Here is a 144,179-nt window from a genome sequence, read left to right as displayed (position 1 = left end):
CAAACCATCCCAAGTGGCGACTCTAAACGAAAAATGAATAAATAATCCCATTTCGAATAATGTCACTTAAAGTGAAAAAACTCCCTTATACTACCTTCGGGTGTGTAAAAAGGAGGTGTGACAGCTCTGGCGACTCTGCTGGGGATCGAACCCAGAATCTCTGGTTCAGGGTTCAAGAATTCGAGCTTAGAATAGCTGTTATGAGGCTTTATCTGTTATCGAATTTTTCCTACATGTTTGAGCCTAATGTCCTAAATGCTTTATCGCTTTGATATTTTGTGAACTGTATATAAACTGCTACGAAACCCTTCCTCTCTCTAAGTCTTCTAAATCATGGAGAAGGGTGCACTACGTGTGACTTCTCTTCTGTATAGAGTCTTATCCTATTTTAGAATGAAGCTCGGACAAGTTGCTAAGCTGGTGAAGCTTCTGTATTCCTGGTACGCTGCCCCCCCCCCCCCCGGCTCGAGTTGTCCGCTCGGGTAAGCCAGGTCTAGAACAATAAACCCAGGTTTTAAACCTAGTATAACAAAGTCTCATGCCGCATCTCTAGTAGGAACGTTTGTTTGCATCACGTGCATTTGACTTAGGATACTCAACACAGGGGTTGGGTCTGTCTAGGACAGGTGTACCCGAAATGAAAAGACAATCCTGATGCATCCTACTTGCTACTTGTGCATTTATTTGCTTCGGATTTGCATGTTGACTGGCTTATGAATAATAGGAGAAAAGCTGGGGAAAAAAATCAATGTGAGGGCTCGGAGAGATAATTACTTGTTTTGAAAAATCAGTGTCCAAAAATATGCTGAAACTCTGCCAAAATTTTGACAAAATTTTTTTTTTGTTTAAAAAATAGTTGGTTTATTTTCGTCCAATCTGCCCGAACTATGCCAGTTTGATTCTCACCGGGTGTGGGATACGTAGGCAACCCCCATCGGGTCCAACTTCCCTTTTAGCAAAAATAGCCCAAAAACAACAAAATTTTATTTTTGTCACAAATAATCAAGGTGATTCCATTCTTGTTTAAAATAAGCCGAATGTCCCTCAAAGGGTGTCGGAAGGCTGTTTTTGCAAGAATAGCTCCCTTTGGTCATTTTTGTGCGGTTAGCAGGCACAGCCTTAAAATCTTCTTCCCCGAAGTGCTGAAAGGCCGTATCTGCAAAACTAGGGGAAAATGGTATCACTTTTGGGTCAAAATGAGTTATTAAATCACCTTAATAAATGTGCAGGATGAGCACAAGCGAAATTGAACCCTTCACAGTCCTTAAAGAGATCCCCTTACAGCTCAACATGTGGTGGAATGATCTAGGAAAAGGCAGTAGAGAAATAGTGGTAAAAGTTCTGGGAGGCCTCGTCGGACTATTGAACATCAAGCCAAGATTGGACATAATTGAAGCATTAATACCTTTTTGGGACTCAACTCGCAATGTGTTCCGTTTCTCTGACTTTGAGCTCACACCCACACTGGAGGAAGTTGTAGGTTATGCAGGCCTTAATGGGAACGTTAGAAGTAGATATCCATTGTCACCAAGACCAATATCTCCCCACAGATTTCTGGATTTACTGAGTATTAGTCGGGATATTCAGGATGGAAATTTATCGGAAGGGTATTGCACCCTCCAATTCTTGTATCAACGCTACGGTAACCCTCGAGGTTTCTAAGAGCCGAACACTGGTCTGACCCATGCTGGAAATAAAGACAAATGGGAAGCAAGGTAGGGTTTACCTTTTATTGTAGTATTCTTAGGTGTTGTAGTCTGTCCGCGAAAAGATGGTAATATAGAGGTGGGTCTCGTAGGAATGGTTGATGTTGCGATCAAGAAAGCCAACAGCACCGTGGTTCCCTTGATCTTATCCGAGATATACCGAGCCTTGACTATCTGTCGGGAAGGGGAAAAGTTCTTCCAAGGCTGCAATTTGTTACTACAATTATGGATATAGGAACATCTCTGTCACCGGGTTGGATATATGAATTATGGTATGACCGGTTTGAGTTGCATTGAAGAATTTGAGAGCCGAGTAGTGGGTATTGAATTCCCCGAAGGTACTGAAGTTTGGCTTACCAATTTAATCTCCTTGACTGACGATAAAATTGAGTGGGCATTCGGATGGCTTCCTATCACCGAAGCAGTGTACATGTCAGCTGAAGTGTGTTATCTCCTCCTGATGGGCATCCGGAGCATCTAGTCGTATGCTCCCCAAGGGTTTTGCGCCAATTAGGGAGATTCCAAACTATCTGTCATGACGAAAATTTGAGCAAACATGTCATTGAATTGGGCCCAAAAGCCGCATTTCCAGAAGGGAGAATTCGTCAGGTATGGAATGAATGTAGGTTTCTTGAACCTAAGACCATGGTACGAGATCTAGCTAGAGGTGAACTGGACCCTAAGTACATTGTTTGGTTCGGTAAAAGATTTCAGATTCCTGAAAGACCTGCTAAGAGAGCCCATGTTCAACAATTTACTAGTGACTCGCAAGAGCAGTGGGGCTGGTTGGCAAAAGAAGAAAGTTACTGTGAGCACGTAATTTTTGCCTTACGAAAAACTACTCCAAAATAAATCAAAAAATAAAATAAATTTCTTTTACTGTGTAATTTTTGAATTTGGCGTGGTGTTAAATGTTTGTGTTATGTCCGTAAATGTTTATTTTTGTCAAAATAAATCAAAAAATAAAGTAAAATACATATTGCATGCATATAGGATTTAATTATGCATTTAAGAGATAATTTAAATAAAATCGCAAAAAAATACGCATTGGTTCTATTTTAAATGTTTCACTGTGTGATTGATGTTTTTGTCTATGTGTTAAATAATGGTTATAGAGTAATTAATATATTTTTGTGAAGTTAAAATGGTTTTATAATTTTTTTTTTTTTAAATTAGAAAATGAATTAATTGAAAAATAAAATAAAATAAAAAAAACATACTAGTAAAAGATTGGACCTGGATTAAAATCCAGGCCCAAATCAATTAATTCCCTTCACAAGCCCAATCCCAACAGCCCCATGTCCGGTCCAATTCAAGCAGAATCAAACGACGTCGTTTGGTCACCCTTATCAAGGGCCGTTGGATTAAATCCAACCAACGGCCAAGATCTCATCACCCGAACCCAAGACCCTTACCCGATCCATTGACCCGGTTCAACCCGTCCCCCAACTTAAACCAAACGACATCGTTTGGTTAAGTGAATAGATCCTAGCCCTCCATTCTAATTGATCCAACGGACGATACTAATCCACCCTACCCCTATATAAATCCCAAACCTTACCCAGCCCCTAACTGAACACCCCCCTCTCCGCTCCTGTTCATCATCGTTCCAAACAGACCCCTAACCCTAGCCGCCCCTATTCCCCTTCGCCTGAAACCCGGCGGCATCAACGCCGCCGGTCACCAACTTAACACCCTAGGACCTCCTGAACCTCCCCTACACGAATCCAACCTTAGTTTCCTTCGAATCAGGCCACAACTCTTCGAATCTTAAATCGAAGGTTGGCCTGAAAACTTGATCTAAACCAATCAGCCCCAAATTAACACCATGGCTTCCCCTAGTCATCCTAAGTATGGATCTGTTGGTTGTTAGGTTCGAATCCGTTCGGAACTTCTCGAATCTTCTTTTGAAGATTCGGACCAAACAAAAATTTACCCAGATCTGTTTCAAACTCACACCAGTTACCCTCCTGGCCTCCCTCGTGCCTAGAATATCTTTGGTTCTTCTCGAATCTGACCAAAAATGGTTAAATCCCAAATCGAGTTTTTAAGAACCCTAAAAAATACCAAACTTCCGGATTCTGTGCCTATTAAATGAAGATTGAGGTTTAATCGACCTTAGTCGAAGTATTTTCAGTAGAAAATACTTCGACTAAGGTCAGTTTGATTTCAAACAAAAAGGTCCAAATCCAAGTTGAGTTCGAGTGAAGATTCAGAGGTATTTTTCTATTTATTTTTGTGTATTCTACGTGTATTGTTGTCCGTATTAATAGCTTGTTAATTTTTCATATTTTGTTTTGATCAATTCTGTCATTTCTGTCTATTTAATCCGAATGTGAATTGTTTCTGTTGGTTGTGGTTATTTACAATGTGTGTAATCGACTCGATTAAGTTCGTCGATTAGTTATATTACGAATTTTCATTTCTGGAAATGTTAACTAAAACAGTCTGCTTCTATTGTTTTAGACTAATTATTGACAAATGTTGTAAATAGTCAATTGATTAATGCTCGTCAATTAAATCATGATTGTCTGTGAATCAGTGAATTCAAATGTATGTTGTATATGTTATTGCCTGAACATTAAAAGTTTCAGGGCATTGTCAGTATTGACAATGATCCTGTGTGTGTTTGATTTTGGTTTAATGTTAAGTCCAGTCTGAATGATTTTGATAATTTCAGAAATATGCTGTTATGATGTTAGTTCTGAATTCAGTGTTGTAATGTCCAGTTTGAATTCCAGTTTACAAAAGTTGGTCAAATACAATTGTGTTTAGGAGGTTAATAGGATTGATTTAGCTGTAAATCAGAAAGATGTAAATCAGAAAGATAACTGAGTCTGTACAGATTTTAGAATATGTTTTGTTGAAGGTTCTGAATTTTCAGTAATAACATTAAGATTTCAGGGGCACTTATGGGAATGAAACAGTAAAAACAGGGTGTTAGTACTAGTATATTATAATGTAATGTTAGTTGCTATTAGTTAATAATACTAATGGGGAACAAGGGATAATGGGCTGCTGAAAATCAGGGAAAAGGTGTTACATAATGGGATTTTCTGTTTTTAAAAAAGAAGAAGGGGGTCCAAGAAGCACTTAAATTTCCTAGGACCAGCCCTGTATAAATACAGGAGCTGGACAGACAGTTAAGGACAGAATTTTTGAGTGAGAAAGAGAGAATTTTAAGAGAAAAAAAAAACAGAATTCTGAAGAAAAACATAATTTTCAGAAGAGAATTTCTAGGGGCAGAAATTTTCAGAGGGAAGATTTTAATAAAGAAAAAGAAAGGCAGAGAGAATTTTTAAGAGAGAATTTTTAAGAGATTTTGAGGGCTGAGATTTTAAAGAAAGAAAACAGAAAATAGCACACTCACATATACACTCACACACAGATATAGCAGCAGAAACAGAAAATCAGAAACAAACTGAATTTGTAACTGAAGAAAGGCTGAAATCTGAAATATTGTTCTTGTGTTGAATATGTTCAATTTTGTGTGATTCCACTGTTCAGTTAAAATCTGAAGTCTTTCAAAGTATCTTACTGTGCATATGGGCTCTTCGAATCCTATTCTTGATAAGATTTACTGTGTTATCAGTATATTCTACTGAATTTGTTACTGCTGTAACTGCTGAAACTTACTTCTTCTACCTCCATTTTCAGGTATATGTCTTTTAAATTTTAAGTTGAAAAGAGATTCAACATGACTTGTCGATAAAGCTTGAACTGAAAGTCTATTTTTATTTGTCCAAGTTCATCAATTTAAATTTCATTTTTTGTTTCATGTTAGTTAATTAGTAGTACATTCAATTTGATAGCTATGGGCTATTTGTCTTATTTTAAAAGTTTGTATAAAGGTTTGTAATAATATTAGTTCATTATCTCATTAGTTTAATAAATTGTCAAGACAGGGAATAAGGCATAAAAATGGACCATTGATTGCATCCCTTAATACTATTAGCTAAATGCAAAGATAAAGAAGTTACATTAGTAGAATATTTTGTAATGAGTATGATTTTGTTTAGATTGGTATAAGTTATTATATGGTATGATGACAGGTATAATCATATGAGTAAAGTAAGTTGGTATAGCTCGTCATGATGACAGAACGTTATGAATGCTTAAGCCAAATAGTTGGGTTGCATGTAATGTAACTTTGTTAAATTAACTTGCATAATAATTCCCTTTCTACAAATTCGATGCTTATCTACTTTCATAAAACAAAGTGAACAAGTAATTAGGCCTATTAGATTAAAAGTGAGTGTATGAGAATGAAAAGAGATGTACAAGCATAGATTGCCACATTTTACATCTTTGATAATTAGAAATAGAATTTGTATTAAGTAAACAATGAAAATTCTCGAAAATATTTCCTTCCCTTTATGAATTATTTATTTTTAGTTCCATATGCCATTTATTCTTCGGTATGTATATATATATATATATACGTCATATTTTTTTAAAAAAAGATAGTATTAATCATATTTTTATTATGTCCTTTAAATTTGAACAGTTGGAATAAATTATTTATATTCGTAAAATATAATCAACGGTCAACATTTAATATTGTAAGTTCTTTGAAACCTTAAATGGGAATTTGTCATGAGCTTCATATAAAAATGTATGAATAAATTGTGGAAAAATCCTTAATATCATTGCAAATATTTTTGCGCAATTAGGGATACGTTCGCGTACCTTGATTATATTTTAGAAGCAAAAAATTCGGATTATGCGTACGCGCAATTTCGAACAAATATTTAGTAAAAGGATTTACCCAAAGACGTTAAATCAATTTCATAAAAACCCGAGATGTACGGTTCACTATTCAATAAAAATAAATATTCTTGATTCAACACAATCTCGGAAAAATGATTGCTTAAAATATTATCAAAAAATTATTGTGTACACGTACGCGTGACACAATTCCGCATTTTTAAATTTGTAACACGAATATACGTACGCGTAATTCGATTCGAAGAAGGGTCCTTAATCACGATAAGTATAAGCGGTAGTAAAATCAGATAACATCAATATATTTAATAAAATCAAGATGATTAAGCCAATAATAAAAACAGTTAAGCGACCGTGCTAGAACCACGGAATTCGGAAATGCCTAACACCTTCTTCCGGATTAACAGAATTCCTTACTCAGGATTTTTGGTTCGCAGAAAAATAAACAGAGTCATATTCTCCTCGATTCAGGGATTATAATTGGTGACTTGGGACGCCTCAAAATTCCCAGGTGGCGACTCTGAAACAAATAAACAAATCCCGTTTCGACTGTCCTTTAATTGGAGAAAACTCCCCACGCACCCCGCGGGCGCGGGAAAAAGGAGGTGCGATAGTTACAGGGCCAAAATAAGCAAGTTAGAGAGGCAAGTCATGGACCTTCAGTTTGAAATGGCTTGCAAGCCGCCGCAGACGAGGGAGAAAAGAAAAAACTAATTCAAGAGAATGAAGCCCTCAAAGCTCAAATCCGGAAGATAAAAATAGCTGCTAGAAACCCGGAGAGAAGCCGAGCGGACGAAAGGCTTATAAGCAGTCTGAAAAAGAAAGCCCTTGAGTGCCAAGATGACCTAGAAAAGGCTGAGGCCAGTCTAGCAAATGCCCGGGCTCAATTAGCGGAGAATGCAAAAGGTCGGACACAGTTTGTGTAAAAAATGAAGAGAAAGTATGAAGGGACAATCACCAGCCTGAGAAGAAAGGTGACTACTCTTGAGAATGAGGCAACCAAGCAGGCTAAAGATTTCAAATTTGATGGGGAACACTGCTATGATTTGATGGCTCAGATGAAGGAAGGAATACAACAGTTGCAAGATCAACACCTTCACGACTCTCAAGTGTTAGAAGCCCGGAATCAGCAGATAGGGCGATTGCTCCAGGAAAAAAGGCAGAATTCGAGAGAAGATTAGAGCCATTACTAACTATATTATCGTGAAATGCCAAGTGTGCGAGGACATGACTCGTACCACTTTCTTTGCGGCAGTGATGACTTTCGTCCGCCAGATAATGAGTGATTTGGAGCGACTGCAAGGGGATCTCGCATATAGGCCCGCGACGAGACCGAATGATGTCCCACGGGCCCCAGGAGTTGAAGCCTTAATGTATTTCTGATTTTTCATTTATCGAGTCTGTATTTTGGTTCATTTTGAGTCTGTTCATAGTTTTTCCAAGAAAATGAGTAGTTCGAAGTGTTTTGTAATAGAAAATTTAGGAGTTTTTATTAATGAAAATGGAAGATTCCCAAAAAATTTGTTTCTTTAATTTTTGCATTTATTTTCTTGAACTACTTAATGATTTGATTTACGCGGCGGCATGATACATAGGCAATCCTCATCGGATCCGGTCATGATTTCGTTAATAACTCCAATAAGAGAGAGTTGCGAAAAGAAAGTCCTGAAAGAAAAACCCAAAAAAAGAAAGAAAAAAGAGCCGAAGAAAAATCAAAGGAAAAAGAGAAAGCAGAGCGAGGAAGGAAATAAAAGTGGAAGGGAGTGGAAATAGAAAGAAGAAAAATGGAAAGAATAAGTAAAGCCGGGATGAAGCATGCAATCATTGCAAAACATGTAGAAACACTTTAACTGTATAGGCGAATCACACCCCCAATGTGCGATTACTTATCTATTATTTGTTTCAAACTAACCATTGACGTTGTTCTCCCCAATCCAAGTTTTTATAGAATGGTAGTTGGTTTTTGTGGTAATCTGGATTCACACCCATACTTTACGAGATCAAAAGGGAGCGTTGAAATGTCTTCAGAAATGACTCTGCCAACAATTCCCGTCATGGTTGATAGTCCAATCTTAGGTATCCCGACCTCAGAATCGGCAACTGCCGAAGAAAACAGAATCCTGCGTCTTCGGGTTATGGAAATGTGGGACGCTTGGGAAAATGGAAGAGAGCCACCAAGCGCCATCCCAAGATTCCCCGAACTTTTTCCTAGAGCAAGTGGTGCCTTCACTGTTCCGATCAGTCACCCAAACACACCATTAGGACACTCAACTATCTCAGCTCATTTTGTGGGAACACCTTTTGAGGTTTGCCCCCAGGTGTTAATGTCCGGTGCAGCTTCAAATATCTTCACCGCTCCCCCATGCTCGGCCACGGTACAGCCTACACTGCCTAGGCCCAGTTTTGCCCCTCAGCTTTCACCTTCCAAACACCCACCTTCCAAATGGAACCTCCTCAGTTTCCTACTTATATTTACCCTCAACCACCCCAATTTGAGTTCACTGCGGGGAAAGAAAAGACCACCAAAACTCCTGAGCAAGAAGATATTGTGAGGAAGATGAGGAGTATGGAACAGAGTCTCAAAAGCATAAAAGGATTGAGTGGATAGAAAAGTGTATCCTTTGCCGACTTATGTATGTTCCCTCATGTGTATCTACCATTGGGATTCAAAACCCCAAAATTTGAGAAGTATGATGGACACAGTGATCCTATTGCTCATCTCAAGAGATATTGCAACCAGCTGCGAGGAGCCGGTGGGAAAGGAAGAACTCTTCATGGCCTATTTCGGAGAAAGTCTGGTGGGCATCGCATCTGAGTGGTACATGGACCAAGATATATCCCGCTGGCACATCTGGGATGATCTTGCTAGAGATTTTGTTAGGCAGTTCCAGTACAACATCAATATTGCTCCAAATAGGAACTCATTGACAAACCTGAAGAAAAACTCCTCGGAAAGCTTCCGAGAGTACGCAATTAAGTGGTGTGAGCAGGCCTCCAAGGTAAATCCTCCAATGGATGAGGTTCAAATGGTCACAGTTTTCCTCCAAGCTCAGGAAGCTGACTACTTCCAAAATATGATGTTCGCATTGGGCAAACCGTTCGCTGAAGCCATCAAGATTGGCGAAATGGTTGAAAACAAATTGAAAACGGGTCGAATTCTAAGCCAATCTGCTATCAGAGGCACCTCCCAAGCCATTCAGGGTGGGTCTGGAGGAGTAGCGAAGGGCAAGAAAAGGAAGAGATATCCATGGTAGTCAGGTGCAAGAAAACACTGTACTCTCAGATCCCTTTTCTCAGAAAGAACCCCATAGCTCTATTACCCCACCAAGACGTGGCCTATGCTCCTCAGCCATACCCGGTCATGAATGCTCAACCTTATATCCGGCCACAACAACAAGTCAATCGGAACCAAGCTCCATTTCCCAGAAGCCAGCCTCCTTACTAGGCCCACTACAATCCCCGACCTCCACAAAACAACTTCCGTGCCCGATAGCCGCCAAGTAAATCAAACTTCACTCCAATTGACGAGTCTTATTCTAGCCTATTCCCAAAATTGGTCCAAATGGGTTTGTTGCAGCTCGTACCCCCAAATAGGCAAAAACCAGAATCACCCTCTTCCCAATGTGGCACCCGATGCACTTATCACTCAAGGCTGAGGGGCATGATACAGAAAATTGTTGGACTTTGAAAAGAGCTGTGGAAGATTTGATAGAACATAGAAAGATAGTGCTAAGGGATGAAGATATTCCCAATGTGACTAACAACCCACTGCCGTCCCACAACAACGGGCCAGTAATCGGAATGATTTGTGAGGATAAGGAATTTGACCCAGCATTGAAGGCCATAATTGCCATCACTAATGTAGAAAAGAAACCAAGATCTGCCCCGAAGCAAGACCAAGGGGAGAAAAAGAACAAAACCACCCCTCCAAAGTTAGAGAAGAAAGTTGAAGTCAAAACTGGGGCAACGCCTCCCAAAGATGATGCTCATTATGTCCCGCGAGGCCGCAAAGAAAAGCAGATGACTTTGAGTCCCCCCAGGAGATTCGAGCTGAACAAGACAACCCAGATGTATGTGGCCATGGGGGCTTATGTGATGCGGGGGCCAATTAATCCACCAAGGCTGAATGAGCCCGTGGTTATTGGACGCGCGCCACAAAAGCCCATGACAGATCCTACCGTTGTGCCATGGAACTACAACAAAATGGTGGTGACCTATAAGGGAAAAGAAATCTCAGGAGAAGTTCAAGAAAATAACCCCGTTGAAAAGTATTCTAATTTGGAAGAGGTGAACAATACCACTAGAAAGTGCTTCCCATCCAAGAAACCCGTGAGTGCCGAAAAAGCGGAGACCTTCTTTCAAAATATGAAAATAGCGGATTATGAGGTGATCGACCAGCTTCAAAAATTTCCCAAACAAGTCCCCTTGTTGGCTTTGTTGATGAACTCCGCCGAACACCAGAAGGTACTGATTAAGACCCTTAACGAAGCATATGTGCATGTTGAGACTTCAATAGAGCAGTTGGAGAGGATGGCAAAAAGGTTTTTCGCAATTAACCAGATCTCGTTCAGCAAAAATGACTTGCCCCCCGAAGGGGCCGCACATAACAAAGCCTTGCACCTGACAGTCAAATGCGAAGGGTACTACATAAAAAGAGTTATGTTGGATGGAGGCTCTGGGGTAGACATCTGCCCACTCTCAACTCTACAGCTCATGGAAATCGGGACCAAAGAATTCGACCCAACAATGTTTATGTATGGGCCTTCGATGGTATAAAAAGGGACACAATTGGAGGGATCGATCTGATTCTGACCATCGGCCCAGTAGACTTTGAAGTAACCTTCCAGGTTCTGGACATGGACACATTCTACAACTTTGTTTTGGGGAGGCCATGGATTCATGCAGCGGGGGCTGTACCCTCTACCCTTCATCAGATGGTAAAATTTGAGCATGAAGATGAAGAGATTGTGGTCCACGGGGAAGACGAGCAATCAATTTATCAGGACCCATCAGTCCCATGTCTTGAAGCAAGAGAGGGGAGTGAGAACATAGTTTATCAGGCCTTTGAAATTGTGGTCGTAGACCAGCACGAAGAGGGAAATCCTTGCCCCCAACCCTTCCGTTCTAATGCATCAATCATGGTAGCTAAAGAAATGATCAAGCATGGCTTCAAACCGGGGAAGGGGCTCGGGAAATCATTGCAAGGAATAGTTGAACCTGTCACCCTGCCTACCAGTGAAAAGTTATTCGGGGTGGGTTTCCGACCCACCCCAGCTGATATAAGATGGGCAAATGATAGAAAGAATGATGGTTGGGTCTTGCCTCAGCCAGTGCTGCGTCTGTACAAAATATTTGTCAAGCTGAAATACCATGAGGAAGAAAATGATGAGGCCTTCACGGCCGAAGATATTGAAGAGATCTGTGGGACAATGAGGAAAATACTATATGAAACCCACATGGTCCAGCCTGGCGAGGGCTCGAGCACCGCTGAGGTGCTGTATATGGGACCTAACTCCAAGTTGCAGAATTGGAAGGCTACGCCATTCCCAAACAGGCGAGAGTCCCGGTAGATCTGTCCTGCCACCTTTTCTGCATCATGAGTTATTTTCGGGGTGTAACTTGGATGTTTACTTTAACTTCTTGTCTTCTAATTTTTCAATGTAAACCCTATTATCTTCAAATTCCAAGAAATGAAATCAATATTTCATCGTTCATCTTTCCTTATTCTTTCTGATTTTGTTATTTTTCTCTTTTATTTCTTTTTTCAGTTCTAATAATGCGGCTCTAAATAATATGACATGCTTGAGGACTTCACGCCCAGATCCAAACATGTTGTCTAACTGTGAGATAATGAACCAAGAACCGGAGTACGATAAAGAGGAGACTTTTAGGGAAATAAATCAAGAATTGGAACAATTTGAGAATAAACCTAAGCCAAACATAAATGATACCGAGCCGGTTAATTTGGGTAGTTCTAAAAAAGTCAGGGAAACCAAGATAAGCATCCACGCAGATGAGAAAATCCGGAACGCATTGATCCAACTCTGGTTTGAATTCAAATATGTATTCGCTTGGTCATACGATGACATGCCAGGATTGAGTGTTGATTTGGTGGTTCACAAGTTGCCAACATACCCCGATTGTCCCCCTGTCTAGCAAAAGCAAAGAAAATTTAAAACTGATGTCAGTGACAAGATCAAAGAAGAGGTCACGAAGCAGTTGAAAGCGGGGATAATCCGGGTGGTCCGATATACCACATGGCTAGCTAATGCAGTCCCAGTGCCAAAGAAAGACGGGAAGACCCGGGTATGTGTGGATTACAGATATTTAAACAAGGCAAGTCCCAAAGATAACTTCCCTTTGCCGAACATCCACATCATTGTTGATAACTGCGCCAAGCATGAGATATAGTCCTTCGTGGATTGTTACGCAGGATATCACCAGGTGTTGATGGATGAAGAAGACGCAGAAAAGACAGCTTTTACCACACCTTGGGGTACATACTGTTACAGAGTCATGCCATTTGGTTTGAAGAATGTCGGAGCAACCTATATGAGGGCCGTCACAGCCATTTTTCACGTTATGATGCACCAAGAGATAGAGGTGTATGTGGACGATGTAATCATCAAATCCAAAACCCAGGACGACCACATTCGGGACTTGAAAAAGTTCTTTGAGCGGCTGCGCAAATATGATTTGAAGCTGAACCCAGCCAAATGTGCATTTGGGGTACCATCTGGCAAACTCTTAGGATTCATCGTCAGTCGGAAGGGCATCGAGTTAGACCCAACAAAGATAAAGTCTATTCGAGATTTGCCTCCTCCGAAAACCAAGAAGGATGTCATGAGTTTGTTGGGTAGATTGAACTACATCAGCCGGTTCATTGCCCAGTTGACATCCACATGTGAACCCATATTCAAATTGCTGAAGAAAGACGCAGCAGTCAAGTGGACAGTTGAATGTCAGGATGCTTTTGATAAAATCAAGGAATATCTATCAAACCTGCCAATCTTGGTCCCGCTTGAGCCAGAGAGGCCTTTGTTCTTGTACCTGACAGTTTTGGAAAATTCTTTCGGCCGTCCTCGGGCAACACGATGTGACCGGAAAGAGAGAGCAGGCCATTTACTATCTGAGCAAGAAATTCACCAGTTATGAAGCCAAGTACACTTTGTTGGAAAGAACTTGCTGTGCTTTGACTTTGCAAGCCTACACCACTTACCTCATAACCAGGTTGGATCCTTTAAAATACATATTCCAGAAGCCAATGCCCATTGGGAGGCTAGCAACATGGCAGATCCTGCTTACGAAATTTGACATAGTATATGTCACTCGCACGGAAATGAAAGCCTAGGCGTTAGCAGATTATTTGGCTGAAAATCCGATCTATGATGAATACCAACCTTTGAATACTTACTTCCCGAATGAAGAGGTAAACTTAGTTGAGACAATATCTGAAGACGTTAATGCTTGGAAAATGTTCTTCGATGGAGCGGTAAACGCAAAATGTGTTGGAATTGGGGCAATCTTGATCTCGCCCACCGATCAGCATTACCCTGCCACAGCCAAGCTTCGGTTTTTCTGCACAAACAACACTGCCGAGTGTAAAGCTTGCATTTTGGGTATGAACATGGCAATCGACCAAGATGTCAAAGAACTATTAATCATGGGAGACTCAGATTTGATTATCTGACAAGCTCAAGGAAAATGGGAAACCCGAGACGTCAAGCTTATTCCTTATAGGCAACATGTGGAAGAACTTGGCAAGCGATTCAAGTCAATAGAGTTCATAATGAACTAGATGATGCACTTGCCAGTTTGGCCTCAATGCTGCCATACCCAGGCAATGCCCACATTGATCCCTTGGAAATCCAAATCCGGGAAAGGCATGGTTATTGTATTACGGTTGAAACAGCATCAAATACCCAACCATGGTACCATGACATCAAAAGGTTTTTGAAAACACTAGAATACCCCGAGCAAGCCAGTGGAGACCAAAAGAGAACCATTAGGCTGCACACAAGTGGTTTCTTTTTGAGTGGTGATGTCTTGTACAAGAGAACTCCGAACCTCAACTTGTTAAGATGTGTCGACGCAGAAGAGGCTGGAAGAATCATGCATGAGGTACACGCGGGAGTATGTGATCCCCACATGAACGGGTATGTTTTAGCAAAGAAAATCCTTCGAGCAAGCTATTACTGGATAAGCATGGAAAAGGACTGTTTCAGCTTTGTCCGGAAGTGTCGTTAGTGTCAGGTGCACGGTAATTTGATTCATGCACCTCCTACAGAACTGCATCCCATGTCAGTGCCTTGGCCATTTGTTTCTTGGGGTATGGACGTCATTGGGCCAATCGAGCCAAAAGCCTCAAATGGGCACAGATTCATATTGGTCGCCATCGACTATTTCACGAAATGGGTTGAAGCAATCACTCTCAAATCTGTCACCAAGAAAGTTGTGGTAGATTTCGTGCACTCCAATCTTATCTGCCGTTTTGGCATTCCTGCAACTATTATCACAGATAATGCTGCAAACTTGAATAGTCATTTGATGGGGGAGATATGTGAACAATTCAAGATAATGCACCAGAACTCTACTCCTTATCGGCCCAAAGCCAATGGTGTCGTCGAAGCAGCAAACAAGAACATCAAAAAGATTTTGAGAAAGATGATTCAAAGTTCCAGGCAATGGCATGAAAAGTTGTCGTTTGCATTATTGGGATATCGCACTACTGTGCGCACATCAATTGGAGCCACCTAGTATCTTTTGGTTTATGGCACTGAAGTCGAAATACCCACAGAGGTTGAAATCCCCTCTCTCCAGATCATTGTTGAAGCTGAAATTGAAGACAGTGAGTGGGTTAAAACCCGTCTATAAAAGTTAACCTTGATCGATGAAAAGCGAATGGCCGCGGTCTGCCACGGGCAGTTGTACCAACAAAGAATGGCCCGTGCCTATAACAAGAAAGTGCGGCCTAGAAATTTTGAAGTGGGGCAACTCGTTTTAAGGCGTATCCTTCCCCATCACCACGAAGCAAAAGAAAAATTTGCTCCTAATTGAAAGGGCGCATACATCATCAGAAAGATATTGCCAAAAGGGGCATTGTATCTGGGAGATATCGAAGGGAATGATCCCTAAGCAGTTGTATACGCGGATGCAGTCAAAAGGTACTATGTTTAGGTTTTCTGCAGCGATAACTTTGTCCGATTGGGATGAAGAAGGCTTTTATTCTCGCTACCCAAATACTATCTACCCTTTGCAAACCCATTTGAGCCGGTTACTCTCCTTTGATTACCCTCTTTGGAACCAGAAAGTGTTATGAAATGAAAATGAAAAAACACAAATGAAAAAAACAAAACAAACAAAAACAACAAAACAAAATGTTTCCCTGAACTACGTTCGACTTGATTCCGAAAGGATACGTAAGCAGCCTCTCCCTGGGGTTCAGTCAGACCAAAACAAAAAGCCAATTTTCCCCAAAAAGTGAAACTGGGTCAGATGATATAATGGTTCGGCGATGATCCCGCCGAACGGTTCCAAAGTTGTAACGCGATCCAATTCCCTTTTTACTCGAACCATGTCCAAGTCCTTCTGATCAATCGGCAAAGGTGTCGGAATTAGAAAACACAGCTGCTTGGATATAACATAATCAAAATGAGAGAAATAAAATGAGAGAGTCTTATTAGTGAAAACATACAGGCACCTTGAGGCGATGGCGAGAAGATAAATTGAAAATGAGAGAGTCTTGTTAGTGAAAACTCATAAAAGAGCACTATAAGGCGATGGTAAGAAGAGAAATGAGAGAGGTCGATTGGAGAAAACCCGCAAAGGGCGTTGTTGATCAAAAAGAAGAAACCCATCACCACCATTGTTATTGAAAGAGTCTTGGCAAGGTTTCTTGGTTTTAAAACACGGGCCGCAATTGGTTTATGAGAAGTGGGGTTAGTTTGTGCGGATCGGGCACCCAGTCCAAGAAGCACGTCATGTCTATTGAAGTCTGCATGCACCCTAGGTAAGTCCGCCCTTCCTCCCCGATAGGGACACTTCTCATTAAATTCATTTCCTTGTCCTTTAATTACTTTTTCTTGAATCCCTTTCGGTCTAACTCTGTTCCGAAACTAATACAAAGAAAAGGTGGCAATATTGGTTTTACAGGCTTCCGCTTAATAAAAGCCAAGTCCAAGAAAGTACCCAGCCTCAGCGAGTGCATCAGGTCGATCCCGGTTGGCCATGATGGCCGATGCTCTGAAACCAGAGTTATTGAAAATGACAAGAAATCCAAAATCAAAAGCCCAAGAGGCAGAATAAAGTGAAAGGGTCAAAGCCCCATACGGGCGAGCCGTCATTAGAAATTTTGCAAAGTTGAGTTCCTCGGTTTTAAGAGAGACATCAATCTTCAGAAAAGCCAGCAAGCAGCAAAGGTTATCACCAAAAGAGTTGAGTCGAGATCAAGTGATCAAAAACAATGAAGGTCACAAAACCAACCACCCTTTCAAACTGACAAATTGTCCTTTGATTTGAAAACAGGAAAATAGGTGCAGTTCAAAACAATCCTGCAAGAAGCAGGTGCAATAAAAGCAAGGCATGCAGAAACCAAAATGGTTCTGCAGCAAAAAAAAGTTGACCCGAAAAAGGAAGTCCTTTTAAACCCTTCATTCATTCTCCTAAATAAAATGAAAGTGAGGTAATGAAAACAAGAAGAAGAAAAATTCCAAAGTGTGGTAACCTAGGGTCTCCAATCTCTACCTACGTTCTTTGAACATAGGGTCTCATTCCCTAGTCACTCCCAGCATAACCTGGTAATCTTTTCCATTATAGGGTTCTACTCCCTAGTCGATCCCTGACATAACCCAAGGATCTTTTTTCCTTTATCCCGGCATAACCCGTGGATCTCCCTGGCATAACCCAAGGATCTTTTTTCCTTTATCCCGGCATAACCCGTGGATCTCCCTGGCATAACCCGAGGACCTTTTTCCTTTATTCCGGCATAACCCTTGGATCTCCCTGGCATAACCCAAGGACCTTTTTCTTTTATCGTGGCATAACCCGTGGACCTACCTGGCATAACCCAAGGACCTTTTTCTTTTATCCCGACATAATCCATGGACCTCCCTAGCATAGCCCAAGGACTCTTTCTTTTATCCAGGCATAACCCGCGGACCTCCCTGGCATAACCCAAGGACTTTTTTCTTTTATCCCGGCATAACCCGTGGACCTCCCTGGCTTAACCAAGGACTCTTTCTTTTATCCCGGCATAACCCGTGGACCTCCCTGGCATAGCCCAAGGACCTTTTTCTTTTATCCCGTCATAACCCGTCGACCTCCCAGCATAACCCGAGGACCTTTTTCTTTTCTTCCGGCATAACCAGAGGACCTTTTCGGCATAACCCGAGGACCCTTTTTCCTGCATAACTCGGTCAGCTTTCCAGCATAACCTGGCCAACTCTCCCAATTCAGGGCTCCACACCCTACTCCCGAGGATACACAATCCTGATTTTTATTGCTTTCAATAAAGAGATAGCTTGGATTTGTGTTGCAAATAACTCACAAAATTTTCCTAGTGAAAATTGGGGCAGAAAAATTTCGTTAGTTTGTTTATTTTGGTATCTAAGCAAGTTTTACCTCAAGGCATAGGATTCGAGATGACCAAAAGAATGAGTCTCAATCCGAATTAAAGAAAAGAAGAAAAATAACAAAAGTAGTGAATTCAAATGCTGAAGCGGACAAAGACGCGGACTGCTCATGATGTAATTGAAGTCACAGGCTTCGTATGACCCGCTTTGATCCAAAAGCTAAAGAGAGAACCAGCACACGCAGCTGACGAGCATCAAGATTCAGATCGGAGTCCACAGCGAAGTCAGTTAAGACTCGAGATCAAGCTTCAAAAGATTTATAGATAAGAATCTTGTAACTCGTAGTTGGTAGGCCTAGCTAGTTTAGCTTTTTTATTTTCCTTTTTGGTGTAATAAGGAAGTCAGCAAGCAGTAGCAACAACAACAACATGAAATCACAACTCACGGTAGTCCCAGCTACCAAAACTCCCAGAACTACACTGATCTGATTCCTTTATAGCCAAAGATATATAGGCAACCTTTGAAGCAGGGTTCGGTCAGATCTTTTCAAAAAATGCTTCTCATGGAGTGTCAAACGGGCAAAATTCCCTCATAATTGCTCATTTTATCTTTGCCCGAAAACCCTTCATGTCTCCGAGCAAAGAGGGGTAGCTGTGAGCACGTGATTTTTTCCTCACATGAATTATTTCTACAGAATCCCCAAAATTAGGATTTTTCATTTTTTTTATTTTTAGGAATTAATTGCTCAATTTTCATGTTTGTTGGCATTTTGTGTGCATATTTAATTTTATTTAAATCATGAAAAATAGCAAAAAATATCACGCATTGCATTAAGGAATTAATTTTACATTTTTAGATTAATTAGTAAATTAGTTTCTTTTTCGAAAATGGATAAATCACAAAAAATAACTCGTTTTTGCATTTTTAATTTTTGAGCTTCGAATTTTGGTAGTTTTATTTAATTTGGTATTTAATTAGTTGTAGTAATTATTACTTAAAGTTATTAATTTAATTTGGTGTGATAATTTGTATTAGGGATTAATTTAGGTTTTATTTTCAATTTTTGAAAAAAAAAGAGTTTTTAAAATAAAATGAAAATTGAAAAAGGGAAAGAATTGAAAGGGTTCGAATTTTGGACCAGAAATTTGAAAATTCCCAAGCCCAATTCAATTACACCTGAAACCTGTTTAAAACTGGCCCAGGACCCATGTCACACCCGGTCCAGCACTCCGCCTATCCAAGCGACCCTGTTGTGTTAAACCTCGATCTCAACCATCGATGTTGTTTTATCAGACGGTTGAGAAGTAGGGATCATGTGATATATATCTGTCCAAATGCCCTTACCCCCCCCCCCTCCACCACCCCTCTCCCCCCGTATCATCTCTCTCAATTCCTCTCATTAGAGACGCCCAATAACCCTAGAGCCGCCCTAAATTTCCTACCGCCCAAGCCGGAGGTGCCGCCTCAGATTAGTCCCAAATTAACATCCCAGAATCCCTATAGTTCCCTCGTACCAAATCTCTAATTACTTTCCCTCGAATCACCCTAATCCCTTTCGAATCTTGAATCGAAGATTGAAACCCTAAAAAACCAAAGGCGAATTCGGTGCTTGCAAGGGATATTTCCTCGATCTTTCTGGTTATTCCATGCCAATCTATCAAGAAGCAATGATGGTCGCTGGTTCTTGACAAAGAACAAGCTATCAACATTATTTTGGGATAAATTGGAAGTCCGGCGTTGGTGTCGAGTTTAGTCAGTAAGTTCTCTTCATCTTTCTGTCCGTTTTTGTAATGTACCTATTATTCCTCTTCTCTTCTTCTCCTTTTCTTTTGTTTAAAGTTATCACTTTAATTGAAGCTCGACCAAGTTTCTGGGCCTAGATTGATTTGTGTTCGTTGTTCCACTTGTTTCCCTTTTCACATCTTTAAAGCTTTCTTTGATTCCTGGTCTGTTTAGTGTCAATAGTGGCACGTTTAAACCTCTAATTTTCCCCTTTGATTTTAGTCTCATTAGTTTAGTTTAATTAGGTTTATTTCGATTTAATAACCTAGTTAATTCTATGCTCATTTGTGTTCATTAATCAGTCACTTGATTCACATATTAATTGTTGAAATTATTTCAGTGTTTTGTTTTTCTGTTGCTTACATATATAGTTGGATTAGTTTCTTGTTTGGGTGTTAGGTCGTTTCTTACCCATTTGCAAAAAGAAAGGCAGCCCGTTCATTGTTTGGTTTAAGTTGTTGGGTCAATTTGACCCATTTGAGTCCTTGAAGTAAATAGCAGGGGGTTCAAGGGGTAGTTTAGGAATTCTAGGTGAGAGAATCTTTAATAACTGAATGGGAAGCTGCCTAGAAGGTGGGGTTGGGACTTATGTGAAAACCTGATTTTTAACCTAAGGCTATCTAAGCAAGAATGAAAATATCAAAAGAGTAGAAGTGCAAAACTGAATTCTTTTATGCAGCCCTAAAGCCTTGCCTATAAAGGCATCCTTAGGTTCAAGAGGGTTTTTTTTTTGAGAGATTTTTGGGAGAGCTTGAAAATCCACAAAGAAGAAACGGCTGAAAATTATCAATAAAAAACATTGTTCTATTGGTTTTTCTGCTCGAACTTGTTGGATTATTCAAATGATGAAATGATTTATGCTTTATTAGTGTGTGAAATGAACTAAGATTGAGTCTGGTTAAAGTTTTTTGGTTCACTGTGTGACTGAAGTCAATTTCTGGGTTGTTATATCACATCCGTTGGTTTAAATTGGTTAACTGGTTTGCTTCCACTATACGTTGCTACTCTCTTGCTGATTCTTCACTTCTTTGTTCTCTTGTAATCCCCAGGTACTTCTTGATACACAATTAATCCTTGAAGTTGTAATGTACAATTGAAGTGGACACATGATGAAAGAAATCCAAGCTTTTAATAAATTTCTTCCTCCTCTTGTTCCTCTATCTTACTCATTGGCTTGTAAAATGTGAACTTTATTAGTTATCTCATGTTTTGGATATTAGTTTAAAGTGGTTGAGCTTTGGTCTTCGTCTTTTTTTTATAGAAAGTTGTTGATTAATAGATTTAGAGTAGTGGTGTGTTAGTAAGATTTGTTCACTGCTCACATGAAAGAGGTTTTAACATGTGTTTGATTTGCTTCATGATTTTGTTTGCTTAGCTTGAATACGAGTTTACTGCTGCAATCATTTTTAGTAGATCTGGCCCCTAGAATGATGAATTGAATACGTGTTTATCCTACAATACAACAAATGTTTAGTGATTTGACTTTCTATTGCTAGTAGTGCAGATATTAAAAATTAAATTGGATATTGTTACTATTGAAGCTGTTCATTCTTCCTAGTTATAAAATAACTCGTCATTCAATTCATTTTCTCCGAAAATTCTGATTAAAGGTATTTATTTAGTCATCTCATGTCCAAAATAACTAAAATTAGAAGATTGGTTAGGTCATAAGTGTATGATCATTTTTCTTCTTTTTTTCTGAAAAAACAAATTGGGAGGTTATTTCGTTAAATCGGTTTCGTTGTTTCTTAGTTTGGTATTAGTGATTGGCATTTGAATTGGAAATGATTTGGGATCTAAATTCTATGATTAAAGCGATTTGGGCTCACAAGGACTCGATTCCGAGTCCTTTTGCTTGCAGTTGTGATTATGTGTGTTAGATTGGGTTTCCCTTTTAGTGTTTGGCTTAAGCAATTCTTCAGAATATTGGTTCCTTGGAATCTGCAAGTGCTGAAAGCCATTGGATTCATTGGGCCCAGGATTGGAGTTAGTGGAAATTATCTGTTGGATCAAATAATCCTTTAATTCAAGGCTTGCTAAGTAGCTGAAGGGTCTGGGAATTTTCTTTAAATGAATAGGATCTTCATGACTTTCCTTAGTTAATTAATTGGCTTCTCTTTCAGAATTAGATCGGAGGTGGGCCATATTAGATAATACACCAATAATAATGGTCCTCCAAATTTTAGTTTGAATACCCTTAAAAAATTAAAAAATGGAGGTGCGCCGCGCCAAATAAAATCTCCAAATGCGTGGCCCTCATTTAACTATTTCTTTAAAATCCTTAAAATTCGAGGATTGCCATTTAGCAAATTTCTGTGGCCTTCGCAAAGTTAAAAAGTGCGTAGTTGCTTCAGGCGCGTTATTTTAATAACATTACCTTCCTAAACTTGGGTGTGCATTTCATGTGACCCAAATCCAAATCTCAACAACGTGGAATAAGATGTGTTTTGGATTGCGGGTGCATTTCATGTGGCGCAATCCAAAGACATGTTTTAAACAACGTTAAGTCTTCTTTAAAATAATTAAAAGAGGTTAATAATTTCTAAAATTGTACCATAGGTTAAAACCTGTACTAAAACCAGATAATAGGCCAATTATGATAGTTTAAGCGACCGTGCTAGAACCACGGAATCTGGGGGTGCCTAACACCTTCCCTTAGGTTAACAGAATTCCTTATTCGGAATTTCTAGTTAGCAGACTTCAAAAGGAAAGTCGAAATCCTCCTCGATTTGGGATTTAAAAATAAACCGGTGACTTGGGACACTAGAAAACAAATCATCCCAAGTGGCGACTCTGAACGAAAAATGAATAAATAATCTCATTTCGAATAATGTCACTTAAAGTAGAAAAACTCCCTTGTACTACTTTTGGGTGTGTAAAAAGGAGGTGTGACACTCGTGAGAGTGTAAGGATTCTAGTTTTGTGGTTTTTATCAGAATCCGAGACGTGGGCCGGGGGGTCGGGTTTGACCAATTTCTTTGATGTAAATTGATTATTTTTGAGTGGGCTTTGTTCCCTTAGCATATTTTGATGGTATAAATCTGTTTTTGGTTAGATTTGGAGCATCCGGAGGTCGAATCGAGAGGCAAAGGCATCGCATGCTAGAGTTTGGACCGGATAGAGGTAAGTAATGATTATAAATGTTGTCCTGAGGGTATGAAACCCCGAATTTCACATAGTTGTGCTACTTTGAGGTGACGGACATGCTAGATGACGAGCGTAGGGTCGTGCACCATTGGGGATCGTGACTTAGTCCGTCTCGTATGACTGTTAAGTCACGTATTTGATTGAAAATTGTTTGATATCATTGTGTTTTGAAAGTATTACCATGTTTTGGGTTGAATGCCATATTTGGGCCTCGTGCCAACTATTTTGGACCATTAGGGGGATTTTTACTACTATTCCTCAATGTTTTGACTTCATATTTGTATTCAGTCATGCTATATTCTACTGTTTTCATGACTTAACCATATTTACTCCGCTTTGACATTTTAAATGATATTTTGGGCTGAGCATCATGTTTTACTGTTGCCCGAGTGGCTTGAGAGATTTCTGACTGAGTGAGGCCGAGGGCCTGTGTTGTAAGGATATTATGGGATTGGGATGCGCGTCGCATCAGTGTTGTACTGATTCATGATTATGAGGCCGAGGGCCTGATTTGATTATGCCACGAGATGGCTTGTTATAGTGCTTGGGTTGTAGGAGCCCCTCCGGAGTCTGTACACCCCCAGTGAGCGCGGGTACCCAGTGCGAGTGATGTGATGTAGCCCGATGGGCTGTTGTTGATTCATATTATTGCCCGAGGGGCTGTTCTTGATACATATTTTGCCCGAGAGGCAATTCTTGATATGTTTTGCCCGAGGGGCTGTTTACGTTCTATCCTTTTTCTCACTATTTTCATCACTCGTTTGAACTACTGAAAGATGTTTTAAAAAGGTTTTTACTGAACTGAGATGTTTTTACAAGTTTTACCACTTTACTGCCTTGTTATGGACTTATACTGTTTTGCTGTAGTGTTATGTTGTGGTTTACGTATTTTCTTACTACTCAGATGCCTTTACGTTTACTACTTACTGAGTTGGCGTACTCACATTACTCTCTGCACCCTGTGTGAAGATTCAGGAGTCTCGGGTTGCGATAGTGAGTGTTGATTTGTCTTCCAGCAAGCTTTCAGAGTTGACTAGGTAGCTGCTTGGTGTTTGCAGCCCAGAGCTTCTCCTTCCTATCTTTATTTAGCTTTGTATTAGCTTTGTTTCAGACTATGTTATATTTTCATATTCCTAGAGGAGTTGTAGTTGCCCATGATAGGTGACACCCCGATGTCGGGCCGTGTTTTGTTTTCGCAATGTTTTATCCTACCTTATACTATGGGATTTTATCTTATTAATGTCTTTAAATGACTTATTATAATTATTTGGTTAATTTTGGGGTTTGTGTTGGCTGTCCTAGTTTCACGATAGGTGCCATCATGACCGGGTCTGTTTTAGGGTCGTGACAAGTTAGTATCAGAGCCTAGGTTACATAGGTTTCACGAGTCATGAGCAGGTTTAGTAGAGTCTCGCGGATCAGTACGAAGACGTCTGTATTTATCCTCGGGAGGCTGCAGAACCTTTTGGAAAACTTCATATTCTTGAATTCTTATCGTGCGAATCTGTTGATCCGAGTACTAAACTTCTATTATTCTATTCTCTCACAGATGGTGAGGACACGTGCTAGCGGTCAGGATGGACGACCACCAGTACCACTAGCTGGGGCCACCAAAGGCCGAGGACGCGGTCGAGGCCGTGGTAGGGGTAGGGGTGTAGCCCGTACAGCAGCTAGGGCAGTGCCTACAGATCCACCAGCCGCCCTAGTTCATGATCACGTCCCAGTTGTGGACGCTCCAGCAGCACCAGCTTAGGCATCGGTTGTGCCTATAGTGATTCTAGGCCTTTAGGAGGCCCTGGGCCAGATTCTATCAGTGTGCACCGGCCTAGCTTAGGTGGTCTCAGTTACTATAGCCGCAGCTACTTCTCAAGTCGGGGGAGGTACTCAGACTCCTGCCACTCGCACACCTAAGCAGGTCGTCTAGGGACTTCAGACACCGGGGGCACCTCCAGCCCAGCCGGTTGCAGCTGCTCAAGACTATGTAGCTCCTGTTATGCCAGAGGACGAGAAGCGCAGATTAGAGAGGTTTGGTAGACTTCAGCCTCCAACTTTCAGTTGTATAGAGGGTGAGGATGCCTAGGGTTTCTTTGATAAATGTTAGTGGATTCTTCATACAGCGGGTATTCTGGTGACCACCAGGGTAGCATTTACTATTTTTCAATTTTTTGGAGCTGCCTTCACTTGGTGGGAGGCCTATGAGAGGCGTAGGCCTGTTGGTGCAGCACCCCTCACCTGGCAGCAATTCTCTGTTCTCTTTTTGGAGAAGTATGTGCCACAGTCCCGTAGGGAGGAGCTACACAGGTAGTTTGAGCAGTTGCGACAAGGTGATTTGACTGTGATGCAGTATGAGATAAGGTTCTCAGAGTTAGCTCGTCATGTTGTTTGGTTGGTTTCAATGGATAGAGAGAGGATCAGGAGGTTCGTTGATGGCCTCACGTATCAGCTTCAGGTTCTCATAACCACGGAGAGCGTGTTAGATGCTACATTTGAGGAGGCTGTTGATATTGCTCGCGAGATTGAGTCAGTTTGTTGCTAGGAGCGAGATGAGAGGGAGGCCAAGAGGCGTCGGGGATCTGGTAGTTTAGGTGGTGCCCCTTCGAGAGGTCAGTTTCAGCACGACAGAGGCGGCTAATTCAGGCATGCTCAGGTTATCGTGGGGCATCATCGGTTTATGGTTCTCACAGTTCTCAGCAGGGTCATTCATCACTCAGTGCCCTTCCAGCCCAGAGTCCATCCGTGCTCTGTCATTACAGGGCTCTTCTATGCTAGGTTCTTCTGCTAGTTATCCTGGTGCTAGGGGTTCCATGTTGTCTCCAGCACCAAGCAGTTGTTATGAGTGTAGAGAGTTGGGTCACATGTGGAGGCAGTGTCCTCGTCATCTTGGGGGTTCATCTCAGCATAGGATTCAGCCATCGACTTCAGCACCAGTTACTTCACCACCCACCACCCAGCCAACTAGGGGTGGAGGATAATCAGCTAGGGGTCGCCCTAGAGGGGGAGGTCGATCAGGTGGTGGTCAGGCCCGTTTCTATGCACTCCCAGCTAGACCCGATGCTATTGCTTCAGATGTTGTGATTACATGTATTGTCTTAGTCTGCCACAGAGATGCCTCTGTGTTATTTGATCCCGATTCCACCTTTTCATATGTGTCATCATATTTTGCTCATTATTTGGAAACGCCATGTGAGTCTCTTGTTTCACCTATTTGTGTATCTACTCTAGTGGACAATACTATTATTGTGGATCGTATGTACTGGTCGTGTGTGGTGACTATTACGGGTCTGGAGACCTGAGTGGACCTTTTGTTGCTTTGTATAGTGGACTTTGATGTGATATTGGGCATGAATTGGCTATCTTCGTGTTGTTCTATATTAAAATGTCATGCTAAGACAGTGACGTTGGCTATGCCGGGTGTGCCACAGATTGAGTGGTGAGGTTCGACTGATTTTGTCCCCAGTAGGGTGATTTCTTTCTTGAAGGCCCAACGAATGGTTGGGAAAGATTATCTTTCATACTTAGCCTTTGTGAGGGATGTAGGTGCAGAGACTCCCAGTATTGATTATGTTCCTGTAGTGAGGGATTTTCCCAATGTTTTTCCTGCAGACCTGTCAGGCATGCCACCGGATAGGGATATTTATTTTGGTATCGTTATGGTGCCGGGCACTCAGCCCATTTCTACTCCTCCATATCGTACGACACCAACAGAGTTGAAGGAGCAGCTTTAGGAACTCCTTGATAAGGGGTTTATTCGGCCTAGTGTGTTGCCTTGGGGCGCGCCTATTCTATTTGTGAAGAAGAATGATGGCACGATGAGGATGTGCATTGATTACAGGTAGTTGAACAAAGTTACAATCAAGAATAAGTACCTTTTGCCTCATATCGATGATTTATTTGACCAACTTCAGGGAGCGAGAGTGTTCTCCAAGAATTGATCTCTATTTAGGTTATGACCAGCTGAAGATCAGGGACTCGAATATTCTTAAGACAGCTTTTAGGGCCCGATATGGTCATTATGAGTTCCTGGTGATGTCTTTTGGGCTGACCAATTCCCCAGCAACATTCATGCATTTGATTAACAGTATGTTTCGGCCTTATCTCGACTCGTTTGTTATAGTTTTCATTGATGATATTCTGGTATATTCGCATAGTCAGGAGGAGCACGTGGAGCATTTGAAAGTTGTGTTGCAGAGATTGAGGGAGAAGAAGCTTTATGCAAAGTTCTCCAAGTGTGAGTTTTGGCTCAGTTTAGTGGCATTCTTGGAGCAAGTGGTGTCCAGTGAGGGTATTCAGGTTGATCCGAAGAAAATAGAGGCAGTTCAGAGTTGGCTCACACCGTCCTCAGCCACAGAGATTCGCAGCTTTCTTGGTTTGGCAGGTTATTACTATCGGTTTGTGTGGGGATTTTCATCTATCGCATTACCCTTGACCAAATTGACTCAAAAAGGTGCTCCATTCAGGTGGTCGGATGAGTGTGAGGAGAGCTTTTAGAAGCTCAAGACTGCCTTGACCACAACTCCAGTGTTAGTTTTGCTATCAGCTTCAGGTTCATATACCGTGTATTGTGATGCTTCGAGAGTTGGTATTGGGTGTGTGTTGATGCAGGAGGTTAGAGTTATTACTTATGCTTCTCGTCAGTTGTAGCCCCATAAGAAAAACTACCTTGTTCATGATCTAGAGTTGGCTGTCATTGTTCACGCATTGAAGATTTTGAGGCATTATTTGTATGGTGTGTCTTGTGAGGTGTTTACTGATCATCATAGCCTTCAGCACTTGTTCAAGCATAAGGATCTCAATTTGAGGCAATGAAGGTGGTTGGAGCTGCTAAAGGACTATGATATTACTATCTTGTACCATCCGGGGAAGGCCAATTTAGTGGTCGATACTTTGAGTAGGAAGGCGGTGAGTGTGGGGAGTTTGGCGTATATTCCTATTGGGGAGATACCTCTTGCAGTTGATGTTCATGCCTTGGCCAATTGGTTCGTGAGGTTGGATAGTTTGGAGCCCAGTCGGGAATTGGCTTGTGTGATTTCTTGGTCTTCCTTATTTGATCGTATCAGAGAGTGCCAGTATGATGATCCTAATTTTCTTGTCCTTAAGGACAGAGTTCAGCACGATTATGCCAGATATGTGACAATTGGTGATGATGGGGTGTTGAGGATGCAGGCCGGATATGCATGCCCAATGTGGATGGACTTAAGGAGTTGATTCTAGAGGAGACCCATAGCTCGATGTATTCCAATCATCCAGGTGCTATGAAGATGTATCAGGATCTAAGACAACATTATTGGTGGAGGAGAATGAAGAAGAACATTGTGGGATTTGTAGCTCGGTGTCTCAATTGTCAGTAGGTGAAATATGATCATCAGAGACCGGGTGGCTTGCTTCAGCGGATGGATATTCCAGAGTGGAAGTGGGAGCAAATCACCATGGACGTTGTAGTTGGACTCCCACGGACTTTGAAGAAGTTTAATGCTATTTGGGTGATTGTGGATCGGCTGACCAAGTCCGCGCACTTCATTCCTGTGTGTACTACCTATTCTTTAGAGCGGTTGGCAGAGATCTATATCCGAGAGATTGTTTATTTGCATGGTGTCCCAATTTCCATTATTTCAGATAGAGGTACTTAGTTTACTTCATAGTTTTGGAGGGTCGTGCAGCGAGAGTTGGGTACTCAGGTTGAGTTGAGCAAAGCTTTTCACCCTCAGACGGACGGGCAGTCCGAGTGCACTATTCAAATATTGGAGGATATGTTATGGGCTTGCATCATTAATTTTGGAGGGTCATGGGATTAGTTTCTACCACTCGTAGAGTTTGCTTATAACAACAGTTATCAGTCGAGTATTTAGATGGCTCTATATGAGGCTTTGTATGGGAGACGGTGTAGATCTCCAGTTGGTTGGTTTGAGCCGGGTAAGGCTAAACTTTTGGGTACAGACTTGGTGCAGGATGATTTAGACAAGGTGAAGGTGATTCAGTAGCGGCTTCGTATAGCGCAGTCGAGAAAAAAGAGTTATGCTGACAAGAAGGTTCATGATGTGTCCTACATGGTTTGTGAGAAGGTTCTATTGAAGCTTTCACCCCTGAAGGGTGTTATGAGATTTGGGAAGAAGGGTAAATTGAGTCCTCGGTTCATTGGGCCTTTTGAGTTGCTTCGGAGGATTGGGGATGTGGCTTATAAGCTTGCATTGTCACCCAGCTTATCGAGTGTGCATCTGGTATTTCATGTTTCTATGCTCCGGAAGTATATCAGCGATATGTCTCATGTTTTGGATTTCAGCACGGTTCAGTTAGATGATGATTTGATTTATGATGTGGAGCCAGTAGCCATTTTGGAGCGACAGGTTCGAAAGTTGAGGTCAAATGATATAACTTTAGTAAACGTGCAGTGGAGAGGTCGACCCGTGGTAGAGGCTATCTGAGGGACCGAGCAAGAGATTCGGAATAGATATCCTCACCTATTTTAGACTTCAGGTATATTTCTTGACTCGTTCGAGGACGAACGTTTGTTTAAGAGGGGGAGGATATAACGACCCGGCCGGTCGTTTCATGAGTTACCGCTCCGTTTCCCCCATTTCTGCTTCTTTATGTCTTGTTCAGCTGTATTATGTGGCATCGTATTGGTTAGTTTGGGTTCGGAGAGGTTTTGTGGAGAGATGAGACACTTAGTCTCTTAAGTTGGACTTTTAGTTGGAAAAGTCAACCGAAGGTTGACTCGTGACAAAATGATCTTCGAATTTGGTTTTTATGATTCGGATAGCTTCGTGAGGTGATTTGGGACTTAAGAGCGTGATCAGAATATGTTTTGGAGGTCTGGAGTAGATTTAGGCTTGAATTGGTGAAATTGGAATTTTGGCGCTTTTTTGTTGATAGGGGAGATTTTGATATAGGGGTCGGAATGGAATTCCGGAAGTTGGAGTAGGTCCGTTGTGTCAATTGTGACGTGTGTGCAAACTTTTAGGTCATTCGGATGAGGTTTGGTAGACTTTTTGATCGAAATCAGAATTCGGACGTTCTTGGATTTCTTAGGCTTGAATCCATGGTTGATTTGCTGTTTTGATGTTGTTTTGAGTGTTCTGAATGTTGGAATAAATTTGAATGATGATATGGGATATGTCAGCATGTTTGGTTTGGGCCCCGAGGGCCTCGAGTGAGTTTCGGGTGGTTAAACGGATCAAATCTTGTTTGAAAAAGTTGCAGATTTTCTGATTTTAGTTGCAGACATTTATGTTCTCCGCGATCGCGTATGAGTGTTCGTGATCGTGTAGGCTCAATTGGGCAAGGGTAAAATTCTTCTATGCGATCGCAAAGTTTAGGTCACAATCGCGGTAGGCTATAAAATTGTTGTTCGCGAACGCGTGACCAAGGTCGCGTTCGCGTAGAAGAGAATGAGTTGGTGAGAGGAGTATAGGACTGTTCTTTTGCTTGTTGAAACTTGCACTTTCTGATTCTTTCATTGCTTTTTACCCTATGAGTAGATAGGCATTCTTGCCTTAGGGATTCTTATCAAGGCAAATTCCATTAGAGCCATTAGAGTCATTTGCTTTTCTAGAGTCATTTTGGAATTCGAATGTAATAAGGCAAATTCCATTAGTGACTCATTTATTTATTGTCGTTTTTAGGTTCGCCTTATTTACTACATTAATAAAATGAGGCAGTTATCGGCATTAAATTTCTCCAAATCTACATATCTCTAGGCCTACCTTGGGTACAACGAGGTTCCCAAATTAGAACGTGAATTTATATTTCCGCAATACGTGCCTAAATACTTCAAATACCTTTTCAAAATTCTTACTGACTTGATTACCTTTTTGTTTTTTCTTTATTTTGATTGTTCTCATCCTCTAAGGTTGGTTCGCACATACTGACATCATCCGCATATCACACCAGATCTAGAGGCCCTCCACCTCCTCCTCCAAGTGATCCGAAAAGTAAGGGAAAAGCTAATATGTATGATATGAGTGGTGTCAGGAAAGACAATGCTACACATGCAGAGAATGTTGAGACTTCAGACGGTTGAAGTACTCCGACACAGAATGATTTTATCTTGCGGTTTGAGCAGAAGATACTAGAATTGCAAGGGGAACTTGAACAGGTTCATAAATTGGCAAACCTCTCCCTCACCCTAAACGTCCCAACCAGCAAAATGCCTAGAACCCAGTACCTCCTCAAAACACACCAAACCAACGTCCGCTAAATCCTCCCGCACCCCACCAATATGCAATACCTCCTCAAAATCCTAATCCTCTACCTGTACCGACACCTCATCAGCACCAGCATCTTCCTATTCAATACCCATAAACCACTTACCATACTCATCAAGATACCCCACAACCAATCCCCGGTCCACAAAATTCAACTAATGATCACCATTACACTCAAACTCCCGGCATCCACCAAAACAATCCCATATATGTAGAGACCTTACCCTACTCTACTCAAACAACCTCATACATACCAAAATCCACCAAGAAGGACTTGCTCATCAAGAATATGGCAGAGCAACTCAAGAAGCTCACAAGTCGAGTCCAGGGTGTTGAAGGAGGCAAAGGAATTGAAGGTTTGAACTATGAGGATCTATGTATTCAGCCAGATATAGAACTGCCGGATGGTTACAAACCTCCGAAGTTCAAGATATTTGATGGAACATGTTACCCGAAGGTATATTTGAGGACATACTATGACATACTCGTGAGAGTTGGGAAGGATGAAAGGATTCGCATAAAGCTGTTCATGAGTAGTCTTACTGGAGACGCCCTATCTTGGTACATCGATCAAAATCCTAAGAAGTGGGTTAATTGGGTAAGCATGGCATCAGACCACATGCCGAAAACACTGGCCAAATTTTCCTCAGAAATTCTAATACGGTACCAAACCACTGAGAAAATTTTCCTCAATCTACATTTACACCATCAAGAGAGAAACATGAGAGGGTTACCCTAGGGGGAAGGATCCATATCCACACACTTCACGGACAACTCACGTATTGCATAGCAAACTCACGCGCTAATAATATCAACCACATGGATAACTCAAGTGGTGCACGGACAACTCACGTGCTAATAATATAAATATCTTAATCGTACAAAAAATTTATGTGCTTCATAGAAAACTCACGTGCCAATAATGCCAACTGCACGGACAACTCATGTGCCAAAAATCATAATTCGGTTGCGTAGTCACTAATCCACATGCAATCTGCACTCAATGGTAAGTGAAAACTGTCGTTGCACTTATAATACCCAACTAGAGTCGGGGTCAATTTTCTTAGGGAGTTTATAAAGGGTGTTATGGTAGATACTGTTACATTCCATGTTTTCATACATTAAATTTTCGTCATAAAATCGACATAAGTTTGAGAATGAGAATATTTTGGGGTTATAAGTATTATGTTATTTCAAATAAGTAATGAGTAAATTCGTGAATGTGAGAAGGTAAGTAAATCAATGAAAATAAGTTTCGTCGAAGACTGTCATGTTGGAATAAAATACGGCCCGAGCTAAAATACCCGGTATTTATGAACTAATACCATACAAGGTACCACATGACCATGATAGTAAGGTGTATAAGGTATGTTAAAAGTGAGTAGTATTTTAAGTAATTTGAGATAACCTTAATTATGTAAATTATTGGATAATAGGGGAATTAACTAGCTAATTAATAATTAGTGGTGGATTAATTAAAGTCTTTGGACAATATTAATGATCCAAAATGTGGCAGCCACATGGAAATACATATGGTGACTCTTGAATTACATGGAAAGGTGTCACATTTTAAAGAAAGCATGTGACACAAGTCTTGAATGGTGGGGCCTACACCACCAAGACTTGAAATCATTCTCTAAATTCAAATTAAAGATGTATTAAAAAAAATATGTAAGTTGAAAAAAAGTTTACTCCATGATATTATTAAAAGGCATAATGGTCTTATGACATTCCAAGAGATTTTATTGACGTACTTCTCGTGCATTACATTCATGTTTATTGACCCATGACCAGATGGCGTTATATACACGTATATATGTATATATATATGTGTGTATGTGTGTGTGTGTGTATGTATATATATATATGTATGTATGTATGTATGTATGTATGTATATGTGTTATATATATATATATATATATATATATATATATATATATATATATATATATTTTGTGTGTGTGTGTGTGAAGAATATGTAACGACCCGACCGGTCGTTTTGAGATTTTGCAATTTGCTCGCCAGTTCTTGGGCATTACTTGCCCCGTGTGGTGTATTATGACTTATGTAAATCATTGGCGTTGGGTTTCAGGTTAATCAGAATGAATTTGGAAGAATAGTCTCAGTTGAAAGCTTTGAATTTGAAAGGTTTGACCAAGAGTTGACTTATGTGTAAATGATCTCGGATCGGAATTTTTATGATTTATCTAGCTCCATTAGGTGATTTATGACTTAGGAGCACGATTGGAATTGGTTTTGGAGGTCCGGTGTGGAATTTGGCTTGAATTGGCGAAAGTAGTATTTTAGCGATTTCCGGTTGATGGGTGAGATTTTGATCCAAGGGTCGGAATGGAATTTCGAGAGTTTTTGTAGCTTCATTATGTGATTTGGGATGTGTGTGCAAAATTTCATGTCATTCGGATGTGATTTGGTTCGGTTTTTTATCAAATGCGTGTTTCGGAAGTTTTTGGAAAACTTAGGCTTGAATTCGATGTGAATTGATGGTTTTGATGTTGTTTGAGGTATTTTGTTAATTGAAAAAGTTTGAATTATGTTATGGGATGTGTTGCCATGTTTGGTCGGGGTCACATGAGGCTCGGATACGTTTTGGAAGAGTTTTTGGAAGATTTTTGCCTTTTTGAGCATAAGCACGTAATGATCCAAAGGTCAATTTTTAGTTCTCGAGATTGAAATTTGTTTTCGAGACTTCCGGAATTTTGATAATGAATTATAGGACTGATCTGGAAAGTTTGGTCTAATTTCATCAAGTCGCGGTTGGGTTTTTGACGTGAAACATTTGTTAATTGTTTAACGAGCGAAATGGATATCGCACTGAGCAAACGAGCTCCGAATTGAGTTGCGACTAAAGGGCTATGTTTGTATCATTATTTTTGACTCATAGGAACAAGAATCATCGAATTCCGAGGTCCCAGGCCCGAGAAATGAATTTTTGAGTAAAATTATTTTTCGAAAATATTTAAGGAAAATGGAAATGAAATTTGATTAGAAAGTGATGATATCGGGCCTGTATTTTAGTTTTGATGCCCGGTACAGGTCTTATATATAGTTTAAGTACTTTCTGTAAAGTTTGGTTGAAAACGGACGTCATTTGACATGTTTCGGACTCAAAATGGAAAATTTAATGTTTTATGAAATTTGAAAGAATTCTTGGATTTTAAAGCTTAATTCATGGTATATGACGTTATTTTGGCGATATGATCGCACGGTTAAGTTAGTAGGATGTTGTTGAGTTAGTGCATATATTTGGTTAGGAGCCCCGAGGGCTCGGGAGTGTTTCGGAGGTGTCTCGGAGTGATTTCGGACTTAGGAAAATTTGGAGAAAAATTGCAGAAATAGCACCCAGTGAACAGTAACCGCGCGTAAACAGTAACCACGCTGGGTGAACAGTGATCGATGAACAGTACCCCATGAACAGTGTCGTGTATAGTAACCCCGTGAACAGTACCGGACAGAATGTTAAGTTCGGGAGATTTTCCATTTTTAACGATTTGGAGCTCGGATAAGGCGATTTTTCGGGAGATTTTCGGAGAGAACAACGGGGTAAGTATTCTTAACTCAATTGTGGTTACATTACTTGAATCTATTACAAGTTTTGGCATTAAATCCGTGAATTTAGCGGGAAAAGTTAGAAACCCTTTTGGATAGAATTGAGGATTTGAGGGTTGAAATGTTATGGGAATTTGATAATTTTGGTATGGTTAGACTCGTGGGGAGACAAGGAACCCATTGATGTAAAACTTTCTGAGTTTCGAGACGTGGGCCCGGGGCTCGGGTTTTGCCAAATTCGTTAATTTTGATATTTTTCGAGTGTTTTCGATTGGGTATTGTCCCTTTAGCATAATGCGACATATTCGTTGTGATTTTGAGCAGATTCGTCACATAAGGAGGCTAATTTGAGAGGCAAGGGCATAGCGAGCTAGAGCTTTGGCCGGTTTGAGGTGATTAATGAGTGTAAATGATGTCCTGAGGGTTTGAAACCCCGGATTGCACATCATAGTGCTATATTGAGGTGAGACACGCGCTGGATGAAGAGTGCGGGGTCCTTTACTACTGAGGATTGTGACTTGGTCCATCCTGTATTGATGATTTTACTACATATTTGATTGAAACTGATTTGTTATCATCATGATTTGGGTTGTTTGACATATTTGGGCTTCGTGCCAATTATTTGAATCCTTCAGGAATTTTTATCACTATTTCCTCACTGTTTTGACTTATATTTAAACTCAATCATGTGGATGATTATTGTTTTACAAACTCAGCCACTTTTATACAGATTTGAAACTCAAATGATATTTCTAAATGATACTTTGGGCTGAGAACTACTGTTTTACAAATGCCCAAGGGGCTTGTGATGATTTTCGGACTGAGTGAGGCCAAGGGCCATATGTGAGGATATGCTGAGTGATATGAGGCCGAGGGCCTAAGTTACTATTTATGCCACGCGGTGGCTTGAGTGATGTGAGAAGGCTTTCAGGCCTTATGAGTGATGTGAGGAGGCTTTCAGGCCTTATGAGTGAAGTGAGAAGGCTTTCAGGCCTTATGTTATTATTGCGTTTGGGTTGTAGGAGCCCCTCCGGAGTCTGCACACCCACAGTGAGCACGGGTACCCATGTGATTTGAGACAGTGGTAACAATGACACTGTATGATGCAACTTGGTCAGGTAACAATGACTAACCAGGACAGTGGTAATAATGACACTGTATGATGCAATTTGGTCAGGTAACAATGACTGACCAGGAATAACACCGTAAGGTCAGGTAACAATGGCTGACCAGGAACTAATTTGTGCCCGAGGGGAAGATATTTGTGCATAGCGGCACTAATTGTTTTGAAATTATTTCACAACTGTTGAAAAGATCATTTTCAAAAGAGGTTTAAAACTGAGCCAAGGTATTTTCTAAAGAATTCACAGTTTCACTGATTTTTCTCAAGGAGTTTTACACTGCTTCTATATAGCATGTTGGTTGCTTTACGTGATTTCTTGTTGCTCAGTTATTATTTACCTTTATTACTCACTGAGTTGGAGTACTCACTTTACTCTCTACATCTCGCGTGCAGTTGCAGGTATTTGTTCACCCGGTAGTGGGTATTGGCTGCGTGGAGGCAGAGTTGTAGAGGTTTTAGCGAGGTGACTTGTGACACCCCGGTTAGGGTCGTGTCGGGCTGGACTTCCGCATTATTATCTATATTTGTGTTAATTAACTGCTTTAAAAGATGAATTGGGTTAGACTGGCTGGCTTGTCTTCAAGAGAGGCGTCATCACGACCGGGTTCGGGGTTAGGGTCGTGACAGTATGTATCTATGTATGTATGTCTATGGGATATGGGAAGAGGTTATGGCGTTATATACGCACCACCACCTGATCAGCTGGTATACGTTGATGATTTTGCCTACAGTGGCTGAGATGATATGATGGGAAGCCCTTAGTGGCTTGATGATGTTATGAACACGTGTACCCATGCACGACATAAAAATTATATGCATATACATGGCATTATATATATTAATGATTCACAGAGTTATTCAGACTTATATGTCAAGTTTTTTACTCCATGTTTTTCTCATGTTTATTATTTACTGATTTTCATTCCTTACATACTTGGTACATTATTTGTACTGACGTCCCTTTTTCCTGGGGATGCTGCATTTCATACCCGCAGGTCCCGATAGACAGGTCGAGAGTCCTCTAAATAGACTATCAGCTCAGCGGAAGATGTTGGTGCGCTTTATTTGCTTCGAAGTTGCTTGTTTGGTCAGTATAATTTAGACGCGTATTATTTGGTATGGTGGGGCCCTGTCCCGGCCTTTATGATAAGTATGTATTCTTAGAGACTTGTAGATAGATGTCATGTATATGGATACTTGTATGGCCATGCCGGCCTATGTTTTGAGTTAACAAATGACCATGTTGGCCTTAGAGGCTTGTATGTCACATGTATAAGTTTTATTTATATCAGGTTGGGTCGCCCTATATTGAGTATTCCCCTATGTTTATTTATGTTAGCCCATGACTGCCCGTTTGGCCCATTTGCCCATGAAAGTACAGTAAGAAAGATATGTTATGTCGGTAGTCAATTAAATAAGGTATTGGGTGCCCGTTGCAGCCCATAAGTTTAGATCGTGACATAAGTGGTATCAGAGCAGTTATGTTCTGGGGAGTCTACAAGCCGTGTCTAGTAGAGTCTTGTTTATGGGTGTGTCGTGCACCACACTTATAAGCAAGAGGCTACATGGCATTTAGGACTGTCACTCTTTCTTCCTACTCTAGATCGTGTGGTAGAGCTCAGTTGTAAGAACCCAATTTCCTAAACTCTATCTTACTTATAGTATGACGATGCCTACATCTAGAAAGACAGTTGGTAAGAGATATAGTTGTGGAAGCATTGAGTCTAAGGAACTCAAGTTTTGCATCATGCTTATGACGGATAACTATGAGGTATTCAGTAGATCATATGTATATGAGATATGTAAGCTTCTTGATAAGGATCCCTAAGACAAGAATTCCTATCCACTCATAGGGTAAAAAGCAATGAAAGAATCAGAAAGTGCAAGTTTCAACAAGCAAAAGAAGCAAGGTGAAGAAGGGTACGAAGTACCTAGTTAGTAGATATGAACGTTATCTACAATTCAAGCAGAGAAATATAAGCATTTTGAGTTACCTTCAATTGTAACAAAGGTATGTACAATTGGCCACACCCATCTCATTTATGCCCTACAGGGACTAACATTAGTAGTATAAGAGAATGACGGATATCAGGATCCGGCTGGGGTTAGAGTGACCCAAAATGGTGGATAGATTGTTTGCGTTAGTTGACATTTCCGAAGGATATTGCAAATGTGCTAATAGATCTCCTTGTGAGACACCTAGATTGTGCACTCTAAAATAGTACAGCAAGATATGAGTACTACAAAAATAGGAACTGGAAGCCTTGAAGGGATAAATATTACTTTAGTATGGCTCCTACCCCTAGTAGAGAAAGAATGTTAGGAAATTCGATGAGCCAATGGATGGAGCAAGGGGAGCTAAAAACAAAAGAATATCTTGTTAGAGTTTTCAAAATATAGTGATGGACATAGATGTTAGCGGGAAATGAGAAGAGAGTTAATGAATCATTAGAGTAAGATGTGATATATGGATGACAACGGTAGACCAAAAAAAGATGACAGTATTACAAAGTCTATAGTCAAGTGAAGGAAAATAAGAGAGGTGACAGGCCTTGAGGTAACAAAAGAGTATAGGCCATAAAGTCATATCCTCATTTCAAAAAAAAAGTTTGTGACTTTAACGCGATTACCAAGAGGAAAAGCTAGACCCCAAAATAATAGAAATCAGTATGGACTGGTGAACAAGATAAAATAAACATGAATTAGAGACTAAGTGATTTAATAATAATTGATATCGTGAGAATTTCATATTCCGTTTCAGCGATAATAGAATGGACAACAGAAGAAGATTCATGAGAAATTCAGAGGATAGTCATTCAGGGAGACGCTTCTCTAAAGCAAGCAATGTGAGCAAAGTTAAGCTCAAGGGACTGTATGTTCTAGTTATACTAAGTTTCACCCTCACGAGTAAGGAATTTTGTTATCCTTGGTACAGAAGGATTACCACAAGGCGAGTAAGGGTCATCGATGATGTGAAAAGATGCCAAAGATGAAGAGATAAAACATATATACGTAGATCGTCGTAGCTCCAATTCTTAGAACTCTCCTAAAAGGGGATATATGGAGTGATATGGCATGAAATCGGAATTTAGTGGTTTTGGCAATCATGGAATGGTAAAGGAAGAATGCGATAAAAAATAAAAAAACGGATGAGATTGCACTTATTCAAAGCCTACAGATATGCTACAATTCCAGAACATTATGCAAACACGATGTCAAGGAAAGGAAGTAAGGGTCCATGCCTGAGATGTTATTGATTGATAAGGGGTCAGTGCGAGACGTAAGTTAAGACAAAGGAAATAATCCATGAAAGATTACCCAAAATATTGATATGAGAATGGGCCAACGATTAGTTAGTAATTGATTCGGGAAGAGCCTAGTTATGACTATACGACAAGCTATAAAATACCATCATATTACTAATAATGAAGCAGAATATGAAGTTGTGATTGCAGGTTTAGAATTAGCACGAGAGCTCGGAATAGAGCAGGTCATAATCAAAAGCGACTCACAACTTGTAGATAACCAAATGTAGGGGACTTATATAGCTAGAGAGGCGAGGATGCAGCAATATCTGGAAAAGGCACGGGATTTAATTAGACAATTCCAAACTTGAAAAATTGTGCAGATACCAAGAGATGAGAATGCCAAAGCAGACGCGTTAGCTAATCTTGCATCCGCAGCAGAAGTGACAAATAAAGAGAATGCTTCTGTAATACATTTGTTTCATTCGGTACTCGACCAAGATAAAAATGAGGTAAATTTTAATAATTTAACTTGGGATTGGAGAAACGAGATTGTCAATTTTTTGCAGTACAGAATACTACCTGAAATAAGAAAAAGGCTCAGGCACTTCGTCGAAAGGCTGCTCGTTACTATTTAGATTGGGGCAATCTATATCAAAAAATGTTATGTGGTCCTCTAGCAAGGTGTCTCGGATTTTCTCAAATAGAATATGTGAAGAGGGAAGTACATGAGGGACATTATGGAAATCACGCCGGAGGAAGATCCTTGGTAAAAACTTTAATTAGAGCAGGGTATTACTGGCCAAAAATGAAAAAAGAGCAGAAAATTTTGTGGCTAAATGTGACAAGTTCCAAAGGTATGGTAACAACATGCATCGACCAGCAGAGTTATTACATCCTATTGTTGCACCGTGGCCTTTTATGAAATGGAGGATGGATATCATGGGTCTACTACCACAAGTCAAAGATAATGTACGATTTCTATTAGTATTCACTTATTATTTTACTAAATAGGTAGAAGCATATGCCTTCAAACAGATACGAGAAAAAGAGGTCAGAGGCTTCATCTGGCAAAACATCATATGCCTATTTGGAGTTCCAAAAGAGATCATGTGCGATAATGGCCCGCAGTTCATAGGAGTCAAAAGGCAAGTGGCCAGAGGTGCTACCTGGAGTCTTGTGGGCTTATCAAACAACAGCAAAAACAAGTACAGGAGAGACACCATGCTCACTTGTGTACGGTGCTGAAGCTTTAATTCCAATTAAAATAGGGAGACTCCATGTGTGGCATTATAGTATTATACTGTGTTTTTGTTGTTATTTTTTTTTGGGGGGGGGAATGGAAGAGGTTAAGAGTTCCATCTTTTGAAACTAATAGCTAGCTGCTATTAAAAATGAAATTATACTGCATAGGGTAGGTTCTATAGTGGTATTAAAAGTTATTTCAGAAGAAAAAGTAGCTTGAGTATTCTTTGTACAATTTATGTATCAATCTTGATGATTTATACTCCGAGATAGACATTATATAACTTATATTCAGAAAAACTTAGCTCATTCATATGAAATTTTGTTCCATTGGTGTTAGATTATTTGTTTCCTTTGGAATCTACAAACTACTTATCCAGAGCAATGGTCCAGTAATCATGGCATACTTGGAAAAGCATTTACCCTCTCTGTGCAAACTTTTATTTTGATCGAATTTTTTATTTTATATATTTTACTTTTACTTTTACCAAAAAAAAATTCATATTAGCTAAAGGTGTGTATATAACAACCAAGCAAATTCCACATCCATAAATTACGTTAGTGAATAGTGATGTTGCCTTAAGATCTTACTAGCATATTTTTATGCGGTACGAATCTAGGCCTAAAGTGGACATCTCACTAGTTATTCCACACCAATAGAAAACGAGAGAGATATTGCTAGTTTTAAATCTCAATGGTGCATTTTAAAACCGTACATGCCTAAAGTATATAATATTATTAGTAGGTATGGTAGTTGATGTATGACGAAATAAATGACATAAAGACGAATGCAAATGTAGGTGCACCACCATCGCCATCGAAAGCTCGTCAATAATTATTTTACTATTATGAAACAAAGCACTTAAAATCAATCCTTACGTTTTCTAAAAAAAAAGGAAATTATTCATTATAATTTTTAATCTTATCTTCTCCTCGTTTAGTTGCAAAAAGTGATTCTATGCTAGAACAGGACCTAGTAGACATGTTTCAGTGAAGCTGATGGTTCCTCTCTATCAGGTGTGGATATCAAAAGACCGGTTTGATTTTGTAACGTGCACAATTTTGCCGGGAGAAATTCAAAAATAGTCATATTTACAAGTGGTCATTCAAAAATAGCCACAGTTTCTAAAGTTGTCGAAATTTAGCCATTTTTCATAAAGATAAATCTGAACAAAAATACTGATATACTGAAATTCTAGTATAATATACTGGAGTTACCTGTCTTTGTTGCAGCAAAATAGTGACTATTTTTCAATAACTTAACAAATGTTGGCAATTTTTTGAATAATCAGTCCGAAAAGTGGCTATATACTGGAGTTCCGGTATTAGACCGGTCTCTGTTACAGCAAAATAGTAGCTATTTTTTAATGACTTTTCAAATACTGGCTATTTTTGAATGACCAGTCCGAAAACTGGCTAGCCCGTAATATTTTGAAAATTTTGCCAAGAGTAGAGAGGCCCAACGGACTTCACATCTACTAAGCCCATAATAATTTTTAATTTTTTGCAAAAAGTAATTGTGTATTGGAATAGAACCTAGTAGGCACGTTTTAGAGAAACCGATGGTTGCTCTATATTAGGCACAGGACCAGTTAAGATCCGGCAGCCTCAGGGCCCTCGAGCTTGACCCCGGAAATCCATTTGATTTTGTAATGCTAACAACTCATATAGAGTTGTGACGTGCTCAATTTTGCCGAGTAGAGAGGCCAACGGGCTTCACATCTACTAAGTCCATTATCCAACATCCAACCACTTTAATGCCCCACTTGGTTACAAGCCCACGTTACAAGGCTCGGCAATTCAAATATGTTAGCTAATTGTTTTTATACTCTAATTAATCTTTTTGTTTCTCAGTGTGGGAAAATAACAATATGCTGATGGCTTCGGTTGGTGTGCCAAAATGTTCTCTCAACATAAAAAAATAAAATAAAATAAAAGCAGCCTGGTGCATTAAGCTTCCGCTATGCACGGGGTCCGGAAAAGGGCCGGACCACAAGAATCTATTGTGCACAATCATATCATGCATTTCGCGGGCAACAACTTTACTAGTTACGCCAAGGCTCCCCTTCAAAAAAGGAAAATAAAAAGCACATTGAGATACCTCTCAATTTTTTTCATATTTAGTTGGAAAAAAATTAAAAGATGTTTGATTCACAACAGCAGATTATTAAGCACTTTTTAGGAAAATAAGATTCATACAATTCACCGAAGTTTTTATTTTCATTTATTCCCGTTTTTGTTTGTTCTTCTTTTGGAGAAAAAAATAGAGATAGGAACGAATAATAGCTTAAAGAAATTAAATCTATTTCCTATTAGCGTCAATTTGACAATTGAATCCAATTTACAGTTTCACGTGTCTTTACAATGGTGCCTATGAAAACTAGCCTGAATGCCGAGTCTTTCTCTTCCATCAACTCTATGTTGTCATAACCTATAAGATAAGGCCAAAACTTGACTTTACTAAATAAGCAAGAAAGGTCCTTTATATCTTATTAATCAAGCGCTCTAGCTGCAATCAAAAAAACAGCTAACTAGAAATTGAAAGTATTTCGAAAAATGTTAGCTACCTTCTTACTGATAGCACAACGAGGTGCTGGCACTCATGAATTATAATCGTTGGCACGTCGCTCGGCTTCTTGGCTCACGATTCAGGACCCTGAAGTGTGATGAGCTTATCATTTTTATGAAGATTTCACATGAAAAAATATTGAAAAGGTTACAGACAAATTACTGATGTGAAACAAAGAGAAGAAACGAGAAAATTGTAAAACAAGATAAAAGGTGGGAGAAAACTGTGAGACTAGATAAGAAAAGAGCTTTTTTATGTAAGTTTAACAATTGAATATTCTACATTATTTTCCTACTCAAATATAATAAATCTGGAAATATTATTATAACACTTATAATAGGGATTAAACATATATTCGGGGTTATTAAATTCGTGCTTCATTATATGATGATTTATTGAAGGAATTTCATTTGTCATATTGAATGCATAATCTATGTTTTTAGAGATTATTCTCTGTGATTAATTAATTTCTTGCTGAGTAATATTTAGTTGAATGAGAGTTTCCAAAACATGAGTCATTTTGAAGGTTTAAACCATATCTTCTAATATATTGAACTTTTCCTCTAGTGAGATATCTCGTAGTTTAAATTCTCTTTTCGTCGTTCTAACTTATGTTTTAAAATAAATAATCACTTGATCATATTCTCAATTTTCAATTTCTCATATAAACCGATAAAATTGGACAGAATTATTAACTAAGAAAAAAAATCTGACTTTGTAAACTTCTTCATTCTTCAATCATTCATGGCTTCAGATTCAGTTATCTCACCAAAGCTTATGCATTAGCACAACAATAAAGCTAAAATCAAGTCTTTTTTGGGGGGTTTTCTGCGTCAAGTTTTGGCAATGTTTTCAATAGCTACTAGGAAACACAACTTTTACTTTTTTTCATCTGTTTGTTGTTTCTTGGCAGGAAAGAGTCGTTCAATTAGAGGGAATTTTCTTTTGGGAATCAAAAGAGAAGAACGACGCGATCAACAGATTTACACTGCCGCTGAAAATCCTAGCTAATAACCAGAACAAAAACCAGGTAAAATAAGAAAGAAAACTTCTGTTGCTGGTTGCCTAACTGTCGGACATGCCCTGTAGCGATACATGCAGAACCCTGTACATAAACCTGACCACAACCATACATGCATATAGTAACAATAAAGCTATAAGAAACTGCCTTAGAATAAAAATCATCTTCTGGCAGTTGAAATTCTCATTTGCACAATATAAATCAAAGTAAAATGATGACATTACCATATAATGCTCGTTTTGAGCCCCCTTTATGCTGGCCTTCTAAGTTTGGCTAGTTCACCCAAGACATTCTCGAGGGGAACTGTAACGATCCGACCGGTCGTTTTGAGCTTTTGCACTTTGCTCACCAGTTTCCGGGTATGACTTGCCCCGTGTGATGTATTATGACTTATGTAAATCGTTGGTTTTGATTTTCAAGGTAATCAGAACGAATTTGGAAGAATAGTTCTCAGTTTGAAGTTTGAAATTTGAAAGGTTTGACCGAGATTTGACTTGTTTGTATATGATCTCGGATAGGAATTTTTATGATTTGGTTAGCTCCGTTAGGTGATTTGGGACTTAGGAGCATGATCGAAATGCATTTTGGAAGTCCGTGGAAGGTTTAGGTTTGAATTGGCGAAATTGAGATTTTGGCGTTTTCCGGTTGATAGGTGAGATTTTGATATAGGGATTGGAATGGAATTTCGGAAGTTGCAGTAGCTCCGTTGTGTTATTTGTGACATGTGTGCAAAATTTCAGGTCATTCGGACGTGGTTTGGTTGTGTTTTTTATCAAAAGCATAATTTTGGAAGTTCTTGAAATTCTTAGGCTTGAATCCGATGTGATTTTGGTGTTTTGATGTTGTTTTGAGCGTTACGAAGGTTGGAACAAGTTTGAATGAAGTCATGGAATATGTTAGCATGTTTGGTTGAGGTCCCGAGGGACTCAGGTGAGTTTCGGGTGGTCAATCGGACTATTTCATATTGTTTGGAATTGCAGAAAATTGTTGATCTGTGTTGCAGAGAAATGGCCTTCGCGTTCGCGAAGGGTTAGCTGGTGAAGGCTGGAATTTTAGCTTTCGCGTTTGCGAGGCAGGCTCCGCGTTCGTGAAGGGCTGTGTGATTGGTCATCGGGTTCGCGTGAAGTAGACCGCGTTCGCGTAAGAGGAATTGGACAGCTGAGCTTCAGGGTGTTTATTCATCTCGTTCGTGAGAGAGGCTACGCGATCGCAAAGGGTTAGTCTAAGGAAGCATCGCGTTCGCGAGTGGCAGGACGCAATCGCGAAGAAGGATTTATGGTCAAAGCTGGATTGTGCTTCGCGACCGCGAGGCTTTGACCGCATTCGCGAAGAAGGTTTTTGATGCCTAGTCAGAATGTTTAAATAGCCATTCTCCGCGATTTTGGGGCTAACTTTCACCATTTTGGGCGATTTCGGAGCTTTTTGAGAGGATTTAAAGAGTGATTCAAGAGATAACACCTGGAGGTAAGCTTTTTGAACTAAATACTCGATTTTTGTGTGAATTCTACCTAATTAATCATGGAAATTAAGCCTAAAATTGAGGAATTAGGGCTTGAATTTGGAAAGTGTAAATTGGGGATTTGAAGGGGCAATTGAGGTCTGATTTTGAGATTCTTGGTATGTATAGACTCGTGAAAGGATAGGAACCTATTGATGTAAAATATATCGAAATATGAGACGTGGGCTCGGTGGACGGGTTTGAGCAATTTCGGGATTTTTGATGTAAATTGGATATTTTCGAATGAGCTTTGTTCCCTTAGCATATTTTAATGGTTATGTACTGATTATGGCTACATTTGGAGCATTCGGAGGTCGATAAGTGAGGGCAAAGGCATCGCGGGCTAGAGTTTGGACCGGATCAAGGTACGTAATGATTGTAAATACTATCTTGAGGGTTTGAAACCCCGAATTTCACATCGTTGTGCTATTTTGAGGTGATGCAAATGCTAGATGACGAGCGTGGAGTCGTGCACCGTTGGGGATTGTGACTTGGTCTGTCCCGTACGACTGTCAAGTCGCGTATCTGATTTGAAATCTTATGATATTCCATATTTTAGAGATTGATATTATATTTTGGTATGTATGCCATGTTTGGGGCTTTGTGCCGACCTGTTGAGACCGTTAGGGGCATTTTCACTACTTTTCCTCACACTATTTGTTTTGAAAGAATATCCTTAGTCATGTTTTACTTGTTATCGTTTAATTCTAGTTTTGTCACTTTACTTCTTAAAATGTGAAAACTGTTTGGGCTGAGTTCCCTGATTTACTGATGGACCGAGTGATTGTGAGGTTGATGACTGAGATAGACCGAGGGTCTGATTGTGATGTTAATGACTGAGATAGACCGAGAGTCTGATTGTGAGATTAATGGCTGAGAGAGGCCGAGGTCCTGGTTGTGAGGATTATATATTTATGGATCGGGTTGCACGCTCACATCATATATATATATATATATATATATATATATATATATATATATATATATATATATATATATATATATATATATATATATATATATGTGTGTGTGTGTGTGGGGCTGCACGCCGCTGCGATATGTTGGATCGGGCTACACACCGTAGCGATATAGCGCTTGGGTTGTAGGAGCCCCTCCGGAGTTTGCACACTCTCAGTGAGAGCCGTCGACGAGATATATGGATCGGACTGCATGCCGCAGCAATATATGGATCGGGCTGCGCGCCGTAGCGGTTACTATATGGTACCTGTTGTGTGTGAGTGCTGAGTGTGAGCGTTGACCAGTAAGAGTGAGTCATGAGTGACTGAGAGGCTTGCCCAAGGGGATATAGATATAGATGTACATGAGTGATGCTTTGCCTGAGGGGCTTGTTTTTGAACTTACTATTTTTTTCACTCCTCATTAATGTGAGTTTTTGCCGAATATGTTGATTTACTTACTGTTTTCACTCATCTTTAGATTGAGCCTCTATTGAAAATGTTGAGCAAACGCTTTAAACAACTTTCATTCAAACTGAAGTTTTTAAGTTATGAATGGGTATAAATTTCTATTTTGTCGGGGGCTGTATATGAACTATGTTTTGCCCGAGGGGCCGATTATGATTTTCAACACTTCCACTATAAGCATATATATATTTCACTAAACCTATATTGAAAAGGTTAGAAAGATAAATTTTAAAGGATTTCACTGAAGTTGGGAGTTTAACGAAATGATTTGAATGGTATCCTGATTTGGGAACATGTTGTAATCATTGTGGTGCTATGATGTGGTTGACGTGTTTTCTTACTGCTCAGTCTTTATTTACTCTTATTACTTACTGGTTGGAGTACTCACATTACTCCCTACACTCCATGTGCAGATTCAGGTATTTCGGAACCCGGTAGCGGGTGTTGATTGCTTAGAGGCGGAGTCGTCGGAGTTAGCAAGGTGGTTGCACGACGTTCGCAGTACTACTTTCCTTCCTCTCATTTTCATTACTGTATTTAGTATATTTTTAGACTTTGGTTGTACTCGGACACTGGTAGATACTCATGACTAGTGACACCCCGATGTCGGGCTTCTGTAATTATTCTGCACTTTTCTTTAAAAAAAATTCATTATGAGAACTATTGTTTATAAATGGTATAAAAACAACTTTTATTGGAAAATGGTTGATTCGGGAGTTGTGTCGGCTGGCCTAGTTTCACGATAGGCACCGTCACGATCGGGTCGATTTTGGGTCGTGACAAGTTGGTATCAGAGCCTAGGTTACATAGGTCCCACGAGTCATGAGCGGGTTTAGTAGAGTCTCGCAGATCGGTACGGAGATGTCTGTACTTATCCCCGGGAGGCTGCAGAACCTTTAGGAAAAACTTCACATTCTTGAATTCTTATCGTGCGTCCTTGATTTAGCTTGAAAAGTAACTCTTTGAATTCCTTCCACGTGTTCGTATGCGCACATGAGTGCTCGGTATCAGATGTGCATCGATGGCTTGTGATTCCCTGATCAAGGGGCGGGATGTGATCTCTGTGTGTTGATGTTGGGCCAGTCTGGAGGACTCGAGGCCGGATTTTTGCCTATAGCTTGAGCACCGAGGTGCTGATTGTGTGAGCAAGTGTTTTTGAACTTATACGTTCGGTAGTGCCCTATTGGTAGAAGTGATGGTTGAATAGCTATGTGATGAGTATGTTATGGCTACGAGATGTATCCATATGATTTGGAAGCAACAAGAAGGGTCTGTTGGAGGATAGAAGAACTATTAGGTGCTTGATTTCCATCTTGATTTGAGGATAGCCCCGAGTTATGGGAGTGTGAAGAATCTTTTCAGATGTCCTAGTTGGGAGTGAAGTAAATTTCACATTGCGGTATGAGTTTAGACTCAGGAAGATTAAGTTACTGCGTAATATCTATGTCGGTAGAAGGGTATGAAGAGATGTTAGCTGAGGCAAAGCGAGTGGGTTATCTCCTGCGGATTATTCTGAAGTTTGCGTAATCACTTATGTCATTTATTGGAAGATCTCTGTTACCAGGGAAATATATGTTTTACAATTTGCATTTGGGCTGCTCAAGAAAGTAGGCTTGACTACTACGAGAGTGAATGCGAGATTTGCAAAAGATGTAAAATACCAGATGGTCTGTGTTTCACGAGCTTATGAAGGATTGAGTTTAATATTACTATGGTATTATGGTAGAAATAAAGTATATGCGTTATGAGTTATTGTGTATGTTTTGTTTTATGGCTTCGATCCAAGTGGGGGAGTCCACTATTTATTAGTCGATTGCACGGTTATGTGCTATGTTGGTTCCAGTTTGAGGCGTGCGGGTGAATAAGTTATGGCCTACAGAGATTGAGACCGAGGATGGCTCGAGTAAAGGAAAATTTTGACAAAGGTTATGTCATGCTTCATAGGTGGATGAGAATCACGGAATGTCTTGAGTTCTTATTGGTAATGGATGCTCGGTGCATAGAGCAGGAAGTTGCTTGGTTGTTTTAGGATGAGGTTACACTCTACAGTGTCGGAGTGCTATTGAGGCACTGGTGGTTCTGTTCGTTTGATCAGGCTAATTGCAATTTGAATAGAGTGAATGACTCTCGAGAATGATTCTAATGTGTTCAAGATTTTACATGTAAGAATTGGGTATTTTCAAGTTGTATATGTGGCTAGAAACTGAGTTTTCATTAGAAGATGTCAAGACTTGTGGTATTTCTATATTAATTATGGGATTCTATGCATCAATATCAGGAAGGTGAAGGTAATGGCTTTGGATTCGTAGGAAGTCTCTTCAGGGTAATTTTAAAATCACGCCGGAGGAAGATCCTTGGTAAAAACATTAATTAGAGCAGGGTATTACTGGCCAAAAATGGAAAAAGAGGCAGAAAATTTTGTGGCTAAATGTGACAAGTGCCAAAGGTATGGTAACAACATGCATCGACCAGCAGAGTTATTGCATCCTATTGTTGCACCGTGGCCTTTTATGAAATGGAGGATGGATATCATGGGTCTACTACCACAAGCCAAAGATAATGTACGATTTCTATTAGTACTCACTTATTATTTTACTAAATGGGTAGAAGCATATGCCTTCAAACAGATACGAGAAAAAGAGGTCAGAGGCTTCATCTGGCGAAACATCATATGCCTATTTGGAGTTCCAAAAGAGATCATGTGCGATAATGGCCCGCAGTTCATAGGAGTCAAAAGGTAAGTGGCCAGAGGTGCTACCTGGAGTCTTGTGGGCTTACCGAACAACAGCAAAAAAAAGTACAGGAGAGACACCATGCTCACTTGTGTACGGTGTTGAAGCCTTAATTCCAGTTAAAATAGGAGACTCCATGTGTGGCATTATAGTATTATACTGTGTTTTTGTTGTTATTTTTTTTTGGGGGGGGGAATGGAAGAGGTTAAGAGTTCCATCTTTTGAAACTAATAGCTAGCTGCTATTAAAAATAAAATTATACTGCATATGGTAGGTTCTATAGTGGTATTAAAAGTTATTTCAGAAGAAAAAGTAGCTTGAGTATTCTTTGTACAATTTATGTATCAATCTTGATGATTTATACTCCGAGATAGACATTATATAACTTATATTCAGAAAAACTTAGCCCATTCATATGAAATTTTGTTCCATTGGTGTTAGATTATTTGTTTCCTTTGGAATCTACAAACTACTTATCCAGAGCAATGGTCCAGCAATCATGGCATACTTGGAAAAGCATTTACCCTCTTTGTGCAAACTTTTATTTTGATCGAATTTTTTATTTTATATATTTTACTTTTACTTTTACCAAAAAAAAATTATATTAGTTAAAGGTGTGTATATAACAGCCAAGCAAATTCCACATCCATAAATTACGTTAGTGAATAGTGATGTTGCCTTTAAATCTTACTAGCATATTTTTATGCGGTACGAATCTAGGCCTAAAGTGGACATCTCACTAGTTATTCCACACCAATAGAAAACGAGAGAGATATTGCTAGTTTTAAATCTCAATGGTGCATTTTAAAACCGTACATGCCTAAAGTATATAATATTACTAGTAGGTATGGTAGTTGATGTATGACGAAAATAAATGACATAAAGATGAATGCAAATGTAGGTGCACCACCATCGCCATCGAAAGCTCGTCAATAATTATTTTACTATTATGAAACAAAGCACTTAAAATCAATCCTTAAGTTTTCTAAAAAAAAAAAGGAAGTTATTCATTATAATTTTTAATCTTATCTTCTCCTCGTTTAGTTGCAAAAAGTGATTCTGTGCTGGAACAGGACCTAATAGACATGTTTCAGTGAAGCTGATGGTTCCTCTCTATCAAGTGTGGATACCAAAAGACCGGTTTGATTTTGTAACGTGCACAATTTTGCCGGGAGAAATTCAAAAATAGCCATATTTACAAGTGGTCATTCAAAAATAGCCATAGTTTCTAAAGTTGTCGAAATTTAGCCATTTTCATAAAGATAAATCTGAACAAAAACACTGATATACTGAAATTCTAGTATAATATACTGGAGTTACCTGTCTTTGTTGCAGCAAAATAGTGGCTATTTTTCAATAACTTAAGAAGCGTTGGCAATTTTTTGAATGACCAGTCCGAAAAGTGGCTATATACTGAGTTTCAGTATTAGACCGGTCTCTGTTGCAGCAAAATAGTAGCTATTTTTTAATGACTTTGCAAATACTGGCTATTTTTGAATGACCAGTCCGAAAACTGGCTAGCCCGTAATATTTTGAAAATTTTGCCAAGAGTAGAGAGGCCCAACGGACTTCACATCTACTAAGCCCGTTATAATTTTTAATTTTTTGCAAAAAGTAATTGTGTATTGGAATAGAACCTAGTAGGCACGTTTTAGCGAAATCGATGGTTGCTCTCCATTAGGCACAGGACCAGTTAAGACCCGGCAACCTCAGGGCCCTCGAGCTTGACCCCGGAAATCCATTTGATTTTGTAATGCTAACAACTCATATAGAGTTGTGACGCGCTCAATTTTGCCGAGTAGAGAGGCCAACGGGCTTCACATATACTAAGTCCATTATCCAACATCCAACCACTTTATTGCCCCACTTGGTTACAAGCCCACGTTACAAGGCTCGGCAATTCAAATATGTTAGCTAATTGTTTTTATACTCTAATTAATCTTTTTGTTTCTCGGTGTGGGAAAATAAAAATATGTTGATGGCTTCGGTTGGTGTGCCAAAATGTTCTCTCAACATAAAAAAATAAAATAAAATAAAAGCAGTCCGGTACATTAAGCTTCCGCTATGTACGGGGTCCGGGAAAGGCCGGACCACAAGAATCTATTGTGCACAATCATATCCTGCATTTCGTGGGCAACAACTTTACTAGTTACGCCAAAGCTCCCCTTCAAAAAAGGAAAATAAAAAGCACATTGAGATACCTCTCAATTTTTTTCATATTTAGTTGGAAAAAATTTAAAAGATGCTTGATTCACAACAGCAGATTATTAAGCACTTTTTAGCAAAATAAGATTCATACAATTCACCGAATATTTTATTTTCATTTATTCCCGTTTTTGTTTGTTCTTCTTTTGGAGAAAAAAATAGAGATAGGAACGAATAATAGCTTAAAGAAATTAAATCTATTTCCTATTAGCGGCAATTTGAAAATTGAATCCAATTTACAGTTTCACGTGTCTTTACAATGGTGCCTATGAAAACTAGCCTGAATGCCGAGTCTTTCTCTTCCATCAACTCTATGTTGTCATAACCTATAAGATAAGGCCAAAACTTGACTTTACTAAATAAGCAAGAAAGGTCCTTTAGAAATTGAAAGTATTTCGAAAAATGTTAGCTACCTTCTTACTGATAGCACAACGAGGTGCTGGCACTCATGAATTATTATCGCTGGCACGTCGCTCGGCTCCTTGGCTCACGATTCAGGACCCTGAAGTGTGATGAGCTTATCATATTTATGAAGATTTCACATGAAAAAATATTGAAAAGGTTACAGACAAATTACTGATGTGGAACGAAGAGAAGAAACGAGAAAATTGTAAAACAAGATAAAAGGTGGGAGAAAACTGTGAGACTAAATAAGAAGAGAGCTTTTTTACATAAGTTTAACAATTGAATATTCTACATTATTTTCCTACTCAAATACAATAAATCTGAAAATATTATTATAACACTTATAATAGAGATTAAACATATATTCGGGGTTATTAAATTCGTGCTTCATTATATGATGATTTATTGAAGGAATTTCGTTTGTCATATTGAATGCATAATCTATGTTTTTAGAGATTATTCTCCGTGATTAATTAAATTCTTGCTGAGTAATATTTAGTTGAATGAGAGTTTCCAAAACATGAGTCATTTTGAAGGTTTAAACCATATCTTCTAATATATTGAACTTTTCCTCTAGTGAGATATCTCGTAGTTTAAATTCTCTTTCCGTCGTTCTAACTTATATTTTAAAATAAATAATCACTTGATCATATTCTCAATTTTCAATTTCTCATATAAACCGATAAAATTGGACAGAATTATTAACTAAGAAAAAAAAATCGACTTTGTAAACTTCTTCATTCTTCAATCATTCATGGCTTCAGATTCAGTTATCTCACCAAAGCTTATGCATTAGCACAACAATAAAGCTAAAATCAAGTCTTTTTTGGGGGTTTTCTGCGTCAAGTTTTGGCAATGTTTTCAATAGCTACTAGGAAACACAACTTTTACTTTTTTTCATCTGTTTGTTGTTTCTTGGCAAGAAAGAGTCGTTCAATTAGAGGGAATTTTCTTTTGGGAATCAAAAGAGAAGAATGACGCGATCAACAGATTTACATTGCCGCTGAAAATCCTAGCTAATAACCAGAACAAAAACCAGGTAAAATAAGAAAGAAAACTTTTGTTGCTGGTTTCCTAACTGTCGGACATGCCCTGTAGCGATACATGCAGAACCCTGTACATAAACCTGACCACAACCATACCTACATATAGTAACAATAAAGCTATAAGAAACTGCCTTAGAATAAAAATCATCTTCTGGCAGTTGAAATTCTCATTTGCACAATATAAATCAAAGTAAAATGATGACATTACCATATAATGTTCGTTTTGAGCCCCCTTTATGCTGGCCTTCTAAGTTTGGCTAGTTCACCCAAGACATTCTCGAGGGGAACTGTAACGATCCGACCGGTCGTTTTGAGCTTTTGCACTTTGCTCACCAGTTCCCGGGTATGACTTGCCCCGTGTGATGTATTATGACTTATGTAAATCGTTGGTTTTGATTTTCAAGGTAATCAGAACGAATTTAGAAGAATAGTTCTCAGTTTGAAGTTTGAAATTTGAAAGGTTTGACCGAGATTTGACTTGTTTGTATATGATCTCGGATAGGAATTTTTATGATTTGGTTAGCTCCGTTAGGTGATTTGGGACTTAGGAGCATGATCTAAATGCATTTTGGAAGTCCGTGGAAGGTTTAGGCTTGAATTGGCGAAATTGAGATTTTGGCGTTTTCCGGTTGATAGGTGAGATTTTGATATAGGGGTTGGAATGGAATTCCGGAAGTTGCAGTAGCTCCGTTGTGTCATTTGTGACATGTGTGCAAAATTTCAGGTCATTCGGACGTGGTTTGGTTGTGTTTTTTATCAAAAGCATAATTTTGGAAGTTCTTGAAATTCTTAGGCTTGAATCCGATGTGATTTTGGTATTTTGATGTTGTTTTGAGCGTTCCGAAGGTTGGAACAAGTTTGAATGAAGTCATGGAATATGTTGGCATGTTTGGTTGAGGTCCCGAGGGACTCGGGTGAGTTTCGGGTGGTCAATCGGACTATTTCATATTGTTTGGACCGGATCAAGGTACGTAATGATTGTAAATACTATCTTGAGGGTTTGAAACCCCGAATTTCACATCGTTGTGCTATTTTGAGGTAATGCAAATGCTAGATGACGAGCGTGGAGTCGTGCACCGTTGGGGATTGTCACTTGGTCCGTCCCGTACGACTGTCAAGTCGCGTATTTAATTTGAAATCTTATGATATTCCATATTTTAGATATTGATATTATATTTTGGTATGTATGCCATGTTTGGGGCTTTGTGCCGACCTGTTGAGACCGTTAGGGGCATTTTCACTACTTTTCCTCACACTATTTGTTTTGAAAGAATATCCTTAGTCATGTTTTACTTGTTATCGTTTAATTCTAGTTTTGTCACTTTACTTCTTAAAATGTGAAAACTGTTTGGGCTGAGTTCCCTGATTTACTGATGGACCGAGTGATTGTGAGGTTGATGACTGAGATAGACCGAGGGTCTGATTGTGATGTTAATGACTGAGATAGACCGAGAGTCTGATTGTGAGATTAATGGCTGAGAGAGGCCGAGGTCTTGGTTGTGAGGATTATATATTTATGGATCGGGTTGCACGTCACATCAATATATATATATATGTATATGGATCGGGCTGCACGCCGCTGCGATATGTTGGATCGGGCTACACACCGTAGCGATATAGCGCTTGGGTTGTAGGAGCCCCTCCGGAGTTTGCACACTCTCAGTGAGAGCTGTCAATGAGATATATGGATCGGCCTGCATGCCGCAGCGATATATGGATCGGGTTGCGTCGTAGCGGTTACTATATGGTACCTATTGAGTGTGAGTGCTGAGTATGAGCGATGACCAGTAAGAGTGAGTCATGAGTGACTGAGAGGCTTTCCCGAGGGGATATAGATATACATGTACATGAGTGATGCTTTGCCTGAGGGGCCTGTTTATGAACTTACTATTTTTTTCACTCTTCATTAATGTGAGTTTTTATCGAATATGTTGATTTACTTACTGTTTTCACTTATCTTTAGATTGAGCCTCTATTGAAAATGTTGAGCAAACGTTTTAAACAACTTTCATTCAAAAGTTATTAATGGGTATAAATTTCTATTTTGTCGGGGCTGTATATGAACTATGTTTTGCCCGAGGGGCCGATTATGATTTTCATCACTTCCACTATAAGCATATATATATATATATATTTCACTAAACCTATATTGAAAAGGTTAGAAAGATAAATTTTAAAGGATTTTACTGAAGTTGGGAGTTTAACGAAATGATTTGAATGGTATCCTGATTTGGGAACATGTTGTAATCACTGTGGTGCTATGACGTGGTTGACGTGTTTTCTTACTGCTCAGTCTTTATTTACTCTTATTACTTACTGGTTGGAGTACTCACATTACTCCCTGCATTCCATGTGCATATTCAAGTATTTCGGAACCCGGTAGTGGGTGTTGATTTCTTAGAGGCGGAGTCGTCGGAGTTAGCAAGGTGGTTGCACGACGTTCGCAGCACTACTTTCCTTCCTCTCATTTTCATTACTGTATTTAGTATATTTTTAGACTCTAGTTGTACTCGGACTTTGGTAGATGCTCATGACTACTGACACCCCGATATCGGGCTTCTGTAATTATTCCGCACTTTTTTTAAAAAAAAAAAATTATTATGAGAACTATTGTTTATAAATGGTATAAAAACAACTTTTATTGGGAAATGGTTGATTTGGGAGTTGTGTCGGCTGGCCTAGTTTCACGATAGGCGCCGTCACGGTCGGGTCGGTTTTGGGTCGTGACAAGTTGGTATCAGAGCCTAGGTTACATAGGTCCCACGAGTCATGAGCGGGTTTAGTAGAGTCTCGCAGATCGGTACGGAGACGTCTGTACTTATCCCCGGGAGGCTGCAGAACCTTTAGGAAAAGCTTCACATTCTTGAATTCTTATCATGCATCCTTGATTCAGCTTGAAAAGTAACTCTTTGAATTCCTTCCACGTGTTCGTATGCGCACATGAGTGCTCGGTATCAGATGTGCATCAATGGTTTGTGATTCCCTGATCAAGGGGCGGGATGTGATCTCTGTGTGTTGATGTTGGGCCAGTCTGGAGGACTCGAAGCCGGATTTTTGCCTATAGCTTGAGCACCAAGGTGCTGATTGTGTGAGCAAGTGTTTTTGAACTTATACGTCCGGTAGAGCCCTATTGGTAGAAGTGATGGTTGAATAGCTATGTGATGAGTATGTTATGGCTACGAGATGTATCCATATGATTTGGAAGCAACAAGAAGGGTCTGTTGGAGGATAGAAGAACTATTAGGTGCTTGATTTCCATCTTGATTTGAGGATAGCCCCGAGTTATGGGAGTGTGAAGAATCTTTTCAGATGTCCTAGTTGGGAGTGAAGTAAATTTCACATTGCGGTATGAGTTTAGACTCAGGAAGATTAAGTGACTGCATAATGTCTCTGTCGGTAGAAGGGTATGAAGAGATGTTAGCTGAGGCAAAGCGGGTGGGTTATCTCCTGCGGATTATTCTGAAGTTTGCGTAATCACTTATGTCATTTATTGGAAGATCTCTGTTACCAGGGAAATATATGTGTTACAATTTGCATTTGGGCTGCTCAAGAAAGTAGGCTTGACTACTACGAGAGTGAATGCGAGATTTGCAAAAGATGTAAAATACCAGATGGTCTGTGTTTCACGAGCTTATGAAGGATTGAGTTTAATATTACTATGGTATTATGGTAGAAATAAAGTATATGCGTTATGAGTTATTGTGTATGTTTTGTTTTATGGCTTCGAGCCAAGTGGGGGAGTCCACTATTTATTAGTCGATTGCACGGTTATGTGCTATGTTGGTTCCAGTTTGAGGCGTGCGGGTGAATCAGTTATGGCCTACAGAGATTGAGACCGAGGATGGCTCGAGTAAAGGAAAATTTTGACAAAGGTTATGTCATGCTTCATAGGTGGATGAGAATCATGGAATGTCTTGAGTTCTTGTTGGTAATGGATGTTTGGTGCATAGAGCAGGAAGTTGCTTGGTTGTTTTAGGATGAGGTTACACTCTACAGTTTCGGAGTGCTATTGAGACACTGGTGGTTTTGTTCGTTTGATCAAGCTAATTGCAATTTGAATAGAGTCAATGACTCTCGAGAATGATTCTAATGCGTTCAAAATTTTACATGTAACAATTGGGTATTTTCAAGTTGTATATGTGGCTAGAAACTGAGTTTTTATTGGAAGATGTCAAGACTTGTAGTATTTCTATATTAATTATGGGATTCTATGCATCAATATCAGGAAGGTGAAGGTAATGGCTTTGGATTCGTAGGAAGTCTCTTCATGGTAAGCATTTTGAACGTGGTGTTGTTGGGAATATCTAGAGAGTATTCAGCGGCTTATGGACCGTAGGACGGTGTGGTTTTATGCTTGGGTCTCGTGTGTTAAGTCTGGGTTGAGGAATTATGATGTTATAGCAAAAAGGAGTATCAAGTTGAAGGTAAATCAGAAGGGAACTCGGATAGATGGGATAGCTTGGTAGTAGGCCGAGTCGGTATGGTAAGGATATGATTAGTTCTTTGATGCTTACGAGGTAATGAGTTTCTACAGGTGTTTCATGGCAATTCTTTTTGGTCTTAGTGACCTGCGTAGCTCGGTTGTGTTAGAAGGACTCAGTCCTGACGATTTAGAGTTGTGCAAATGGAATTCAGAGAGTTCTAGATGGTTTCCACCACAGTTAGAGAGGTATATTTTTCCTATTGGCGTGAGGAGCATAGGATATATAGTGATTTTCTTCTAGATGGGATCAATAGGAAGTTCTTGGCTAGTGGAGTACATAGTTGCTTGTGGCTCGGAAGGGATATGAATTTCTCGTGGTTATCCTATGATGGTACAGTTTATGCGGTATGTTGTGTAGGATTGAGATTTGCATGTGTAAAGACATGGTTCATATTTGAAATGAAGGTCACAAATTCTTAGATAGCATGGGCAGCTACAGGTGACTAGATAAATGAGATCACTGATTGGTGTGGCTTGATAAGGGTATAACATTTCAGAAAGGGCGATGTGTTTGAGTTACGAATGCTTTATTGGTATTGCGGCACTATCTTGTCTGATCGACGGATGATATTCGAGTTTTCTTGGTGGCTTAGAAGAATTATAGGTGTACCTCTCATGAGATGATTGAGTACTAGAGGTGTGTTATATATGTGAGCGGTAGAATTGGGATCAGATATGGTAATTCGTGTGCTTTATGGACTTAGAGACTGGAAGTTCTCATATATAGGTTAGCTCGTGGTTGTGGATGGCAAAGATGTGGGTAAGTTAGTCAGATGATAGTATGCGCTATGATTCAGTCGTTGTGAACCTTCGAAGGATTATTTATCTGTTTTGGGTAACTAGAGTTGATGTGTGGTTCATTGGTAGACCTATATGGATATGTGTTCGGCATCGAGACGGCTTTGTTGACTTCGAGTTGCTATTGGTGAGGGATGTGTTGATTTAGTTGCTATTGAGCTATTAGTAATCAGGGGGATCTATGAGTTACCTTTTCATGTTGCGAACCGTTAGGATTTGTTAGTTATAGGCACATGTGGTGCGGTGTTATTAGGGCCTCTCAGTGGAATTTGAGCTGGAAGAGTACTGGGTATTTCTCGGTGGATGATGTATCGGTTATGTCCTTTCGAGTTGTGTGGTGTTATGTAATTGCTTCACAGTGGTTATGATGATCGCTTTGGCTTTAGACATCATATTGCGCGCGGTTGTTGATTTTGAGCATAGTGACTTAAGGTGTTTCATGCGGACCAGTGTTTGGATGAGGCCGTACATTGGAGCGAAGCTATGTAGAGGTATGATCCTGCGGGTTGGATTCGTGTATTCTGTTTCTACAATGTGTGACGGGTTCTCAGCCTTGAGCTGTGGTGGTACTGGTGAGCTTGCAGTACAGCTCTTTCATTTGAATCATTTTCATGATTTGGGTATGTTCGGATTGTTGCTTATTGGTGCGCGGGTTGCACAAGTTGTGACTTTAGCCTGTATTGATGTGTCATGTCACCAGAGTAATTGTGTTGGATTAGATGAGATCGTTGGGGTCTTTAATGAATACAAACGGATTCGATTTCAGCATGTTGGAAGGATAATATCAAGGTGCAGCTCAGGAATTTGTTATGATCTTTGCCAAAGGAGAAGTGGCTTCATGAACGGTTGATCTGGGAAATGGTTATGGCTTACTTCGTGTTTCATTTATCATTGGCAGTATATGAAAGTGTTGGAATGAGACTTTAGTTGATAAGAGGTTCTCTATCGATATTCGATTGTTGTGTGTAACTGTCGTGATTAAAAGTTATCGCTACAAGTGTTTGAGTTATGGGGTATGTTATATAATTGCACCTGAGAGCAAGTATGGGTGATTACAGCTTGTTCGGGCTAATTCTGAAAATAGATGTGAGATTCTAATCTTGTGAATGATTTCAAGAGTGGAAATGTGGTTCTAAGGTTTATGGGTTAGGTTGGAATGTGGAAATGCAGTTTCATTGTGTTATCGGACCTATATGAGATAGGGTGATGTGGGATCACCCCCGGGTATATGCATGGTAAGGTTATTCAGTGATTGGTTGGCTTTTGGAACAACTCTGGGCACGTTCGAGGACGAACATATGTTTAAGTGGTGGAGGATGTAACGATCCGACCGGTCGTTTTGAGCTTTTGCACTTTGTTCGCCAGTTCCTGGGCGTGACTTGCCCCATGTGATGTATTATGACTTATGTAAATCGTTGGTTTTGATTTTCGGGGTAATCAGAACAAATTTGGAAGAATAGTTCTTAGTTTGAAGCTTGAAATTTGAAAGGTTTGACCGAGATTTGACTTGTTTGTATATGATCTCGGATCGAAATTTTTATGATTTGGTTAGCTCTGTTAGGTGATTTGGGACTTAGGAGCGTGATCGAAATGCATTTTGGAAGTTCGTGGAAGGTTTAGGCTTGAATTGGCGAAATTGAGATTTTGGCGTTTTCCGGTTGATAGGTGAGATTTTGATATAGGGGTCAGAATGGAATTCCAGTAGTTGTAGTAGCTCCGTTGTGTCATTTGTGACATGTGTGCAAAATTTTAGGTCATTCGAACGTGATTTGGTTGGGTTTTTTATCAAAAGCGTAATTTGGAAGTTCTTGAAATTCTTATGCTTGAATCCGATGTGATTTTAGTATTTTGATGTTGTTTTGAGCATTTCGAAGGTTGGAAAAAGTTTGAATGAGGTTATGGGATATGTTTGCATGTTCGGTTGAGGTCCTGAGGGCCTCGGGTGAGTTTCGGGTGGTCAATCGGACCATTTTATATTGTTTGGAATTGCAGAAAATTGCTGATCTGTGTTGCAGAGAAATGGCCTTCGCGTTCGCAGGTAGGCCGTCGCGTTCGCGAAGGGTTAGCTGGTGAATGATGGAATTTTAGCCTTCGTGTTCGCGAGGCAGGCTCCGCGTTCACGAAGGGTTGTGTGATTGGTCATCGCGTTCGCGTGAAGTGGACCGCGTTCGCGTAAGAGGAATTGGACAGCTGAGCTTCAGGGTGTTTATTCATCGCGTTCGCGAGAGAGGCTACGCGATCGCGAAGGGTTAGTCTGAGGAAGTATCGCATTCGCAAGTGGCAAGAAGTGATCGCGAGGAAAGATTTTTGGTTAAAGCTGGATTGTGCTTCGCGAACGCGAGGCTTTGACCGCGTTCGCGAAGATGGTTTTTGATGCCTGGGCAGAATGTTTAAATAGCCATTGTCCGCGATTTTGGGGCTAACTTTCACTATTTTGGACAATTTTGGAGCTTTTTGAGAGGATTTGAAGAGGGATTAAAGAGATAACACCTGCAGGTAAGATTTTTGAACTCAATACTCTATTCATGTGTGAATTCTACCTAATTAATCATGGAAATTAAGCCTAAAATTGAGGAATTAGGGCTTGAATTTGGAGAGTGTAAATTGGGGATTTGAAGGGGCAATTGAGGTCCGATTTTGAGGTTTTTGGTATGTATAGACTCGTGAGAGGATAAGGAACCTATTGATGTAAAATTTATCGGAATTCGATACGTGGGCCCGGGGGCTGGGTTTGAGCAATTTCGGGATTTTTGATATAAATTGGATATTTTCGAATGGGTTTTATTTCCTTAGCATATTTTAATGGTTATGTACTGATTATGGCTAGATTTGGAGCATCCGGAGGTCGATTCGTGAGGGCAAAGGCATCACGGGCTAGAGTTTGGACCGGATCGAGGTAAGTAATGATTGTAAATGCTGTCCTGAGGGTTTGAAACCCCTAATTTCACATCGTTGTGCTATTTTGAGGTGACGCACACGCTAGATGACAAGCATGGAGTCGTGCACCGTTGGGTATTGTGACTTGGTCCGTCACTGTACGACTGTCAAGTCGCGTATTTGATTTGAAATCCTATGATATTCCATATTTTAGATATTGATATTATATTTTGGGTTGTATGCCATGTTTGCGGCCTTGTGCCAACCTGTTGAAATCCTTAGGGCATTTTCACTACTTTTCCTCACTCTATTTGTTTTGAAAGCATATCCTCAATTATGTTTTACCTGTTATCGTTTAAATCTGGTTTTGTCACTTTACTTCTTAAAATGTGAAAACTATTTGGGCTAAGTTCCCTGATTTACTGATGGCCCGAGCGATTGTGAGGTTGATGATTGAGATAGACCGAGGGTCTGATTATGAGGTTGATGACTGAGATAGACCGAGAGTCTGATTGTGAGGTTAATGACTGAGAGAGGTTGGGTCCTAGTTGTGAGGATTATATATTTATGGATCGGGTTGCACGCCGCAACGATATAGCGCTTGGGCTGTAGGAGCCCTTCCGAAGTCTGCACACCCCTAGTGAGCGCTGTCGACGAGATATATGGATCGCGCTGCACGCCGCATCGATATATGGATCGGGTTGTGCGCCGCAGCGGCTACTATATGGTACCTATTAAGTGTGAGTGTTGAGTGTGAGCGTTGACCGGTAAGAGTGAGTCATGAGTGACTGAGAGGCTTGCCCGAGGGGCTATAGATATACATGTACATGAGTGATGTTTTGCGTGAGGGGCCTATTTATGAACTCACTATTTTTTTTCACTCCTCCTTAAAGTGAGTTTTTATCGAATATGTTGATTTAATTACTGCTTTCACTCATCTTTAGACCGAGCCTCTATTGAAAATGTTGAGCAAACGTTTTAAACAACTTTCATTCAAACTGAAGTTTCTAAGTTATGAAATGGGTATAAATTTCTGTTTTGCCGAGGGGCTGTATACGAACTATGTTTTGCCCGAGGGGCCGATTATGATTTTCATCAATTCCATTATAAATATATATATTTCACTAAGCCTATATTGAAAAGGTTAGAAAGACAAATTTTTAAGGATTTTACTAAAGTTGTTAACGAAATGATTTGAATGGTATCCTGATTTGGGAACATGTTGTAATCACGGTGGTGCTATGACGTGGTTGACGTGTTTTCTTACTGCTCAGTCTTTATTTACTCTTATTACTTACTGGGTTGGAGTACTCATATTACTCTCTACACCTTGTGTGCAGATTCAGGTATTTCGGAACCCGGAAGCGGGTGTTGATTGCTCAGAGGCGGAGTCATCGGAGTTACCAAGGTGGCTGCACGATGTTCACAGCACTGCTTTCCTTCCTCTCATTTTCACTATTGTATTTAGTATATTTTTAGACTCTGGTTGTATTTGGACCCTGGTAGATGCTCATGACTAGTGACACCCCAATGTCGGACTTGTGTAATTATTCTGTTTTTTTCTTTAAAAAAAATTCATTATGAGAACTATTGTTTATAAATGGTATAAAACAACTTTTATTGGAAAATGGTTGATTCGGGAGTTGTGTCGGCTGGCCTAGTTTTACGATAGGCGCTGTCACGACCGGGTCGGTTTTGGGTCGTGACAGGAACTCTCAGCTTGGAAAGAACATTTTAGTGCAATGCTAGCTACACGAATTAAACAAAATGATATAAACGGAGCACAATATGCAAATAGTTGCCAAGAACCTCGAAAGATATAGCAGTCAGTGCTATCGAACACCTACAAATTGGATGTGCAACCAATGACGCAACCATTGTACAAAAAGCTCGACACTGAAACAGATTTTGAAACCAAAAGCAATAATTCATTTTCCTATTTTGTTTTTGTTTCTGTTTTTTTAGTGTAAGCGAAACTAACAGTCTTACAGCAGTAATTATCCACTCATATGTGTCTATGTAGAAATGAGCATGAACCATATTACTGTGTGTGCGTATTTGTAATGTCATTCTCATCTATTGTTAGTACCAAGATAGAAGGTTCTTTAAGAATCTTAATTATCGCTATTATGGTCCTTGTCTAGTCAAACTTAAAATTCAATCAATAGCAGCAGTTGGAAGCAACCTCAACACCCATATGTATGCATTATTATCAGCCAAATCCGAAAAAGGAGGAGGATGGAGTCTTGAAATGTCAGTATGGAACTGACAAAGCTTTGGGTAGGGGTAGCATGTCTTTAAAACAAAATCAACATCTAGAATATGATTCAGAACACGGCAAAGTTGGCACCCATACAACAATTGAAATATGAAAACATTGCCTCACATGTAGAAAATCAAGTATTAACAGGCCTAGATTTGATAGCTCCGGCGCCCCATCGGAAACACTATGCTCGCCTCTTTTAGAGGTCTGATCTGAGTTGAATGAAAACCAGCACTAGAAAATTTTCAAGAGACAATTATAACAAGGGTTCTTTTTTCTCTTTTAATAATAAAAGGACAAGGATACTTGAGTATTTGTTTAACAGTCTCGGGATTATCATAAAGCCTGTTCCGTTCCTTTGTGCATACGTCAATCCCCTGTCAAATGAACTGGTAGCAAACAAATTCAAACTGTTAGACTTAGACCGGTAAATTGTCGTGTTGTCCTTCCGCAAGAAGCAACTGAGAGAAGAAAGTAGATCTATTCCTGACAAGAAAAAAGGAAGCAGGACAAACATGCACTCCCTTACATAGCTAGTTTTATAGCTGGATCTTCAGACAATACCACCATTTGCTCTTGGATTCCTTGCAAAATTCCACCCGTCGAATATTCCACTGGATACCTGTAACCTCCCACCAGTGTTCATACCGGGTATTGATTCAAAGTCTATTCATTACAGTTTTATCACGGAATTTTGGAGAAAAAAATGAAAGACAAGTTTATCCGATATTAAAATCCTTGAAAACTAAGCCAAACAGTTCACCAGAAGTTCATGGAAAACTAGATTATGATGTCCAAAGTGTTGGATAATTAACAAGAGAATTAATAAGCTGTGCTCAACTCCTCAGACACGAGGAACATTCAGGAGCAAGAATATCTCAGTTTTCTTCATCTTTTCTTAGTAGTCTCAATTATTCAACACCATGTGAATTTGTTTTGATATTATCATGAGTGGTTAAAACCCATGATTCTGGGGTTGTGATTTAGCCATGAATATTGTTGTTTTAAATTGACTTAACCTTTGTTGCAATTCACTAATATATGGTTGCTTCTTTAATGTTGTGATTAATTACTTAATTGTGTGGCCAACAGGTAGGTTCTACTTACTATCTATGATATGCTTGGGAAAGCTACGTCTAAATTAGAGAAGAATTGAAGAGAGCATGATCTTAACTCTGAGTAGGGGCGGATTTGTGGTTAAGATAGGAATATACCTAGTCACTGTGCTTAATTAAATATCATAATTTTAATGTGTTCTTAATAAATTGATTCCATAGGAATATAGGCATTAATCTATTTTGAATAGGCGAGTAGGAATTCGGGAGAGTACTACGAGAGCAATTGTTCGATTAGTTAGCAACCATGAGTGAATTGTATGAAAGGGAGAGTTGATTAGAACACAATAGGATTGGTGAATCGATCACAACCCTAGAATATTTGTCTCTACAGAATACACAACAACTATTTTGCTGCTTGGTAAATTAGTTACTTGTTAGAATTATTGTTTAGTATAATCACACTTTTGAACTCTGATTGACTTGACAGAATAATAATCCTGGTGAAACTAGTGGATAGTTAACACAAGTCTTTATGGGTTCGACACTTGACTTATCATTTTATTACTTGTACGACCATGTATACTTGCGTGTGCGTTTGGGAGCAACCATTACAAAATCAATAATGATCATTTTTGAGGAATTTAAAATAATGCACGCGGAAATATACGGCTTTTCAGTATGATTTATAGGGGAGGAGTTAACCTGATTAGTTTCTTACTGGTCATGGACTTATTTAGACATTCTGGCATGAATGTATCCCGAAAATGGTTGAACAAGAATAACTTCTTGAAAGCGTCGCAATAACAACATTATATTCACGTGCTGAAACTTAATTTGTGACTGAAATATATCCAAACAACTATAGGTAATATTACTGTAAGAAGATGTTTAAGAAAATTCGTAAGAAAGTTTGTAAACGAACGCAGTATAAGAAAATATTACAAGTATTTTATCGAAATGACGATAATTTGCACTGTTTTATTGATATGATAATTGGCTGATTTTGATCTATATACGAGGAGTCCTATTTATATATGGGCTGGTCATTACATGCATAAACCATTATTCGTTGTGTCTTCACTTGAATTAAATATTGGAGTGCAACCCTTCTTGGACCTGCGTGAACGCAGGATACTTTGTACACCGAATTGACTTTATTTTTTTGTTTTTGTTTTTTCTCTTTCGCGCGATTGAAATGCTATTTTGAGAAGCTTTATATACCGTAAGCTCAAGTTAAACATCTTTACTCGATTGCTTTCAGTTTATAATAAAGATCGAAACAATAAAACTTACTAATTATTTTTCATTATTAAGTAGGAGTTCCAAAGAAATTAGTTTTTCCCCTATGCATGTTTGGTCTCGAATAATTTGTTCAAAATATGTATATAAGTTGATCCTTTTGTCAATAAAATATACTGGACAAATACGCATAAATCAATCATAGATCACAATGAATAACATTAGCACAGATGAATGCATAGCACTCAGAGCAATAATCACTCACAAGATTAAAATGACAAAAGAAAAAGGAAAAAGTTTTTAAAAAAACCACGCGGTAGACACCAATTATGGGGTAAGACAGCAAATGCAGTGGGAGCTGCAAGATATATAACTAGTTAGATGGAGGAGGTGAAAGTGTAGGAATGGTTGGAATAGTGGGAATGGTTGGAAGTGAAGGCATGTTTGGAATAGGAATATTGGCAGGCATTGGTGGTAGAGTCATCTTTGGTACAGAGGGCAAAGTCGGCAAAGAAGGCAATGGTGTAGCTGTTGGAAGTGTTGGCAATGGTGGCAATGTGGCTGCTGTTGGCAAGTTGGGAATTTTAGGCAACTGTGGCATTGTTGGCTGAAGTAATGACGGTACTGTAGGCAAGTTTGGAAGTTGCAGTAGGCTACGAGCAGCACGACTTGTAGTGATGCTCGATAAGGACAACGCTATGATCAAGAAGAGGATTGAACAAGCAGCCATTGTTAATTTGCTAGACTGATGCTTTGTTTTATAAAGAAGTTAAGTTGTGTTTTGAGTTGAGTTGAGTTTAATTTAGTACTGAAGGGTATATATAGGGAGAGTTCTTAAGGGAATACAAGGATTTGGTGAGCTGTTAGGTGAGGAAGCATATGCTCTAAATTCAAAAACTCTATTGGTAGTTAACCTTCTCTATGTTGGTTTGAGAAAAATGCACCAGCTTTTAGGTCAAGAAGTTCTCTGAGAGTTGTTATTTATAGATGAAATTTGGGTCAACCATATTTTGTGGACAACTATATCCCCTCAAAATACAACTCAGTTCATCTTCAGTAGACAACAAACATGAAATGGCATCTGCAATTATCACTGGTCAAAGAAAGATCAGTCAATACAAATAAAAACGGGAATGTCAGGCCTTTTTTTTTAATAAAATTTTCCCAGCTATAGTGGGGGTGTTGTATTAATCAAAAACCAGAGTTTTGTTATTACAACACAAGGATAGAGCACACCCTTCAAAAGATGAGGCATAGGCGATTATAAATAGTTCACCCGCCTCTAATTACAAAACACGCCTAGCTAACAAAAAAATTGGCCTTGTCGTATTTGTTCCTTATGCTAGGCATCTGTTCTTTATCCATCATATGAGGTCCCTTAGCTTCACTGGGCAGATGTTGGTTGGAGTAGAAGAAAGCAGCATGTTGATTTTTTGCTGCCATTTTAGCTAAACAATCAGCAAGTTGATTCGCCTCTCTATAGCAGTGCATAATCTGTATTTTGGATGTGTTTGAAATGCCTCTAATCTTGCTAGCGATTTGGCTCAGTTTATAGTTAGTTGTGCTCTCCTTACGACGAATATCTACAATATAAAGAGAGTCCAACTCAAGGATGGCTTGTGTGAATCTATTCTGCGCGCACCAGTTGGTATCAGTCCACACGGCCTGAGCTTCAGCAAGATTGTGATTTTTGCCATTGAAAGGTATTGAAAAGGCCATGATTATATCATCATTCTCATCTTTAAGAGCTCCTCCTAGCCTGTATTTCCTTCACCTTGTAGATAGCTCCCATTAGTGTTGATCTTAACCTTGCCCCTACCTGGTTTCCTCCGTTCGACCACCATGTATTTGTGGACAGGTTGTAATCTTGTCAATAAATCACAGAAGCTATTCCATGGCATTCTGGGTTTGCATTTGGGATAAGCCTTATTGATTGCAGCCTCGACACTCTAAGAGATTTGATGGTGCAATTTATATACTTTGAAATTTTTTTGATCACCATACTTGTACGTACAAAATTCTTTCCACAAAAACCAACAAATGATAATAGGAGTTATATTTAGCATTAATCTATGTACATCATTGGTGTGCTTAGTAGTCCACCAGATGTTAAGCATGTATCTAATGGGGTAGATTACAAATATAACTAGCAGCTTGTCCCTCTATAAATACATGATTCATGCTATCAGTAGAGGGGCTTAGGCAACAGTTATATTTAGAAACAATTTATTTGCCAAACGTAGTAATCACTTCATCAAATGGAAGTTTACCTTTCCATAATCTCCAAACCAAAAAGGACATTTTAAAAGGGATATTAGAGTTCCATACCTTGTTGATGTATTGCACTTTTGGTTTAGACTTCCTTACCAGATTCCACGCACTCTTGTTAGTGTATTTGCCATTTTCAGAAATTTCCCAGAATACTTGATCCTCATTGTCTTGATTTTCAATGTCAATGGAGTTAATGTGATGGACCAATTGATCTGGTAAAGTGTCATTCAGCTTACAAATGTTCCAATGACCATTTGTTATGAACTCCGCAACCAAGGTTTTAGCACTCTTACAAGTGTTAGGATTCAAAGTTGTCAATTAACCTTTTAATGATCAATTACCCCACCAAAAACTGCCAGACCTAGAGTTTACCTGCCAAACCATATGCTTCTCTACAATACCCATCACCTTGAGAACATGATTCCAAGCATGAGAATTACATGGAGCCGGTTTCTTTGAGGCTAAATGAGCCCTAACACATTATTTATTTTTTATGAAGGTAGCCTAGAGAGATGATCTGGACCTAATCCTCCACCACCTTTTCATGGCTAACATATCACTAATATCCTCTATTTTCCTGATTTCAATGCCCCCTTCCTCAGTAGGGAGGGCAAGATTGTTCCAGGAACTCCAATGGTATTTATTTATGATCAACAGAATTACCCCAGAAAAAGTTGGAAAAATTCTTTTCAATTAATCTAAACACACTTTTAGGGGGGAGGGGACATAGCAGATTGAGTATAAACGGGGATGGATTGAAGCACACTTTTAATCAAAATAGTTTTACCACCATGACAAAGAAACTTACCCTGTCAGCCATTAAGTCTTTTAACAATCTTACTAAGCATGCTGTCAAAATAATTAATTTTCTTCCTTCCCACATAAAGAGGGCAGCCTAAATAGGTAAAAGGAAAAGTCTTATCCATAAAACCTGAACAATTTATAATTATGTTGATTCTGATAGCAGTAGTGTTAGGAGCAGTTAAGAAATAACTTTTATCCCTACTAACAAGTTGACCAGAACTCCTTTCATATTTAGAGATAGTGTTCATGATCAATTTAATAGAGATAAAGTCACCACTATAGAAAATAACAATATCATCAGCATAGGCTAAGTGGTTAATCTTTGGAACATTAGCAGGCATAGAGAAAGGGATGAAATTAGGATTCCTATATAAACAGTTAAGAGATCTAGACAAGACCTCGGCAGCTATTATGAATAGAGATGGAGACAATGGATCCCCTTGTTTAAGCCCTTGAGAGGATGAGAAGAAGTCATGTCTGGTACCATTTAAAATGACCGAGTACCACACATTAGATATTAGCTTTTGGATTATTAAAATCTAACTATCAGAGAATCTAAACTTTCTTAAACAACATATATAAAATCCCAGGACATTCTATCATATGTTTTAGTCGTATCAAGCTTAATAATCATATTACCACCTTTGTTAGTTTGAGCAATATTGTGAATAATCTCCTGAGCAAGCAATACATTCTCAGGTTATCAACCTATCTTTTACAAAACCACTTTGATTCAAAGATACTAATTTGTGCAAAAGAGTATTAACTCTAATAGAAATGATTTTAGAAATAATTTTGTTAGTAAAATTTGAAAGGCTTTGGTCTAAAATCAGCAAAAGTAGCAGGCCGATTATCAATTTTATGAATTAAAACCAAACATATATGAGAGTAAAATTTAGTCAAACCTTTTCTCTTGAAGAATTCTATTACAAAGGCAGTTACCTCCATTTGGATGATGTCCTAGCAACTCTGAAAGAAGGTACCACTGAAGCCATCTGGACCTGCAGTGCTATGAGAGCTCAGGCTAAAAACTACATCTTTGATTTCTTTTTCATCTGGTATCCTGATCGACATACCATTGTCTCCCCCCGAGATACAAGAAGGGATATAATCCTGAGTAGAAGTGTTGATAGCGGGAAGAGTAAGGTTGAAAAGAGATTGAAAAATGTTTAACAGCTTTCCTAGCAATCTTCTCATCCCCGTTGATCCAATTACCATTTCTGTTTTTGATTCTATTAATCTGATGCTTTCTTCTATTGTTTCAATCCATGCATTATGAGTTCAGATTAGTTATTAACATTAGCTTAATATAGCTTCCGCTTCCTTAAAGTTCAAAAATATCAAACAAGTTAAGAAACCATGTTAATGATTTTTGACAGGACTAGTAAGAATGTGTAGCACTAAAATGTGTTGCATGCATGCAAAGGGCTATCCCAACCATGGTCTAGAATTAGTGAGTTCAAAAAATTTAGTTGAATTTCTGAAGAGTGGATTGAGGTATATAGAGAGAATGAGCTGAAAGGAAAGTGTTGATATGTTGCATTAATTGAAATACAATACAATTGTCACTTAAACATCTCGCAGTTATAACTCTATGTAGAGGTGGCAATGACCAATTTATTAACCTAATTCATCTTGACCCATCCAAATTCTGTTCAATCCGTCCATTTTTGCCACCACTCTCTATGCTACAAACATTTGCAGATTTAGTTGGTGTACTTCTTGCTAAAAATAATTCAGCACAATTTTCAACTTTTCATGTGTTAATACTCACACCGTCTTCATGAGTTCCGGCGACGGGTTCTGAATGACATAAAATTTTGTGGGCTCATTGACAATGACCTAATGAACAATAATTATTGCTTCGTCATGACTGTTCCTCATTTTTAGACATTTTAGGACCATCAAATAGAGATTCAGGACTATTTCTATTTTTTGGTATGCTAATATCCACGCCATTTTCATGAATTCGGGTGACTGACTCAAAATCACCTAAAATTTTGCGAGTCCATCAGAAATGACCTAACTAACAATAGTCATCACTCCACTATGATCGTTCCTCATATTTTGGCGTTTTAGGGCCATAAAACAAGAATTCAAGATGATATTTAATTTTGTGTGCTAATATCCACACCATTTTCATGAATTCGAGCGACGAGTTATAAATTGCCTAAAATTTTATGTGCCTATCGTAAATTACCTAATTAATAATAGTCATTGCTTCGCCATGACGGTTCCTCGTTTATTGGCAATTTAGGGCCATAAACAAGAATTCAAAATGATTTTCAATTTTTCGTGTGCTAATGTCCACGACATATTCATGAATTCGTGCGACGGGCTGTGAATGGCCTAAAATTTTGTTGTCCAATCAGAAATAACCTAATGAACAATAATCATTAATTCGCCATGATTTTTCCTCATTTGTAGGCATTTTAGAGCCTTAAATCTAGAATTCAAGACGATTTTAGGGTCAATTTTTCGTGTACTAATGTCCACGCCATCTTCATAAATTGAGGTAAAGGGCTTTGAATCGCCTAAAATTTAGTGAGGCCCACAAAATGAGACCTGATGAACAATAATCATTGCTTCTCCAGGACTGTTTTTCGTTTGTCGGCATTTTAGTGCCATAAAACAAGAATTCAGAATGATTTCCAATTTTTCGTGTGTTGATGTCCCCGCCATCTTCGTGAATTCGGGCAACGGGCTCTGAATCGCATAAAATTTTGTGAGCATATAAGAAATAACCTAATGAACAATAATCATAGTTTCTCCATAACCATTTCTTATTTTTTGGCATTTTAAGGCCATAAAATAGGAATTTAGGATGATTTTTAATTTTTCGTGTATTAATGTCCATGTCATCTATATGAACTCAGACGACTGGAACCGAATCACCCAAAATTTATTGGGCTCACTAAAAATGACCTAACAAAAAATAATCATTGTTTCTCCATAATATTTCCTTTATTTTTGAAAGTTTAGGGTCACAACACAAGAATTCAGGACGCTTTTTAATTTTTCGTGTGCTAATGTTCATGTCATCTTTATGAATTCGGGCGACGGGCTCCAAATCGCCTAAAATTTTGTGGTTTCATAAAAATGAGCTAATTAACTATAGTCACTTTTCCACGAACATTCCTTATTTTTTGGCATTTTAGTACTATAAAACAGGAATTCATGATGATTTTCAATTTTTCGCATGCTAATATCCACGCCATCTTCATGAATTCGGGCGATTGGCTCTGAATCGCTTAAAATTTTTGGAGCTCATCAGAAATAATCTAATGAACAATTTAGTTATTAATTCACTATGATTGTTCCTCATTTTTTGGTATTTAGGACCATAAAATAAGAAATCATGATGCTTTCCAATTTTTCGTGTGCAAATATCCATATCATCTTTATGAATTCCGGCGACGGACTTCAAATCCCGTAAAAATTTAATGTCCATCAAAAACAACCTAACTAAAAGTAGTCATCATTTTTCCTTGATCGCTCCTCGTTTTTTGGCATTTTAAGGCGATAAAACAGAAATACAAGATGATTTCCAAAATGCCATTTTCATGAATTCGAGTGACGGGACCCGAATAGCCTAAAATTTTGCAGGCTCATCAAAAATGACCTAATGAATAATATTCATTAATTCACCATGATCATTCCTCGTTCTTAGCATTTTAGGGCCATAAAATAGAAAATCGGGATGATTTTCAATTTTTCGTGTGCTAATGTCCAATTTATCTTAGTGAATTCGGGCGATGGGCTCCGAATCACCTAAACATTTGTGGTCTCATTAGCAACAACTTAATTAATAATAGTCATCACTTCTCCATGACCGTTTCTCATTTTTTAGTACTTTATGACCATTAATAGGAATTTAGGATGATTTTCATTTTTAGTGTGCTAATATCCACGCCATCTTCATGAACTTGGGAAACGTGCTACGAATTATCTAAAAAAAATTGTGCCTATCAAAAATGACCTAATTAATAATATCCATAGCCTCTCCATGCATTTTTCTCATTTTTGGTATTTTAGGGCCATAAAACTGAAATTTATGACGATTTTCAAATTTTCATGTACTTATGTCCATGCCGTCTTCATGAATTCGAACAACGGATTGTGAATCGCCTAACATTTTGTAAGCGCATAAAAATGACCTAATTAACAATAGTCATTGCTTCACCATGACTGTTCCTCGTTTGTTGGCATTTTAGGGGCATAAAAAAGAATTCAAGACGATTTTCAATTTTTAGAGTGCTATACACCAAATTCATGAATTTTGGCAACAAGCTGTGAATGGCCTAAAATTTTGTGAGCCCACCAGAAACGACCTAATGAACAATGGTCATTATTTTCCAAGACCATTCCTTGTTTGTTGGCATATCATGACGATTTCCAATTTTTTCTGTGCTAATGTCAATGTCGTCTTTATAAATTCAGGCGACAGGTTCTGAATTGCCTAAAATTTTGTGAACCCATAAAAAATGACCTGACAATAGTCATTGCTTTATCGTCACTGTCTCTTGTTTGTTGGCATTTAGGGTCATACAATAAGAATTCAGAACGATTACAGTTTTTTTGTATGCTAATATCCCCGCCATCTTTATGAATTCGGGCAACGGACTCCGAATCACCGAATACGTATGGGCCCATCAGAAACGATATAATTCATAATAGTCATGCTATATTCTATTGTTTTCATAACTCAACCATGTTTACTCTATTTTGACATCTTAAATGATATTTTGAGCTGAGCATCATATTTTTACTGTGCCCGAGTGGCTATTAGAGATTTTTAACTGAGTAGGGCCGAGGGCCTGTCTGAGAGGTTATTGGGCTGATTCATGATTATGAGGCCGAGGGCCTGAGTTGTACGCCACGAGGTGGCTTGATATGAGGCCGAGAGCCTGTCTGATTATTCCACGAGATGGCTTGATATTGTGCTTGGGACGTAAGGAGCCCCTCCCGGAGTCTGTACACCCCCAGTGAGCGCGGGTACCCAGTATGATATGTGATATAGCCCGAGGGACTGAGGTTGTTCCATGTTATTGCCCGAAAGGCTGATTTCTGTTGGTATTGTGCCCGAGGGGCTGATTTTATGTGTTTATCTTTTCTTGTTGTTTTTCATTCACTTGTTTAACTGTTAAAAGATGTTTAAAGAGGTATTTACTGAACTGAGGTGTTTCTACAAGTTTTCACTGTTTTGGTGCATTGTATGGATTTTATACTATCTCTTTATAGCATGTTGTTGTGCTTTACGTGATTTCTTACCTCTCAGCTGCTTTTACTTTTATTACTCACTGAGTTGGAATACTCACTTTACTCCCTGCACCCTGTGTGCAGATTCATGAGCTTTGGGTCCCGCCAGTGAGGGTTGATTGCTCCCAGCAAGCTATTCGGAGTCCACTAGGTAGCTGCTCGGCGTTCGCAGCCCAGTGTTTCTCCCTCCTATTTTACTTCCGTTGTTCAAGTTCTGTAATAGACTGTATAAACTCTTTCATACTCTTAGACTTATATTAGATGCTCATGACTGGTGACACCCTGATGTCAGGCTGTGTTGATTTCCGCAAATTGCACTATTCCACTTTTATTTGGGATTATTAGCATGTTAATGACTTAAAAATTGTGTTATTATAATTGTTTAAAATAAATTGGGAGTAGTGTTGGATGGCCTTGTTTCACGATAGGCGCCATCACGATCGGGTCTGGATTTAGGTTCGTGACAAGTTGGTATCAGATCCTAGGTTACATAAGTCTCACGAGTCATGAGCAGGTTTAGTAGAGTCTCGCGGATCAGTACGGAGACGTCTGTATTTATCCTCGAGAGGCTGCAGAACCTTTAGGAAAAACTTCATATTCTTGAAATTCTTGTCGTGCAAATTTGTTGATCCGAGTACTAAACTTCTGTTATTCTATTCTCTCACAGATGGTGAGGAAACGAGCGAGTGGTCAGGATGGACGACCACCAGTACCACCAGCTATGGCAACTAGAGGCCGAGAATGCGGTCGAGGTCATGGTAGGGGCAGAGGTGTATCCCGCACCGCAGCTAGCGCAACACCTGTAGATCTACCATCTGCCCCAGTTTAGGATCAGGTTCCAGTTGTGGACACTCCAACAGCACCAGTTGTGCCCATTGTGATTCCGGGTCTTCAAGAGGCCCTAGCTCAGATTCTATCAGTATGCACTAGCCTAGCTCAGGCGGTCTCAGTTACCACAGCCGCAGCTACATCTCAGGCCGGAAGAGGCACTCAGACTCCCGCTGCTCGCATACCTGAGCAGGTCGTGCAGGGACTTTAGACACCGGGGGCACTTCGAGCCCAATTGGTTGCAGTTGTTCAGGACTATGTAACTCCTGCTATGCCAGAGGATGAGCAGCGCAGGTTGGAGAGGTTTGGTAGACTTCAGCCTCTAACTTTCAGTGGTACAGAGGGCGAGGATGCCCAAGGTTTCTTGGACAACTGTCAGAGGATTCTTCGTACATCGGGTATTCTGGAGACCATCGGGGTTGGTTTCACTACTTTTCAGTTTTCTAGAGCTGCCTTCACTTGGTGGGAGCCGTATGAGAGGCGTAGACATGTTGATGCAGCACCCCTCACCTGGCAACAGTTCTCCGTTCTCTTTTTGGAGAAGTATGTGCCACAGTCTCGTAGAGAGGAGCTACGCAGGCAGTTCGAGTGGTTACGTCAAGGGGATTTGACTATAACGCAGTATGAGATGAGGTTCTCAGAGTTAGCTCGTCATGTTGTTTTGTTGGTTCCGATAGAGAGAGAGAGGATTAGGAGGTTCGTTGATGGCCTCACTTATCAGCTTTGTATTCTCATGATCAGTGAGAGGGTGTCTGGTGCTACTTTTGGGGAGGTTGTTGACATTGCTCGCGAGATTGAGTCAGTTCGTCGTCAAGAGCGAGATGAGAGGGAGGCCAAGAGGCCTCGAGGATCTGGTAGTTATGGTGGAGCTCCTTCGAGGGGTCAGTTTCAGCACAACAGAGGTCGTCTATTCAGGCATGCTCAGCCAGCTCGCCAGGTTATCATGGGGCGTCATCGGTTCATGGCTCTCACAGTTCTCATCAAGGCCAGTCATCACTTAGTGCCCTTCCAGCTCAGAGTTCGTCACGTGCTACATCAGTTCAGGGCTCTTCTATGCCAGATGCATCTGTCAGTCATTCCGGTGTTAGGGGTTCCCTTTAGTCCACATCTCCAACACCCGGGAGTTGCTATGAGTGTGAAGAGATAGATCACATGTGGAGGCAGTGTCCTCGTCGTCTTGGGGGTTCATCTCATCAGAGGAGTCAGCCATCGACTTCAGCACCAGTTACTTTACCATCACCCACCCAGCCAGCTCGGGGTGGAGGACAGTCAGCTAGGGGCCGCCCCATAGGGGGAGGTCGATCAGGCGGTGGCCAGGCCCATTTCTATGCACTCCCAGCTAGACCCGATGCTATTGCTTCAGATGTTGTGATTACAGGTATTGTCTCAGTCTACCACAGAGATGCCTCTGTATTATTTGATACTGGCTTCACTTTTTCTTATGTGTCATCATATTTTGCTCGTTATTTGGATACGCCCTGTGAGTCTCTTGTTTCGTCTATTCGTGTATCTACTCCGGTGGGCGATACTGTTGTTGTAGACCGTGTGTACCGGTCATGTGTGGTGACTATTGGGGGTCTGAAGACCTTAGTGGATCTTCTGTTGTTATTCATGGTAGAATTCGATGTTATATTGTGCATGGATTGGCTATCTCCGTGTCGTGCTATTTTGGACTATCATGCTAAGACAATGACGTTGGCATTGCCGGGTGTGCCACGGATTGAGTGGCGAGGTTCGACAGATTATGTTCCCAGTAGGGTAATATCATTCTTGAAGGCCCAGCGTATGGTTGGGAAGGGTTGTCTTTCGTATTTAGCCTTTGTGAGAGAAGTCGGTGCAGAGACTCCCAGTATTGATTCTGTTCCAGTTGTGAGGGATTTTCTCGATGTGTTTCCTGCAGACCTACCGGGCATGCCACCGGACAGAGATATTTATTTTGGTATTGATCTGGTGCCGGGCACTCAGCCTATCTCTATTCCACAAGAGGCCTAGATTATGATTATTTGCTTTTCTAGAGTCATTTTGGAATTCGAATGTAATAAGGCAAATGACTCATTTATTTATTGTCGTTTTAGGTTCGTCTTATTTACTACATTAATGAAATGAGGTAGTTATCGGCATTAAATTTCTCCAAATCTAAGTGTCGCTAGGCCTACCTCTGGCACAACGAGGTTCCTAAATTAAAACGCGAATTTATATTTCCGCAATACGTGTCTAAATACTGCAAATACCTTTTCAGAATTCTTACTGACTTGTTTACCTTTTTGTTTTTTTCTTTATTTTGATTGTTCCCATCCTTTAAAGTTGGTTCGCACATACTGGCATCATCCGCATATCACACCAGATCTAGAGGCCCTCCACCTCCTCCTCCAAGTGATCCGAAAAGTAAGGGAAAAGCTAAGATGTATGATATGAGTGGTGTCAGGAAAGACAACGCTACACATGCAGAGAATGTTGAGACTTCAGATGGTCGAAGTACTCCGGCACAGAATGATTTTGTCTTGCGGTTGGAGCAGAAGATACTAGAATTGCAAGGTGAACTTGAGCAGGTCCATAAATTGGCAAACCTTTCCCTCACCCTAAACGTCCCAGACATTAACCTGCAAAATGCCTAGAACCCAGTACCTCCTCAAAACACACCAAACCAACGTTCGCAAAATCCTCCTGCACCCCACCAATACGCAACACTTCCTCAAAATCCTAATCCTCTACCCGTACCGACACCTCATCAGCACCAGCATCTTCCTACTCAATACCCACGAACCACTTACCATACTCCTCAGGATACCCCACAACCTATCCCCGGTCCACAAAATTCAACTAATGATCACCATTACACTCAAACTCCCGGCATCCACCAAAACAATCTCATATACGTAGAAACATTACCCCACTCCACTCAAACAACCTCATACACACCAGAATGCACCGAGAAGAGTTTGCTCATCAAGAATATGGCAGAGCAGCTCAAGAAGCTCACAAGTCGAGTCCAGGGTGTTGAAGGAGGCAAAGGAATTGAAGGTTTGAACTATAAGGATCTATGTATTCAGCCAGACGTAGAACTGTCAGAGGGTTACAAACCTCCGAAGTTCAAGATGTTTGATGGAACATGTGACCCGAAGGTACATTTGAGGACATACTGTGACAAACTCGTGGGAGTTGAGAAGGATGAAAGGATTTGCATAAAGCTATTCATGAGGAGTCTTACTGGCCCTATCTTGGTATATCAGTCAGAATCCCAAGAAGTGGGTTAATTGGGTAAGCATGGCATCAAACTTCATGGACCGATTCAAGTTTAATACAGAGAATGCACTGAAGAAATATTGCGCTCATTAGATATCGTGTACCCAAAGACTAGTTAGAATAGGACATATATGAACCAGTAATATGGAAACAAAAGTATTTAACGACAACAAAATTGTTAAAACTGATTTGTTACATAACTCTCTATATATTATTCACTGTAAAACAATTTGTATTTTACAATAATATTATTTCATTAATATTCACAGCATAATTAATTCACGCATCACAATTCCAGTATAACAAGCAGAACAAAACTGGTCCCATAACAAATAATTTGTGAAAATAGTCGATGCTAAAACTATGGTAGATAATCTCATCTGCAAATTCGCCAACTGAAACAAGCATTTTACCTACTGTATACCTAAATGCAAAGGACGACTGTGCAGTAACGCGTGGCAATGCCAAAATCTACTGAAAGAGGGCAAACAACAAAGTCGAGGGTTTACATAACAGCTGGTGAAACGTGAAATCAGTACGAGAAAACGCTAAAATAATGTGGAACTATGATGATAAAATTAAACTCACTGCTCTGCGCTAATTGCTTTGAATCAACACTGTAAGAATATTTACAATAACTTTACAAGGCTTGCGTAGTAGGGAATATCCTCTAACTACTGTATACAATTACAAGAAGCAGAGCTACTATCACCACCCAGCTCACCACAAACAGCCATCGGGACATAGCCATTCAAACCACTCCAAATTCCACTGTACAGTAAGCTCTGAATGAATATACAACAATCAGATACCGTCCTCAACCTAATCTCGATGGCTCCTGGAAGGGCGCTTGTTGACATCATCTTAACTTTAAATAAGCCATCCTCCCCGATGGTTCAGATAAAAATGGTGTACCAGCAGCAAAATGCCAGATATGGCGTGCTCGTTCGAACCAAAATCCTACAATGACTGAGCTAAATCTATCCATCAGGATCCAGTGGTTCTCCAGAACACTCATCTAAAGCAGCTTCCTCCTCCTTCGGAAGGCACCGGATTGGGACATAGACGTACCCTTTAGGTAATCGCTGGTTCTTCATTGAGGCTTGATCTGAAGTCATTACCAGCTCTTTCTCAAAAGTTTCCATATGCTGTACATGCAAGAAACTGGTTAACATCTAAATTCCAGCAAATAATGCATATCAAATATCTAACCATACATCCAACTAAAGGCATGGATGTTTCCTGTTATGAAGAATGTCAAACCTAATGAATCAGATGGAACAAGACTCTACCTTTCTGTAGCTCAATCGCTTGTCCCCGTCATCTGTAGAATTGCAAGAAGCTCTATAAGGGATTTGCTTCCCAGAAAATGAAGCTCGTTGTGCAGGTTTTTGTGTGACAGGGTTGGGTGATATAGAACTATCATCAGTCTTCTGATCATTGTCCATAGGCACAGGAAACTTAATGCGTCGTTTTCCTGCTACAGCACTGTCTACTGTTATGTCATCTGATCTTTGTATTGTTTCACTGCCTGATTTATAGCCATCAGTGTAGCCTTTAATGGATGTTGTAGTAGCTGAATCTGAACTAACATCAGGTTGGAAGTAAGGGTGTCGAGTCAGAGCAGATAAAACAGCATTGTCTCTACTTGAAGCTAGAATATCATGTGAGCAAAGGATTACTTCCCGCTGCAAATCAAGAAACAACCATCAGGCCAACACACCAGAAAAACATGCAGCATAAAAGAAGAATAAAGCAAATCCCACATTTCGTGCAATATCTACGAACAACAACAACAAACCTACTATAAAATCCCACAAGTGGGGTCTGGGGAGGATAGTGTATATGCAGACCTTACCCCTACCTTGAGGGTAGAGAGGAAGCAACATAACAAGATAACAACAGCAAGATAACAAGCGGAATAATCAATATGTAGTAATAGAGATCTAACAATAGTAGAATACAAGGCTAACTACTAGTACTACTGGTAAGGGGAAGATACACACTCGACTACCTACCAACCTTCTACCCCAATTCTCGACTTCCACACCTTTCTATCAAGGGTCATGTTTTCAGTGAGCTGAAGCAACGGTAAATCCTGCTTAATCACCTCTCCGCAGTACTTCTTTGGCCTACCTCTGCCTCTCTTCAGACCCACCAAGGTCAACCTCCCGCACCTCCTCAGTGGGGGCGTCTGTGATTCTCCTCTTCACATGACCAAACCATCTAAGCCTCGTTTCCCGCATCTTGTCCTCCACTGAGGCTACTCCCACCCTGTTCCAAATATCTTCATTCCTAATCTTATCAATCTTGGTATACCCGCACATCCATCTCAACATCCTCATTTCTGCTACTTTCATCTTCTGGACATGGGAGTTCTTGATTGGCCAACGCTCTGCTCCACACAATAAGGTCGATCTGACAACCACCCTGTAAAACTTACCCTTAAGTTTAGGTGGCACATTCTTATCACACAGAACACCGGATGCGAGACTTTATTTCACCTCCGCTCCAATACGATGTGTAACATCCTCAACAATCTCCCCATTTTCTTGGATAATAAACCCTAGGTACTTGAAACTATATTTGTGTATCAAGCCTCGTGTTTGCTCCATTGGTCTTTTCACTGAACTTGCACTCTAAGTACTCAGTCTTGATTCTACTCAGCTTCAAACCTTTATACAGAGTCTGTCTCCAAACTTCTAGTCTCGGGTTAACACTGTCTCACGTCTCGTCAATCGGTACAATATCATCCGCAATAACATACACCATGGCACCGCCAAGGCAAATAAAATGGGCTAAGAATCGACCCTTGTTGAAACCCCATCACAATTGGTACGTGGTCCGAACCCCCATCCCTCACTATCCTCACCCGTATTTTAGCTCCATCATACATGTCCTTAATCACTCTAGTGTAAGCAACATGAACAACCCTAGCCTCCAAACATCTCTATAGAATCCCCCTCGAGACTTTGTCGTATGCTTTCTCTAGATCAATTCCCTCTTCCTCTCCCTATACTGCGCCACCAACCTCCTTACAAGGTGAATGGCTTTCTTAGTCGAACGCCCAGGCATGAATCTGAACTGGCTTTCGGAAATAGACACGCTCGTCTTCACCCTCGCTTTCACTACCCTCTCCCAAACTTCCATAGTGTGGCTCAACAGCTTGATACACTTATAGTTGCTGCAATTTTGGATATCACCCTTATTTTTGTACACCGGAATCATCATACTCCACCTCCATTCGTGAGGCATCTTCTTTGTCCTAAACATGATGTTAAACAATCCAGTGAGCCATTCCAAGCATGTTCTGCCCATGCTCTTCAAAAATTCTACTTTTTCATCAGGCCCGATCGTTATTCCCTTGCTCATCTTACGCATAGCCCTCTCGACCTCTCCAATCTTAATACGCCTACAAAAACCAAAATCTCGATGACTCTCGGAGTGCTCCAAATCACCAACACAATACCCATGTCCCCTTCTTCATTTAGGAGTTTATGGATGTATGTCTATCATCTGTCTAATATGCGCCTCTTCTATAGTCTTGTCTTCTTCGTCTTTGATGCACTTCACTTGATCCAGGTCACGAGCCTTCCTTTCTCTCACCTTGGCTAGCCTATATAGCTTCTTGTCCCCCACCATTGTCGCTAAGTTCTTCGTACAAACGTCCAAATGCTACCGTCTTAGCCGTCGTAACCGCTAACTTTGCCTCCTTCTTGGCCCTCTTGTACTACTCCCTATTCTTCCTCTTCTCCTCCTCGTCCTTGCTCTCCGCCAGCTTCAAGTACGCCGCTTTCTTGGCTTCAACTTTTCTTTGGACCTCTCCATTCCACCACCACTCCCCTTTGTGCCCTCCAAAGTAACCTTCCGAGACCCTAGCAGCTTCCCTAATGCATTTCGCTGTCATGGTCCACATACTACCCGCGTCCCCATTACTCCTCCATGCCCCCATAACCACCAACTTCTCCCCCAACACCTAAGTTTTGTCCTTAGTCAAGGCTCCCCACTTGATCTTAGGTAGACCATGCACAACCCTTTTCTTCCTCCTCCTCCTCCTCCTGATCTCCAAGTCCATCACCAAGAGCCTATATTGGGTCAAGAGATTCTCATTGGGAATAACCTTGTAATCCATGCAAAGGCCACTATCACACTTACTAAGGAGTAGGTAATCAATCTAGGTCTTGGCCAGCGTACTTTGAAAGGTAACCAAGTGCTCCTCCTTTGGAAAAAGGTGCAATATCTATAGTACTAAAAAGAATGCTTCTTACCATAGAAACAATTGATTCAAATCAGACAAAGTAAAGCACAATCACAAGATTGTAATAATACAAGACACCAAACTAACAATATGCAAACGAAACAAGTAAAAAGCTTGTACCAGCAATGCAACAAAAGTGATGAGTTTGACAAGGCAGCGGCAAACAGTGATATCAAACTGAAAAAATGCAGGAAGAGTATTCACAACTGCCATCAATCTGCAAAGAGCATGGGAACGAAAGAAAAGGTACCTTCAGCTTCTCTCTCTTAACAATTCTTTCGCATAATAGCCGTAATCGCTCCAATTCAACCTGCACATGAAGATTTGAAAGGATAAGGATCTTCGCCACTCCGGTATGAGCAAAAATATTCTAGATAGATAGACAAAAACAGAACGCTTCAATATCAGATTCCAACAGTAGCTCACAACTGCAGCATATAATGGAAAGGACCTTCATAGACTGGGATAACAGCCACAAAAGATTTACAAGCCAAAGCATAAAATTTGCACTTTGAGCAGCGTCCAACCCTGAATACAATCCTATAACAAGTTGTCCTGAGAAACTATTGAATAAACACATAGAGCCTAAAATCAACCACCCCTTCCATCTTTTCTGGGAAAAAAGCAGAAAGAAAAACAACAGCAAGGAGGCATGTTTGACTCAAAATAACAGATGCGTACTTTGTGAGGATGGATATGAAGATGCGAACCATCTTTTTATTCACTGTAAGGTCATTTCTCAAATAGGGAGAGCGATTCTGAATCTTTTAGAGCTGAAATAGTGTATGCCAGAAAGCACAAAAATTACTCCTCTATACAGAAAGTAACGAACAGAGACATGAAACCAGTGTTTGAAAAGGCGATCGCTTCGTCGCTTTAAGCGCGAAGCGACAAGGCATCGATTTTCCCAAAGAGAGGCGACTCGACCGTGTGAAGCGCACGCTTCAGTGGACAAAGAGACGAAGCGATGAAGTGATCGCTTCTATTAAAAAATCGCAGTTGGGCCCTTTTTTTAAAAAAAAAAAAGATTGGGTCTGTTTATAAATCATACAAAACAGACCCCTAAGCTCGCTTCTGTAATTGCTCGACAAAACAGAGATCCCTTCTCTCTTCTTCATCGACAAAACTAGGGTTTCCAAGTAATTTTCTTCTTCTCCTTTCTTCGTCTTCCTTATTCTTTCTTTTTTCTTCTGAGTTCTGACCAGAAGAGTCCAGCGCTGGTTTGATTCTTCTGCTTCCTTTCTCCTTGTTTCTTCCATTATTTATATATGTTATATTTTTCAGTTTTTTTTATTTTTAGTGTATATTTCAGTATATAAAATTAATTATTATATATATGTTATATTTTCAGTTTATTTGATTAATTTTATATGTATTTCATTTTAGAAAATTCATTATTATATATATATATATATATATATATATATATATATATATATGTTATATTTTAGTTTATTTGATTTTTTAATGTGTATTTCAGTTTATATAATTAATTATTATATATATGTTATATTTTCAGTTTGATTAATTGTAAAATGTATTTCAGTTTAGAAAATTAATTATTATTATTATTATTATATACACATTATATTTTAGTTTATTTGATTTTTTTTGATTTTTTTAATGTATATTTCAGTTTATAAATTAATTATTATATATATTATATGTATTTTAAGAATTGCGCTTCACTTCAATGAAGCTGCGCTTCGCTTTTGAAGCGAGGCGAGCCTCTGTCGCTTTTTTGCGCTCAAAAACACTGCATGAAACCATTTTGTAACGCTATCCTTGCAGCTATTTGGTGAGTGTTTTGGAAGGAGAGAAACCAGCGGATCTTTTAAGGAAGAAAGGACTGTCTGAGGAAGATCAGATACAGATGTATCTTTACATTAGCATACTGGTGTAAGCTGACAAATGTATATGACGTTGCTACTTTTGATAGAATTCCTCAATTATGTGCAGTAAGGTCTTGAGTCTTTGCTTTTTGTATTGCACACCCCAATGCACCTACTCGGTGTCACTTTTTTAGTAATACTCACCTTACCTTATCCAAAAAATAAAAAAGCTCCAAGTACTAATGTTCCTTTGCTTTCCACCATGTTCTAAATTTGTTGAACCAAAAAGTTAAATCAAAATAAAAAAAAAAGACATGATTAAGGTTTGTCGGACCCAGTTCAACTACTTACAACACCAACTGGATTAAAACAACCTGGTTCAGATTAAAATTTTAGACAGCAAATCATATTGAATTTGAAACTCCTGCATGCCAACTAAGCCAACCTCACATCACACGACAGTAAGTTGTTCAAAGAAACATCCTGGTAAAAGAAAGGAGCTCCTAATTAAAAAAACTGTAAAATTGCTCAAAATATCGTTTGTAAAATTGGATTTATGAACATCAACTGTAGTTGCAGGCACAATAAGGACTTAAGAAACAAGAAATCTGTTGCCGACTACAAATAGTAACTTGGTCTATAGTTTAACCCCAAGGTTTAGTCTTCACTTCTTTCTTAGGAAGGACCCAATAGGAGTCATTTTCTCCATCTTCTTGATAAGCCCGGGGTCAGTTTCTCTTAAATTACACAAGCTTCTCTTTAGCGCCAAAAGGGAGCTAGGCCATATCAAGATACAGGGTGTCCTCCCAACTCCCAAAACAAGAACAATATACCATTCAGGGGAAAAAAAGTTTTTCTTTGGGGTAGTTCTCTTGCTCCAACATCTTGCAAACGACATGGCAAAAATAGAGACTTTCAGGCAGTAAAAAGAAGAATCTGTGATCTTATTAGTATAGTCACTTGTTCTATTTTCCTTTTAGGCACCGGGTTATACTGGACCTATTCTCGTTACTAAGATTTGGAAGAAGAGGCCACCTACGGTATATGATCCAACCCTGAACACTGTCTGAAATGCTTTCAGGATTTAACTGAATGGCTCACAAGCTTAAAGAAAATGGTTGTACGCATTTTCTTTTTTGGCATGAAGAGTGAAATTGCTTGTACGTTTCAAACTCTTTGGTCCAGCATAACTTTTGTGATTCTCTATTTTCTAAGTATTGCTTTAATTTCCAGTAGCTTTTGCTCATGCATGTCTATATATTAAACACAGCCTTCAAAAGCGTCTCACTTGCAACCCGTCTCTTCTTTTTTTTCTTTCTACATTAATAGGTCATTGATAATGCACAGCACAGCAGACACCAAATATGACTATGTCAGTAGCGTGCAAATTAATAGCCATGGAGATCAAAACTGAAAAGCGGAAAAAAAAAAAAAACAGCCCCCAATTTCTAGACCCACCAGCTACTCTGTCCAACACCCTCTTAATAGTATCCTATTTCCTAAGTGAACATATAAAATTTATATCGAACTGGTGCAACTAACTGTCAATTCTCCTACTTAAACTGTCCATGCAGCAGATGTCTATGTTCCATCGCAACCATAAAATATGATTGAAAGCACTATGTCTAATACACTATTTAGTGTTTAGCAGAATTAATAACCATGGAGATGAAAATTGAAAAGTGACAAAAAATCAAAAACATGGGAAAAAACCAAAGAAAAATGAACGGGACAGCAAGACAACTTATGCAACTTGAAACATGATAGATAATCAGGCAAATATCATCACTTACCCTGACTTGCTTCAGGCTCTTCAGTTCTTCCACCCCATGTCTCTGAGTCTCAGACTGATCAGATGTGATAAACAATGAGTATATGACACAAGTACTAATCACTAGAGAAACTTGCACCCATTACATGGACAAAGACAACACCAACCTTAAGTCTCTGTTCCAAACTATGTTTATCACAATATGCTTTATGCTGCAGCTTGCCACCGTTAGTTCTCATGATCAAAAAGAAGCCAGCACTTCTAGCACAAGAGGGATGGAATGTGCTCTGACAGTGACCATAACTACACTGCAAGTAATACAGTAGTATTCCAATAAACAAACTAAGTTTAACACAATTTCAAAATGCAAAAAAAGCCCTTTCACATCTTTTACCTTAGTGCATACACCTTTTCTCCGCTGGCATACGAGGCAGACATCGTTACCCTTGGGGACAGTTGCCTGCCATTATCACAATGATTGATACGATAACTATTACATAGACTATGCAAGTCCAGCTTTCCAGACCTAAAGACAACTGTATTGAGCAAAAGACATTCTTATTCTGCTAAGCACGTACCATTCCCTCTATTTGTTGTACCTGCCCTCTTTTGAAAGTTGATTCAAAGGCCCACTACAGAACAAAAAGAAATTAGTGCATTCATCAGTGCAACAAAGTAAATAAAACTAGTGTGTGATTATGAATAGCTAAACATGAAGATTGCATTTTACTTCAGCACAGAAGGCATGAACCCATTGACCATCATTTGACTTTCTAAAAGCGCCAGCAGTACCACCACATAACCCACATTCTGCAATAAAACAAGGTTTCTCCTTCTCCCAAAGATTAGAAGCTTGAGCTCCAGAGCCCCCAGATGACAATAAATCCGCGCATAGTTCACAATACCAAGGACCTGTTGAGTTTCTTACACTTCGATAGCAATCCAAGTGAACAGCAACCTATGAACAAGGATAATTTGAACTCAGGAAAAGATTTTAAAAGGAAGAATAGGAATGCAGTGCTTCCTACCTTGCAGCTGGTACAAACTAGGATGGGATTTAAAATGGTCTCGGCCCGTCTGCAGACATCACAAGTTCTGGCATGGTCTTTCAAAAAATCTGAACCTGGCTGGACAAGATCAGAGTTAGTCTCTGGTAATATCCGCACACTGGTTGGCCTTGAAAGCGTCTCCTTGACACGAGGATGCTGTTGGGAAGAAAGCCTAAGCCTTTCATTGGTAGCATTCATCTTCAAAACACCCAGCATAGAAGAAGAAAAAAACAAATAAACTCAGTATGGCGACAACAAGATTAAAATTCTGATATAGTTGTTAATATTACTTCAGCGGCTCTCAAGTCCTAACGTAAATAGACTTACAACCTCCTGGTGCATAGATTCTTCTACATTATCTTTCCTCAATGATGAAATCCTAGACGATGCGGCAGCTGCAGCAGTTGCAGCAGCCAGTACAGTCTGAGCCTCCTTATGTCGTTTTTCTTTCCTTCCTTGCTTTTTGGCTTCCCTAAGCTCATAAAGATACTGGCTAACGAGAACAGCATCCCATTCTCGTTGTCTAGCAGCATCAGTCTCCTGTTGGAGACTATTCACAACCTTAACAATTAAATCATCTGCAAAGAAAATCAAATGACCATCAGTTAATTCAACAACAATAGCCATGAGTTCTGGCACATGAAAAAGCTCAGCAAGAGGTGCATGTTATTTTCTGCAATTCTCATACAAGAAAAGGAGGCAATAATGCTAAAACGCGCAAATGGGAGATGGGGTTTATAGCAGAGACCACTAAAACGTTTCCTTGCAGCAGCATTACAAAGCAGTCTGTGCTGGTAATAAACGAGCTCTCCTTCCAGCTCATCTGCTGGTGAAAGCTCAAGCAGGCCCATATTACTTGCCTTCACCAACTGTTCAAGGCATGCACCATTCAATTTGAGAATGTTGCCAGAAGTTGACTGTAGAAAATGTTGACTGCAGCAGATTCCTGAACTGGAAGATGCTTCAATTTGAGAAACTTCTCCGTGTCTCAAATCTGCGAGCATAATAAATAACATGAAGTTCAATATACAAGTGACATCCACAAGCTTTTACCATAATAATCACGAATATTACCATCCAAAGGGGATCTGTTCTCCATTTGCCTTAATCTATTCTGAATAAGAGGGTGAATGTAGGAGCTACGGAAAGCTTCATGCTTACTGCATGAAGAAAATATAAATGCTGGTAAAGCTCAATAGTTAAAATGACGTAGCTCAAATAGTAGCTACAAGTCACAACTAAACATAAAGTATAGAATACTTACAGGACATCCGGTAAGTGGTTAAAAGAAACTGAAGAAATAGTACTGCTCGTATCAGCAACTGTCACAAGATTCTGATCAGATAAAGCACCCTGCTCCACTTGACCATTGTCAAGGCTGTGGACTGAAACCTTAGATGGCTCTGCAGCCAAATTATTCACAGATTAATTTTGAGAATGGCAAAAGGCAGTAAATATACAAGCTCATTATTACATTATAGCTTCACTAAAGAGAAATTCTCCTTACATCTCATCACAAGCAAACACTGTACAGATATAAACAAGAAGAGGCATAGTTAGTACTTAAAACTAGTTCTTCAATGACATTAAAATTAACCGACATTGTAAAGCAATAACGCAAAGGCAGTTTCACCATTTCAAGATTTTATCGGAGGTGGATTTGGTTCCAAGTCAGTTTTCAACAATAAGCAACCAAAACTCGCACTCAAATACCAAAATAGGCTCAGACGAAAACAGAACTAACCCCGTCGTTCAGGTTGAAAAACAATAGATAGCATAAGGTAAGCGAAATGTCTACATTGAAAGACAGATAAGAAGGAGTTTGGAGCAAGGAAACTAATCGATCACATGGATTGGATGCTTGATAAGCTAAAGAGATTATCCTTTGAAGACGAGAAAAATATGGTCTATATGGTTGTGACCCATGAGCTGATAGAATACAGGACCGCGGACCACTCTTTCAATTAAAGCAGCTAGAGCTGGAGAATAAACCCGGCAGCTTTGGTTATGTTGCTAAGAGTAATTTGTATCCAATTAGTTTCACAATTGTTGTTACTGGACTTTTTAGATGCTTTATTTTTCATTTTTCTTTTTTTTGATGAAGCAAAAGTTTCGTTGCTAGCATCAAGTGGATGCAAAAAGATAGTACAAGGATATTACAATTGAGCTCGCAAAGAAATGCAAATTAGTTCCTTGTACAAAGGTGCCTATTCTAAAACCAGGGTGCTAAGAAACTGGAAAAAAAAAAAAAAAAAAAAAAAATCAGGGGTATCTACAGGGGTTACATTGAACCAACTAAATAGATACAAGAGGGATCTAGTTTTTTTTTTTGTTGTTGTTGTTGATATTGTACAAGAAGCATCTAGCCACGAAAGAGTGATCCGGAGTTGACAAACCATCAAAGAATCCTCTATTCTTTTCTGTCTATAAGCACCAGCATATACTAGCTGGGATCATCTATCAAATGGTTTTTGATGATAAGAGTGATTGGACTTTTATATGCTTTATTATTTCACACGGGTCTTTAGGATTTTCAGTATGTAGTTTAATATTGTTTTTTATCATGTCACCTCTGGACAAAAGCAACCAGCTCGCAAGAAAAATACTTGACTATCACCTGCTTCAACCAATAGCTGGTTACCTTAGTCTGTCATTTCAATCATTAATCCGCAGGATTCTAAGTGTCAATATGCTAGCTTTCGAACTTTCAATGAAAATTTTATTAGGAAATAGCACCCACAGAGTGTGTGACGTGTGCATCTCAGTAAAATAGCTACATGTGAAAAGAACTAAGGAAATTAATCGTCCTATCTACAAGTGTCAAATGCTCGCTTAAACTAAGGAAATTAATCATCCTATCTACAAGTGTCAAATGCTCGCTTGAACTCTCAGAAAACTCTTTTTTACATATGTATGAATTTATCCTAATATTTCAGCAGTTTCCCAACAAAAAATTATACTCCCTCCTCTTAATCGAATTATTTTCTTTTAGTTCCTCAGCAAACAATGGCCTATTTTGTTAGATCTTCACTAAGTAAAGCTTAATATATAAAAGTAACATTTCTTTATCAAAAATATCTAGAAGCAATACACTTCAGATCATTTTATTTAATGTTGCATCTTTTAGCCTTTTCACATCTTCCAACAATGATATGACCGTATATACTGACCTCAAAAGGTCGAAAATTATTTGGCTAATTCACAAATTAACCACTAATATTCAAATATAATAACTCGTTCACCCTTTTTTTCTTGACCTCGAGTGGAAGTCATCAAGGTAATACAACTTGGGGCTACTAAATTAACACGGATCTCTTTCCCTTTTGCCAAATTACTCTTCCTCTACTCTTTTGTCTATTAATGTTTTTTCTTTCTTCTTGCCCATATCAGCAACGAAGAAAGATATTACAGTCTCCAGCTTTTTAGCGCTAAAGGCAATCTAAAACTCGCCACTTGTTAAAATAACTTGATACAGTTGGAAATTAAACATCACCAATCTCAGAATGGAATAAAATATAGGATTTTGAAAGAGCAGAGAACCTGCTTGAATGAGAAGGTTGGCTGGGAGCTAATGACTAGAGAGACAGTATAGGTTTTGTAGTGCACATAAGGTATGACAACAAACCCAACATATAAAGTAGCAAGCACAATCTTAGATGAATGAGGAGATTTTACATCGGTAAAATGGCAAGGCTCTGGAAATTTTACTACATGATAGTGTGATGATGGGGGCTAACGAGAAGTTCAGGCATTTATATTTTATGGGTAAGTATGCATTAGTTCTTCCAGTAGGCTTGTCTAAAGAAATTTAGTTTACCAATCACAGAAAAACATAACTAGTTATCCAAAATTTATATAACCATGCTACAGGAAGTTGGTTCATTTTACAGAATCCCATTCACTCCCCCCCATAAAAGACCATAAAAAACTAAAGATGCACATAAACTATCCCAACTCGGCAATCTAATGGGGAAGTCACACAAAGAAAATATGTATATATATTTAGTTGGTGGAATTGCACAACAGCCTCTGCAGGCATTTATCGAGGACTTGGCAAGATCATGCATTAGCCTCAGATGGAACCGTCTAGTTTCCAAGGCCCAAGACCGCAGGGGGAAAAAGATAAATCCCATATACAAGAGATATAAGCTATGTTGCTCGAACTCTCCGAAAGAGTTGCCGGGTGCGTGTCGGATCCTCCAAAAATAGTGTATTTTTGAAGGATCCGCCACGGGTGCGGCATCATTTTGAAGAGTCCGCGCAACATAGGATATAAGTGAAAAAGGAGTTGATATACAAAAAGCTTTTTGCTCACTTTTATTTTTTATTATCTTAAGCCTTTTTTTATCAAGCTTTATTATCTTAAACCTATTAACCGTTTTGGCAATTTCTTGTTTCTCATTAATATTTCATCTTATTCTTCTGGAAGAACATACTCTTTTAGCAATATTATAAGATAGATATGCAACTCCCTCCGTCCCAATTTATGTGACCGTGTTTAACTGGGCACAAAGTTTAAGAAAGTAAGGAAGACATTTGAAACGTGTGTTCTAAAACAAGCCATAGACATTTGTGTGGCTATAAATCATCTCGCTAAGGGTAGAATCTGAAGTATAATTGTTTCTAAATAAGGAATATGAAGTTCTTCTGGGAACAGGCTAAAATGAAAAGTATGACACATCAATTGGGACAGAGGGAGTATTATGTAAGTTCGATATCAATAAAATCATATATATTGTTTGTCTAACTAAACTTACCTAAATCCTCATTAGTTATAAGTTTGTAAAGTTGGCCAAAGTACTCGAACAAGGAAACCTAGCATAAACAGGAAATAGGTTTTTCCAAAAGAAATAGCATAAAATCGACGCACATTATGGTGTAGCCACGTGAAAATCCCGTCAACAAGGTGAATATTTTAGTTGCTGTGCCATCAACCAAGGCAACATTGAGACAAAGAAATCAAATCAAAAAAGCCAAAAATATCCACACGCACATGCTGCATAAGCTATCAAATGAATAAGAGTTGCATAGTTTTCTGACCATCTGAAACAAAACCTATTAATTATAGTATGATTTGAATAAGTATCTAAAGTTACCTTGTAAATAGATAATCAATATTTATTAAAAATAATTATATTTAATCAATTTAGAGTTAAATTGAAATTGTGTTGTAAATTAATTTGCATTTAAACCAATTTAGTATTAAAAATTTTGCAATAATAAGCTCATTATTAGTGTCAACAACTTTAAGGGCATTCAGTCACTTTAACAGAAAAACATGCTTACCAGCACCTTTTACCACCAAACATACCGACTGTTTATTTTCGGTTTCAGCACTTTTATCCAAACACGCAATTGCTTATTCATAAAATCAGCTCCAGCACTTAAAAGTGTCTATTAGCTCTTGGTACTTAAAAGATACTGCTATTCAGCTAATCCAAACGGGCTCTGACTCAACCCAAGGTCCCCCATTGTCGTGATACCAGTTCATTGTTGGCTAGACAATTTTTCATTTTTCAACGACCTCTCTATAACAGCATCCCTATATAACAACACTTCACTATAAAAGCCAAGCTTTTCCGGAACCAATTTTTATGTTATGTTATAATATATGTTCTCTATAACAGCACTTCGTTATAACATCTAAAAATATTCGGAACAAACGAGGTTGTTATAGAGAGGTTTGACTGTACTAAACACCAAACCGGTGTCAAAAGTATATGCAAGATGCTTATGACACTATAATCGTCCATATGTATCTAATTTGTCGTCTATCTATAAAACAGGTATTCTCTATTCACAAGAAATACAAGTGAAATAAAAAGACATTTATTAATTGCAGAACCTTTGACAATTGATATCATTTCAGCAACATAATAAATGAACAAAAAAAGACAATGTTCCTACAAAGGTTAAGCTACATATTCCTCACATGCAGACCGAAATCAGTAATCTGTAATGCAAACCTTCATCATTGTTGGAATTGCCTGCAAGAGTGGCTTTTGAAGGAACAATCTCGGGCATAACCTGTACAGGAACAAGATAGGAAAGAACATTACCTCTAACTAATTTAAAGTCACACCCTTTAACAAGAATAAATAATCAATCACAGACTAAATCAGTTCAATAGGTCACAAAATCTCGGTGCCCCTTACATAGGGAAGATTCAGATCACCAAAGGGCATCAAAGATATAGTGGTCGGCCAATTACCAAACAAGTCTTGAGAGGGATTATAAGATTAACAGAATACCTTGACCAGAATATTCCCAAATGAAAATTTTTGTTATTGATAAGGTCAAGATGGGAATAATTTCTAAGTACTTCAAAAGCCAAACACCAACATTACAAATACCGAAACAGATCATGATTACAATTGCAAAAACGAGAAATGTAGACCCGTCAGGAGCATTTTCTCACGGAAGTAAAAGGTCTCAAAAATGATCTTATCCTGTTAAAATCCAATGCAAGAATCAAGAGGGTGCTATAAGGAAAATGGCTGTGACATGAAGGGACCACATTTATTATGGCATAGGGAAGATCAAGAGATGGGTAGTTCTCGGCAAGGCAACAAAACGCAACGTGTGAGCCAATGGGAAGGAATTACGAAAGAAATGGAAGTCTATATAGATGAAAATGACATGATACATGTTTGGCAAGACTAATGGTGAGGGGAAGTATCACAGAAGGAGGCATCCCAAGGTTTGTACCACTAGTGAGATAACAGTATCCAGCCTTACGAGGAGGAACTTTCAAGGCGTTTTGAGGGGTACAAGGTTCAAGAGGAACATATAGGACTAGGAACGGGAGGAAATTCAAGAGGATTTTTTTTATGATGATGTTCTTGTTCTTTTCTTCATTTTTTTTTTGGGGGGGGGGGAGGGGGGGATAAGGTCAAGAGGTTTTCTTTTATTTTTAAAAGATAAAGTAAGTTCAAGAGGTTTTTCAAAAAAAAGATACAGCCACAATTTAGGGGAGAGTGGGGAAGGTTAGAACACTTTGGGGAGGACCACGGGCGGGATGATTCACGATGACGACCTTTTATATGAGATTCACTAAAGAGGGCATCAGGAGAGAAGTGTGGAAGGAAATTTTGAGTATGAAGACGCCGAAAAGAATTGCTTCTTCTCCTGGGGCGCAGCATGAGTCCTTACTGATTTATAGGAACAGGGTGAGAGTTATGGTAAATTGGTCTCATATGTTTAAAAATCGGCCTTCCTTGCTGATATAATTACAGGAAGGGCGTGAGAGTTTTCGTAAATTTGTCCCATATCCGCACAAATTGCAGGGAGTATAGAGATCAAACTATCATTTTACTTTGCAGGATACTACCCACCTATGAGCCCTCAATTTTGCGATGTTTAACATGAGCATTACAAATATCAGAGGAGAAAACAGTTGAAAGCTGAAGAATATGAAGAATCAGAGGGAGAAGGAAAGAAGCCAGGAAAAGATATGGAGCTAGAGATAGAAATTCATTATAGTATGACACAATTATTGCTTCGTTTCTCTTGTACTACAATTTTTTTCAAGCATGTCTTAAGTTTTTTTAAGAATAAAATATTGTAATTTAGAGTATTTTTTAAGTAGTTTCCAAATATTATATCAAAAAGAACTTGAGGAATCAATGTTTAAATTCACACCGAATACTGCATGCTTTAGTCCTTGAAATTTAAAGCCCCCCATTCATTGCCACGCATCTCCATTATCAAGGTTCACACCGTGCTGCTATAGAAGTCTAGAGAACTGCTAAATAAGCCAGAAAAGAAGGAAATAATCTTCCAAAGAAAGATAGCATAATTCAAAAACATCTATAGCTACCATCGATGTGAAAGACACTAATAGGTTCCTAGTCAGATTATCTTTTCCAAGCTTAACAGCCATCGCCCAACAACTTAAGCCCTAATAGCATAACACAAATCAGAACACGGTAATCACAAGTTTTATTATACCACAGTGTCGCACTTCTTAGGCATGGCATGGTCAATAAGTAACAACTTTTCGCAACTCAAGTTTGCTCCATTTTCATGCTTTAGTGGGCGTTTGGACATAAGAATTGTAAAATTCCAAAACATGGTGAAAAAGTTTTTCAAGTGAAAATGGTATTTGAAAGATAGCTTTAGTGGGCTCTAGAATTGTGTTTGGACATGAATATAATTTTGGGTTGTTTTTGAAGTTTTGTGAGTGATTTGAGTGAAAATTTTAAAAAACACCTTTTTGGAGTTTTTCAAATTTTCAAAAATTTCCAAAATGCATCTTCAAGTGAAAATTGAAAATTTTATGAACAAACGCTGATTTCGAAAAAAAGTGAAATTTTTTTGGAAAAACGGAAATTTTGTTTATGTCCAAACGGGCTCTTAGTCTTCTCTCTTTCTGTTCCAAAATTCACTGATTCTAGTGTTCAATCAGAAATACCATACTCAATGTGATTCATACCAAAAGCCTAAACTGGAAAAAATGAACCTTGACTCCAGCAACTAATGTGCAGTTTAGTTCCAAACTTTAACCTTAGTACAGAACACAATGTCAATATCAAACGAATGTCATGTCAAAGCCACTCTCATGAAAATTTGGCTTCTTTTCAGTTGATGTTTTACCAAAGCAAGTAAATCATCACTACCGGGCCCTTCGAGCTGGCAACGGGAGGTGGCCTGCTCATTGGCCTATAGGAGGCAGAAGCGCTACAGCCTTACCCCAACCACACTTAACCAACTCAGTGAAACTAATTCCATTCAACCAACCTAATTCAAATATAATCAAATAACCAAAATCATAAAACATTTTTCATACCTGCTGCAAACCAGCAGACGGAAACTCTCTTGGACAACTTGAATCTTCCCTTCCAACCACACTAGTTTTAGCTTCATCCGATGATACTCCATCAGTGTTGAGTGTCTCCTTAGCTGGAAAAAGTGATTCACCATCTTTCACAACCCTGACATTGTTTTTGGTTCTTCTCCGAGGTGGTACAGACTTGACGCGGACGAAGTCCGTAATCTCGGGTTCTGTTACTCTAATGGAATCCAAACCATCCACCACACCAGCCTCAACTTTTGGAGCTATTGTGGATTTAATTTTAACTTTTAGAGTTTTCTGTAAACTTCCAATATAAGCATGATTCTTCAACCACTTAGCTAACTTGAACTGTATGTCAGGAACCATTTTATCATCCTGCAATTAGCAGAATTGTGGATCAAGAAAAGTATCTGTATGTTACCAAAAAGAAATCAGCTCGACCAATAACTTCAACAGAAACAGAAAGCTTCAGTTTTTCATCAGGTGTATAATACAAAAAAGGTAGGACAAGACTAGTAGAACAAAAGGATATTACCTTGAGCATTGAGTCCAACAAGTCTGAAGATACAGCAATCTCCGCAGCGACATCTTTTACATCAACTTTTTTCTGCTCTATTAACTAAAAAAGCAATGAATAGATTCAGTATTTTATAAACTAAAGTGGCATATAAAACTGGAATAAAAAGATCAAAAAGATAGCTTCCACAGGTTAAAAGCGCAGATACCAAATCTTACGTCACATATCCAAGGTCATACTTAATTCCCAGAACAAATCAGTCACACAAGGTCCAAAAGCCCATCATATCTTATTTAATTTTTGTACTGGGCACGCCAACATCTACTTGGACACTTCTGCAACTCCAATGGGCATTAATGTAATTCTGCTTCCCTGTTTTCTGCTATATCCAACTTGTTTTCTTGGTAGCCTAATCAAATGTTTTCTGAAGAATAAATAGGGTTTCTTTTTTTAGTAAATGGAAAAGTGACTATAGGATTATCTTGTCCTTTCCTTTGACCAAGGCTCTAAAATGGAAAGAAAGAAGATGGAATTCGCTGATGGACTTGGGCACTAAATTGTGTTTATGCTCTTTGAATAAAAAAGCTACTATTGTTTTTTTTAGGTGGCGGAAGGAGGAAATGGAGATAGGGTTAAGGCTATACCTGAGAAAACATATATGCGAAGACTAATATATTTGCTTGACATAGCTGTAAATTCTGTATCTCATTACAGCTTTCAAAATTTGCCAACATGATCTAGGAGTCTGTGAATGTACCATTGCTACTTAGTCTAGATGCGGTAATACCTTTTTTAATATCACGGTGAAATTTAGCTGATCAGCCACATCACTATCTTTGTTTACACATAAATCCCTATTAACAGGCTGCTGTGAAATGCCACATTCTGTTTGACGTTTAAGGTTCAAGTCCTTCTCTAGCAGCTCTTGCTGTTGTAATGCATCATCATTCAACTTATCTAAACCCGAGATAGAATTGTCCATGTGCAGCACCCTTTTGTCTCCATTTCTTAAGCCAAGCTTTAACTTGTGTGGTTTGGCTGTGACTGATGCTGCCAACTGATTGTTATCTGTGGGGCAAGAAACATCTACTGCAGGATCTCTAACTTGTTGACTGCCACTATTGACCTGTAAATCTGAATGCTTCAAGCAGAACGCGCGCAATTCAACCTAAAAGCATTGCACACAACAGGTAAAAAGTAATAAGGAAGATATTTTAATCAATATGTGTGTTGCAAAATGAAATGGATCAAAACTACATCTAGTACAAAATGACATCAGTTCAGAACCAAAATCGAAAACGAAAAAAAAATTAGCAGTTCAACATTACAGGAAAAAAAGCCATTACAGGAAAATTAACAATTTCGCAAAGCAGAAGACCAGAAGAATAGAGCTCACATCATCACATCCAAGTTTCCCCCATATCTCCATTCTGTGGCTTGCCTCCCTCGCACATATAGGATGGAAAGAAGTCCTACAAGATCCTACAACCATTAAGAGGAGAAATTAACAAGGAACAAGCCCGAAAAGTCTATAGAAATAGTATAGGGCAAACAATTCCGTTAGACAGGATCTTTCAGTTTATTTTGTTTTTCTTCTCTCCAAGCAATATAGGGGCAGAAATTGAACAGTAATGCAAGGGGAGTGGGGGAAGGGGGTGGGGAGAGAGAGAGAAGCAAACTGCATCAACAATTTAAAGGAAAAGATATTCAACTCTACCCAAATATTTAGCATGTAAGGTGACCACCTTCTAACTGAACCAACTTATTCACTGACAGAACAAATATCCAAAATCCGACTTAGACGGATGGAAACTGATGACTGTCTGTTGCTGAAATTGCATTGTGGTGTAAATAGTTTGCCCAGTAGTTAGAGATTACATTCCATCGTTGAGAAAAAACTTATAAAGATTGCAAACCACGAGAGTGTTTTTACAGATCTGCAAAATTTAATACTCCAATGGAGCAAAATACGGTTATATTGGAAGAACCAGTCTAAAATTTGAAAGATGCGTGAGTTGATTGACCACCTGCAACTACACCTAATCCAACATCGATGATTCCCTCAGAATAGCTCAAAAACCCATCATTGCAGATCTTTCGGCCATTGAGCAACCCCCCCCCCCCCAAAAAAAAAGGTAAAAAGAGTGTAATTGCGAGTTGCGACGGAAAGCAAACGATCCAAATTAGCAAAACGAGATGACCATAGTCAATAGAAGATATTCTCCCATTCTGTCTTCACTATATTCAATTTTTAAGGCTTTTTAAGAGTTAGAATCAACTATCAATAGCAACCAAACATTTTGGAATTATCTCTTCAACAAAAAAAGGTGGAAAAACAAAGAATAAATAGCCATTCCCCTAATTCTTTTTATAAAGAAGGTAAAGTAATTTTATAAATTAAAACAGCACAAAGAATGTGCGATTGGGACTGTACAAGATAGCAAAAGAACGAAAAACAAAAGTATGCCCCAACTAATCTTGTTGGGATTCTAATGTTTGTAGAGCCAATTCAGTCATTGCCCTAATTCTTAATTCATTGCCTTCAATTAGTAGTCTTTTTGTAAGAACTTGGATTCATATATGAAAATTCATCCGTTCTTCCACACATAAGTCTTTAAATTATCAAATATTTGGAAAGACATTTTTTTAATAACCGAGAAATCCATGAGCGTCAGTGGCGCACGGTTCGAAACTCGGTGGATAATGGGCCTAACCATCTATCTTTCTCCACTTAAACAAGGCTTTTGTTTCCATTTAGGTTCAAGCCCGTGAAGTGAGCCTAACCCATTGTGCTCTTAACACTAGAGGAATGCCCCAGGGCTATTTGGAAAGACACTTGAATGTTAATATCAACACCTCAATTGTACATACTCCAACAGTTATTTGGTTGTTCGAGCTCAACTCGAGCATTATAGGAACCCAGCTTGAGCACAATTTAAATACTAAACAAGCTTTATTGTGACTCGTATACAAGCTTGGCTTGATAAAGTAAATAAACTGAAGTTTTAATTGAAGGTCACATACCATAACATATACTCCCATATTTTATGTGCATACTTTCCTTTTCATTTTGTCTCAAAAAGAATAACACATTTCTATATTTAGAAAAATTTAACTTTAAACTTCACCATTTATCCTTAATGAGATAATTTATAGCCACACAAATATCTATGGCTTGTTTTAGACCACAATTTCAAAAGTATTTCTTTCTTCTTAAACACCGTCACATACAATGTGTTAGAGAGAGTAATGTATTTCTATTTTAAGGATAAAGACTTTAGTCTGTAAGGTTTTCATCTTAGCATAAAAATAAGGCATTGAGTAGATATATACCAAAGACATTGATAGTGACCAAAAATCATCCAAGCTCAAGTTTACAAACTCAGCTCATCCCGTTACTATTCTCGATCAAAGTTGAGTCTCAGCTCATATAATATAATGAACAAGATAAGTTAATGAGACCTCTGTCTTTTTAAGGGATAGATCAGAAAAACTACACTATGTGTCAACAACTAAATACATGGTGTGAGGTAAGGTTAACCACAATCATCAACCAATTTTCCAGAGGATCTATACACACATGGGTATTTCCGTTTACACCAAAAGAGTAAATGAAAATAGAAAAGATTTCTAATAAGCTCTTTATTTGCAATATAAGTTCATCCACAAGCTTAAAGTCTAAACAATGACCTAGTTTTGACGGTGCGGTATTATCGCACAGTCTCTCCATGATGCGGAATTGCATCCTAGACTCCTTTTAGAGACTAAAACCCCCTCATCCCCACAGCTGGAAATTTCAGGCCAATAATTGGGAAGCATCTACCTTCCAAGAAGGACATCACGCAGGGAGGGGGGGAAAGGGGGATCAAGCCATATACCAAAATGGATCTTTGAAAGGTCAAGATTAAGCAAACTAAGCGGATCCAATGCATATCTTATCCTCAAAGTAATTAGTATTAGCTTCCAATTCAAATCATAATCGACTTCTTGAAACAAAGAAAACACGGCCTTTCCCTTGTGTATCTATGAGACTCTTTGGCAAGTTGAGAATATGTAAGAATCAATCAATTTGATGTCCATTAAACCCGTGTTGTCAAAGGCTCATTTAAGGCGCGCTTAAGCCCTGAAGCTCAAAAAAGCTCAAGGAGGACGCTTTGCCTCGCTTTAGTTGCGCTTCAGTGTAAGGCAAGGCACTAAGGCGTGCGCCTCATTACCCATGCTTTCTCTCTTGAATCAAGCGGCACTAAAAAACAACTATAATCAGAAATAAGTGTATTAGCTGCTAAGGGAAACATTATCAATGAATTTGTTACTTTGTTCTTGAAATACATATAAATTTTTATTTATTTCCTTCATTGCGCCTTTTTTAACTAAAGCCCACACTTTAAATGCGCTTTGCGCTTAAATCCCAGATAGACCTAGAGCGCTTTTTAGAGCTTTTTGCCTTTGACAACACTGCATTAAACTGGAAAAGCGAAAGAAAAACATACAACTTCTAAGTGGTAAGTACTACAAATCCCCTCAAACTGCAAAAAGCCTTCGCGTGACGGACACCAAGCAACTTCCCATCACTGAAAAGAAAGTATTCCTTATATGAGCCTTTCAATCACTAACGCTATTCAAGGGTCTGCTTAAAAGCCAAGCAGCAATTTCAGCTTCAACTCTGAGCTGTAACTTTTATAGATTTACTGGTCAAATTCTCTGATCCAATGACCTCCTCATACCCTACTGACCAAAATATTTGAGAAAAGTTAGGTCAACACCAGTTGGTAACTGGTCAGAAAGGTGAAAAAGCACGAATAAAAGAGAAAAACACCCCAACTCCCACAGACAAAATGAGAAAACAGAAAACAAGGAAAAATCACGACCTAAACAGTATAATCTGCCGGAAACTTTCCACATTCTCTTAAACAATGAAAGTTAACAGCTCCAAGAACAAATCAGAAAAAATAACAGAGATATCAAATTCACATTGTACTGAATCGTAGCTCTATCCTGATTTCCTACTTCATTGAAACTCCAAAGCCGCGTTTCAAGAAGTAAATATCAGGAAAAATCCACTCTTTTACATGATTTGTAGGGAGAGAGGGGAAGAAGAAGAACAGAATTATGAGGGACTTGCAACTTAGGTCAAACAAAAACACGAGCTAAGCCTGGCATTTAAGTGGAGAAGGGTAGAGGGGCGACCCATTGTCCCCGAGTTTGGAAGGTAGCGGTTGGTCCTCAGACATATTCCAATCAACAAAAAAAGGTGCATAATGAACACTGCAATCAAATACTAAGATTTATTTAATCTTAACTCTTGCTCAGGTACAAATGATTGATAAAATAAGATGACAGCCTAAGAAAACTGAGATGAGCATATACAAGATATGTCAAACAGAAATTCTTTAGTAAAAGACTACAGCATGAAGTCACTTGCTATGAAACAGAAAGAGTCCTAACTATGTCAACTAGTAGCTCCCCATAAACCAAACATCTTCGAGAAAGCCATCTAACGAAGAAATGCAGGAACTGTAAAGTAAGGAAGCAGCAAAACATACCATTAGTGCACCGAACACACGCCCCATGTTTCCCCTTGCAGAGATAACAAATTAACTTTTTCCGTGTATCCTTTATACCATCAATATTCATTATCGGCTCCATCATCCTAGTATTCTCAATATATACCTCAGGCATCCACTGACAACAAAACAAGTGAGCAAACTCCAGACAAGAAGATTCTTCTCTTTTCCTACAAGGTTTCATGGCACCACCGCTTTTTGGGCAAAGAACACATGGCAGCTTGCCGTTACTTACCATCTCATCATTCTTTTGCTTGCACCAAGAACACAACCAACTGCCATCAACATCATCCTGCACACCATAACATCTCTGATGAACAACCATACTGCAAGCACTACAAACTATCAATCTGTTCAACACATCACCATGGTCACCTAAACTACAATAGTCACAAAATTCAGCTGACCCTTCTACGGGACGAGCAACTAGAAGCTTCTCCAACCCTGCATCTCCACCCAAAAGCTTCCTTTTCTTTGAAGGTCGTTCAGAGGCAAGATATATCTTATTCCTAGAACCTAATAGCCATTCTAACCCACTCAGTGGCAAACAAGAGGATGACGAACATGGCTTCACATTCACATTTCCATCCTTTTCTTCTTTAACAAATTCAGTTTCCCTTCCTCCTTCACTGTCCACATCCATAAATTGATCACTCTCCTTATTATCTTCTTCTTTAACCAACACTCCACTATTGCTTACACCACTACCCACATTGTCAAATGTAGTAGGAATGAACAATAATTTCTGATTATCATTACCCAAAAACTCGAACGACCCAAGTTTATACAATCTATCAATATCTTCCACAGATAATTCACGAAAGTATTCCTCAACTTCGTCCCAGAATCCACTATTACGACCGCCCTTTTGCCGCGAAGATGACTTCTTCTTCTTCGTTTCAATTCCTCCATGAGACTTCTTGTGTCGTTTTCTACTATCAGAATGCTTATTTAACAACTGCGCTAAGTTATTGGGTAAAGTAAGGTGCACGGTAGAGGAAGAAGACGGCTGTGACTGAGAAGTAGAATCCTCGGTATCGAAAGGACTACTTTGGCACAAAGCTTTTCTCGCCTGGGAATAGAAGTCTAACGCACTTTCAGTTTTTTCTGGTTGTTGGGGCATTTCCGTAATTTTATCAAACTCTGAGGGCTTTTCTGTAATTTCATCATTTTTCGAAACCCTAGGGATAGATATTGGGCATGGCTTTTCCTCCGTAAATACCCTACCCATCATCTTCCTCGGCCGCAGACATCTCCCCCCGCCGCCACCGTCACCACCACCAGTCATCGACGCCACCATCCACTCCCACAACCACCCTTCCAACATTCCATTACCGCCACTTCCGCCGCCGCGACAACCGGAAAAACTTATCTCCACACAAATCTATAAAAGATAAGATAACGCTCTCAGATTTGTAATTTCCTTTTCGGAGAAATAGAGAAAGATGTATGGATAGTTCGTGGGAAATAGGGAAAGCTAGGGTTAGGGTTTGTTGTTTTTGGGGGGCGTAATATTTTTATCGTCGGGGCCTATTTTTTGGATCCCTTTTTTTCCTTTTTTTTTCCTTTTTTCAGGTATTTCGATTTTTGGAAGAGTCGCGATTTTCGGTAGAACAGAGAACGGGTAACGTTAGAGAGAGATAGAGAGATGTTTTTATTTTATTCCTTTTTATTTTGTTTCGGTTTTAAGTACGTGACACAATACACTTGGGGTATTTAAAAAGAAAAAGACGTGGCAAATGGCATAGAGAGAATAGGACGAATATCTTTTTTGACCTTTTTGCATGGGAATTCGCACCGGATTCTGTAATTTACCGCCATAAATGAACTGCTATTTCTTTTTTATTTCTTTTTCTAGTAATAGTACTTTCTTTTCTTTTCTTTGAGGTATTTGCTTTTTTGAGATTGAGGGTGTGTATGTGTTTGGTAAGAAGAAAAACGTTTACCATGAAAAAAGTTTTCTTAGAAATTTAATTATCCTTCTAAAAATTTACACAAACTCAAAAGAACTAATGTGCTACTTTATTTTTTTACGCAAAAACAACGTCGAAATTTGTGCTCCATAACTAAAAATATACTCTTTTTTGGTTGAAAAGGAAAGTACTCTTTCTGCAATACGAAAATAAAATACTCACTTTGTTGAAATGAAAGAAAATACTTTTTTCACATCATGAAAAGAAGATATTTGTTTTGTTGAAATGAAAGAAAATATTTTTTTACTACATCATGAAAAAAATACTCATTTTATTGAAATGAAAGAAAATATTTTTTCCACGTTATGAAAAGAAAATAATTTTTTTGTTGAAATAAAAGAAAATACTTTGTATACATCACGAAAAGAAAGTATTTTCTTGTTAAAATAAAAATAAATATTTTTTTATATCATGAAAAAAAAATACGCATTTGTAGAAATGAAAAAAAAAAGTACCCTATCTATAACATGAAAAGAAAGTGTTATTAATTAATAATATTTCTATTTAGGGTGGGGTTCGGGGCGAGGGGTGGGGGTGGGGGTGGGTGAGGGTGGGGTTGGGTGTGGGTTTGAAGATACGGCCTCTATTCCCATTTAGTTGTGAATTGTGATATTTACAGCCTGTTTCGATGGTTGTTACGCATTGTTTTATAATGTATCGTATCGTATTGTATTGTATTGTATTGTACCGTATCGTTTGATAAATATAATGTTTAGATAGATTGTGTCGTTTGTCATCGTTTCATGATATCACGCACCAGCAATATGAAGAATAAACTTACAATATTATAAAAAAAATTATGATACAACGTAAAATTACTATATAAAAAGGTAGGATAAATGATAAAATAAAATAATTTAATAATAATAGAGGGTGAGATTGAGAGAAAAAGACAAGGTAACGACGCGACCACACCAAATCGGTCGTTACATAAAGTGACACATTTCGTCGTTATGTAACGACGGATTTAACGATACGATATAATAAAATTTAAGTAACAATCAAAACAAACATTGTATTTAAAATAACAATACGATACGATACATTTTTAGTTGTCATGTATATTAAAAATAATCATTTTTAAATATTTGCCAATTTTAAAAATTAAGTGAAAATTAACTATTTCTTCAATTTTGCATTTAACATTAATTGTTATATAATTAAGAGGCACGTAAATACATAAAAATTAAAGAACTAGTCAAATTATATTCCTAGTTAATTTGTCCTTATGGATGGGTAAGGTTGAAAAAGAGTTTTGAAAAATATTTTTCCTTGTCTTGATATGAAAAAAAAATTCTCCAATCGGAGGAAAATATTTTCCAAAACATTTAAGCGAGTCAAACATGAAAAAATTAAAAAATATTTTTCGAAAAATATTTTCCTTCAAACCAATCACAAAGTCGAGATAAATTTTCTGATTGAGCGGAGATTTCAAGAATTTAGTGAAATTTAATGGGTCCACATGTTATTTCCATTTCAAATAATGAGAATTTAGCATTTGTGACTAATTTAGTCATAACTATTTTCAAATACTAAATTTCAATATTTAATTTTAAGTTAACTATTGAAGTACTGGTATGAATGTCTAATTTAAGTGATATAATATTTTCACTCACAAAAATTAAACTTTCATAGTTTGTTTTAAGTAAATTTAATGTCAAAATATAATTTCTAATTTTCAAATACTTTATTTACATTTAAATTTCTATGGATTCACTTGAACTTTTAATTGAATGTTCCTAATGGACGAGTTTACTCGATCCCTGATTTGATAAAAAGTGCAATAGTTTCTTGGTGTATTTTTAAATTTTATCTTAACATGTCAACATGAAAATAAGTATTAAATATATATTCTGTAGGTTGGAATAATGCTTATTTGTAGCTTTTATAGAGTAAGACTAAAGACGTGTCTTTTTTGTAATTTTATAATTTTGAAAAATCTTACATTTGATTAGTAAGTTAACGTTCTTGTTATTTGACAGAAAAGATAAAAGATCTCAAGTTATATTGAAATATTACACCCACTTCATTATCATTACAATTGTAGTCAAGCAAAATTCATGGTTGCTATATGGAAATCAAACTTCGTTATTGGAAACTCTTGTCAAGTAAAACAAATTAGGAAACTGTCACACCTCCTTTTTCACTACACCCCCGGAAAGGAGTATAAAGGAATTTTTTCCAACTTAAAGTGACAATCGAAACGGGATTATTTATTTATTAAATTCAGAGTCGCCACTTGGGATAATTTTATGGTGTCCCAAGTCACCGGTTCAAATCTCACGTCGAGGAAAAGATTGACTCTGTATTATAGTCCGCGAACACAGAAATTCGGGTAAGGAATTCTGTTAACCCGGGAGAAGGTATTAGGCATTCCCGAGTTCCGTGGTTCTAGCACGGTCGCTCAACTATTATAATTGGCTTATTTACTTGATTTTAATACATGTTTTAACCTATGGTTCAATTTTAACTTTATAATCGCTTTAATTAATTAGTTTTTAAGAGAAAGATTCAACGTCATCTAAAACACGTCTTGAACCACGTCACATAAATACACTCATGGTCCATGTCACATTTTATCTAACGTTGTTGAGATTTGGATTTGGGTCACATAAATGCACACCCGAGTTTAAGGAAATTAATTTAAATTACGCGCCTAAAGCAAACTACGAAAGTTCAAGAGTTGTTCATTTCCTAAATCCAGGAGTGTTGTGATGGCTAAGGTTATAAAAACTAAACTAACAAATGTGCTGATTATCTTTGCAAACCTTTCTGTAATATTCGAAACACCAATACATTTTCTAATTTTCTGAACCAACTCTTGTCCTTGGGTAAACGAAACAGCTATATCCTTCAAATTGCTTGCAAGAAAAGAAAAGATTATAAATTGGCAATTAAATACATCCTATATTATATATTAGAATGCATACAGAATGCAACCGCAACAAATGCTAGCGTTCATGACAATTGAAGATTAGAAACAAAACAACAAAAGAGTACTGCTTCTGAGAAGTAAGCTGGAACTGTGCAGGAATGTGCAAATTATGAATAGGACTTTAAGATCTCACTTAACAAATGTGTTACTTTATTTGAACAAATTCTCGGAACCAAATGCAACAAAAGACAGCCCAGAACATAGATGGGGTACTAATTAATAGGATATCCCTCTTATCATTAGCTTTAAAATTGAAAAAAAAATAGATTTTATTCACAAAACTTGACTGTTGAAACAAAGCTAGATTGGAAAACAGGTTCTACTAATTCTAAAGCAGAATGCACGAAATGTCTCCTATATTGTTTTTACTTCCCTTCAAACTTTATCAGCGCTTGCGAATGAAACTACGAGAGAGAGCTCGAACAAATTGCAGTCAAAGCTTCAAATTATGCAGCCCCAAATCCGAACATATTCAAATAATATATTTTGCTTGTTCGCCATCACTTTAATTATCACATATTTGGTGTAACTAGAATGAGACAAACTAATCAAGAGAAGTAAAATAACAAAATTTGGACAAACCTAATGATCTCAAAGAAATTCATGCTGGACCAGATCAGATTTTTCCTTTTTAAAAAAAAAATTAAAAAAAAATAAAAGTAAAATAAACAAGATGAAAGCTAGCTATAAGAAACCACTTGTTGAATCTCATTCAAACACCAAACCATCCACCAGGAAAAGATCGAATCGGAGACATACAACATCAATCGTGTAGGTCGACATCAAGGAAACAATAAATTCACAACAAACATCACTAATCTAGACTAGCAATTCAGAAGATAAAGTATAAGAACAAGATGAACCTGCTTAACAAATCTTCCTTTAACGTGACAGAGATTCCCAACAAATACAATAGCAAGAGAAATGTCGCTGCTACAAGTAAGCTCACAGCAATCGGAACTCAGACGGAGACCATTAAACCTATGTCCTTAAAATAGCTCAAATCGAACCACTAGAACAACAAGAAATCTCAGACCATCTCCATTTTTAACCCAAAATTCTAAATTTGAAACAGAAACCAAAGGAAAGAACAAAAGACAACAACATTTTTTATGTTTGTGCCATTCAGGAAATTAAAATCGAAAAGTTTTTTTACTAGAGAAGAGAAAGACTCCTGAGTTCTGAACCCTAGCTCTCTTCTCCGAATTTTTCTCCCTAAGAATCCTCTCTAATTTCTCAACCCCCCCCCCCCCCCAATTTAGGGATTAGATACTATTATATAGGGGTAGAGATTAGGTTTGGGGTTTGTGCCTAGGAATTATGGGCTTGGGAATTATGGGCTAGGTCCAAAATTAAGCCTAAAGATGGGTTGCTCGAGCCCAAGCTTTATTCTTTCCCCGCGAACGAGATTAAAAATGCGACCTTATTTATTAAATAATCCTACTTAAGTAAAATAACTATTAAAATAAGACTGGCCGTTAAAACGAAACTATTTTTGGTATTTTTTTCAAGATTAAAAATGACTACAATACATTAATGAAACTATTTTTTTGTAATTTTCATTTTCTTGTGATAAAATAAGGTAAAAAAGTAAAACTTAGTTGAAATAGCTATATTAGGCCTAAATTAAATATTTACATGCTAAAATATAAAAAATCTTGGGGAGGGTCAAAAATCACATGTCTACAGCTGCCCTTCTTTGATTGGAAAGACGAAGTATTTTCAGACAAAGAACGACTAGACATGTTTTTTGACCCGAACCTTATTTGGAGAGACTAAAACTAAGAGAGAGGGGGATGTGACCGAGCCCTGGTATCTGAGCTGCCTACATATCCTTGGCTATAAAGGAATCAGGCCACGTGTAGTTCAGAGGTGAGTGAGATGATGGAGTATGCCGAGGTGGAGAGCCGATCGAGGTGCCGTTCTGCCAAGGTTCCGGTTCGCGGTCCTGTTATTACATCAAAATCAAAAATGAAAAAGACTGAATAAGCTTATCAGCTGCGAGTTACAAGATTCCTATCTATGAGTCTTCTGAAGCTTGATCTTGAGTCTTGGTTGGTTCTTCATGCGGATGTTGATCTGAATCTTGATGCCTGTTAGTTGCAGGTGTTGGTATCTTCTTCAGCTTTTTCAAACCAAGACGGGACATGCAGAGTTTGTGACCTCAGCCATGTCTTGAGCAACTCACATCTTTCATTAACTTCTGCATTTGGATTCACTTCTTGTCTTTCCTTTTGTTTTGTTTTTTACTTTTTATTTTTGATTGTGACTAACTTCTGTTGATCATATCGGACTACTAACTCGCATTCTTGACGCGAGCTTCTTTTATTGCTGACCTGAATTGCATTCTGAATTGAATTCTCTTATTTTCCAGGCGGGCGCCTGATTGCTGAACTTGAACCGTCTTCTCTTGTTACTTGACACTGTTTTCCCTTGCACCTTGAACCAGATCCCTTAAAACTTGAACTGTCTTCCTTCAAAACTGTTTTCCCTTGAAACTTGAATTATCTTCTCTTGTTCTCTAGGTGGGCGCCTGATTACAACAAAACAGACAAAACGAAAGAAATATTTCTTCCCCAGTTGCACTAGGAAGATTTGTGAGTTGTTAGCAAAATTGTAAACCACTTGTACTATTGATGCAATGATGAGAGTAAACTAAAGAATAGACTAGGAAAACTATAAACTAAGCTTGACTAAAGTAAAGACTAACCCTGTTCTCTAGGCGGGGCCCCCTGATTTCAGGAAAACTAAACATTGATAATCTTAAGAAAACTAAAAAAATGACTCCCCTTTTTTTTTCAACTTCAATCTTCCTCTTTTTTTTAAAAAAAAAATTATTATCCTAGGAGAAAATTCATCGGACTAGGTTTTCTATCTTAGGAGAAAGATTCATCAGACTAAGATTTTGATCCTAGGAGAAAGTTCATCAGACTAGGTCTCTTTTCTACTTATTTTTTGGTATCTTAGGAGAAAGGTTCATCGGACTAAGATTTTTATCATTGGAGAAAGTTCATCAGACTAGGTCATCTATCTTAGGAGAAAGATTCATCAGACTATGATTTTGATCCTAGGAGAAAGTTCATCAGACTAGGTCTCTATCTTGTTATCTTAGGAGAAAGGTTCATCAGACTAAGATTTGATCCTAGGAAAAAGTTCATTAGACTAGGTTTTCTATCTTAGGAGAAATATTCATCAGACTAAGATTTTGATTCTAGGAGAAAGTTCATCAGACCAGGATTTATATTAGGACGAAAATCCATCAGACTAGGACTTTTTATCCTAGGAGGAAAATATAAAAATCAAAGGCAAGACTTTATGCACAATAGCAAGATAAATAAAGGCAAAGATTTGAGAAACTTCCCTTTGTCGGCTCTTCTCGTCTTTTCTCTTTCTTCTCTTTTTTTTTTGTTTTTTTTTTCTTTTTGAATCACTTTCCTTGCACCGCTTTGTTCCTGTTTCATACAAAGAAAAAATTGTCAGTTTTGAAAATGGTGGTCGGTTTATGGCCTTGAGTCTTTGGGCATCTTGGCTTCTGCTCAATCAGCTTGAGTCGGCTTCAGGAGACTTTTGCTCTGCATCAACCCTAATTGTTTCACACCTAGTACCACTTATATTTGCGGCTCAATCTGTCTTATCCCAACTGGAGATCTTTGCTTAGGTGACCTTTTTTGATATCTTGAATGACTTCCTACTTTTTGACCAATTTGTCTATCAAAGAGAATCACCAGTTATCTTTTTTCCGTCAAGTAGGCTGAGAAGAGTCTTTTTGGGGAAGCCTTTGTATGAATCCTCAGGGTATATTGACAGAAACAACTTAGTGCTGGCCAAACTTGCTTTATGCAATTGAAAAGCTGGTGGCAGATTCTGAAATTTTTTCTTGCTTGTTTTGACAAGGACCGACTCGGAGTGAAGGACACAATGATGCAAAGAAACAAGTATTAACAAGAAATGACCCTGTCGGAAGGACAGAATGAAGAGTTCTTTTTTTTTCCAATAACTAACCTTAATGATCATGACATGCATTTTGGACTTAATGACCGATCTATCAAACTAATCCAATCTTCCCTTTTACCATTCTTATGACATGAAGTCAGGCTTGTTTATGCCAATTCTTCACATCAGCTTCACGACTCACTTTCGACAAGTAGTGCCCGAGGGATTTTCACCAACAAGTCTCTCTCATTTATTCATGTCTGCTTATCGTCGTCTTATAGTGCCCGTGAGGGTTTTCACTAATAAAACTCTCTCATTTTTTTTCTTTCGCTTTTCTGTTGCTTTCTTGAGCAACTTGACAGTGTTCTATGTCGTGTGACAACCATTGCTCATTGCATGCTTCTCTTGGCATTCTTGAACGCATATCGGGAGGTCTTTATTTGGAAGGTTTTTGGATAGGGTTGGACGAAAGGCCGGCATGAAGCTAAACACAGACTAAAGATGACAGGGTTGTATACTTACAACTTTTGGAATCGACTCTTTTAAAAATGAAATAAAATCTTTGTCCCAGTTTTAGCTATTGCGGATTATTTTTTGAATTTTTCTTTTTCTTTTTCTTTTTCTTTGAATTCTTATTTGGTTGGAGTGAACCGTGAGGCTGCCTACGTTTTCTTTTTTTAAGGAATCATGTCGAACATAGTTCAAACATTTGACCTAACTAATTTTCTCATTTTTCTTTCTCTTTTTTTTCTTTTCTTTTCTTTTTCCTATCTTTTTTTTTTCAAAACAAGTTGCCCCAACTTCTATATTTTTTTAGGGCATGGACCTTTGACAATTATTCTTCTTTTTTTTTTTTTTTTAACTTTCTAAGAGTTGCCCCAGTTTGTACTATTGGGGCATGGACTTCTCTCTTTTCATCATTTTTCTTTATTTTTTTATTGGACTTTTAACTCTAAATTTGATTCCAAAAGAGGGTGGTAAAAGAAAATAACACAGGCTCAAAAGGGGTAACAAAGGGTATAAAGTGTTTGGATAGCAAAAAAAGGGTCTCCCAGCCTCGAGAACGCCAATTATAGTATCCTTTCGTGATCACATCATTGATGAACATGCATGTCTTCTTGGGTCTTTCCAGTGTACAGCTGTATGAGCAATACTTTCCTCGCCGTGAATTACCCTTGTCAATTTGGGTGACTTTTCTTGGATTTTGTCTTGATGTAGAAGATGTATTTTGCCACTAACTGATCCATTTCAAGTTGTCTGGAATACACCTTCTATTGAAAATCACTTCTATCTCCTAGTGCTAAACAAATTTCAACCGCCCGATTATCCTTAAGCCCGATCTTCTCAAATGATTCAAAAGGTAGAAATCCTTAACTTCCATGAGCATGACGGCTTTGGTTCCATGTAAACTCAGCTCATGCTTATTTTCCATATGTTTCACGTATCTATTCTTCTTCAAAAGTGTCCCTTTCTCACTTATCCAATTCAAGACTAAATCAGTTTTCTAAGATCTGGCCAAAAATTCCGCATGCATGTCGTGTCACTAAAACTGGCGTGAAAAGAATTATGTACAAAATGGACACAAAATGACTGGCTGTTTTTATTGAATAAAGGATGAAATGTCCAATAACACAGAAAGAAGAAGAAAAAAAGACAAAAATAAACTACCATAGCTGAAAGAGGAGTGACTTTCCAGTTACTAAGCGACATCTTAGCCACACATTCGCACATCAGCATTACTACGTCATTTGACCATTTTGATTGCTTTGGATTCAACACTCGAATTTTGACAATCATCCCGAGCAGCCCATGTTTTATTGCTCAAATCTGGTAAAGTCAACCCCACATTTGCCTCCATTTTTAATTTTTCGCTGTCAACTTGCCTACTTGCTTTGTTCGTGACCTTGGATCAACAACAATGGTGCTTGTTCCATTGGTTAAGAAGATGCTTTTATTTCCGAGAGATCTTGGATTGTTTTTGTGACTCGCCATTGCAAACCAACAAACCGACCACCTTTGACTAGCTTTTATTTCAAAACAACAAGCATGTTAGAATAAACACTCACTTTCTTTTTCCTTTTTTTTCTTCTTTTTTTGGTTTCTTTCCTTTCTTTATTTTTTTGGGTTTTTCTTTCTTTTTTTCTCTCTCTTTTTCTTTTCCCTTTTTTTAAACCATTAGATCAAACCTGATGTGGGTTGCCTACGTATCATGTGGGAACATGAATCAGATCTTGCGTAGTTCGGGAAGATTGAGAATAAAGTAAATAAACTAACTTTTTTTTTGGATTTTAATTTTTTTTAAAATTTCTGAAACAAAGACTTATAAAGAAGAAAGAAGAAAATATTTTTGTACTTAGATTTTTTTTGAGATTTTTTGAAAAGAAAGACTTCTAAAGTAGAAAGAAAATATTTTTTGGATTTTTTATTTCGGTTTTTTTATTATTTTATTTTTTGAAATTTTTGAAAGAAAGACTTCTAAACAAGAAAGAATATTTGTTTTATTTTTTTAAATTTCGAACTTTTTTTGGGGGGGAATTTCGAAAGAAAGCTTCTAAAGAAGAAACGAAATATTTTTGAATTTTTATTTGAAAATGTTTTTGGATTTTTTTTTAAAATTGGGGTCTTAAAGAAAGACTTTTCTAAAGAAGGAAGTAAAGGAAAGTATTTTTGGACTTTTGAAAATTGTGGGTTAGAATCGATGAGGTTTGCCTACGTATCTCACATCCAGTGAGAATCAGACCCGCGTAGTTCGCCCAGTTTTGACGGAACAAAAGAAAATATGACTTATTTTGAAATGACTTTCCCTTTTTTTTTCTTCAAAATTTCAACAGAATTTCAGGGTAATTCAAATACCTACCTCTCACTCCATTTTTTTTTTTTTTTCGATTTTCATTTTTTTCATTTTCTTTCCCTATTCTAGAAGCCAGTCAACATGCAAGCCGAAATAGACAGATGCGCAAGTAGCACGTAAGATGCATTAAGATGGTCTTTTGATTTTTGGGTACACCTGTCCTAGACGGACCCAACCTCTGTGTTGAGTCCCCAGAGTCAAATGCACATGATGCAAACATGCGTTCCTACTAGGGATCCGACATGAGGCTGAGTTATTTTACGTTTAAAACATGGGTGTATTGTTCTAGACCTGTGCACCCGAGCGGACAACTCGAGCCGAGGAGGGGGCTATGTATCGAGAACCAAAAGGCCATCCGGCTTTGTAACTTGTCCGAGCCTCTTTCTTATTTCAAGGTATGCTACTAACAGATGAGGAGTCACGCCAACGTGCACATCCCCAAAGATGAGAAGAGAAGGGTTTCGTAGCAGTTTATATACAGTTCAGGAAATATCAAAGCAGTAAAAAACAACATTTAGCACATTAGGCCCAAACATGTAAATAAAATCAGACAATAAATAAAGCCAAATATAACAATTACTCTAAGCTCGAATTCTGAACCCTGAACCAGAGATTCTGGGTTCGATCCCTAGCAGAGTCGTCAGAGCTGTCACACCTCCTTTTTCACTACACCCCCCCGAAGAGAGTATAAAGGAGTTTTTTCTAACTTAAAGTGACAATCGAAATGGGATTATTTTTTTATTAAATTCAGAGTCGCCACTTGGGATAATTTTATGGTGTCCTAAGTTACCGGTTCAAATCCCGCGTCGAGGAAAAGATTGACTCTGTATTATCCGCGAACACAGAAATCCGGGTAAGGAATTCTGTTAACCCGGGAGAAGGTATTAGGCATTCCCGAGTTCCGTGGTTCTAGCACGGTCGCTCAACTATTATAATTGGCTTATTTACTTGATTTTAATACATGTTTTAACCTATGGTTCAATTTTAACTTTATAATCGCTTTAATTAATTAGTTTTTAAGAGAAAGATTCAACGTCATCTAAAACACTTCTTGAACCACGTCACATAAATACACTCATGGTCCATGTCACATTTTATCTAACGTTGTTGAGATTTGGATTTGGGTCACATAAATGCACACCCGAGTTTAAGGAAATTAATTTAAATTACGCGCCTAAAGCAAACTACGAAAGTTCAAGAGTTGTTCATTTCCTAAATCCAGGAGTGTTGCGATGGCTAAGGTTATAAAAACTAAACTAACAAATGTGCTGATTATCTTTGCAAACCTTTCTGTAATATTCGAAACACCAATACATTTTCTAATTTTCTGAACCAACTCTTGTCCTTGGGTAAACGAAACAGCTATATCCTTCAAATTGCTTGCAAGAAAAGAAAAGATTATAAATTGGCAATTAAATACATCCTATATTATATATTAGAATGCATACAGAATGCAACCGCAACAAATGCTAGCGTTCATGACAATTGAAGATTAGAAACAAAACAACAAAAGGGTACTGCTTCTGAGAAGTAAGCTGGAACTGTGCAGGAATGTGCAAATTATGAATAGGATTTTAAGATCTCACTTAACAAATGTGTTACTTTATTTGAACAAATTCTCGGAACCAAATGCAACAAAAGACAGCCCAGAACATAGATGGGGTACTAATTAATAGGATATTCCTCTTATCATTAGCTTTAAAATTGAAAAAAAAAATAGATTTTATTCACAAAACTTGGCTGTTGAAACAAAGCCAGGTTGGAAAATAGGTTCTACTAATTCTAAAGCAGAATGCACGAAATGTCTCCTATATTGTATTTACTTCCCTTCAAACTTTATCAGCGCTTGCGAATGAAACTACAAGAGAGAGCTCGAACAAATTGCAGTCAAAGCTTCAAATTATACAGCCCCAAATCCGAACATATTCAAACAATATATTTTGCTTGTTCGCCATCACTTTAATTATCACATATTTGGTGTAATTAGAATGAGACAAACTAATCAAGAGAAGTAAAATAACAAAATTTGGACAAACCTAATGATCTCAAAGAAATTCATGTTGGACCAGATCAGATTTTCCCTTTTTTTAAAAAAAATAAAAAATAAAAATAAAAGTAAAATAAACAAGATGAAAGATAGCTATAAGAAAGTACATGTTGAATCTCATTCAAACACCAAACCATCCACCAGGAAAAGATCGAATTGGAGACATACAACATCAATCGTGTAGGTCGACATCAAGGAAACAATAAATTCACAACAAACATCACTAATCTAGATTAGCAATTCAGAAGATAAAGTAGAAGAACAAGATGAACCTGCTTAACAAATCTTCCTTTAACGTGACAGAGATTCCCAACAAATACAATGGCAAGAGAAATGTCGCTGCTACAAGTAAGCTCACAGCAATCGGAACTCAGACGGAGACCATTAAACCTATGTCCTTAAAATAGCTCAAATCGAACCACTAGAACAGCAAGAAATCTCAGACCATCTCCATTTTAACCCAAAATTCTAAATTTGAAACAGAAACAAAAGGAAAGAACAAAAGACAACAACATTTTTTATGTTTATGCCATTCAGGAAATTAAAATCAAAAATTTTTTTACTAGAGAAGAGAAAGACTCCTGAGTTCTGAACCCTAGCTCTCTTCTCTGAATTTTCCTCCCTAAGAATCCTCTCTAATTTCTCAAACCCCCCCCCCCCCCCAATTTAGGGATTAGATACTATTATATAGGGATAGGGATTCGGTTAGGGGTTTGGGCATAGAAATTATGGGCTAGGTCCAAAATTAAGCCTAAAGATGGGTTGCTCGAGCCAAGCTTTATTATTTCCCCGCGAACGAGATTAAAAATGCGACCTTATTTATTAAATAATCCTGCTTAAGTAAAATAACTATTAAAATAAGACTGGTCGTTAAAACAAAACTATTTTTGGTATTTTTTCAAGATTATAAATGACTACAAAACATTAATGAAATTATTTTTTTTGTAATTTTTATTTTCTTGTGGTAAAATAAGGTAAAAGAGTAAAAATTAGTTGAAATAGCTATACTAGGCCTAAATTAAATATTTACGTGCTAAAATATAAAAAATCTTAGGGAGGGTCAAAAATCACATGTCTACAGAAACAATTGAAGAAAAGTGTATAAAACCTAGTAATAATTTGTTTTCTCTACAATGACAACAAAAGTGTGTTTAATCTAAAGACTATTCAACATCTAGGCCTCATTTGTTTGCATGTAATAGATGCTTAAATCTTAATCATTCAGATCTCAGATATTAAGTGTGTTTGTTTTTAAAGTCTGAATCTTAATCATTCAGATCTTAATCATTAAGTTTGTTTGTTTTGTTACTTTACAACAACTTAATGGGTCTTAATAAGTCTATATGATTATGATCTATAACAAAGACTTAGTTTCATTAAAATGCTATCACCCACATTTATTTTTTATTGCCACCACTGCCTACCATTATCAACTATTATCATGCCACCTACCACTACCATACTCAACCACCACCACCACCTCTTCCTCCTCCTCAATCATAGCCGCCACCATTATCGACAACCACCACCCAGAATCCTCACTATCCCCATCACCATCATTCTCAAGCACAACCATTGCAACCACAACCACAAACTCATCCACCTCAGTTACCACAACTAATGATACAGTCCGAGATAAACAAAACAACCGAATATGAAAATAACAATAATTAAAGCAAAATTAATTATAGGTTTGATTAAGATAACCAAAAGCAGTCTGAATAATAATATTTAGAAGAAAATCTAGAACCCTAAGTGAACGTCTCAAGCAACAATCAAAAAAATTATCAGATCGCCTCCCAAGAACGACAAATTAGAACCATATATATAAAGAAAAGAGAAGAAGATTACCTTGAAGAACCCAAATCTTGAAAATAGGTAATCCAAAGTCGAACTCGAACCAAGAGGTTCAAAATCTCTCTAAAGAGTTTTCTTATGTCAAAATATGCTAATCCCTAATGAAATAACCTTAGCCTGTTATAAATGCCCAATGGGTAAAATAGGAAAGTTTTCAAAGTTAATTTTTCAAAAAAACTCGTCAGGTCAAATTGTAGCTTTAATCGTAACCCCAACCGTGACGCACAGCTGAACCGTGTCAAATTCCAGAAGCTTATTTTCTTCAGCTTTTCAGGCCCCTCTTGAACTGTAGCCAACGGTTGGTGAAACCGTGTCACACGGTTTGACTTGGGGTCTTGATTCTTCAATTCTCAAGACTCCAAACATGGTATGCTTTGCATATCTTCCAAGTGACTCTTCAAATATCTTCTAGTCAATTGTTGAAGATCATGCAGCTCCCCGACGTGCATCCCTCAGGCATTCTTGGACTTGGAGCGAGTCAATGGTCCACCAAATAATTCGGGGTCATCTTCAATATTTTTTCATTTTTCCCGAACTATCTAGGATCATATCATTCTCCACCTCTTAAAAAATAATTCGAATACAACACAGAAGAACAACAATAGGATGTAGAACTTACATGATAAACAACATTTATTTGGTATAAGCAATATAAGATAGTGTTCATGCATCCACTTGACCCAGTTCCACCTACAAAGTATAAATACTCCCCTATAAAATATATAGACCTAATCATCCCCATAAAATTTATGCAAACCCAGATACATAGGATTAAAATCTCGGTTAGATGTATTATACATATGATGTATACTAGATGAAGCTAATGCATTAAAGAGATAATTACACAAATATCTCTTCCTAATGATAGAATCTCTAGGTCCTAAATAAATATCATGTCAATCCTTCAAAGGATCTAACTCTAGTTTCAATATAGATCTCTTGGCATAAACTAAAGAGAACGACTCATCAAAATTAGAAACTAAACAAGAAAAGATATAAACACTAGACGTAATGTCAAATGGTTTACTTCCCTTTTCATCTTTGCAGTCTTCAGTCCTAATATTATCCTCTAAACTTGAGCCACTATATTCTTCTTTCAACTCAATCTTCGTGGTATCTATGTAACCAAAATCTCCATGGGCCTTATTTTCCTTATTGGTAACCTGTTGTTTTACTTCCTCATCCCTTGTTGAAATTCTAACGTTTGTGAATATTTCTGTAATTACGTGCTTTGGTCCAAACTTGTGAATATTCATGTAATTATTTTCTTATCTTTGTTTATCTTCTTAGTTGTTTTCTTTTTGATTTTTGTAGTTTTTGAAAAAATGGCATCATATGATGAAAATTGGTCGGATGGTAATTATTCATACTTTGATGACCCTTGTCCTTATTTTGGAGAATCACACTCGTGGCAAAATTATTTAAATTCTCCCGGGGGCGGATTGTGCACACAATCTCAAATCCATGAGTGGAGTATTTGTGATAAGTGTGGTGGTCAAAATGTTCATTGAACTAATTGTGCTTATTTGTCCTTCCCTTCCCCGAACCCCCGCTATGATGATTCTACTTTTTGTGATGATAATTATAGGGATATGGAAGTTGAGGAAATTGAGCATGGTCAAAATGGAGAGTTCAAACTTATGATGGAATGCCTACTTGAAGGAGGAAACAAAGAGCAAAAGGCCTTGGAGGAGCTTTTGGAAAATAGTCTCCAAAATAATTTGGCGCTTGAAAGGTTAAACTTACAAATGGGAGAAATGCTTGAAGCTTTAGAGGTTCAAAAAGCCTCGGAAGTGGATGATAGCGAAGAACCTTCCTTAGAGGTTGAAGCCAAAAGTTCTTCTTTGGCACTTTATCAAAACCAAGAAGAACTCTCAAATGCTCAAAATGAGAGGATGATGCTAATGTTAGAGGCCATTATTGAAAATGAAGAGAAGCACAACTTGGCATATGAGGACATGAAACAAGTATTAACTCAAAATGAGAATATCCGCACCTTGGGAGATCAAATGAAAAGATTGGTAGAGGCTCACTATGCCCACCCACTTGAGAGTGTGGAAAGAGTTCAAGAAAAGTCCAATTTCAAGGAATCGAGAATTAAACATCCGCCAACCGACTTCATGCTTATTGGTGATGCCAACAAAAATATGGAATTAGAGTGAACCGATGTAGTTGAAAAGATGGTTGAAAATGACTCTAGTTCGGGAAAAAAAAGAGGATGTCAAAATCCGAAAAACGTTATAGTTTGAAGGCTTGATTGCACATTCTAAGAATTTTTCAACTTTGGAATTTCATGGTGATATGAGAATTGAGCCATGTGAGTCCCTATGGGACTGCAAAGAAGAAATACAAGAGTCATACATCCTGTAATTTGCATATTCACGAACACAAAATGACTTCCCTCAAAAGAGAGCCAAGAAATGCAAAACGAAGAAAATGATGTTTGGCTTGATCATCTACTTACCACCCCCGTCACTCGTGGTCACAAGCTTGATTCCAAGTTAGGTGACCAATACATATCTTCCAATTGGAGAGAAAAGTGGTAAAGTTAAGTCATGTCGTGTCGCAATGTTAAATCAGGCGTTTGTTGGGAGTCAACCCAACTTTATTTTATTTTATTTTTAAAATTTGTGTTAGCGGAAACGTAAAAGAAAGAATACAAGATTTAACGTGGCTCGGATCAAAATAATCCTAAGTCCACCAGAGAACAATTGCCTTTTTAATATTAACAAAGGAAGGGGAGAGTTCCCAATTACACTTGAGAGAATTTCTCTCTTAACTCTCTACTCACTACAATGTGTTGTATTATTTTTGGGATGGTTTCTACAAATGAAGGAGTGCATCTATTTATAGAGGTAAAGACCTCCTCTTGATGTCATTGGTGACATCAAACTACCTCCTCTTGATGTCATGAGTGACATCAAAGGAGGAAGCTTCCTCCTAGCATCCACACCAACTCTTTCCACCAACTCTTCCAATTGGCATGCCATTGTTGACTAAACATAAACCAACACCTTCAATCTCCACCTTGGTTTGCGTTTCGAGCGTGCGTGTGAACAACTCTGGCCAAAACTTCTAAGCTTACTGGGCAACCCCGTTGTAAGAAACAAGAAGAATCAAACCATTGTTGAACATACCACCTCCACCTAACAACTGTTCTCTTCGGAGTTGCATCAGTTGATGCACACCCCCGCCAAGTCCTTGCAGTGTGCAAACTTAGCTAGTGGGACTATCTTGGTCAACATATCTGCAACATTATCGTCTGTGATAACCTTCACGACCTTGATAGTTCCCTCTTCAACAACATCTCGAATAAAATGAAATCTGACATCAATGTGTTTAGTGCGCTCATGAAATCTCTGATTTTTCATTAGATGAATAGCACTCTGACTATCACATCTAAGAGTTGATTCCAGCTGAACCAAACTCAATTCCGCTACTAAACCTTTCAACCAGATAGCTTCCTTCACCGCCTCCGCTATTGCCATGTATTCTGCTTCTGTCGTAGACAAAGCGGCAATCGACTGCAGAGTCGACTTCCAACTAACGGCACTGCCAACGAGGGTAAAGATGTATCCAGTTGTGGACCTTCTTCTGTCAAGATCTCCTGCATAGTCAGAATCTACATAACCAAGAATTGAAATACCTCCCCCACTTTTTTGAAAGGTCAGACCAACACCAGAAGCTCCTTTGAGATATCTCAATATCCACTTGACAGCTTCCCAATGCCTCTTTTCTAGGCTGGACATGTATCTACTTACCACACTTACAGATTGAGCAATATCTGGACGTGTGCATACCATAGCATACATAATGCTACCAACTGCACTGGCATAAGGAATCTTTGACATATGATCCACCTCATCCTCGGACTGAGGCATTTGTAACTCTGAAAGTTTAAAATGGGGAGCTAATGGTGTACTTACAGGCTTGCACGTATGCATATTGAATCTCTTGAGAACCCTTTCAATATACCTCTTCTGAGAAAGATGTACAACACCGTCTTCTCTTGAAATCTCCATACTAAGGATTTTCTTTGTAGCTCCTAAATCCTTCATGTCAAATTCCTTACTCAACAGTTTTTTCAAAGCATTTATCTCTGTAATGTTGTTAGCAGCAATAAGCATATCATCAACATACAACAGTAAATAAATCATTGAGTTACCAGACATCTTCTTGTGATACACACAGCTATCAAATGCACTCCTTGAGAATTTATGTGTAGTCATGAATGCATCAAACCTCTTGTACCACTGTCTAGGGGATTGCTTCAAACCATACAAAGACTTCTTTAGTTGGCATACGTGATCTTCTTTTCCCTCAGCTAGGAAACCTTCAGGCTGATCCATATAGATTGTCTCTTCTAGATCACCGTGTAAGAAAGCAGTTTTGACATCAAGCTGTTGAAGCTCCAAGTCAAATTGGGCAACCAATGCTAGTAGCACGCGAATTGAGCTATGCTTCACGACTGGAGAGAAAATCTCATTGTAGTCAATTCCCTCCTTCTGACTGAATCCTTTTGCAACCAATCTCGCCTTGAACCTAGCATCTTCCACTTCAGGAATTCCCTCTTTCTTTCGGTAGACCTACTTGCATCCAACTGTCCTCTTCCCCTTTTGTCTTTTTACTAAGACCCATGTCTGATTCTTGTAAAGAGACTCCATCTCTTCAGTCATGGCTAACCGCCATTGTACAGCATCCTTGCAAGAAGTTGCTTCAATTACGAGGAGGGCTCCAAATCCTTAATCTCTTCTTGTACAGCTACGAACGCATATGTAATCAAGTTTGCTTGATCTATAAGGCGTTCCGGTTCTCGTGTTTGCCTCTTCTCCCTCCCCTTTGCAATTGTGTATGGTTCATTGACAACAAGTTCTTCAAGGTCTACATCTTCTGACTCATCTTTAACCTGAGTCTCTTGATCCTTTTCCTTGGCAAGCTCCACCGGAAGCTCCACCTGCTCCTCGTTCTTGTTTCCTGAAAACTCCACGGAAACTTTACGGGGATCAAGTATAGAGCATTCATCAAAGGTGACATCTCTACTAACTATAAATTTGAGTAAAGACAAACACCAAAGTTTGTACCCTTTTACTCCATCCACATACCCTACGAATATGGCCTTCTTAGCCCTTGGTTCAAGCTTTCCTTCATTAACGTGATAATAAGCTGGACACCCAAATACTTGTAAGTATGAATAGTTAGAGGGTTCACCTGACCATACCTCATTCGGAGTCTTAAAGTCAATTGCCGATGCTGGAGATCGATTGACAATATGAGCAGCAGTGTGAACTGCTTCAGCCCAAAATACTTTGGACATTTTGGCTTGTAGGAGCATACAACGAGCCTTTTCAAGAAGAGTTCTGTTCATTCTCTCGGCAACTCCATTCTGTTGTGGGGTATGCCTGACAGTCCTATGTCTTGAGATCTCATGAACCTTGCAGAATTCATTAAACTCTTCATTGCAAAACTCCAAGCCATTGTTTGTGCGAAGATACTTGATTTTCCGCTCCATTTGATTTTCAACCAAAATCTTCCACTCTTTAAATGCTTCAAAAGCATCACTTTTTGCCTTCAAAAAATGCACCCAGACCTTTTGTGAGAAATCATCAATAAAAGTGAGAAGATACCTCTTTTTGCCCTTCGATGGAAGTTTAGAGGGACCCCATAAATCTGAATGGATGTTGTCTAGCACTCCTCTTGTCTTGTGTTTGCCAGTGCTGAAGCTGACATTCTTTTGCTTCCCTAGAACGCAGTGCTCACAGAAGTCAAGTGTGTTGATCTTCTCACCTTCCAAAAGGTTACGATTGCTCAACATCTCCAGTCCACGTACACTCATATGACCCAGTCTCATGTGTCATAGTCTTGCCTTGTCATCATTAGATAACTGCACTGTAGATGCATTTGCAGAGCCAACAATGGTGCTTCCGGCCAATGTGTAAAGGCCGTTCTTCAGCTTGCCTTTCAGCATGACTAAATAACCTTTAGTCACCTTTATAGTTCATGCTTCGCTCATGTACCTGTAGCCTTGTTCATCCAGAGTACTCAGGGAGATCAAATTCTTCTTCAGATCAGGAACATGACAGACTTGTGTAATAGTCCTCACGACTCCATCATGGCAGCGAACCCGAATTGAGCCAATACCAACTATTGCACAAGTTGCATTATTGCCCATTACTACGGTTCCTCCACTTTTCTCATAGCTGCTAAACCAGTCTTTTCGGAACGTCATATGCAGAGTGCAAGTAGAGTCTAACACCCATTTGTTTCCATAACTACTATTATTATTATACAATGTTGTTAGTACATAATCATTATCAAAATCATGTACATGTTCAACTGTGGATGCACTCGCCTTTTCCTTGGACTTTGACATTGGGCAGTCTCGTTCAAATGCCCCTTCTTGCCACAACCCCAACACTCTGTATTCTTCTTATTCACACGAGACTTTGATCTGTGCTTTGATTTGCTCTTTCCCTGTTGGCTAGTCCGGCCTCTCACAAAGAGCCCACTTGCCTGGTCATCTCTATCTCCTTCAATGTGCCTCCGCACATCACTAGAGTTAAGTTCCTGCCGCACTTGCTCAAGCTTGATAGGCTCCTTGCTATACATCATTGAATTCTCAATATCACGATATCCTGAAGTCAATGAAAATAGCAAAGCACATGCAAGCGTTTCCTCCTCCTTTTTAATTCCTGCAATCTGTAAGTCCATGACAAGTTTATTGAACGCATCTAAATGATATTGTAACGAAGTACCTGACCCCATCTTAAATGTGTTAACAACATCCTTGTTGTCACTGATCGGTCTTGGTATAGCCCTTCTAGCTTTTCCCATAACTATTTGGTCGTCTCTTCGGTACCCGTACTCACTTCACAAAGCACGTTAGGTGCAAGGGATAGTTGGATTGCACTCAATGCATCCCCTTCAATCTTCTCCTTGTCGGGAGATGATATATCCTTAGGATAGTTTCCGTCAATAGCATGGATTGAACCTTCCCTCCGCAGTAACGCCATCATCTGGATCTTCCAGATATTGAAGTTGTTGCGTCCACTGAATCTATCAATTTCAAACTTCATGGAACTCATCTTTGCTTGTTATTCCTCCTTGGATCATTAAAGAATCCTGTTACTCTGATACCAATTGTTAGCGGAAACGTAAAAGAAAGAACACAAGATTTAACGTGGTTCGGATCAAAATAATCCTACGTCCACCAGAGAACAGTTGCCTTTTTAATATTAACAAAGGAAGGGGAGAGTTCCCAATTGCACTTGAGAGAATTTCTCTCTTAACTCTCTACTCACTACAATGTGTTGTATTATTTTTGGGATGGTTTCTACAAATGAAGGAGTGCATCTATTTATAGAGGTAAAGACCTCCTCTTGAGGTGACATCAAACTACCTCCTCTTGATGTCATGGGTGACATCAAAGGAGGAAGCTTCCTCCTAGCATCCACACCAACTCTTTCCACCAACTCTTCTAATTGGCATGCCATTGTTGACTAAACATAAACCAACACCTTTAATTTGTTTACATATTTTTTAATGTATCATTCTTGTAGTGTTGTTCTATTTTGTTTTTCTTATTTTATAGGTGTATGCACATGGAAAATAAATCCATTGGAAGGAAGCAAAAACAAACAAAATGGTTAGAACTAAGTGTGAGGTACCCGCACGAAGGACCAGGCTCGGGAGAAGTATGAGTATCCCATGAGTTGCTGATGTTTCGGCCTTTGGCCTACTAGGGAGTTTTTTCCACCCTCTTGTTATATATAGTGTGCATTGGGGACAATACATAATTTTAAGTATGGGGTGAAGAGATTATCTAAGTGATTTTTATGATATTTTATTTGTGTTAGTTTAAAAAAAATAGGACTTTTCCTGACGATGGATCTCTTGGACAGCTTTCTTGAGAGATTAAGGTCCAGTTTTTATTTTTATTTAGTCGTAGGTAGATAATAATCCCCCTTGGTTTTTCTTTTGGCATCAGTTTTTTCCAAGGAATGTAACTTTAATAAGGTAAATTTTATTTTATTTATTTTTATATATTTTTGATTTTTTAGGAAACACATGGAAGAAAAAAAATTGAGTGCCCTATTGGCCTTTTGACCTGTTTGATGCTAGCATTGTTAGGCCATATCATGCACATTACCTTCCTAACATGTTTTAATGAAAAATATACTGTGAAAGATTGAATCGTCTGTCAGTGACGCCTTCTCTCAGTTGCTTGACTTATTATTCATGTATTTTTATTGCTTAATACTTCTTGACTTTGTGTTACTTGCCTAAACTTGAGAGTTGGAATGGAACCGTCCGACTTGGGTCATGTGCATATGTTATGTGAGATTTTGATTACGTTCTGTGTTATCTTGTGTTTGTCTAGAACTTGCCCTGTGTGTTAGTCGAAGCGAAATAAGTAAGCTTAGTGAGTCTAAGAGATGATGTAGGCATTTCTTTAATTTTCCATTGAGCTATTATGCCACCATATATAAAAAATTATATGTAGATAGCCATTTGAGCATATAAGCATTTTCTTTGGTACCTACATTACAAGACGATTCCCATTTTATTCTTAATTAAATCTTTTCGAACCTTTACCTCCGAAGGTGAGAGTTGGGGTAGCTTTTGAGTGGAACCATAGAAAAGCCAAAGGTACATGTATGTTTTGGAAGATCATTAGCTAGGCAACCTAAAGTTATGGAGAGTGTTGAAGAAAAAAAAGAATATATATATATATAGAAAATACACCTACTATTCATCGTGATCCGGGCTAGTGAATGCATAGTTGTGCTTAAAGAAAAAAGGCCAAGTTGTATATGGTTTCGTGGCATTGCTTGAATTGGTCATGAAAAATGTGTATTTGAAAGTTAAGTATAGTGTATTAAAGTGATTAGGAGGGTTAGTCACTATACCCAAAATATGTCCTACCCGTCCCTTAGCCTACATTACAATCCGTAAAGACCTAGTTGATCTTAGACTTTGCGAGCTTAGATTAGTGGAGATATACACTACGGGCAAGCCTATGGTATAACCATGGAGTGCACATGAATTTCTTTGTGAGAGTGAGCGGTTCTTTGTTCATATATGTGATGTCCTTAAATTATATTCGAATGCATATTTGAATGTATGGACGAAATACCCTCTTATTCTTTGGTGAAGTACATGAGTCCATGACAGATATGTGATGTTATTAAACATCTCTTGTTGGGTGAGTGCACGTGTTGAGAATGTTTATTGGCGACGAGTCGGCCTTTGAGGTTGGGTAGTTATGGGCAAGTTGTTTGAGTGTTTTTAATTGGTCACTAATATTCCGGCATATGAAAGTTAGGAAAGGTATGAATGCGTTTGCAAGGACTCTTTTGTAGGTATCAACCATGGTCATAGGTGTAGTGTGTTGAATTACCAAATGTTCCTCCATTGTATGATATCTTGCGTGCATTGTTTGGTTAGCAAGGTTTTAGGTTCCTCAAGGAAGAGCAAGAGCTTAAGTGTGGGGTGATGATGCAGGCTAAAAATCCATGTTTTCGCACGTAATTTGTCTTGCATTATACCTCAATCTTGTTAACTTTGATGTAAATATTTGTGACTTGAGTTTAATAATGGTATGTATATGTGTAGGAGTCACTTTAAAGTGACTTGGCAAGCCTGCATGCAAAGTGAAGTCAAAATAGAAGAATTTTGATGGAGTATGAGTTTGGTGCCCAGGTTGGTGCCAGGCACCAACCAAAACACCAAAGGCAGAATAGCGGAAATTTTTGGTGTCCTGGTTGGTGCCAGGCGACAAGCAAGACGGCTAAGGGCGGATTTCATCCTAATTCAGCTAGGACTTGGTAGTTTCAACCCTACACTCCCCCAACATGTATAAAAGAGGTTCTAAAACTATTTCTTATGGGGAGACATTATTGGGGAGGAAAAAAGCTACGAGAATACTTGGAAGCAACGAATCGCAAGAGTTTTTCCCTCCCATTCTTCCTTAATATGTATTAGAAACCATGGATATATGTATCAACAGGTATACATCTCAGTATTAATCAGTATTAAACATGACCCCTCAAATTGGTATCAGAGCTATGGAAAATAAACATTTATATTAAGAAGCAAATCATGAAAAATAACACTGACATTAATAGTACAAACCCGCAAAACAGTGAAACAATTAAAATAACTAAGAAATCGCAGAAAATTAGAAAGAAACTAAAGAAACTATACATAGAATATGAATACTTAAGTATCACAAAAATAAACTAAATTAATCGATATAATATCTAAAACAGAATATAAATATGTTTGTTATCTAAAGGATAAAAGATGAATAAAGAAGAATTCGCACTAGAAGTGAAAACATATGAGAATCCAGAAGGATTAAAAATAACAATAATATTTTCCAACTTAGGAAGAAGATATAAAAAAAATAGGAAATAACCTAAACTTAATGTTAGAAAAAGAAACTGTAAAACTAGATGATAGTTTAACCGCCATGGTTAGAATAACAAAAGAAAACGAAGAAATAGATAGAAAACGAGAGATTAAAGAAATACAACAGCAAGCTGAAGAAAAAATACAACAGATAGAGGAAGTAAAAAACACTAAAATAACAGAATTAGAAAAAGAATTAGAGATGCTAAAACAGATGTATGCAAATAAACTAAAAGAAAAGGAAAAACGTAAAGAAGAAGAACAAGAACTAAAACTAACAAATGAGATAGAAAAGTTCAAATTACAGTTAGAAGAAGTACAGGAGAGTCCATCAAAAATAAGTATAAACGAAATAAATGACCAAAGTAATAAAGACACAGAACTAGGAGAAAACTATTCAGAAACAAGTGAAACATACACAGAACTTATAGAAAAAACAGAAAAGATAAAAATAAACCCAGAAATAAATACAGGAGATATGAACGAGGATAAACCAAGCACATCAGGAGTAAAAAATCCGAAACAATTAAACCCAACCTATTACAGAGTAAGTTATGATGTATATGATAGAAACAAAACATTATGGGATAAAAGGTTAAATAAGAAATGGGCACCAAGACAGATAACTGAACAATATAATTTTTTAGATCTAGATTGTGTAGCAGATATAAATAAAATAATACAATTATGGATAGGATATATCTCAAAACAACTAATAGATAATAAAATAGCAATAGCGGAAACACCAGGATATATAGAAAGAACATTAATAGGAACTGTAAAATTATGGTTACAAAATTTATCAAGTGAAAGCTTAGACACATTAAGGAGTAATAAAAAACTTGACGGTACAACTACAACAACAGTTACAGATATAATAAATAAATATGAAATAGCAATAAGAAATGAATTTAGTAGTATGACAACAGAAGTAGAAGAACAAAATAAAGAAAAAATTACAAATAGGAATTTAATGACAAAATTAGCAATATGTAATATGTGTTATATAGATGAATATACTTGTGCATTTAGAGACTATTATTATAAAGGAACATATAGTCCGGGTGAAAGTAAAGAGATAAGAAAATTATATTTTACAAAATTACCAGAACCCTTTAGCTCAAAAATAATAAAAAATTGGAATGAAGCAGGACTAGCAGATACATTAGGAGCAAGGATAAAATTTCTACAAAACTGGTTTATAGAATTATGTGAAAAATATAAAGAAAACATGAAAATGGAAAAAATATTAGTAAAAAATTTGGCATGTTGCAAAAGTAGAATAGCACCCCAATTTGGCTGCACAGATAAATATTACAAAAAAAGAAGGAAAGAAAAAGAAATTTAAATCAAAAAAATATAAATATAGGAAACCAAGAGGAAGATATTATGTAAAAAATTATAAACATAAAAAACCATATAGGAAAAAGAAAAAACTAACAGAATGTACTTGCTATAATTGTGGAAAGCTAGGACACTTAGCCAAAGATTGTAAATTACCAAAAAACCCAAAGAAGAAACAAATTACCGAAATATTGATAGATAATGATAAATATACACAAGTAGAATATGTAGATTATGAATTAAGCAGTGAAGATAGCATATATGAGATATCAGAAAACGAGTTCTCTGAAAATGAAAAGGAAATAAACAAGGATATAGAAGAATCAGATGAAGAAAATTATGACTGAAAAAGATATACAAATTATACAATAAGAAGAACACCAAGATGAACAATCTTCAGAACAAAAAATAATATTTGACGCTAATGTATTTGAACAAATAAAAGGAAAAGAATTGGATCTAAACATAAACAAAATATTAGAAGTACCAACAATAAAGAATTGGTTTAAAAGACAGAAAGAAGAATACTATGTAGTAAGCCAAAGAGAACATATAATAGATTGTAAATACATCAAAGGTAAAGCACAAATACCAATTTTAAATAAAAGACTACTAAATAAAGAAATACAAGATATAAAAGCAAAAAATCCAGTAAAATATGTATACTTAGGAGGAACGGAGATCCTAATAAAAGCATGTTTTAGGGAAGGTATAGATACCCCTATAGAAATATACTTGGCAGATGATAGAATTGTACAACCTATAGAAAAGAGTATAATAAGTGCCGTAAGAGGTAACTTAATATACCAAAAATTTAAATTTATAATAAGTGCTAACTATTCAGTAGCAGTAGATGATAAAAATATAGATAAATCATTAGTACTATACTGGAAAATGTCTGGAATAGAATTAGCACCAGGAAGTAAAATATTCACAGCAAGATGTAAAAATCTATATGTCTTAACAACAAAACATAAGATAACAGCTAAAAATAAAATAAATAAAATAAAAATAGAAAATCCATTCGAAAGAATAGTATCAGTTATAGACAACAATGATTACAGTTATACGGAAATGGACATGGATGAAGATTTAGAAATAGTAAAAGAAAGATTAAGCACATCAAAACGAATAAATAATGAAATGCCAGAAACGTCATCAAGAATAAGTACATCAAGAAGAATAAATTATACCGCTCCACAAAAATTAATAGAACAAAAAATAGAAGAAATAAACCCACACCATTATTATATAACAGGAATAATGGACCAAAGAAAATATTTAATACTAATAAATACAGGACAGGAAGAGAATTATGTTATAAGAGAATTAATACCAGAACAAGAGATAGTAACAATAGAACAACAAAATTCAGAACTACCAAAAGCGTTAAGAAAAAACGAAGAAACAACTGAAAAAGAATTAATTATTGGAGGAATACCAATATTAATAAATTTTAAAATATATCAAGGCGATAAAAACATTACACTAGGAATAAAATGGTTAGAAAAAGTCAAACCATATAAATTAGAAGATAGGCAATTAACAATAAGTTATGAAAATAAGAAAATAATAATAAAAAGAACTTTGATATAATGCCAAAGATATACATACTTGCCAAGGAATGCCAAAGATATACATACTTGCCAAGATAATAGTAGAAGGATATTATAATAGATACTATACACCTATGATGGATAAAGGAGCAGAAGCTAACATGTGTAGACATAATTGTTTACCAGAAAGTAAATGGGAAAAGCTAAAAACCCCTATAGTAGTAACAAGATTCAATAATGAGGGAAGTATGATAACATACAAAGCAAGGAATATAAAAATACAAATATGGGATAAAATACTGACCATAGAAGAAATATATAGTTATGAATTTACAAATAAAAATATATTATTAGGAATGCCATTTTTAGATAAATTATACCCACATATAATAACAAAAACACATTGGTGGTTTACTACCCCATGTAAACAAAAATTAGGAGCAAAAAGAGTAAATAATAAAGTAAGAAAAACAACACCCTGGATTAAAGGAAGTGAAAAGATTACCCAAAAATTAGAAAATGTAATACAAAGCAACCATAATATAGAAATAATCATTTTCTCAATAAATAAAATAAAATTACTACAAGATAAATTAGAATTACTATATAATGATAATCCACTCCGAGGATGGGAAAAACATAAAACAAAAATAAAGATTGAACTAATAGATGAAAGTAGCATAATAACACAAAAACCTTTAAAATACAATTTTAATGATTTAACAGAATTTAAAATGCATATAAAGGAATTATTAGACAATAAGTACATACAAGAAAGTAATAGTAAACATACTAGCCCGGCATTTATAGTAAATAAGCATAGTGAGCAAAAACGAGGAAAAAGCCGTATGGTTATAGATTATAGAAACTTAAATGCAAAAACTAAAACATATAATTATCCGATACCAAATAAAATACTAAAAATCAGACAAATACAAGGATATAACTATTTTAGTAAGTTTGACTGTAAATCGGGATTTTACCATTTAAAACTAGAAGATGAATCTAAAAAGTTAACAGCATTCACAGTACCACAAGGATTTTACGAATGGAACGTATTACCTTTTGGATATAAAAATGCACCAGGTAGGTATCAACATTTTATGGATAATTACTTCAACCAATTAGAAAATTGTATAATATATATAGATGATATATTGCTATATTCTAGAACAGAGAACGAACATATAAAACTACTAGAAAAATTCATACACATTGTAGAAATATCAGGAATAAGTTTAAGTAAAAAGAAAGCAGAAGTAATGAAAAATCAAATAGAATTTTTAGGTATACAAATAGACAAAAACGGAATAAAAATGCAAACCCATATAGTACAAAAAATAATTAACTTAGATGAAACACTTGATACAAAAAAGAAGTTACAATCATTTTTAGGATTGGTTAACCAAGTAAGAGAATATATTCCTAAATTAGCAGAAAACTTAAAACCATTACAGAAAAAATTAAAAAAGGATATAGAATATCATTTTGACGAAAAAGATAAAATACATATATAGAAGATAAAAAATATGTGTAAAAAATTACCAAAACTATATTTTCCAGATGAAAAGAAACAGTTTACATATATTGTAGAAACTGATTCTAGTGATCACAGCTACGGAGGAGTTCTAAAATATAAATATGATAATGAAAAAATTGAACACCATTGTAGATATTATTCCGGATCATACACGGAACCACAATTAAAATGGGAGATAAATAGGAAAGAACTATTTGGATTATATAAATGTTTGTTAGCATTTGAGCCATATATTGTTTATAACAAATTTATAGTAAGAACAGATAATACACAAGTAAAATGGTGGATAACACGGAAAGTACAGGATTCAGTAACTACAAAGGAAATAAGGAGACTTGTATTGAATATACAAAATTTTATATTTACAATTGAAGTAATACGAACTGACAAGAATGTTATTGCAGACTACCTATCAAGACAAAGGTACCCAAACAGATGAATGGTATGGGAAAAAGATTACAACAGCTAGAGGAAAGCAAGCTAAGTCAGCAGCATGACTATAAAAATGCGGAACTAAGTCAATCGGAAGACTCTAAACTTCCAGAGTTAGAAGGAGACGTTGGGAAACTCCAAAAAACCCATAACACAGTTGCTTTATATACAGCTGCAGGTACAAGCAAACAAGTTGACAAAAAGCCACATATCAATGTAAACCTAAACAACGTATTTGATAAGCCATTTACATCAAAAAAGCCAAGAGAAGCAATAGTTATAGCCCCACAAACTACAACCTATGCCAATAGCCTACACCATAACAAAAAGGTATATAACCATATTACTCAAACATATATTGAGAGTAAAATTCAGACATTCTTGAACCTAAACCCTAGATCAACTACTACTACAGATCCAACACAAGATTATGTAACCCAAAAACTACAGGGATATAATAGGCTTATAGCCCAGCCAAAAACAAAAGCAAACCTAGTAAAGACATGTTACAACTACGGACTACTTAGCACAGTATATACCCACGACGGAGAAGAAATAATTGGAATACCAGAGCTATACAAAGCATTTGTCATCTTCAAGAGAATTACAAAAGGCAACCTATTCTTCATCAAATTCTATACAGCACCAGCGGAAATACTATATGATGAAATAAAACCCATAATACAGGTGATAAAGATAGGACTAACACGAGATATGATAATACCGGAAGAGATAGAGAAACAACCGGAGATACAGAAAATGGAGATACCAAGTTTCTATGCCAATAAAAGAATAATTGGTATAGCAACTATTATTCAAGAACTAGCTAACAATTATCTACAAGGAAATGCTATCTGGAGCTACTATTCCAGAGACCAGTTAATGATATATGCCAACTCAAAGGAACTACGACAAGGAGATATGGATGAAGTCCAGAAATGGATTTTATCATTATTAAAGCCAGAAATGCAACCAACTACCAGAGCATTGAAAAAAGAATTTATTTCAAACGAGTTATTAACAAGATACTGCAAACTAGTAGGACACAAATATCCAGACCACATATGTTCAAAGTGCAACAGAGATGATAACTATGTACCAGAAGTCCAACTAGAATGAAGGTATCAACAAGAAGACAAAAGAAGAAGACATCTACTGGAAACACATAATGTAAAGTAAATAGTACTAGTCACATTCATGAACAGTAAAGGTCGTTCATGAATAGTAAGAGTCATGTAAAAAAGTCGTAAAGTAAATAGTACTAGTCACATTCATGAACAGTAAAGGTCGTTCATGAATAGTAAGAGTCATGTAAAAAAGTCGTAAAGTAAATAGTACGAGTCACATTCATGAACAGTAAAGGTCGTTCATGAACAGTAGGAGTCGTTTAAATTTTCTATATATTTTGTAAATCAGAGGAAGGGAGGACAGCCTCAGACATCCTCATCCTCACTCTCTCTCTTATCTTCTCTCAATAAAATATCTGATTATATACAAACTTCTGAAAGCTATGGAGCATTCAAACGAGTTACAAAACCAGGTAAGTTTATTCATAATCATGTTTAACTAAACTCATATATTCCTTATAATCTCTTGAATATCATAATTGTTTATCATGTTATAGTACTGTTATAAAGAACATCTTGAGAAAGTTTGTCTGTCTAATAATGCTGAGAGTAGTTAAGCCCAGACTATGCCATCCTAAAGTGGAAACCAGTAGGCAAGGAAGCCATTTAGGGGAGTACACAGAGTTGAGGCGTTGTTAGGGTAAATGATTGAAGCATGAAAAACATGGTAGTGACCAGAAAAGATTGTTCAGTATAACTTATTAAAATATGATAAACTCTATGATAAACAAAGAGGTTAGAGGGAATATGTTTAGTAAATACATGATAAAGATAAATAGTAAATCTGAATGAACAACCACAACCACACGTATTTATTAGAAGAAAATATTGAGTACAAAATACTTATATTATATATCTTTAACAGACTTAATAACGATGTTAAAAGAAAAATTTATGATATTTTAGTTACTTTTGAAATAATATATGTAATGGAACAAGCATTTACAGAACTAATTGTATCAAAAGAAATAGATATATTAGATCTATATGAACTAGATTTATATTCAGATTAATGATCACATATTAAGTTAATAAAATCTGTTTATAAATGAAACATAACACTTTTCATTATATAAGATTCTATAACACCCAGAAATGGAAACTTCTTAAAACCCTCAGTAATATAAATAGAAAAATAGATTGTGTTAAACACAATATTAAAACCTGCAAAGACATAATTAGATATAATAGATTGCGTAATAAAGCTTTATTAACTATAGAAAATGAAATTGAATTCTATGAAGATAAACTTGAAAGTTATCAACACAGAAAAGAAATAAATCTAAGAAATATAGAAACCATGGATATATGTATCAACAGGTATACATCTCAGTATTAAACATATTAAACATGACCCCTCAAATTAATGCTTTCAATTATTATCATGATTGTTAGTATGGTTATGAGTAGCTAAAACTTCCCATATAGGGTTTGATAGAACCTCTTGAAGGATGTACCACTGCATTTATTATGAATTTTCCATTTACTTTTCTCTACTTGTTCAACTATATGATTATTGTGGTTGATTGAATGACCCTCAATTGACTGTGCATATTTAGTGTGTATTGCTTGAAAAATGGTACACATTTAGGTAGTTGTTCACCAACATCACTCCTAACGTATATGAGCAATCAATACGAAGGGTTTAAGGCGGTATTAGGAATAACAAAATCTTGGTGCGATCTTAGTGAGCGGTAAATTAGTGCCAGCTAATGTAGTTCGGAAGAATACATCTAGTAAATTGTTGTACTTGCTCGAAAGAGAAATACGACATTAAAAGTGCTCACGATCAGTAGAGAATATCTAGGAGAATTTATATGAGACGTGGCGGGGAGGATTCCGACGAGAAGGAAGATCGTAACCTAGACCTTTCCAATCTTGTCTACAACATTTGCCTTGTTAGTTTTAAAATTACAGCTTTTTAATTACCTTGCCTTTAGTTAGTAAACACTCAAACCATAATTTAATATTTTTGGAGGTTGATTACTTGAATTCGTGCTTCTAGTGGTTGTAATTAGTAGGTTAATTCTCTATGGGATTCGACTCCGGATTTGTATACCGGATTATATTTGCAACGACCATTAGACCTTTTAGGAGGCATAGTTTGGTGTGATCAATTACTCTTAAGAACCCAAGTCTTGAAAACAGGTAATCCAAAGTCGAACTCGAATCAAGAGGTTCCAAATACTAAGATATATGAGGAATCAATACGAAGGGTTTAAAGGTGGGATTAGGAATAACTAAATCATGGTGCGATCTTAGTGAGCGGTAAACTAGTGTCAGCTAACGTAGTTCAGAAGAATACATCTAGTAAATTGTTGTACTTGCTCGAAAGAGAATTACGACACCTAAAGTGCTCACGATCGGTAGAGAATATCTAGGAGAATTTATATGAAGTGTGGCGGGGAGGATTCGACGAGAGGGAAAATCGTAACCTAGACCTTTCCAATCTTGTCTATAACATTTGCCTTGTTAGTTTTAAAATTACAGCTTTTTAATTACCTTGCCTTTAGTTAGTAAACACTCAAACTATAATTTAATATTTCTGGAGGTTGATTACTTGAATTCGTGCGAATCTAGTGGTTGTAATTAGTAGGTTAATTTCCTGCGGGATTCAACTCCAGACTTGTAAACTGGATTATATTTGCAACGACCGTTAGATCTCTTAGGAGGCATAGTTGGGTGTGATCAATTACTCTCAAGAACCCAAGTCTTGAAAACAGCTAATCCAAAGTCGAACTCGAACCAAGAGGTTCCAAATCTCTCTCAAGAGTTTTCTTATGTCAAAATATGCTAAGCACTAATAAAATAACCATAGACTGTTATAAATACCCAATGGGTAAAACAGAAAAGTTTCAAAGTTAATTTTCCAAAAAAAAAATCGTCAGGCCAAACTGTAGCCTCAACTTAACCCCCACCGTAACGCACAACTGAATCGTGTCAAATCCCAGAAGTTTATTTTCTTCAGCTCTTCAGGCCCCTTTTGAATCATAGCCAGCACTTGGTGAAACCGTGCTATACGGTTTGACTTGGGGTCTTGATTCTTTAATTATCAACACTTCAAACATGGTATGCTTTGCACGAATCTTCCAAGTGACTCTTCAAACATTTTCTAGTCAATTGTTGAAGATCATGCAGCTCCCCGATGTGCATCCCTGGGGCATTCTTGGGCTTGGAGCAAATCAATGGTCTACCAAATAATTCGGTGTCATATTCAATGTTTTCCGTTTTGCCCGAACTATATAGGATCATATCATTCCACCCCATCACCATCAACAACTATAGTCGGCACTGCCCACCATTATAAGCTATCATCACTTTCCTCAATCACAACTACAACCACCACCACCACCCACCATTATTAATTATTACCACCTACCACCACCATTCTCAACCATAATCGACATCACTACCAATTACCACTAGCTACTACTTAGAACTAACACCATCAACCAAATCACCATCAACCACTGCATCTAGTCGGCATTCACAAGTACCACCGTTAATTATCACCACCACTAACTACCATATTTTAAAAAGAAAATATTATTTTTTATTAATAATATATTATATATATATATATATATATAAATTGTTACTTTGTTGTTTGTTACAACAACAACATTGGGGGAGGTCTCACCCTCCACAAAAAGATTGTAGTCTATTGGTACATTATAAATATTACAACCCCTTATTTTTCTTTCAAAATAGTTCCTACTTCCTATGATGTCTGCCCATATTGCTTTATTGGCAAATATTGGAGGAATTACCAAAAAGTTTGTTCTTGCTTCATTCATCTTGCTTGCTTCCTTGGCCAGCTTGTCCGCCACCCTGTTGGTTTCCCTGTAGCTATGGTTTACTAGTGGATGCCCCAGTGCTGCTAGGAGTGACTTGCATTCATATACAATAGTCTTATAAATCAGATTGCCTTTACTGATACTGTGTATTACCTATGTCGAGTCTATGTTAACCTCCAAGGGCGTGAAGTTGTTTGATACTGCCATATTTAGTTCCTGCATTAGAGCTGTTAGTTCAGAGTGAAGAGTATTGGTATAATTTATTTTCCCCATGAATCCCAACACTCAAATGTTGTTTCGGATTACTCCTCTTATTCCCCTTATAAGGCCATTTTGAATAGTTGCCCCGTCTGTGTTGAGTTTATAGTGGTCTCTCCTTGGAGGATGTCACTTGACATATATGACGTTAATAGTGATGTCAGTGTTTTTGCCAGCCACATGGATGAACTCAACGACTTTAGTTATGACATTTTTACTGGAGACATTCTATCTCTCTCCATTGAAGCAATTGTTGTTTCTGGTTAGCCAAATCTCTCATAGGCAGAAAGGGATCAACTCTCCCCATTTAAGGAGTGAGTTGAATTTTTTGTAGTGTATTGTATTATTAATGCATCCCCGACTATTTTGCTTATTCAGAATGGTGTTGATTCTAAGGTTATTTAAGCTTATGTGGGATAGGTTATCCCAAAATAGCTTGGCATTCTCACAGCTGACTATGGCATGATCAATTGATTCATACTCTTTGTCACAAAAGAAGCACCTGGGATTCAAATTGATTCCCCTGTTTTGTAGTGCTTTGTAGTGGGAATCTGTCATGAGTCAGTAGCCACAGAAAGTATTTTATCTTGTTAGACACCTTATTTCACCAAATCCAAGTGAAATTCAGGCCTCGACTTTGGTGTAGATTCTCAGATTGGTCAAGGATCATGGCATAGGCAGATTTAGTAGAGAATAGACCATTATGGGTCCTGTTCCACACCCTTTTGTCTATACTAAGTGGGTTAGCATTACAAATGGTGGAGTTTATACTTGAAAGGACACTGCCAGGGAGGTTGAAGGAAATCTTGTTGGGGATGAACTGGCCATTTAGAAGACAGGTGGCCAGAGTTTTATTCTCCCCTCCCTTGTTAAGGGGGACACTAATTAATGCTCTAAGAGGTTCTAAGTTTTGTATCCATTTGTCATTATAGAAGTTGATTCTATTACCTTTATGCACTATCCACCTACTAGCATCTCTGCACATCCACCAATTTCTGATGCTAGTCCAGGTTCTGAAGGCAATGTGCCTACCATGGTGATTGTTATTGCAGTGTTTGTGGAACAATACTCTGGCCCACAAGGCCTGAGGGTTGTTATACATCCTCTAAGCCAAACTAGCATGGCTGTCAGTATTCCTAAGGCCAGCTTTATGCACATCAAGACCCCATGTTTCTCTAGGCTTAGTAATGGTACCCAACTTAATCATATGCATTTTCTTTTCTCAGCAGTGGTTCCTCATATGAAATTCCTCTGAATCCTATCTATTTGGTTGCACACCTAGGCAGGTAACCTAATGTACTATATGACATGGATAGGAATGCATCACAGTGATGCGTTAGCTAATGTAGTTCTCTTAGCCATGTTCATGAATTGGTTTTCCAACCAGCTAGCTTAGTTTGCATGTTATCTATGATGAACTCGAAATCTCTTTTGGTTGGCCTCTTGTGGAAAATTGGAAAGCCTAAGTATTTCCCATAGGAAGAGCTACACTTGATATTCAGAGTCCTTGCTAAGTTATGTATGGTATCCTGATGGCAGTTATTGGAGAAGACAACTTTGGACTTTATGGTATTGACCTTTTGACTAGATATGCTACTTAAATGGTGCAGAGTATCCATGATTGTGGCACAATTCTTGGTGTTTGCCCTAGCAAACAGAGTTAGATCATCACCAAAGAATATGTGTGAGATTTTTGGCCCATAGTGGCTGATTTTGATGGAAAACCAACACCCTTGATGCACCTGAGTCTCGATGCTCCTTGATAATCTTTCCATACACATTATGAAAATGTAAGGTGACATAGGGTCTCCCTGTCTGATACCCCTACTAGGCTGGAAGAAATCAGTCCTACCCCCATTTACTAGGATCAAAATAGAGCTTGAAGAAATGCAAGACATGATTAATTTGTTCATATTATGGGGAAAGCCAAAGGACACCAAGATGTCTCTGATGAAGGACCATTCTAGTTTGTCAAATGCCTTTTTAGGTCAATTTTGAAGATCATGTTAGCATTTTCCCTTTCATCTTAGTAAAGTGACTGATGTATTTCTAAACTATAATGGCATTATCACTGGACCTTTTGTTGGATAGGAAATTGGCATGACTTGGGCCATTGATGGAAAGAAGGACTAGCTTGATTCTATTGACAATTATTTTGGTAATCAGCTTGTACATAGTGTTGCATAGCCCAATATGTCTAAAATTCTTAAGGATTGTGGCATTGGAACACTTAGTAATCAAGTATAATTAGGTTGTATTAACATCAGACTTCATTTCTACGGTTTTGAAAGTCTGGTTACAATACCGAGTCACTTTTCTCTCCAGGATATTCCAGTATCTTTGGTAAAAGATGGGGTGCAGACCATCAGGTCTAGGGGGCATAGTAGGTTTGAAAGAGAACATGACCACCTTTATTTCACTACTCTTTAGGGGAGCACTCAGATTAGTTTGCTCCCTATTGGACAGAGTGTGGGCATCATAAACTATGCTTTTCCAAGGGAGTGGGGGAGCCTAGGTGTTATGTGGTGAACAAATTAGAGTGGTAGTGGTAAATGGTGTTCTGGATTTCTTGTTGCCCTCAATCCAGTTCCCTACTTCATCCTGCAGGGCCATGATTTTGTTCCTTCTCCTCATATTGAGGGTGGAAGTATAGAAGAATCTAGTATTAGCATCACCTTCCATCATCCAGTTGATCATAGACATAGTTTTCCTAAAGACATCTTCCCATTTGAGAATAGAGGAGTATTCCTCCAGAGTTTGCCCTTTAGGTTATAGAGAAAGGTGCTGAAGGGGTAGGCATGAGAATTTTGGATACCCCCAAGTCTGGCCATAATGTGCTTCTTCTTATAGAATATATTAGCAAACACAGTCCTATTCTAGGTCATTACTTGGGCCTAGAACTAGGCATTGCCTCTTTCAAGGCTATCACACCCTTCATAAGCCTGCTGAACAATGTTGGTGAAGGATGGGTGACTACACCACATGGGTTCAAACCTAAAAGGTTTAGAGGTTTTGTTGAGAGCATTGGGCCACAAGCTGATCAACATAGGGCATTGGTGTTACGCCCCACAATATTACGTCATGTAGTATTATATTACGACGATGTTACGCCTTACGATATTACGTTACGATAGCCTTGCAGTATTACATTACGATGATGTTACGCTTTGCAGTATTAAATTACGACGATGTTGCACCCTATACTATTGTACGTTGAATTTGTTGTAAGGTAATTACATTAGTCACTACTACAAAAAAGACCTTTAGCGGCAATACAAAACGGCTTTAGAGGCAATAACAATAGCCGCTAAATCTTTTACCAACCATTAGGGTTTTGCCGTTGATGTTGGTTCGGCAAAGCTTTTAGCGGCTTTTCTTGCAAAAGCTGATAAAGAGTATGGTTTATTGCAGCTAAAAATTATTATCTTTAATGGCAATTGTTTGCGACAATTATAATGGTTACTAAATCCAATCCAAAACGGCCAACTATACCTCTTTAGCATCTATTTTTATAGCCGCTAAATTCAAACTAATTCCCGCTAAAGGTTCACATCTCTAACGGTAATTTTTTGCGGCAATTATAGTGGCAACTAAATCCAATCCAAACGGCTAATTGTACTTCTTTACCATCCATTCTTATAGCCGCTAACTTCAAAATAATTGTCGCCAAAAGTTCACATCTCTAACGGCAATTGTTTGTGGCAATTATAATGGCTACTAAATCCAATCCAAACGGCTAATTATACTTTTTTACCATCCATTTTTATAGCCGCTAAATTCAAAATGATTGTCGCTAAAGTTCGCATCTTTAACGACAATTATTCTATTGTAATTAAAAAGGCAAAACTATCCCTCCTTAAACATCTTAGTTTGCCCTTTAGAGTCCATTTTAATAGCTAATATGTTTAACTAAATTGCCTCTAATAATCAATAGCTTTAAAAGTCATAAGCGATAATAGCAATAATTTGGCCACAATTAATAATATATAGTTACTACATTTGTATAGAATATGACCCAAATATTAAAATATATTAATATTAATTAAAAAACATAATATATCTCATAAAATCTTAACAAACAAAAGAAAGTAGTAATCAAAAATATTAATATCAAAGTAACTTAAAACATAAAAATATATTGTTTGGACTAAATAGCAATGTCATCATTGTAATAATCCAGAATGATGGTCTTCAAATGATTTCCGCAACTTTTCATCATTTTGAAATCTTCAAACCGCTAAATTATCGAACATCAGACTGTATGACCTGAAATTATAAAATAATTGTGTTAAAGGATAAAGTATATTCATGAAGTGCTGAAATAAGAGACTAGTGTTATAGCTAACAGTGTAGATTTTATAGCTACCGGTGCATTTTCTTTTGCAGGAACAAATGAATTTCATTCTTTCTCACAAATTCCTAGTACTGGAAGGAGCTACTAAACCTCGACAAGTCAAACTCCTAATCTAAGTATTAGAATTGCTAAAAGAAGACCACAGATTGAGAATTCAGGATGAGGGCATTTACACGACATGTGGAGCAACACATGAAAGGAAGATCTTAACTCGAAAGCTAAATGTTCACTGCCAGATATCTCATCACTCCACTGAGATACTCATATTCAGAAGGAGAAGAACCTAAGAACATTTGGGAAAATTTGGAAATGATATGAGCAAACCAATTGTGCAGTGTCCGAGCACTCTTAAACCATTCAGCTAAGTCATGCAACTGAAGCAACTATACAAGAACCAAATCAATGAGTCCCAAACTGTAGCCCAACAAACCAGTTTGCTAGAAACTTTAAACAATGCAGAATAGAACAGAGTTATAGTTATTAGCTTCCCGGAGTAGCCACAAAAGTGCAGAAAGTTTTATTGTCAAAGCAAACAGGAAGCCAAAATTCCTTTACAGTTTTGGTCAGCCCAAATGTGCAGAAATTTCACCTTCAAGCTGTGGAAAATTGCTGTCAAATACTGCTCAAATCTTGATCACAAACAGCTGAACATTAGACTGTTCAGAAGCTACAAAAACTGGGCAGAAACTTCCAACAGAAACAAAAATTGAATTCAGCAAACAGAGGCCCTATCTAGCTGATACTTTGTGATATTAATTCATATGAGCAAACCAGTTGTGCAGTGTCCGAGCACTCTTAAACCGTTCAGTTGTGTAGTGTCAGTTTTAGAAGAGCTTGTATCTCTTCCTTGCCATTCTAAGGAAACAATACTCTTCTTTCAATTCTAATATCTAAAAGGCTATCATGTTTCATCACCAGAATCTATTTAGTTTGTTTTCTTCCTGATGTCTCATTGTATAAATCACACTTCTGAAATATGAATTTTCTACTTATGGACTCCTTTTGGAATTTTCTTTTTCTAATGAAGTAAAGCTTGCACTTATGGGCTGAGGTATAGTAGTAACTCATAGATTTCCTTTTATATGACATTATCTGACATGCTAAAGCAATTTCTTTTTCCAGATATGTCAACCAAATGGCTCTCTGCCCCAACCTATTTTCCCAGTAAATTACCAACAACCTCGGCAACTTTCACAATATACGGCAAACACGTTAGATAACTCACTAACATCTTTAAGAACGACATATCAACTTTTTGAGGAGTCATAGGAGCAAAGCTAGAAATAGAGTAGTTGGTAGCTTTTGGGGCGGAAATTAAATAAGACTAATTCACCAAAGAAGATAAAGAAGATCCTGCGAAGGTGGCCCTGGAAGTTGAAAAGCTTGTGCTATTTCTATTGAACATGAGAGGAAGTTGTTTATCGAAAGGGGTAATTACATAACTTACATGTACTGTCTAATAGCTCACCTAATTTGTTCTCTTAAGTGTTCATTGCTCGTTACATGGCAGCAAACAACTAAACAAATAAGAATGAAATCAAATTGTCAAACTCTTTACCCACGTGTATATCTTTTCAGTAAACTCTTCACCCACGTGTTTTGTCAATCTAAATGTACAGAATAAGCTGTGGCCTGTTGAGTCAAT

The 144,179-nt window shown here is 37.9% G+C and overlaps 1 protein-coding gene across 3 annotated transcripts; it reads right to left on the bottom strand.

Annotated features, from left to right (window-relative positions):
• Positions 1-78,891: 78,891 nt before the first annotated feature.
• LOC107818515 (uncharacterized) lies at positions 78,892-103,811 on the bottom strand. Of its 3 annotated transcripts, none has more exons than XM_075232875.1 (19): positions 102,100-103,811; positions 97,953-98,038; positions 97,344-97,724; positions 96,575-96,658; positions 96,034-96,414; positions 93,212-93,272; positions 88,510-88,648; positions 88,320-88,405; positions 87,994-88,239; positions 87,573-87,823; positions 87,225-87,443; positions 86,927-87,154; positions 86,775-86,828; positions 86,591-86,656; positions 86,364-86,504; positions 86,219-86,272; positions 82,844-82,903; positions 79,628-80,023; positions 78,892-79,483 (listed from the first exon to the last, which is right to left on the bottom strand). In XM_075232875.1, the coding sequence occupies exons 1-19, from the start codon at positions 103,445-103,447 to the stop codon at positions 79,316-79,318; spliced, it is 4,449 nt and encodes a 1,482-aa protein (XP_075088976.1). In that variant the 5' UTR covers positions 103,448-103,811; the 3' UTR covers positions 78,892-79,315. The 3 variants fall into 3 exon arrangements, with proteins under 3 accessions (XP_075088976.1, XP_075088977.1, XP_075088978.1); XM_075232876.1 differs by having other exon boundaries at positions 87,576-87,823; XM_075232877.1 differs by lacking the exons at positions 78,892-79,483; positions 79,628-80,023 and adding an exon at positions 82,630-82,770 and having other exon boundaries at positions 102,100-103,740.
• Between the last annotated feature and the right edge of the window lie 40,368 nt (positions 103,812-144,179).

This window comes from Nicotiana tabacum, chromosome 16, assembly GCF_000715075.1.
Source record: "Nicotiana tabacum cultivar K326 chromosome 16, ASM71507v2, whole genome shotgun sequence".
NCBI lineage: Eukaryota > Viridiplantae > Streptophyta > Magnoliopsida > Solanales > Solanaceae > Nicotiana > Nicotiana tabacum.
The sequence above is the reverse complement of the archived record's forward strand: the minus strand, read 5'-3'. Positions and strand labels throughout refer to the sequence as shown.

What these genes read in the sequence shown, in the direction of transcription:
- LOC107818515 (XM_075232875.1), bottom strand. Translation starts at nt 103,447, where the DNA reads ATGTTGGAAGGGTGGTTGTGGGAGTGGATGGTGGCGTCGATGACTGGT. An exon ending in GGAAACTTGGATGTGATGAT is followed by an intron (nt 97,725 to 97,952) that starts GTGAGCTCTATT and finishes CAATGCTTTTAG; the next exon opens with GTTGAATTGCGCGCGTTCTG. An exon ending in AACCACTTACCGGATGTCCT is followed by an intron (nt 88,406 to 88,509) that starts GTAAGTATTCTA and finishes TTCTTCATGCAG; the next exon opens with TAAGCATGAAGCTTTCCGTA.